This window comes from Sceloporus occidentalis, unplaced genomic scaffold, assembly GCF_023333645.1.
Source record: "Sceloporus occidentalis isolate IW3139 unplaced genomic scaffold, rSceOcc1.0.p SCAF_61, whole genome shotgun sequence".
NCBI lineage: Eukaryota > Metazoa > Chordata > Lepidosauria > Squamata > Phrynosomatidae > Sceloporus > Sceloporus occidentalis.
The window spans coordinates 702,275-846,453 of NW_028317041.1; the positions used below are offsets into that span (position 1 = coordinate 702,275).

The following is a 144,179-nucleotide window of genomic DNA, read 5'->3' on the forward strand; positions in this document are numbered from 1 at the left end:
AAACAAAAAATATTTTTCTCAATCATAGCTTTTATTAAAAAATTTAATAGTTTACATGAATTAACATTTACTGGTAAAACTTTTTTCCTATAGGGTCGTTTTATATTCAGGCTTTTTCTTTTTTTCCTAAATTAATATTCAGATTTTGGGGGGTCGTTTTATAATCAGGGTCGTCTTATAATCGAGCAAATACGGTATATATTATATAATTGTTTTATATAGCGCCACATTTCGTAGTGCTGTACATATATATATATATTAAATATGACCTCTGCGGATTGCTTTATTTTGCCTTTAGTCTATAATCCCTCTCTGTCCTTTGGTTCACGGGGAAGTTATTCCAGAGAGCGCATTGAGACAGATGTCTTTAAGAAATTCCGCCACGGCTGCATGTGTGTAAAGAATGTACACTAACTAGGATCTGTTGTTGCTGGATGAAATCCCATATTTTTGGATTTTTTTACTTCTTTAATAAGTAGCAGTTCATTGAGCAGTTTTTAATCTGATTCCAGAATGTTGAATGCCTTGTAAGGAATTCTTTATAGAGCCGCTGACATTTGTAACCTTATAAGTTAACTTGAATCCGAATAACCAGAACTACTTCGTAACTTGGAGCCTGAAGAAGAGACTGGGCAGTTTTCAGAGCAAAGATAATTCATTACCAGCAGCATAGCGTTCCGCGTATTAAACGGGTTGTGTGTGTGAAAGGTAAGGTATTTTAAAGTGGATTTGACCAGTTACTTTAGGTCATTAAGTCAACCTCTGTCTTTTTGTGACATCCGATTGGTTCTTGCCATCCTTAGGGAGGGGTTTCTGGAAAGGAGGCCAATTAGCTGTGTGGGTTTTGCTGTCCCCGATCTCATCTCCGCTGGAGTCTTAATGTTCTGAAGCTGAGATGGAGATGAGTGAAAGTGTTAGTGACAATGGTTTTCCTCCGCAGACACTATTGATTCTTCAACAACGCCACTGCTAGTGTTATATATGTTTTGTTAATAGTTTTGGCACTTTTTGAAAAAACAAGTTACGTCAAATTATTGATTGGGAATCTACTGGAAAGCCTTACCAAGATAGAAGTTATCTGTGTGTCAGATTGCTTGTAAGAGCATTTCTTTTTCTTTTTGAGGTTTTATTTTCCGGGGTAGGTTTTCTCTTTTCCAGGTTGCAGAGAATAGAAACGCTGCGTTGATCCAGAAACACGTGTTTCCCCCCCCCCCCGTGTTTTGGAATATTATATCGCATTCATTTATCTCTTTAGCTCATGAAAGCTGTAAACAAAGACCGTGAGCTGGAATGTCACTCGGCCCTTGCCCGGCCTGCCTAAACATGCATGCGGCAGCCAGCGAAGGCACATGCATCCACATTCCACATACATCTATTGAGAATCTGGTCACTTGCTTATCCGTCAGATAACCAGACTGGCTTCATCCCAACCGAAGACTGCAGTGTGTGTGGAGTGTTTGAGTATTAAGCTTATATATCATGCTATCCGAGTTAACATTTAATTTACTGGGTGTTTAAGTTCCTACCGTCTCCCAAGCTCACCGCAAGACATCAACCTTCCTTTAAGATAAGCAGATCTGATAAACGCTGCTATTCTTGATCATTGATTAAGTATTGCCAATAGAGGTGTATTTGTATGATGCACTTTATATTAAAAATAGGCTGTGACATTCTATGAATAAGAATTCTGTATCACTAACATTAAAGAAAACTTAATGGGACCTTGAAACTGGCAATGGATGCGTGTTGTAGTTACCTTGAAGAGCACTCATTCTGCTGAAATGCTTGCGGTTTCAAGGAAAGGTGACACTTATAAATGTTTGGGGAAAGCATGTTCCTTTTTTCTTTGTCTGCTTTGCGGATAAGAAAGCATTTAGCGGTGTCCTGTCCCGGCGAGAACATAGAGGTGGCTCAGGAATGATATAGGTAAATTCCTTGCATACATATGAATGCTTATAAGGACCCAAGTACCAAATTGAGTTAAGTACAAATGTGTGTATCTATCTATCTATCTATCTATCTATCTATACAGAACTACTGGGTAACCTGTAGACATTAAGTAAGTCTAGGTTATTTCACTATTTTTAGGGCTCCGTAGGCAGAATCAGTATAGTCCTCCTCAAGCATCTGGTAATTACTTTTTTCCAGATTAATATACATTTGCCTCCAAATAATAATATTTTTTCCTTAATTGATTTAATGATTAATATTTATCCTGCGCTCATCTCTCTGAACCCATGAGCCACCATTGGAAGCGGTTGGTGGTGTAGCGGCTTTTGGCCTTGTACAGGCGATATCAGACACTTTGCAGTGTAGTTTATAGACTTTTCTTTTTCTCTCTTCTGCGTACTGATGTTTCTATATTGTAGTTCAGGAAACAGCAGTTTATGCTCATCCGAGGAGCCGCGGTATTCTATGATCCTTACGGTGGTTGGGAAGTTGTGTGTGTTGAACATCTGTGTCTCTGGAGAAAGCATGTGGCTGTGAAGTCTGCCGTTAGTTGCTATGTGTGTAGCGTAGAGTACGGCTGGCTGTGCCAACGTGCTCTGATTTGCATTAGTATTATGCCGCAGCCTTTATCTCTTCACGCTTGCCTTTCATTAAACCATCATTGTTATTGGATATGGACAGGGCTGACTTACAGTCAGGAGGCATGGAGCAGAAAGGTTTTGTGAAGCAAATATCTACTGTGGCCTGTGCATTAAAATCAATCATCACTGAGAGGAAGCAGCGCGTCTTTCTCCAATTCCAACTGAATTCATCACGTTTCTAATGTATAAAAAAAAAAAAACCTGCTATGCGCTGCTAGTGATTTTTTTTTGGATAATTGGTATTGCTGGTTACAGGGTAAGGGTTCTTATAAACCCAGGAAATGACTGTGCATTGAAAAACAGGAATTGTGATTATGTTAAAGTGGCTGCAATCCCTACATGTCATGGGAGCTACACGCCAGGAATCCCAAGCAGCGAGGAAAAAAGGAAAATGCTTGAAATACAAGCGTCTCGAAATGACTTCCAGCTTTGACAAATCATCCTCTGCTTCAGCAAGTGGCTGCTTGTAAGTCTGTGTGCCTCGTAACAGCGTTACAGATCAATAAGGGGATCCGACGAGCATTAATCAGCTGATACTGTAGATGATTATATCCATTGTTTTCTGTCGCTGGATATTTACAAGGCTGTGGCCTTTGAGCTGATGTTCTTGGCTGGCGTGCTGTCACATAAAGCTGAACCATACGTGTAAATAATGGCTTATTTTCTGGATCTCTCCCGTATAACATTTTGACCTTTTGTGGAACTGTGAATGTTGTAAATAAAATCCGTAAGCAAGCGACATTCTGTGTCCCGGCACCAGAGTACCTCTGTGTGGTTACATTTGGCAAAAAAAAGTGGTTGTGACTAAATGTAACATATTATGTATTAATGTAAGAGGTCGGGAGACTCTGTGACCACCCGGTATGTGTTTTCCTGACTGGCTGGCTTATAGTCTTCATTAGGAGTTAATAATTAAGCCTCTCATCCCATTTTTATTAAGACAGATACAATTGTGAAGGCTATATATGTTGCTTGCTTTCACACCAAACATTTCTAAAGCAACTACATTGCCAAAAAGCGCACGCTATATGTAATTTTAATAACTTATGTTTTATTAACATTAAATTATAACACTTGCTACGGTCAAGTCAGTGGAGGTGACCGTTCCCCTTTAAAGAGACATTCTGGTGGGGGGAAAAAACCAAAAACACTAAGAGAACTAGCATTCAGAGAAGCTGCAGCTTCATTGCTTCAGACCCAGCCCCCTCTGTGTTTTTGACCCCTCTGGAGCCATCATGGGCAGGCGGTGAGTATACAAGCATGAGATATGTTTGGCCGAACCACCTTTTGACTGATGGGGAAAAGGATCCCTACATTCATTTGTAGAAGGGCCACACAGCTATCGTATACGGCACATTAAAGGACAAATAATGATTGAAGTGTCCCCTTGAAGGAAAATTCAACTTGTGTTTATACCGTAGAGGAACCTACACAGGCTATATGGTAAAGTTTCAATGCAATATCCTTTCCTGATTTTTTACTATAGAAATATATTCCAAATGACCCCTTCCCTTCCTCACTTAACAGTTATATTTTTCCCTGGGCTGCGAGCAAAATCAGTTATTTTTATTATTCTGGTAAGTGTTCTAAGGAAACCTGTGCCCAGAATATACCATTCAATGTAAACATTGCATGGACATTGGAGATGGGGGCTAAAAATATGATTTATTTACTCCCTTTAAAATAAAACACTTAGAATAGGGTTAGTCTTGGTGTGTTTCTATAATTTTCATTTTTTTCAGCTCGCCGTGCTCTCTCAATACATTACAGGCAGTGTGTAATTGGGCATTTGGGACTTCTTTCTTCAACAGGGTTGCAAATATTAACAAGTAATATGCAGCATGCAAAAAAAACCCTTTCTGTGTTTTTCTGTTATCAGTTCTCATTTTATTCAGATTTGCTTTATGGCAGAAACCCCTGATTCAGATGTCCTGTGAAAGCTTGTGTTTCTTCATTCCTCACATGCGGATAGGTAAGTCGTAGTAATATGGCATGATGTTTGGATATACATTAGAACAGGGTCCTGGTTGGAGTTCTAGGTTACGGGTACAATGTTTTTAGTGTGGAACTACCTGTTCTCATCAGGCATTTGAAAGCATGGCCCATCAGCGCTACGGAATTTGATGGCGCTATATAAAACAATAAATAATAATAATAAAAATCTCAATGAGCACAATGTCAGTGCATAAGAGTAAGTGCAGAGCACACCATGTGCCAACCCCTGCTGTAAAGCACGTGAGCGTGTTTGGGGGGGCCCAGTGTTAATCTTATCTCTGCGTCCCCCATATAAGTGGCTTATTTTTGTTGGCGAGGGGGCAGTAGTGTATTTAAAAAAAAAAAATTTTTATTCCAAATTCCGTTTACTCTTTATAGAGGTATTTGGTGCCATGAGAGCACAGCAATTGTTAAAATCCTAAAGCACGTTGAAGGGGTGTTTTAGAAAATTGTTGGCATGATCTGGAAGGGAGCCGATAAAGGTCTTTTGGGTGTCGGAGCGTCTCATGAACGTGCTTTCATGTGATAAAGCTGGCAGTGTGCTTCTCCTCCCATTTCCTAAGATTTCCGGAATAAACTGTAAGGCCTGTCTGTGACGTGAATCTGTGAGGAAGTTCACATCTTGCACTTTAGTAGCACCGTACTTCTGTTTAAGACTTTCCTCCCCACCCTGACATCTACTGGCTAGACTGAAAGAATACATGGCTTCACAAAGTATGTCCTGTGCTTTTGCTGCTTTGGAAGTCCCGGGAATCCCGGGTTCTAAAAACTTTGTGCTGCGTCAGTCAATGTCTATGGGCCGACCCAAAACGTATGGCATAGAGAGAACCGTTTTTATACTTAGGCAAACAATGAGAACCAGTCCTTCTTTTCCATAATGGTTTGGTGAATAACCCTCGGCAGGCATTGCCTATGTGCTCTGCTTGCGTGTGCGGCTCCTGGCGCTGCACATGTTAATGGGAAGATTCCTTTGTACAAAGACCAATGTTGTAACTGCTCATCTCCACCGTATTCTGCGTCCAGCTTGTGTACACTGTTGTTGGATTGTGTTGGGGACCTGCTTTTATTCACCGTGTTCTGTAATTGGGCAGCTGTTTGAGAGATTTATTTGCTTAACACGCTAGTTATCGAAGTGGAACGGCGTTCATTACCTGCAAATGTTCCGCAGACATGCCTTTCGTATACCGATCAGTGAATGAGATTTGTAACAAATACATTCATCTCGGCAGCCATAGAATTCTCGCCCTCAGCCCCTGCTTTTGTCTTGTTAAAAATTCACTCCTGTGAAGTCCCTGTTCGTAGGTCTTTTTGTACGCTTATATGAAAGGATCCAAGATGCTTTATTATTGTCCTACGTATATATTTTTTTGATGCAAGTCATTAGTCTGTTAGATTGAAAGCTTGTCCTTTGTAGCCAAAATATATGGCTCGGTGAGCATTTAGGATTGTTTGCTCCCCTGCCACGCTCTGTGGCACTGCTCCCCTGCCACGCTCTGTGGCACCGCTCCCCTGCCACGCTCTGTGGTACCGCTCCCCTGCCACGCTCTGTGGCACCGCTCCCCTGCCACGCTCTGTGGCACTGCTCCCCTGCCACGCTCTGTGGCACTGCTCCCCTGCCACGCTCTGTGGCACTGCTCCCCTGCCACGCTCTGTGGCACTGCTCCCCTGCCACGCTCTGTGGCACTGCTCTCCTGCTACGCTCTGTGGCACCGCTCTCCTGCTACGCTCTGTGGCACTGCTCCCCTGCCACGCTCTGTGGCACTGCTCCCCTGCTACGCTCTGTGGGACTGCTCTCCTGCTACGCTCTGTGGGACTGCTCTCCTGCTACGCTCTGTGGCACCGCTCTCCTGCTACGCTCTGTGGGACTGCTCTCCTGCTACGCTCTGTGGGACTGCTCTCCTGCTACGCTCTGTGGCACTGCTCCCCTGCCACGCTCTGTGGGACTGCTCTCCTGCTACGCTCTGTGGCACCGCTCCCCTGCCACGCTCTGTAGGACTGCTCTCCTGCTACGCTCTGTGGCACCGCTCTCCTGCTACGCTCTGTGGCACCGCTCTCCTGCTACGCTCTGTGGCACTGCTCTCCTGCTACGCTCTGTGGCACCGCTCTCCTGCTACGCTCTGTGGCACTGCTCTCCTGCTACGCTCTGTGGCACTGCTCTCCTGCTACGCTCTGTGGCACTGCTCTCCTGCTACGCTCTGTGGCACTGCTCTCCTGCTACGCTCTGTGGCACTGCTCTCCTGCTACGCTCTGTGGCACTGCTCTCCTGCCACGCTCTGTGGCACCCTGGGAGCTGCCTCTTGACCGTGCATGTGTTTTGGAGTTCATGACAGACTGGGGTCTGCCTTAGTTTATTTCATCTGCTGGTTTAATGTGCCTGTGATATGTATCCGAGATGTTGCTCTACTACTGTTTGTTTGTGATGTGTTTGTCACCTGCAATTCTCTTCATTGTCTGCTTTCATTAAAATTGAAGGCTTCTTTCATCAACGAATGGCAGAACCTGAAAATGGCAAGTTGTACTCGTGTCTCGATACACTCATTTATCCAGAATACATGAAGCCACTACAGGCCCTTTACATACCCCCTGTTATTAAATATGCTTCTGGCAGGTCGGCTAAGGAGAATGGAGACGAGTTCAGGCCAAGAAACTATTTGCAGAGTTTGCCATCATGTGCCCCTGACCATAGCTTTTACTTAAGGAAAATAGACCATTGCTTTATGCTAAGCATATTCAATGCAAAAAAACACGCATTATGGATAGTTCAAAAACAGAACGTAATTGTGCTACAGAATGTCTCAAAACCCCTGATTTCACTTGTAACGTACAGAAGAGGCTTCTCCACATAAGATGGGGGCTGGCAGCTGCTTTCTGCTTTCATTAATAATGAGATCAATTCCTTAACTGCTAAATAGTGGGTGATGCCAGATTATTCGGAATGATTGTGGGGGCATATCTTGGAGGATTGTTTTTACCTTCATGGGCAAAATTAATGAATGTGTGTGAAGACGTGTTTTTTGTCTTCATTTGGAATATCTTGCAAAGGCTACGCTCCATTGAGTTACATTTGATTCTTAAATCTATGTAATTATGTTGTAACTTTTTGTGTAGTGAGTAACAGTCATATAGTAGAATGTTAGCTTTTGGTCCTAACTGTATTTTATAATATGTATAATTGATATCCTGATTTACAGAGACTTTTATGGTGTAAAATAAAAGTTGTAATAAGTGTTTATGGTACTGTCATGTCTACAACTCTGTGTGTCGTAAATACAGTATACTGCTGCTGATGCAAAACTTTCCTAAACAAATAATTTGTACTTTTTTGGAATATTTTGGGGAACAGAACTTAAATATAAGCGTTTTAGAACACTGATTATTAAGTCCACCAAGACTCATTTGTTCGCACAAGAACTAAGCTTTTAAAACGGCTGACATCTCTGTGCATCATAAAGGACCACCCATGGTGAGTGTCCCTTGTAAGAAAGGCTGCCCAGCCAGCCCTGTATATTGCATGTGTAATACAGGGACATTAAAGACACATCATCCGTTTAACTGTGCACTAGACAGGGTCAGGGCAGCCGTTTCCACGCTTCTCATAGTCCTGTTGCAGTCCGAGTACATCTAGTATGTATTAAGGTGAATCGGTGTCTCTTATTGGCAAACGCTGATGTGTAGCCCTGCCGTGGACGGCATCTTCCGTGGGTGAATGGCTGTGTGAGTAGCTGATGATACATGCTAATGTTTATTGCTTGTACTATTTCAGCTTGACCTTTACTAGTCACCTTGTAGCCGACTGATCTCATAAGTGTGAAGAGCCTGACCGAGGCCGGTGTGGCAAAGCTCTCGTCTGAGCACAACTGGCTGCACTTTTTATTAGCCTCCTAGTGTAGCTCATTATCCCGGCAGTCTTATTATCTCTGAAACACAAGAGCTTTAACCCTTCCCCAACAGACCGGCAGGCAGATCTAATAAATGTTATTTTACGATGGCTGTACATCCGTGTGATATGTATTCTGCACACGGCGTGCCGTTATTTAGGACACGAGCAACGGGGAGGGAAAGCTCTGTCTGTAAATGAAATGACGATGCTGGAACATACCTCGCCCGTTGGATAGGTTGCTCTGTGAATGAGATGTTTGGGAACTTAGAAAAAGGAATCTGTGTAATGAATTACATTTTACATTATTAAACGAATGGCACTGATTGGACTTGTTGAGTATATAAAAAACCCGCGGTTCATGTTGGGAACACTCTCTGGATCTCTAGCCTTTTCCTTCTGGGATTAATTATTTGAGAGGTTTGTGATGCATTTGTAGTCGCGAAAGAGTACAGTTCATGATGAGACGTATCCCGGTCTGCCTCGCTTTCTGGTGCAGCACAGAATGAGCCTTTAATGTCTCCGCGCGGGATGCTGTTGCTTTAGCTTGTTGGGGGCTACACTCGGTTTCTAGGTCGCTACAACTGTCATACGTTCTCTACTTTGAATCCTGAAGATGAAGGGAAGTCTGGTTTATCATATAACAAACCGTATCGGGAGTATGCTTGCATACATGGCACTGGGCAGTAGCCTTTTCACTTGTTACTGACCTGTGTATGTAACATGGTGCCCTGCAGTATGTGGGTTATATAAACCGGCAAATGGAAATTAGTTACTCCATTATACATCCCACATACTGGAGGGCAGTGCATTACATGTGTAGGTCAGCGGCATGTGAAATATATATGTGTCCTACAAAAATCCAATGTGATTTAGGCTATTGCGGACTGTGCGTGCATTTATCTGTCCCCGCAATGTCACAAATAATTAAAACCTGTTGCTTATACTTGTGAATCGATTACTATTCTAATGTTCCTTTAAGTCACAGTAACCACAATGAACATTACATAAGTACTAGAATTATGGCCTGCGATATAATCATTTTGTATGTTCTATGTACTGTATGTACCCCCTTCAATTTTGCAAATCAAACAATTATCATATATGTTACATACATCCCTGCAATGCAAATAAAGAATCTGAGGCTATTGTTCTTTGCGCTAGTGAAATATATAACAACCTGCACAATATCTATAATTCATTTCAATTACTAAGAAAGCAAGATAACATATTGTGATCACAGAAGAATGTGTTGGATCTGCTGGGCTTATTTCCCTTGAGTTTTATCTCGCTACTATGAAGCAGGGCACCGATCTGATCTGTCATTTTTATTGTGTGTGTGTGTGTCTATATATATATATATATATATATATATATATATATATATATATATATATATATACATATATCTATACACTGATTTCCAAAATCTTACTTATCAGTCTTTTGCTAGATTCATAGGATACTTCATGTGAATGTGCATATTTATGTGTGCGCTCTTACAGTCCAGACTGCCCCTCAAAGTGTTAAATCAAACCCTTGCTTTCTTTCAAGGGAATTGCATCTTCTATTTTCTTTTAATGTTGGTTTGCACCTACCTCCGGTGTACGTATCATTATCTCTTTGCATATACATCCTCCCAATCAATATTACCATAAAGAAGCTGACACACAGAGACAGAGGCATAAATAATTGATTACAGTCCGTGTTCTCCATTTTCCCGTCCTGGTAAATTCCTTAGGTGGGAAGGCTGAATCTTTCAATTAACTGTATTTTGGTTAAAAACAATGTTTGCTCTTAAGATAGACAGGTTAAAAGTTTTATTTTTAGCATTTAACAAAATGCAAAGATAGTGAACAGAAGAAAAATCTAAATCAAATCAATATTTGGTGTGACCACCCTTTTCCCTTCAAAACGGCTTCATTTCTTCTAGGTACGCATGCACACAGTTCTTAAGGAACTCGGCAGGCAGACAGTTTCAAACATCTTGAGAATAAACCTAATCTGTGTATTCAGGCAGCCCCAGTTTCTCCCCTCTTTTCATGTAATCCCAGATAGAGTCAATGATGTCACGATTAGGGCTCTAAATCAGGGGTTCTCAAACTACGGCCCTCCAGCTGCTGCAGGACTACATCTCCCATAATGCTCCTTCAGCTAAGGGGCTGGCTGAGGAGTATGGGAGATGTAGTCCTGCGGCAGCTGGAGGGCCGCAGTTTGAGAACCCCTGCTCTAAATGGTGAAGAGATGGTTCTTAATGGGTTTGGCTGTATGTTCTGCCGCAGAATACATTTGGGGCCGGATTATATCCTGATAGTATTGCATGGTGGATGTATCTTCCGGTACTTCTCTGCATTGAGGAGACCATCAATTCTGACCAAATTTGTAATGCAAAATCCACCAGATGTCAGCTACCAATGACAACAGCTATGTCTAGTTCTCCATGAGTAAAGTGAAATTAAACAAAAGGATGCAGAAATTGTTGTTAAAAAATTCCTGGCCTCCCAGGGTGAGACATTAGGACTTACCCGTATGTCCTGACTTTGTTGAAGCGGCAGGGACGTCTCCCTGCCTTGCTGAAAGGGATCTTGTGCTATACTGCACTGGGAACATTGCAACTAAAATAACAAACAAAATAACTAAATAGCTGAAAATAATAAAATGGTTTTAAAAACAAAGGGGCCCTAAGCCCTGCCTCTATAAACAAACATGAAATATGTAATACGTAAAGCATGGAAGTTCTGGAACATAAAAAATACGAATGTGGGGTATGACTGTTACCAGTAGATGTTCATCTCTGGTATTTTCAGTATAGAAGAAAATGTAAGCAAGATTGCAAAAATGTGATTATTTTTTTTTTTTTTTCTATTTAAGTATACTTTTTTTTATCTATTATCACTAGTAATTGTGCTTTAAGTATTTCTATGATTTTAAAAGAAGGTGCTACTTCTGAACAGAATGATTAAAGATTTGTGCGCGTTCATCTAATATGGAAAAAGAGAAATACAATGTAACAAGCATATTGTAAAATTGACAAATCTTTATGGGTCCTTGGCCCTAATATATATATATATATATATATTTAGTCATATGCATGTTAAAATTCCAAAATTCCTTTAGTGCGTTAGCCTCTACCACTTCTGCTGTTCCGCGTATCTATCATCCTCTCATTAAAGTGAAACTTCCTTGCATTACATCTTAGCCTCTGAGCTACTAAGCTACTAGTTTTAGATCATTTCTTCTACTTTGAAATAACCTGCCCTCCTTAATGTTTTTAATTGTCTCTATCACGCCTCCTATCACTCACTGTTTTAGTAGCTCTTCTCTGAACTATGTCTAGAATGTCCATATCCTTCTGGGTTGATGTCTCCAAAACGGTTTTCCAGGGGTCTGTAAAGTGATGTCATAAAAGTAGTATATTCATTCTCTTTAAGAGAATATCACAGCCATGTTTCATTTCTTTTCCTCCAGAATCTCTGTCCCATTTTGTTTGGTTACCAACGTTGTGTTTGTCACGGTGTGTGACCTAAGCCAACTGGTTGCTTGTGAACTTCTAACTGTTGGGTTAGAAATACTTATAATGCTCAGAGAGAAATATATATATGCCAAGTGCTTCTTGTCCATCACTTTGCATATTTTGCATATTCTTGTTGATTTCCTTTGCATCTCTGTGTTCTTGCCACGTAATAAACCATTGTTGGCATTTAATGGCTTCTTTCTAAATGAACGCGCTAGAGTGTGTCATAGCGGTTTGCCTTGAAAGAGTTAAATATGCAGTTCCCCACAGATACAGAGGGCTAGCGGCATGATGCGCTCTTGCCGTGGGTTAATAAGACACGTAGAAGCCTTAATGTAATTTCTTTTACATAGCGTACATTCATATACCATGTTTACATTAGCACACAGCTTCCTGTGCTCAGTGCTAGACTGAGGAATCCTCCTCTACATGTCGGCTTCGTAATCCAACGTGACTGCCGTAAGCCTTTGCAGCCAGTGTGGACCCAGCTGCTTCTTGTGAGAACTTGGTTAACCACGTCCCTAAATTTAAGTTAATTCACCTGGTATCACTTTAAATTTTCCACGCAGTCGGCACTTTTCTGCTGAACGGCCCCTGTAGAAGCGGCTAAAGGAGAGGAACAAAAAAAAAAAAAACAGTCCTGGCAAAAGCAGCTGAATTGCATCTGCAGATGAATGAGGATTTAAAATTCTATGCAGCAGACAGTTCCTCCAGCAGGCGAGTAAAAGGTTACTGCATTATTTTGCTTGTTTGCAACCAGAGTCTCAATAGCTATCATGTTCTCTTTGCCTCTGCTGCCCGGCTCATGCTTCCCTTTAAATAGATTTAACCCTTGGAACTGCCTACCTATATGACACTTAAAAGGTTAAACGGCACCTTGCTGTGCATAAGGGCACAGCAAGGTGATGCAGCTGGCGAGGAAGGAGCATAATATTATAGGCATGTATTTCCTTCAGAGCGACATGACTATTTTGTCTTATTCATTGTGTGTTAATAGCGTTGAGCCATAGTATTGCCGTACAGATGTAGTGTTCTCTGTGCTCTCCTCCAGCTTATGTGTAAAACTCGGTAGAAGAATATTGTTCAGCTTGGAGTTATTTTTCCAGTTTAGTATATAACTTGCACTCTATTGCCAATAGCTTGTTACTGACTAAAATACAGCTTGTTTCAGGCGTCTCGGTTCTCTTTAAGACTGGTAGGCTTCATGCGATCATATACCTTCATATTGTACAGAGGCAGAGATGCACGCTATCCATGCAGAACGGTACTTGCCAAATTAGTGCCGCAAATTGATGTGAAGCTCGGTGGAGAGAGCAAGAACGTGCACGCTGAGGATAATTGGCAGGTCCCCCCTGAACAATGGTGTCAGGAAAGGTCATCTGCTGTGATTGGCAAGCAGATGAACACATCTAGCAATCAATTCCTCTCATTTCTCCGACTAGAGGCGACTGTGCAAGAAGCAGAGCCTCCCAGGTGCTCAATATTTCTCCAACAGGGTACTTGGGGATAGCAGGAGGAGGTGTGGCTGAGTCCTCTTGGCCACTTGACACCGAAATCACCCGTATGAAGCAGGAACCGGGGGTTGCAGAGCTGTAATATCCAAACAGGACAAGGCTGGCTAGATAGGACAAGTCTGTGTCAGAGAAAGTGCAGTTGGGATGACTGCCATGTGGAATATATACAGTACCTGTGATGAGATTGTGATGGGTCATCTCTAGCTACCACGACGTACCTTATTGAAGTAATGGTATTTCAGCAATTCGTTTTCCAAGTCCAAAGGATTCCACGGCACGATCCCCCCCCCCCCTATATTTTTTGTCAAATTATATGCTTTTGCCCTCCTGTTGATCAGTTCTAAAATCGATGACGAGCTGCGTAATGAAGCAGCCGGCTAGTCTTAAGTGCATATGGGACAATAGCAGTGGTTATTTCCAAAGGGAAGCGCTCGTGTCCTGAGCAAGTCAATGTGTGGCTGTAGCTGCAGCATCATTTCTTCTTTAATGAAGAGGCTGGGCCGCTCGACCTGCTGCTCTGATCTGCTTTCTTGCAGCCATACATCAGACCCTTTGCAGAGGCTCTCCATCGAATGCCTCAGCCAGCCAAAGGTAAATCATTCAGATTTTTTTTTTTTTTTAATAGGCTCCCTTACCGGAATTTCAATGCAAAGCTTAAGTGTCTGGGATAGGGGTGGTTCGCAGTGGCAACTCGCTTAACCTTGCGAGGCTTCTCCATTATCATTTGGCTATGGTTTTATTTTTTATTTTTTTTTTGTAGCACTGCAGTAATTGATTTTGTAGTAGGATCGGTTGATTTACCGGAAATACAGTATCTTGGAACCCAGGAACGCGTTAATAGGTATATGTGTTGCTGTTCGGAGTTGCCATAGAGCTTCCTGGTTGGCAACATATGTTAGGATAATTATCCCCTTTAAGGGTGAGATCTTTCTAAGCAAGTATTATGCACTTTGGGGGTTATTTTAAACAGAACAAAATGGATCAAAGTTTGAAAATTGTTCGTATTGCCTTAACAACCTATGGAATGCATCTGCAGATTGGACCATTCCAAAGGTTGCTATGGTGATAAGAGCACTCTTCAGAACGTAATCACTTTATATAACCAGAACAAGTTATCCATCAATCTTCTAAGAACGTGTTTGCAAACACTTCTCACATAACTTTTTAGGTCAAGTTGCCGTGGACTTCCTGGGTCTTGTATCCTTGGATTACCTAAGGGAGGACAGTCATTATTGTTAAGCGTTCATCTGCTTGGACTTTCCTTTGATAACAATTAAAAATGTGCATGGTTAGGGCATAAGGATGGGTGTAAAAAGCAAAGACGTCCCCCCCCCCTTACTGTAATTTATTTATGTTCTGCAACGTGAAAGTTCTGATACATCTTCATAAATGTAAAGGTGTTACAAATTGATTAGGCCATTGGGTTTTTGCTTATTGAAGGTTGTGATTTTCCTTTTATGCCCGTCCCTTTCAGCCGTATCCCCCCCCCCCGTAGGTTAGAACATTCTGAATAAGAATTGAGGTGTGCATCAGGAAGTAACACCCCATTCAATACAAAAGAACTTCATTATACCAGCTGAAGGCATTTGGAGTCGTCTCTCTTTTCTTTGCTTAATGTATACATCCCGTTAGGACACTGTATATAGCTTTCAGCTGAAAATAGAACAAATGTTATTATGTGTTAGAGTTAGAAACTTTATTTATGATCCTGATTTAAAGGCATACATTAGCATATAATATTGGTTAAAGAGAATGCTGTTCCAAATTCACCCCCATTGCTCTGTTCCATTACCATGTGTCTGTGTAACAAATTGTCTACCTTTAAAGGGGTAGTCACACCACAGGCTCAATTCCTGTGATGATTGAACTGCCTCCAGCCTCCCCTCGTGCTGCCGTGTGTGTTTGTGTTTCTGGAAAACATAATGCGTTCCGCATGGGCTGCCATTTTTCAGTTGCCAGGCCAGCGTGTAATTTCCATGGACTAGAAGCTTCAGGGTTCAATCCTGAGCCCCACTGCTAGAGGAGAATCCCTTGGGTGCCGGCAAACCATTACTAGTGTGTGTGCGCTGGAAGCAACGTCTCCAAGTGACGCTAATGGAGACTTGTGTGCTGTATCAATGGCCGGTGTTCAGAGTAACTGATTTTATGGGGATCTGGTTGTGCATGATATAATGGGTGTGCTATTAGGCCTCGGCTAATTGTTGTGACTGTCTCTTTAAGGATTATTTGGGAAAACTGAAAATACTCTTGGAGGATTCAGTGTGCTATTTTTTTCTCATATTCTTTACAGCCTGGGGGTTTTAAATGATTTTTCTTTAGTCGATGTGGCCGTGCATTTTGTGTCGTGTTTACCAGTTTCGTAACCTCCCCCCACTGGCTCTCTGGTTATTGAGATGTAGTTATACCAACCGCCGCTCTGCAATCACGGCTCTTGTTCAGTGTGCCATTTGCACCAGCGTGTCTAATTGTGTACCTATCTCGAGAAAAGTGCATCTGTGACATGCTGTAATTACAGGATTGTACGGCGCACAGCAGCATGCCATGGAAATTTTCTTTTTCTCAGCTGCCAAGCTGTATGGAAAAAAAAAAAAAAAGCCCATCAATAAATGTAACAACGTTTAGAGGCATTTCAAATGTCAGTCTATGGAATATACATTTTGTTCTCTAGAAAAAGAGTCCCTAGTCTTTTAAGTCACACATCAAACATACCAGTGCGTAGTTCTGAAAATGGCACAATATTGCGTTTCTTTAAAGAGAAGCCTTCGGTTAAAACCCGACTGCATCCGCTCTTGTACTTCTTTAAGATGAACGTCTCACAAAAGCAGTAACGACACAAATATAAAAAAAAAAGTAAAACTCCCCTACCCCGGGTTTTTTTAAGCTTATGGGTGAAAAGAAATATGGGTCTTAGCTGTGATTATTGCCGTTGGAGGGCAATCATTCATGCTATTGCTTTTATTCAATGCCTTTTACATAGCCAGCCTTCCTCTGTGTGGTACCACCTTAATATCAGATGTATATTATCACCCTCTGATTAATCGCGTCCCCTTTAACTCGCGTACGTTATCTTGCTTAAGATCAGTGCGTTGTAGTTGTCTGATGTTATTTACTAAACCGTCAGGTGAAATGTTTCAATTCAGCCACCTAACTATGCATGATGGACCAACTCCTGTAAGCTGCTCCCGCGAGAACACCCCAGTTACAGCGCGTAATATGAAGTTACATTGAGGAGAGAACTTAGTCTCAGATTAAAGCATGCGTAGTGCGGGTCAGATTAACTGTTTTTTGCAGGAGTTTTCTGCTGCCTGCCCTCACTTTGTCCTGCTCTTTTATTAATAATAATAATAATCAGGGTAATGACCCCTGTATATATTAAACCAGGGCCACACAACTCCCGTTCCTCACGGACACACAGGACACCGTTTTTGGGCATCCCAGCTCGAGCACAGGCGCCAGAATTAAACATTCATGAAACTATTTGTTTTCAGACAAAATACAGAGAATTCCTGCCCCCCCTCCCCAGGACTGGAGTTGTGCAGCCCTGTGTTTCACAACATTAACACTACATTTTAAGTAGACCTCATATGATTACAAAGCTTCTATAGTAATAAATATAAAAGTGACCCCTCTGAGGTCGCTTAAGCCCGGTGTGCAGCCGATACGTGGAACTACGTGTTCTGTGACTTGTGCCTCCTTATTCTTGGATATAATATGCCTTTAAAACCTGGCATGCAAAGGGGTATTTGAGGACAGAGCCGGGAAACTTTAAGACCTAAGGCGATGGATATCACGTAGATGTTTACATTTCGGGCCAGAGCCGCACACACGGTATACAATGTTGAATTCCCTTGATCTGTTTTGCAGTGTCCTCTCTGGTAGGTCTGATTGACTCTATAATGGTAAGAGGAGAAAACGTTTCCTTTTCTGTTCTTCCTTTCTATTGCAGTGTACATGTGGCAGCGGTATTGTCTCTCTTAGTCTTTGAATTCTCTGCACTCTTTTCTTTTTTGTTAAAGACATCAGTGTATCAACATATTGAGTCTCCTCCTTCAGCTTTGTGTACTTGATGCGTTAAACTGTCCCTAATCACTAATCAGTTGTCTTCTGATCAGCAGGTATTAGTTCATACAGATCAATTCACTGGTTTATGGTCTGAGTATCTGTATGGGAATGTTTTCAAACAAAGATCTCCTGACTTACAGTTTACAGAGGGCATGTAATGGATAGGTTTCTCTTTCCTCGATAAATGATCTTATGTTCATCTACCCCTTTCTACCAATCTTTGTTGCATTTATTCCTTGCATCTATGAAGGATACAGCTATCCCAGTCCCTGGTGGCTTACACTAATTATTGAAAGACAATAAATAATTCCCTAGAGTTGGCATATCGACGCTAAGGGCAATATTATATTTCTATGCAAATCAAAGGGCGCAAATGTATTAATCACCATAATTTGGAGCAAGTTATACAATGATTGAGTAATAATCATTGTGCTCCATGCCGTCTGCAAAAACTACATGTAAAAGGACAGAAAACCATAATCACAGCAGGTATTACTGCTAGGCAGCTGCCTAGACCTAAGGGAGGTCCTCAGTCACACTATAGTAAATGCCCTGGATGTATACAAGGCGGGTTGGTACCTGACAGGGGTACACTGGATGCTTTCGCAATGCGTGGGGGTATATAGAAATGATCCACGTCCACATTGATATTTTAAATATATGAAAAGAGATGGCTTGGGGTGCTCTTTGCTCGAGGATCAATACTTGTTGTTGTATGGTATCTGTAGTGCTGGAGACTATTGCAATGTATATAGCCATCAATGAACACGTACGTGGAAAGAAAAAAAAAAAAACGGCATCGCTAAAATGTCAGTTTCATAATTATTTGGCCACATTTTGGTTCTCCTAGTAATGGAATAAAACGATTTGTGTTTTTTTCCACTTTCAACGCAAAGGGTGTGGTTTCCCTCTGTCACATATAGAATATATACGGTATACGAGCACAAAAGTGTAAAGGATAGAAAAAAAAAAGTCTGAAAAGGTTTTTTTTTTTTTTTAAGGATTTCAGGCCCTCCTGGGACTATCTGTGTTTAGATAGAGTTTAGACACAGTGATGATTTTGGCTGCTTCTGCGCGAAAGAATCCATGTCTTCTTCTGGGATTTCAATCACTTTAAAAAGAAACTTTAATGCTAAATGCTGTGTGCTTTTAGAAGGGGCAGAACTCCGTTCACCATGCCGCGTCCCCTCAAACATGTTCAGTAATTCCTCCGTGAGCGATATGTTCTTTCTCTTCCTCTCTATCTACTGTTTTTGTAACACACTTTGATTTTGTAATGTATAGCAATGATTTGTATTACCGTATTTGCTCGATTATAAGACAAGGTTTTTTCCCAGAAAAAAACTTCAGAAAAATTGACCTTGCCTTATAACCGAGGTCATCCTGTTCTCAGACCTCAGATCATCCCCGTGATACCTCTGAATCCCAGCATCTCTGCATGCACCAGGGGTGAATCCCAGCATCCACATCTGCCACGGCCAAAACACCATCCCCGCTTCAGCATCCTTAGATGCGGCCAGATCACAGCATCTGCCGGAAGCTCGCAACACTACTGTTGCGCGGGTCACGGGGTCACGGGGTCACCTGACCCCGCCTCAATTTGTAAATTTGCCATATCCCTGCCTATAATTCTATGCAAATCAGTCCTACCTGACAATTCGTGAAGAGGAGCAGACTGTCGGGAATGATTTGCGTAGCTGGTTCAATTAGTGGCACATCTTAGTGAACTACATTTTCCATGATTCCTAGGGTGTCTTAAACTTGACTGAGAATCATGGGACATGTTGTTCCTGATCCTATTCCTATCTGAGCCACTGACTGGTGAGCAAGAAAAAAAACACTCTACACATGCAATAAGATATAACAAAATCAGTGGTTTTGATGTTTTTCCCATTAGGGTAGTCTTATATTCAGGAATTTTCTTTTTTTCCCAATAAGATCCAAAATTTGAGGGGTCGTCTTACATTATTTACCGTATTGGCTCGAATATAGGCCGCCCTTTTTCCCCCCACTTTAAGTCTTTAAAGTGGGGGTGCAGACTATATTCAGGGTCTAGCGCCCGATGCCCGGGACATGCAGTCCTGGGCGCCGGGCAGGCAGCAGGGTTAGGATACAGATCCCCCGCAGCGGTGCAGGGGACCTGCATCCTACTCCCCGATACGCTCAGACAGCCTCCCCTGCCAGCACTTTCCACGGCAGGTGCCGGCACTGGAGGTTGTCTAAGCGCATCGTGCAGACAGTCACCGGCCCGGCAAGGGAGATTGTTAAAGCTCACCGTGCAGATGTCCCGGCAGCGGAGGTTGTTTACCCGCATCGCCGCAGCCGACGACCGTCCGCACGATGCATTTTACCTCTGCCCCCAAGACTTACCAGAGCAGACTCCCGGGTGTCTTGCGGGGCCGGCGGGGGACATCTACGCAATACGCGTATACAACTTCCGGTGCCGGCACATCAGCTGAGTGCCGGCACCGGAAGTTGTGTACGCGTATTGCGTAGATGTCCCCCGCCGGCCCCGCAAGACACCCGGGAGTCTGCTCTGGTAAGTCGGGGGGGACAGAGTGGCAGCATATCTCGGGGGGGGGGGGGACAGTGGCAGCATATCTCGGGGGGGGGGGAGAAGGAGGACAGTGGCAGCATATCTCGGGGGGGAGGACAGTGGCAGCATATCTTGGGGGGGGGAGGACAGTGGCAGCATATCTGGGGGGGAGGAGGAGGACAGTGTCAGCATATCTCGGGGGGGGCAGTGGCAGCATATCTCGGGGGGGGCAGAGTGGCAGCATGTTTTTTTGGTGCTTTTTTAAAGAAAAAACTTTTTCTTTAAAAAAGCACCAAACTTTTAGGGTGCGGCCTATATACGGGGGCGGCCTATATCCGAGCCAATACGGTGTATGTATATGTATATGTGTGTATATATATATATATATATATATATATATATATATATATATATATATATATATATATATATAATGTAACACGAAAAAGCTTTTAGGAAACATGAGTCTGTAATGCAAGCCTGCCATCATTCCCTGCTCTCTGACATTTAAACAAATGAACATGATTGCTCTCTGAAAAGTATGCGCTTTTGGTATTTTTCATTAAGCTTTGGGGACGCCGATATGTGACACTGAACATTTCTTCGTTTCTTTTTTGCATGGGATGTTGTTTCGGTACTTCCAAAATGTGATTACCTCATGTAATATAATACAAACGTATTTTGTTACATCTCAAGCATGTGATATCGGTCTCAAAATATTGCTTCACCCGTGCAACGTGGATGAGCCTTCAACCTACGAGACAAGTTTTCTTATTAGAAGAGCAAATTAAATGTACTTTGCACTTTAGCCCTGATTCTGTATTTTCACTAAAGTTCGGGTCAGCAGCGAAGTTGCAATTTCATCTCGCTCACGTTTTTTTACATGATGAAAGACCAACCTCAATGAACTTCTATTCCAATTATTTGTAATGCATATTTTAATTACCGAGATTTGTCACCCTGCTGATTGAACTATGCATTATGCAGGGCCAGTGCATCCTCTTATAATGCATAAATAATCCATGTAGTTGAAACCAGAACTCTCCTGCCAACTTTCTCTTTAGTGAATACACCTCATCAAGGAATGAGACTTCTGTCCTTACCCACCAGTATTTTTCTGTTTAGGGAGCATAGATAATCTTGGGTCCTAAAAGATCCAAGTCCGCTTTTTAACGGCCTGTAATTACTGAACTAATTTTAACCACTAAGCACTCTGCAGCTCATGTTGCAGTCCGGAAAGGTGGCAGTTTGTCTGTTTCAGGGGTTACGTTGAAGCTCTCCATCAGCATATCACCCTGAAATGATCCAGTTTGTATGTAGACTGTTTCTGGGTTAGCGACCACTGGAAAAAAAAGAATGACTTGCAATCATTGAGTCATTTGCCCAAATACTCTCTCAGGCATTAACATGGTTAAGCGGTTCATGGTTTTGACAGGGAAGCCTTCCCATGAAATAAGAAAAGCGAGTCATAGAATGGTTGCGAGTTTTGCGTGATGTCGAAGCAGGTCACATGTGTTGGGAGACGGTCTGACAGATGGTGCGTGTAGATGCAATAATACGGCTGCCGGCTGGATTGATTAGTGGTTTGTGTATTTTGGGCAGCGATAGATTACTGGTCTGCTAGGAGATGATTTTAGAAAGCGCTTCTCCGTGTCTTGCATCAGTAACCGAAATAACGCTTGTGTGCTGCTCGCTTTGCTCATGTATCTTCATTTTATATTTCACTTAACCCAAATTCAGAGTTTCATTTGCCTTTTGAAAACACAACCAATTTAAATGTCTTAATCTGCAGTTAAACCCACCGTATAGTGATCTGTCGCACAGTGTATAGTGTGTTTAAATATTTTACATTTGATCATTTCATTTATAGCGCGGAATATATTTGCATTTGCTCCCTTTGCCTCTACATATTCGAGGCAACTCGGTATACTGGGTGCCTTTTTTGTGTGTTTTTAAACATTTATAACATGTTTTGTAGCTGGTGCAGCTGGACCGAAACCAGATGTTATTGGCATCTCTGCCAACCATGCTATTAGCATAATGATCTAATCAAGATATTGGTAACAATATCTTAATGGCCGGGCGGTATTTACATTCTTTGACTTCTTGTTTAGCAGACATGCTCAGTCATCATATGAACATTAACTAATACCCTTGGCCCGGTGAAAGTTCTAGGGGGGGTCTAGTCTAATGAGCACTCCTGATATCAATGGGAGCTCTTTCCTGCCACGGGTTGGCCACTTCATAGACCACGGAGGCTTCCCCATGACGTAATTTACTTTTTTGTTTAGTAAATGCATATTAAGAATTTTACATGCATTATTTGGTGAGACTCGTGCCCGCGGTCCTTTTAAGGAGCCCGCAAACTTTATATTTACCACTTAAGAAGACAATTAAGCAGACCTATATGTTAGAAAATTAAAGAGTGGTTTGAATAAAAAAATAAATGAGAAGCAACTTTACTGACCCACTGCTGAGCTTTTTCTGCCACCTGCTTTCTATCACTTACAGTATGGGTGCAACGAGCGTCGTCGAATTATCGTTACCGAAAGTGGGCATCCAACAGGGTTCCCTTTAGACAGTGTTATCTTTAACATTTAAGCAAACCTTTACTTTTTTTAATGATTTTGTGTTAAAAATAGTTTACTGGCTCTTTAAAGCAAGTTAGTTTTGAGCTAGCAATTACAAGGCAGCTGTTATTATAATAAGCCGTTAACTCATCTTTCCGGGAATAGAAGGCGAGGAACAGGCTACGTTGATTTGTTGACATGGCAGTGCGGGTTTTTATCTAGTTTGTAAGCATCGGCACACACGCTAGAGTAACCTGTTTTATTAAGTACATACTCTTTCTACATGGAATGCCTTACATGTTTGTTTATTTTTGTGCTGGTTAACGTATTCTCTCTGGATTCTTAAAACGATTTTAATCTAATTGAACTATTTCTTTGCTTATTCATTGCTGTAAAACTTACTACTTAAGTGCAGTACTGCACATCCATGTACATTTCATTAAAAAAAACAGCAACTTTTTGTTATTTGTATTATTCTTTTATATAGCTCCACCATATTCCGTATCACTGTACAATGAGTAGACAGGACATAAGTAATATATAACATAACACTTTGACTTACAGAAAAAAACAGATGAGCAGTTCCCTGCTCAAACAAGCTTACAATCTAGAGATTCCCACTCCTGGTAAATATGTTGGATAGTATACACACTGAGGGTTGGCTCTTCATAATGCATTGGGGATTTGGAGGTGAAATATTGCCTTCAAAGTTTGGGTTTGGAGGATATACCTCCTATGAATGGCTATTATAATTCATGCTTAAATTGATGTTATATTACAGACAAAAAATCTTTCCAATGTATCTCTGTATATGTATTATTACTTCACCCTTCTTGCTGGAGAAGTTCTCTGGTGTTGGCACCAGACCCGTAACTAATGCTCTCTGATGAAGACATAGTTTCCTTGCTTTTGGCTTCCACGTTTGTACCATAAAGGTAAGTGTCAATTTTAAGGATAAAAGCACCACTGCTAAAGGATCATTGGTCAGAGTTTAGATCTGAACATATACAAAGTGAAATTTAAATGTTCCCATTGTGATTTATTAATGAGAGAGTTTGTGAGGGGTCTCAATGTTTTAGCACAGTTCCATTATGAATAGGGTACTTTTAGGTTTACTGCGTAATTGTGCAAGTTAGCAAACATTATAGAACTTTTTTCCCCCGAACCTCTGTTTGTGTTGTAGTAAAACTGTTTGGTGAGTTACAATCAAATAATATTACAGCTATCTGGCAGAAAACAGTATGTAAGATGTAAGTGATGTAAGGACTGAAATAAAGTCCAAGGTGTTAACTGCACTTGTCCATGCTGGTGCATAGGCATCATAACTTTGTTGCATGTTACAGAGAAATGTGAGCACATGAAGCTTTACATAATTGGCATCCCAAGGAAGCTCCTTCATGGTCTGACCCACAAGCCTAATAATGTCTCCTGAGTACATGCAATAAAACCACAACGGTTAATTTGTATAACTGAATGTACCGCTTTCCAAAAGGGGACTGGGCACTCCTACCAAGCATGCAGCAGTGTCCCTCTGTTCCACAAACAGGCCAGACTCCCATGTGGAAATATTCTGTTGAGTATGTGAGGTGTCCTGTACCAGCCTGACAGAAGCTTATATGGTGCCACTTGGAGCTTGTACAGAATAGATATCCCATGTCTGGTCAGCCTGTTCTGAACACATAGACCTTCAAAAGTGGTTTGCTAGAAGATCTGTGGAGGACAGAGAGCACAAGAAGTGTCTAGCCTGAAGCACCTGAAAACGGATCGAGGGTAACAAGGGGCAGAAAAAAGCCATTCTGCTCCAGAGGCCGGCACCCTTTTTTCATAAGGTGTCAGGAAGCTCCAGTCCATCCCAGGGGAAAAATGGCCACCAATGCCAAAGGAGGCCTCACCCAAGCTAGCATTTCTGTAGGAATTACATTGTGAGTTGCTCCAACTTGGACCATAGCTTACACAGAGAGCTTGTAGAACAGTCAACAAACAAGATTATGTGCATCATGTGATATTTAGATAGATCAGGTGCTCCCAACCCACTCAGATTTTTAGGTAGCGTGAGAAAACGAGATCTCAAACATGGTCCCAGATACATTTAGTAAATGCCCTCTGTAGGGACATAAAAAAGGAGGAGGGTATTTAATATCAGCGAGGCTTGAAGATGAAATAGAACCTTCTGTAAAATGTTAATTTTGATGGCCACCACATGGCCTAAGTAAGTAATGTGTAGAAAAGACAACCTGGCTAAATCTTGTCTCAGAGGGGCACAGAATTGTCTGAGTACAGGTAGTCTAGGTTACTGGACAAGACTGTCCCTGTCTAATGCAGGTGGCTAGTGCGCCATTTTAATCGCAAAGTTGTTGCCACGACCGTTGCTTCAGGGAACATGATGTTTAAAATCTCTGACTTGCCGAAATTAAATGTAAAATTAGGGAGATTGCTAAATCTCTCAAACACCTCCAAAACAGTGGGGAGCATTATGCTTGATTGGGTTACTATGAATTGCAGAAAACCAAGATGCAACCAATCTACCCTATCGAATTTCTTCTGTACATGAGTTGAAAGGAGGACCATCCCCTGCGGTTTTCCCTGTCCTAGAGATAATATTGATATTTTGTCTTGTTGTCTACAGTTTCAGGACAGTATGCAACAAAGAGATTGGTCTATAAGTTGAGGATCCTTTCTCTCTTTTGGTGTAAGAGCAACATGCACAGAAAGGGTATAGCTATCTAACTCACCATCCTTAAGTAAAGAGTTGATTGTTGGCCAGTTGGATAAGGAGTATGTCTGGGAAAGTCTTAAAGTAAAGAAGTGGTAGGGTGTCTGGGCCCAGGATCTAGAAGAGAAGATCTAATTTTGGTCCCTAGCCCCTCATTGGTTTATCCAGTGTCATACTTCATCCGTAAGCTAATTGTGGACAAGGGTCTCTAGAAAAGTGTCTACTTCTTCAGATCTTGTACTCTCCGACTCCATTGACTGTTGTGCCCCCAGTTGTCAAGAAAGTTATAATACTCTGTAAAAAAATGTTTGCAGTTGAGGCCATTGTATATGCAGTGTATCCGCTGAATTCCTCCTCTTGTATAAATATGACACCTGTCTCCTCTCTTGTAAAGTGCGTGTTAAGTATTTGTTGCTTTTGTTCGCAAACTCATAAAAAGGTTATGTGATATTAAGGTTGATCTCTGCAAATTTGCAGTCAATAGGAAACTAAGCCTAGTTCTAAGTTGTCAACATCCGAAAAACTTACAGTTCTAGGGTATGGATTTGTGCTGCGATTCAGGCTCTGAAATACGTCGGAAAGCATTAACGGCTTAGACTGCTTTTTTTCTTACCTCTCTACTGGCATTTATGTGCTTCTGAAACACCAACACCCACATTCTCTTTAAAATATTGCTCCAGTGCCTCATGTAACTTGCTTTTCCTAACCTCATCTGAGTAAAGATAAAGTGAAAGCCTTAAGCTTAGAAATAGTTATCAAGTCCACGTCATTGCACCTATACTAGCTGATCATAAAGGTACGTGTAGTATTGAGGGATAAAAATATCATCATTCATTGTGCAAAAGTTGAGTAATGCATAGAGTGCAAACCCACCAACACCCCCAGAGCATGTGCAGAAGAGTGTGAACCCCACATGAGGAGATGCCCAATGTAAGATTAAAGTCACACCAGAATGCCTCCCTGTAGCGTGGAAAATCCCTGCCGCACTCCCAACAATCACTTTCTGTTTGGAAAATAGAGGTTAGCAAATATATACCGTATTGGCTCGGATATAGGCCGCCCCGGATATAGGCCGCACCCTAAAAGTTTGGTGCTTTTTTTTTTTTTAAAAAGCACCAAAAAAACATGCTGCCACTCTGTCCTCCCTCCCCGAGATATGCAACCACTGTCCTCCCTCCCCGAGATATGCTACCACTGTCCCCCCCCGAGATATGCTACCACTGTCCTCCCTGCCCGAGATATGCTACCACTGTCCTCCCTGCCCGAGATATGCTACCACTGTCCTCCTCCCTCCCTGAGATATGCTACCACTGTCCTCCCTCCCCGAGATATGCTACCACTGTCCCCCCCCCCGAGATATGCTACCACTGTCCTCCCTGCCCGAGATATGCTACCACTGTCCTCCCTGCCCGAGATATGCTACCACTGTCCTCCCTGCCCGAGATATGCTACCACTGTCCTCCTCCCTCCCCGAGATATGCTGCCACTGTCCTCCTCCCTGCCCGAGATATGCTGCCACTGTCCTCCCTGCCCGAGATATGCTACCACTGTCCTCCTCACTTACCGGAGCAGACTCCCGGGTGTCTTGCGGGGCCGGTGGGGGACATCTACGCAATACGCGTATATAACTTCCGGTGCCGGCACTGGATGTGCCGGCACCAGAAGTTGTATACGCAGAGGTAAAACGCATCGTGCGGACGGTCCGCACGATGCACTTAGACAACCTCCCGTGCCGGCACCCCCCCCCCCCCCGGGAAGTGCTGGCAGGGGAGGCTGTCTGAGCGTATCGGGGATTAGGATGCAGGTCCCCTGCACCGCTGCGGGGGATCTGTATCTAAACCCCGCTGCCTGCCCGCTAGACCCCGAATATAGGCCGCACCCCCACTTTAAAAACTTAGAGTGGGGGAAAAAAGTGCGGCCTATATTCGAGCCAATACGGTACTTAACATCACAGACAGTTCCCTTAACTAACATAGCTCCCTTCAGGGTCAGACGTAACAGTACATATAAAAGGACATTTCTAGAACTATGTATATGTGGCTGTACCACATGTTTTTGCATCTAGTTTGTTACGGGAAAAACCCAGGGGAAAATATCTGTTCAAAAACCCAAGGGCTTTGTGGTGCTTAAAGTGTGTCTCTTGAAAAAAGGCAACACCCACAAGGACAGGCTTCCTCCAGAGCTCTTGCTTTCTTGTCCCGTAAATTAACCCCCCTAGCATTTATTGATAGTATCATGGAAGCCTCCATGCCCTGGGCTCCTGGGGAGGCTGACAGCCAGCCTCCTTCCTACAGACTATGGGCCCAGGGCTTTAAAGTGGTTCTGTTTTTTGGGGTGGGTACAGGGGCTGCATTTGGACTACTACTACTTGTGTGGTATATTACTCTCCATCGGAATAGGGCTTACAGACAGAGACCTCTATGGCCAGTATTTGCACCAAGATCTCATATCCAGCTGAAAGGGGCAAAACCAGGCAGGGAAGAAATTGTTGGACACTATGTCACGCACCCACCTACAGGTTCAGCACAACACCCGACCACCTAATTATGGCGCTGAGGCCCTATTGCTCTACACAAGGCTAGGAGAAGTATGTAACTATGTAACCCATGTTTCAGATGGCACTGAGCTGTGCCATTGTAATAATCCTCATTATCAATCTAGAAATGTAATCCTCGTTTCTAACGCACATGTATGTTGCATACAAATACTTTTTGATTACCATCAAAATGCTGGAGAGAACTAGCATCTTTAACCCATCAATGATGCTCAGTGATATCATTTTACTCTAACCTCAGACATCCTACTTATTTTGACTGAAATTAGAATAGTAAAAAGGCATTTTATGCCAACCTTTTAAAAGCTGGGGTTTACTTCACATGATTTGCAAATAATATCGTTGTATTCCCTTAGCTGGTCAGATGTTTAAGTATTTATTGAAATAACAAAAAAGGGTGAAAGTACAGCAGTATTTCAGTAATATTGCTACTTCTGTCAAATGCATGTACAGTTGTGTGAAAAAATACACCCTTTTTAAATTATATGGTTTTACAGATCAGGACATAATCATGTCTTCCTTATTTTACATATTACATATTACAGAGTCATCATGTAGTCAACAAAAATAAAGCCAAAATGGAGAAGCCATGTGAAAAACTATGTATAGCCTTACTACTTCCACAGGAATTAAGATGCTAAGTAGCAGGCAGATGCTAAACTAATGCCCATGGTTGATCATCAACAAATGTGACTACCTCACATAAAAGCTGAGGTTTTAGCAGTTTGCTGGTCTGGAGCACTCAGGAGTGTGTTAACACAATGCCAATGAGAAAAGACATCAGCAATGATCTTAAAGAAGCAACTGTTGCTGCCCATCAATCTGGGAGGGGTTACAAGGTCCATCATTCTACAGTGTATACAAAAACCAGAAACCTCTCATTTATATTATGTTTATGTATTTGTTGCCAACTTTATCAGGGTAAGAAGCGCAGACAGTTTCTGTTTTTTGTATACATTGTACAGCCAATACACTGTTTTTGCAGCATGCTTACACCTGTTTGGTAGGCCTCGTATTATACATTTGTAATATTTGAGCCTGTGACTAGCTCAGCGCACCGACATTTTCTTTTCCATCATTCTACAGTGAAAAAGATGGTGGAAAACATTCAAGAAGGCAAACTCACCTCAAGGTCAGACCGTGCAATGCTCAGAGAAATTGCAAAAACCCAAGAGTTGCATCTCGGTAAAATTAGAAAAAGACTGAACGAATATGGTTTGTTTGGAAGGGTTGCAGGGAGAAAGCCTCTTCTCTCTAAAAGAACATGGCAGCACGGCTTAGGTTTGCAAAGTTGCATCTGAACAAACCACAAGACTTATGGAGCAATGTCGTTTGGACAGACGAGAGCAAAGTGGAGATGTTTGGTCATAATGCACAGCGCCACATTTTTGCAAAAAACAAACACAGCATACCAACTGTCAAGCACAGTGGTGGAGGGGTGATGATTTGGACTTGGATGTGATACCATCTTTTCAACATCTAAAGTGTGGCTTAAATTTGGGTCATGCAACAGGACAATGATCCCAAGCACGCCAGCTAAACTACAGCAGAATGGCTGAAAAATAAATTAATCGAGGTGTTGCAAATGGCCCAGTCAAAGTCCAGACCTCAACCCGATGCTGTGGCGAGACCTTAAGAGAGCTGTGCATGAACAAATGCCTGCAAACCTCAATGAACTGAAGAAACGTAAAGAAGAATGAGCCAAAATTCCTCCACAACGATATGAGAGACGGATAAAGTCACTTCGTTTTTCACGCATGGCATCTTTGTTGTGCCCTTATTTTTGTTGAATAGATCATGACGGTATAATATGTCATGTGTTGTTCATCTGAGGTTGTATTTGCCTGATTTTTAGAATTGCTAAGGAACAGATGATGTTGTTATGTCCTGATATGTAAAGCCATATAATTCAAAGAGGGTGTGCTTTCTTTTTCCCATGAATGTAGCTTTCCCAGGTGACACAGCATTGTAATCCTGTCACACACCATACATGCTTATAATGCAATGTCACTGTTAGGAAAGCCTATAATTACTATTAACCTTCTGTCCATATCACAGGCCAAAACAGGATCTGCCTATTGCTTCCATTATAAATAATTGTAATTGAATACTACATTTTAGCAGAATAAAGCATATTTACATTTATAAATAAATAAATAAGGAAATCATGTCACTCTACATAGGTAAATTAGAAACTCTATTTCATGTATGACTAGTATGCTTTGTGTTATGTATGTCCCTCATATTACAATCATGAACTTATGTCTAATACTCTAATCTTTTTAGCATACGCTTTCAGACATTTCTTATTTGATGAAACTGTATAGTATTGGTTTCAGCTTCAAATACTTCTCCTGTATGCTTAATGTTTAACGAGGTTATAAAGTGTCTTCTGAGATGCATTTCAGATGATATTTTCACTTTCTAGTTGCTAAAATCATGGACCTCAAAAAGTATTGCAAAGCTGAGAGTCTGTTTTCAGAGCCTCCCTTATTTTTGTACAAAGAGAAGGTGCTTGATTATAGTTATTCATTCTTTCACAGTTGCTGATTGTACCACGTTATTTCCAATTCATTGTTAAGTCTGCCCGGAATGCACATGCAAATCCCTTTATTAAACTTCTACACAATAATTAACTGTCACAATTCTATAATTTTTTTCGACTGCACATTTGCAAAGTGGCAGAGCTCAAGGAGACAGAAGTGCGTCACTGTATTTATGCAGAATACTAATTAAGATATTTTTTGAATACGTTTACATTTCTGACATCATAAAATCATTTCCCCTAATTCTAGCACACGGAGTGCTGGCATGACTCATTAAATGTCTTTCCCATTTTAATTTACCAAATTGTAGGCGTTGAGCCAGCCAAGTACAATCATTTTCTATATGAAGTTAATGCACTAAAAGATAATGTGTGCCTAAAATAGGACTGTGCTTGTAGTATGCTTTCTGCTGCAGTGTACTTTGTCAAAAAAACCCTATGGTCCTGATGATCTATATGTGACCTTGTATGTTTGAAGCAAAGAGTGGATAAACAGTGCATATGGTATTAAAAAACCAACACAAACCCAAAATTCTTATTTGGTACACTACTATGTTTCTGTGTGTGTGTGTGTGTATAATATATAATATATACATATAACATCTGCCGCTACTATGATACTCTAGTGAATGTCCACTCTAGAACTCTTCCCAGTGTATGTATAATAAGCCGTAGTCTATTTTTTTTTTTAAATTGCGTCTTTGTATTTTTGCGCAGCGTGTTTTATTCACAGCTCTCGTCAGTTTGTTGGCGCCTATGTTATTGATGCTGGCTCATAGATTTGAGATGTCTGACTGTATTTCTGATATACATTTTTACATTTGAAATACTTTGCAAAGTAACTGTTTAAGCCTTCAAATGAATAGTGAAGTAGCCTTTAATCACTTGGTGGTAGAAAATTCCCTATTAAATATTAATCTATTGCTTAGCAATAATTACCAAAGCAAAGGAACAGTGCAGCTAGTTGAAGATTCTCGAAGTTGGCGGTATTACCGGCCATTACGCAGCACTTTTACTGTTTTCTATAGGTTACGCATGCTTAATTTGGTGGTGATCATCTTGCAGTTATGTATTTGCTTGTATATTGTTAACTAACATATACAATGTACCCTTTGCACAATTATAGCTATCTGGTCTAATGTTCATTTTTTTTGTCCTTAACCTAGAATGTGAAAACATTTGCACCTTCAGACAGTCTAGCAAATGTCCATGAAGTAGCAAGCTGGCTTTTGGAAATGAATCAGGAACTGCTGTCTGTGGGCAGCAAGAGGCGACGTACTGGCAGTTCTGTGCGAGGTAATGCTTCTTCCAGCCAAGCAGATGAGGAGCAGATGGACAGAGTAGTGGAGGAGGAAGAACAGCAGCACCCACAGAACCCAGAGGATGATGACATTGTGCTAAATGGGGACATAGATGATGATGGCCCTGGAAGTGTTGACAGAGATGAACCCCACCAGGAACAATTTGAAGAAAACAATAATAGCTGTATTGTAGCTGATCAGGAGTCCACTGATCGGCCTGAAGAACCTGAGCAGCAGCATGAAGAAGATGAGGACGAGGACCACTCGTGTGATGTGGAAGATGAGGACGAAGAGGAGATGGACCAAGACAGTGATGACTTTGATCAGTCTGATGACAGTAGCCGGGATGATGAGCATAGAAATGGCAATGATATTCCCAATTCCAATAGTATACTGGACATGTCAATACACCAGCAGTCCACTCCTTTCCACACAAAAACAAAAGTGAGTACCAATTCCCTTCGTTTCCTTATAGCTATGTCTGTAGTAATTAATTTACTATGCGTCTTATGTTTATACAGTCCTCAACAAGTCTTAACAACTTATGTTTTTTTCTGTAGCTTATCACAGCAGAAGGTACGTTCTGTACATTTTGTTTAGAATCAAACATAACTCCACTAAGTCAGCTTTTTTCTGTAGAAGTTGATACTTTTAGGAGGGCCAACATATTCATATAGTTAGATTCAGAGACACATATAGTTTCAGAACCTCACCATTGCTTTATACTTTAAGCAATGAGTTGCTGTGATCTCACATGAGATATAGCAATAATTTTATTATTCATAATTATAATGACTAATGTAGGGTATTGTCCTAATCACTGAAATCAATGTTTACGCTGTGTTTTGTTGTGAAAAATACGTGTTTTTCAAGCTTTCGACTGTTTGAATCTCATAGACTGGGAAACCATGATGGCCAATGCCTGCTAACAACCTTTTCACATTCATTTTCTTTTATATATAAATTGCATGCTGAATAATATTACTATATTTCTGTAGTTATTCTTTAAAAACTGAAATATAATTTCCCTAAAATGATTGCGCCCTGTGTTTTTAGAAATGCGATAATTTAGAGATGCGGAATCGTGTAACCACAAGAACATTTTGATACGGTTTAAGAAATGCTTTCCTTGGGGGGAAAAAAAAGCTATAGAGATCATTAAGCAAAACCAAAACCGCTCCTGTTTTATGTGAGCATGAACATATATTGCATTGCGAAGGATAAGAGGGTGACAGGGATATAGATGCCCTGTAGTCACCCCAATCCAAGTCCCGCTTAGGACTGCGTGCCGTAGCTTCCCTGGGAACCATTCATTCGTTTTGTCTGGAATCTTTGCTTTTTTTGTAGTATATTTGTTTTGCAGAGCAACAATTTGAGAATTACAAAATATAAGAAACTCTAACGGAACTCTTATTTTTTTTTTATAATTCATATTTTCTATTTTAAGTTTGTAAATGCTGCTTAACAGTGAATCAGACCTTCTTCCCCAGCAGCTGGGTATAACGTTGGACCCACTGTTGTTCCGCTGGCACAGAAGCTTGCTTGGTAAATAGCAACATTAAGATGTTTAGCACCTGGGCAGTTAAACAGAGAAACACAACGGGGTGGATGATGTGTTAATCTTTTACATTAAAAAAAACAAGAAAAAACATGGGAAATACCATACTGAAGACATACAAAAGGCAAGGTATCTTTCTTTTTTTCCAGTGAATATTTATCATAGATAATATAGATATTTATACAATACTTTTAACTGTAAACTCCTGCTTTTCAGTGATCTTTTACTTTTTTGGCAATCGTCTGTTAAGCAGCAATGTTTTTTTCCCATAAGGTCAAATCCAAAGTATAGCATTTTGTTTATTCTGGACTTGGTTCAAAAGCTTTGAGGCAATGGAAAGATTTCTTCTCTTACTCTTGAAGAGGTCTTCCTTCCTACGTAACAATATTCAATAAACTGACCTTTGAGACAGTTGGATTGGCTTGTGCAGCATCAGAATAAAATAATACATTTTATTAAGTTATGTATGACAAAATTCATATTATTTACTTAAGTAGTTTAATAAACGTTCATCCCCAGATCTGCATTATTATTATTCCTCCACATTAAGTTCTACAATCACTTTATTAAGCTTCTCATTGTTTCTGCTATTTCCAGGCAGCATTAGCTAGGTTGAGAGAGAACTTCAATACAAGAATACCAGATATGCTAGTTTTACTACGTTTTTGATTTCTTAGTCCTCTGTTTTTAATCTTAATATTTCTAAAACATTTACCCAGACTGGAAAGTACAAAGTTAGCTTCCACTTCTACAAGATTAGGTATGACTGATTCAGTGGCCGGTGCAGGCAGCAGTGCAGACGTAATTATAGTTTGCACCTATGTGTTGCAAACATCAGTTTGTGTAGAGCTATTAGCTCACCCGTTCATCTGAAAGTGCGTGATTAACCCATTCTTTCCTTCATGATGTACCATGACACTATTATTAACTAATAAAAATGCTTAATAAAATAGTAAGCAACAATAAGCAAACAACAAGCAATGTCGACCTATAGTAAAAGCAGTGGTCAGTGCACGGAGCAGGCAGCCTAATATAACGGCATGCTGCCATTTTCATCAATAGTGAAAAAAGGGGTTTATTTACTAAAGTGAAAGTTGCCCAGAGATTTTGAAGAAAAGCTGTGTTTTTTTTTTAATGAAGGGCCAGCATGAACAGGTCTCTCCAGCAAAACCGAGCAGGTCCTGTGTAATGTGTAATTCATTGTGTTGGGAGACTTTGCAGCACCCTCACTAATTGAACTATTCATTACACAGGGATAGCTTAGATTTTCTGCAGCAGAAGCTCACTGAGGCTTTCCCATCAAAATGCAAGAAGCTGATACATTTACTAAGAGGCATCTGGGCTTTTCATGAAAGTATTTAGTTTTTGTTATTTTTATTTTATCTGTGATGTGTATAGGTAACTGAGGAAGCTTTTTCCCATTTATGCTTTATTGTAATGCCATGCATAGTTTGGATAAACTAAAAATGAAAAAAGGGAAATAGTGGTTGAGCAGCCCTTTGGTTTAAAAAACTCCTTTGGTAAAGAGAAGTTTAGTAGATCAATAAAGGGTATGTTTTGTGGTGTACAAGGAATGGCCAAGCAGCATGTAATTTATGTTACGGCCACTAGAGGGAGTGTAGGACCTCTCTTTTGTTCTGCGCATGCCTCCATACTGTGATTTCCAGGCACCTGTTTGCTTGGTCAGACCACGTTCCTGCATTTTTCTGGTCACAGAAGAAAAGCAAGTGGCTAATGCTTATTCACTCCTGGAATGCCACGCATGCTTCATTAAGACAAATGGTCATTACTACTGCTTTCGTTTTGCCTTTATGATGCTGCTTTTTAAGAGGATCGGCAACACAGTTAATTTACCTAAAATTGAGTTCTGCAAAAATTAAAGAATATGTGCACCATTATCTTTCTGTATAGTACTTCACCTTTGTATGAGGCAGTGGGCACTTTAGGTACTCATCTAAATTAACTATATTTTTGCAGTGGTTATAGAACAAGTTATAAATATTTGCAAGCTGGGATGCATCAGCTGATCAGCAGAAAAAAACCCACAAAACTGTTGTATGGTATGCTAACAGAACACTCTGTATAGAGTTGATTGCTACAGGGCCTTATTGTGTACTTTATTGAATATATATATATATACACATATACAGTATATTGAATATATATATACACACACACAATAACAGTGTATTGCTCCTCTATTGCCTTCTCCTTTTAGGTGAGAGTAATCAATGCCCTGTACCATTTCTCTTATTCTTAAAGAGCCTTTTTAAGATTTCTCCTACACTTTAATGATGTACAAGCTGTAACTACTTGTCCCAGCCAAAAACATTTTATGTTTCATGTCTGGCAGAGCATACACTGCGGTTTTATAGAGTTTTTTAAATACTCTCTCTTTAGAGTATACTGAAACCTGGGTGTTTTAGAATCTCATACTGGGCTATTGTTCAGGCTGATTGACTCCTATCATTGTCTTACACAGAGATAACGAGGGAAGTAAACCTAGAAAATACAATTAGCTTAATTAGCCTTTCTTAAATCTTAGAAACATTCCTTCCTTGCTTTCCGCTGTTAAATGTTTTTTGCTTCTAATACAGATGAATTCTCCATAATCTTGTCCTCTAGCAAACTGCAATAGGTACTAGGTTATTTACTAATAATAACTTCATAAAAATGTAATAATGCCTGCTGAGCCCAACATTAGAGGGTGCACTAAATACCCAATGTCTGCTAGGTGATAGATTGTTGTTGCCAGATCAGCGAAGTGAGACCTTAATATGATCACCTGCTTTAACCATCTCTTTGCAAGGAACTTTTGAGTAAAATCCATTTGCCATTAGATATGGTAGAAAAACAAATTGTACGTAGTGACATTTTATTAATCTACATGTTTCTTAATATAGAGCAGAAATATAGGGGCAGGAAAGCCTGGTCCTGGCATATAAAATAAGCCATTTGTTTTTCTTATTGACGTTCTTGAATGTTCTAGAATTTGCAATTCCTGCCTTTCTACCATTTTCTTTCTAAGCTAGGCTGTTTCAGGTGCTAGAATACTTTTTAAACATTTGTGGGCAGCTGTAGCTTTAAAAATATCCAATAATTGTTATGATGGCTACTGTCTATAGCATTAATTCAAGTAAAAATATCCAGCAAACGCCCAGGTGCCTGTATAATAAATCCCAAGAAAACTTCCCAAGGCTGATAAGATCTGGAAGCCTCCACACACTTTATCATACAGGAGTATTAAACCGCTGTTCAAAATTTATGATAAAGCCAAGTTCTCACACAATCTAAATGCAGCAAATTTAAGTAGGAGCACCAAGTACTAAGGAACTAAATGTTGGTAACGGGAGCCTGTTCTTTGGTTATGTTATAAGCCTTTCTGTAGATTAAACATCTTACTGGGCAGTGCGCTCGGATTACTCAGTCCTTCGGAGGCCCGCAATCTATAACATTAACATCGAACTTTTCAAGATGTCTCTTTTAATGTAACTACAGCTTAATGGAAGCAACAAAATGCTGCAAATGGCAGGAAACTTGTTGATTGCCCTGTAAATGGCAAACTTTACACCAACAGGTTTGAAAAACTAGATCCTTAGTAATGTGTTGTGTTTGTGAATATATAGGCTGTTAAGCAGAAATACTATGCATTCACTATGTTTTTACTCTATATATAATATACGTATACCGTATACACACACACACACGTCTCTCTCTCTCTCCTATCTATCTCTCTCTCTCTCTCCTATCTATCCTATCTATCTATCTATCTCTCTCCTATCTATCTCTCTCTCTCTCTCCTATCTATCCTATCTATCTATCTATCTATCTATCTATCTCTCTCCTATCTATCTATCTCTCTCTCTCCTATCTATCTATCTATCTATCTATCTATCTATCTATCTATGAAATATGCACCTGGTGAGTTTGGACACTTGTGCACACGGTGTGGAATAGGGGTAAGTTCTTCCCTTTACTATAGGGTATTTAAAGATTCATTTTGCACCTGTTTAATTGCTTATCTTGATGAAAGTCCACAAGTTGGACTGAAATCTCAATATTTTAGCATCTTGCAATACAAGCTAAGTGGGGCTGCGCTGCATTTAAACCCAAACGAGACTCTCAAGCATTTTAAAGCCTTCTCTGAATACCATTAATGAGGAACCTGTGTGGCAGGAGGGGGAGCTGCTTAACCCTAAAGTTTGGTCAGAACCTGCAATAATTATATATATATATATATATATATATATATATATATGTATATATAGTGGGATCTGTCCTTCCTGTTCTATATTTAGCTTTGACAGGTTATTTCTAACCTGTGCAGTTTTTGCTAGCATTTCACCCACTGCATCTTTGTTGTCCAGCTAGACCTTTGAGTTTTTATGCGGCCATCAGGCTAGGTTTCCACTTGTTTTTTTTTTGCTAAAAACGCCAATAGCGCCACCTGGCGTTTTTTTAGTGAAAAAACGCTGCAGCCAGATGTTAGCTGTTCTTCAATAGGAAATCGCAGAATGCCATATCCACTTGGCATTTTTTTGTTTGGCGTTTTTTCAGTCCTCTTTGGCGTTTTTCTGCTTTTTTGGGCTCTGTGGCAGTTTTTCAAAATCGCAGCATGTTGACACTCTGGCATTTTTTGCAAGGAAATCTTGGCGTTTTTCTCCAATAGAAGTCAATGGGAGAGAAAAAAACGCCATGAAAAAGCCATGTGGGTTTATTGCCTTGGCGTTTTTATGGCGTTTTTTTCCACAGTTACAATGCAGAGGATGGACCCAGTATCTGTGTGTCCTAAGAGAAATAGGCTGGAAACAAACAGTTTCACACAAAACAAAGTTCATATTGAATTTTACACCATTTGGACCAAACATGCCATTACAAACAAACCAACGGGATCCTGCCTGCCAAAAGCAACAGCAAACAATTTGCACCATCATTTGGGGCCAATCTTCCTAGAGGAGCAGACATTCGGAATAAAGCATGCCTTACAAACCACAGAAAAGAGACAAAAGGGTCCGCCGGGGCGTTTAAGTAGAACTCTACCAAGTAAATGGCATCAGGAGGGGGCAGATACTTGCCATTTATCCTAATCCCTTTTAGCTGGGTGAAAATTCTAATGTGTAAAGGCTGGTCAAAAAAGCAATTTCCACAGAAAGGCTAAAACGCCAGAAAAAACTCCAGAAAAAACGCCAAAACGCAGGTAAATGCAGTGGCAGTTTTCCTGGCGTTTTTCATCAAGAAAAAAACGGAGGACAAAAACCCAAGTGGAAACCTAGACCCAAGTGACCCAAAAAGTGACTTGGGTTTCATTATGTTTTATAATTTGGTAGCTTTTATTGCCTCGACCTAAGTTTCTGGAGAATATGCTGCCTTTAAAAATGTAGAAAACAATCTGCTAAACTATACTATTTGTTGGAAGATACCTAAATACTTAAATTCGTAAGTAATCGCATCTGGAACAGAAATGTTAGCCCTTGGTTAGATTGGTCCAGTAAAAGATGGTATGGTGGCTTTTTGGTGTATAGTTGCACACATTTCCACCAGCCCCTCTGTATTTCACAGGACCATAAGGGCCGACGCAAGCTCTCCCCTTGGAAATGTTAACTATGCTTTGGAGACGTCAGGCCTCTCCGCTCGATGCCCTGCTGAGTGAATTGACGGAGCGTAAAGTATTTCAGCAGCGACTCACAGTAAAGTATTTTTTAATAATTTGTATGTAATGGTTGTGTATTTTACTTTTTCAATATATCTCTAATTGCGTGTATTAAAAAAAACCAAAACTGGCTAATCAGTTTCCCCAAGACCATTAAATAGATATATAGTGTTTTTTACTCGCCTGTTTGGTAGAGAAAGTATGCAGCACAGCTTTACAAGAGATTTTTTTTTCATTGACTTTTCAAATACAGTTTATAAATATAGATTTTTCACCCAACTTCACAGCTGATGCTAAGTTACAGAGCGATTAAATCTGCTTCCTGACAGATTTTGTATTTTCTGTAGAACTGCAGTAAATTGAACACTTTCTCTTTGCATTCCTATCACAACCTAAAAGACAGATCCTGAAACACGTTAGCGTTTCCCAGCATCTCGCACGTGCTAATTCCTGTTAACGTGATGTGCAATTTGTGGAATGGCTAGCCTACCTGCTGTGTTATATCATATCTAACATAGTTTAGCTAAAAGGTGCTGTCGCAGCATAAGTAACTATTGAGCCTCGGAATTCTTCAAGGAGCAACTGGTGCCCCCCCCTTCTCCTCCGCCTGTATCTTAAACAGCTGGTCAGCCTGGCTTAGCCACCAGAGTTAGCTATGGGAACTTCAATGACGATTGGGGAAACATTTGGGAAATGCTAGAAAATACCAGACATCTAACCATAAACGCCATAGCTGGAATGCTTACAAAGAAAGCTATTTCATCAAATGCCAGACTGCATGTGCCCACAAACAATTGTATGAATGTGTAGATATGGGTATTCCATGTGTGTGTCTGTACTTTAATATGCATTCCTTGCCTGGAAGAAATAGTTAATTATAAAAATTGCTTGCCTTTAGAAGTAGCTACAGCTACCTTTAGAAGAAGCTGCAGCTACCGACATACAACGACCAACATACAAATGCAGACATTGTATGTTGATGCATATTTCTGTTTGTCTTCTCGTCTAAGGATGTTCCTACTAGCTTGAACAGGGGCTTAGCAATCTTTTTCTCTTGTTGTTGTTTTTTTTTTTTGTACGGTATGACATGTTTGACCACCTGAGGGCACCAAAGGATCAGGTTATGTTGCAGTTCTTATCTCTCTATGGCAGAAGTCAAGGTTGGACTGGTTTATGTAAAAGCTTCTCCAGACAGCCAAATGTAGCAGTGAGCTTGGCTTTTCTTATTGTATACATCACTATACGTGTTTACAGCGTTTAGGAGTTGTGGCTTACCCAGAAAACAAGCACACCGGGTTCATTTTTGCAAGAACACAACTTGGGAACTTGGAAACCACCATTCTATGAAAAAAAGGCTTTTTTTCCTGTAATTTACATAGACGGATGTAACTCGCAACTGCATGTGTGAGACAAAATTCGGTTTTGTATCATTGTTCTCAATGTGGAAGCTCTTATGGATGCTCATGGTTAAAATAAATATATATATATATATATATATATATATATATATATATATTATATTCACTCCCCACCCTCTTTTCGGAAGTCTGCTGTGTACTGATTTACACGTTGAATTGTGCCTGGTAATAGATTATGTTGTTAACGTTTTTAAAGCATGTTATGTGTCAATTACAACCACTAGGATTTGGGTGTATTCTTTTAACGAAGGTCCTTCACATATATTTGGTTGCCTTTGTATGGGAGTGGCTACCAGCTGTGTGATTGACAGGAGCAGTCTGCCTTCTCATTTGGAGTTTATAATTCCTTGCTATACTAGGACAGCATACACTTCACCAAGCCTCAGAGAGGTCAGGAGTGCATGGAGAGAACTTAAAAGGGAAACACGGAGAGCGAGAGTAGGTCTTGAGAAGCAGGGACTTGCTCTGCACTGGCCCAAACTGGGAGCCACTTTATTTTCTTCATGAATGATGAATATGATGATGAATATAAACACTTGTTTATATTAGCCGGAGATTCATAATTCAGACTTTATCGAGGATGTCCAAGTCAGAACGAGCAGCTCTAAATTATGAATCGGTGCCTCTCGGTATTAAAAGAACTAAAGAAGCATTGCCAACCCAAGCAGTCATGAAGACCTTTTGTATCAGCATCATTGCCCATGGCCTCCCATTTTGCCGCAGGCGGGTAAGTATTGCGTTTGTGACATTTCACACATTGTGCTTTGTGGCAGACAACATGTAGGAGAGCACTACCAGTAAATATTTATGAGTCACAAATTGATATGTTTCCACTTAGAGAAGTACTTACGTCTTTTATAGAAGGCCAAGTTGCCTGGGGTTTGTGCCACATGACGAGTTACGAGTTAATGTTTGTGATGATATTTCTGCTACATAATTATTGAGCAACGCTTGGATAAATTGATGCATAAGCTTAGTATCTTCTTAATTAGGAAACACTTTACTGTGTCTTTCAATATTTCATTGCACTTAACCTCTTATGTATATAACAAGTCTCTATGCAACGCTTACAATATAGTTTAAAAATAGATAATCCCAGCGATTCGCATGTGGTGTCTCAAAAGGTTATCTTTACTTCTCTGATTGGAAAACATAAGATTTTCATTTCAGACAAGCCTTTTCTCAACCTCTACAACTGTTTATTCAAGATACTTCGTACATTAGGAAATATAATTTTAACCCTATATCTCCGTATAAACATACAACAATATGCTAGGTTTCTCAAGGTATATTAAACCCAAATTGTCATTTCAGAAAAATCCCCAGTTATATTGGGAATTGCGAATCTGGGTGATGTGGTTAAAGGTATTCTCTATTCTGGGTTCAATTGAAGCACCAACCTTTCTACATTTATTTATAGTGGTCTTTGCTGTATTGTTGCTGTAGCACGAAGGGTTCTCCCCGGCCCTTACGTTAACGCTAAGTTTGCTTTTGAAGGTCAGGGTGCGTTTGGGAATGAATGTCATTCAGCGAGGCCAGTAAATCCTATCTCACGCAGCCACCTTTACATTTGGCGTATGCAGAAATGGTTTTCCTACGGTGGGATGATACTTTTTCCCATTATTAAATGGAGCACTGTGTGTGTTAATATTGCATTGTTATATATTTTGTGTGATTAATAATGTGTAAAATACCACCTGCAATTGTTTATTAACGCCTTTACCACTCCGTGTAACTGATGATAAAAGACATTTATTTCCTGATGTCTGCATCAGTTTCAGAATGGTAATGCTTTAGGAATCGTGTAGCCTGCCAGGAGTATAAACACATTGTTATTCTTTACTTTTAATTATTCTTCATTCACATACACATTTTTTTGTCCATTTGTTCCAATCATGTTTGTTTGAGCTGTGTTATACCAGTCGTGTAAGCAGTACTCGTACTTCTCTGGAGCGCAGATGGTTAAGCATAGCCTCATTTTTTATTATTTATTTTTTTGTAGCAATTTCCATTCTGATGCCTATAAGAAACTGCGGTCAAACATTTAGAAAATGCCTGGCGTGGTCATCAGATGTAAAAATACTTTTGTTATGGGATCTGTCTGTTCGGCTCTCGAACATCTCCTGTATTAGTTATATTGAGCCTCTATCTGGCCGTTGCCTAAAAATGGTCATCGGGCACACAGTCGGTCATCTGGATTTTGTAGGTCATTTCTGGAGAGAGCGTGGACTTTTTTCATCGATTAAAAAAAAAATAAATTAAAGATAAAATATAAGCAATGTTGGTAGCTATGTGCGGTATTTTTGTATTGGTTTATATGGCGGACTGTGTGCAAGTTGTAGACATTTGGCCCATATGTGTGTGTAATTCTCATAGGATCTTCGGCAGGCTCCACTGGCTAAAATATGGGAAATCTGGTCATCACAGAAGAACGGAGGAAAGTTTGCCATCTAACTTCGTCAGCCATCTTCTGAAATTCTGATTATGTGTTCATTTCCCTGAAATATTTCTATTATATAAAACCCGTTTTAGAGATAAATCAAAATGAGTTGAGGAGGAAAAGGGTCATTTTATGTTGACAGATAAGTAATTTGTTCCTCTGTTTTATATAGCCAGTACCATAGTGAAGTATTTGGACCTTAATCAGTCCTTGGGCATGTCTTACATTCTGGATAGCTTTTTATGTGTCCCGTCCATGTTTAAATTCCCTTCCCGATTTAAGCGTGGAAAGCGATGTTAACACTAGTGCAGTTTGCGGAAATAACAAGCATTCCCTTACAAATGGGTCTAGATGCAATTTGTTTTATTTTCTCTTATATTCTCTTATATTTAGACTTGAATTTCCAAACTTAAATAGAAAAGTTTTAAAGTCATTAATAAAGTGTTATTTTTGTCAAGCAGTGGGTTCTTGAAGCTCCAGCTTTAATTAAAAGCATCACCATCAATAAACACGTTGTTAATGAAACTTGTTATAAATTATAAAGTGAGCTTGCAGTGAAGTCTGTTGGCCCCATTCATTCCTTTTAAGTTATTGGTTCTGTTTTGCATTTATTTGCTACTAAGTAAAACTTTTTGATAGATGTCCTTGACTTATCAGCCACAAAACCATAAATAATTCTGAAGGTACAATATTTTTAATTTCTTTTAACTTGAGATCGCCTTTACATTTGATACCAAGCTTCCCTATGGTAAGATGCTCCTGAAGAAATTAAAACTTTTTTAATACGCTTTCAACTTTAGTATTTCTCTTGTTAAATGGACAAGAGACCTACGTGGATGAACTGTGCTGTGAATCACCTCCCATATCTATTTTAAGACGGCTCCTATAGAATGCGTGGTCTTAACCGAGCAGGCATTGCACCAACCTTCATTCATTTAGTAAATGTCCATGAAATATTCTCATGTTTCATAAGTACGACCAACACGTTTCGTTTTTTCTTTCATCTTTGAAAACACCAGAAGCCAGAGCATGAACAAGTATGCCGTTATATCTGAACATGTGACTATGCCTGTTTCTGGGCTGCCTGCAATGGCAACATGGGCCATGTACATGTACATTTATTGTAAAGAATAGCAATGAAACCATCTGCTGCGTCGATGGGTGTCATTCGCCAAGCTTTGTGTGGCTCAAGCAGGAACAGCTGCTTCTCCACCCTGTGAAGTGGCTTCATTGCCTGAGCTTCCATAGCCACCACTCTTAGTATACAGCCAGTCTCTGTCACATATAAAAGTACCAAAACTTACATTATTGATTCACTTTTGAAAATCATTATAAATGATCACGTGGAGCAGCCGAAGTCCATCTGTTGACCCACATCACTGTTCTGCATATTAAAGTAAGATACTTATTTGAGCAGGACCCCTCTAACTTTTTTTCAAAGTTTTGCAACTCCAAATTGTATCAACACACATGTTTATGCTGAGTTTTCCCCAGTAGTGTATTAACGCATGAATTGATACATGTGTTGGCTTTTGGATTCAGATCAGCCAGTCTAATAATCTAACAAGCTTAGAACCTGGCTGAGGCTTCTCTCAGATTGATCAGCGTGCGAAATTAGTTTGTATATCTGTTATTTTAAGAATGTGTTTTATTACTCGTATGATTGTTCACATAGTCTAACAACAGGGCTTAACGATTGGAGCCAGGAAGCTCAGAGTATTTATAGGAATCTATGGAACGATCCCTTCCCATGGATCATAAAAAAAGACATGACCATAAATAGGCCCGGGTGGCTTTCTGTAGCGCCTCTTCTGCACGGTCTGGGTCTGTAAACATCTACAGTACTTCATTCTGTGTGCGGGAAACTGCTTCGGAGACCTGGTCTGTGTGCAGTCAGGTTGTGTGGTCTCTGAATGAGTCCCCGTGCCTTATAACGCACTCTGAAATATAAGCTTACAAAAGAGGTGCCCCCCCCCTCCTCCAACTAGTGCCATATTTTCTTGTTAAGAAACTCATTTAGTACTAAATAATGTTTATTTCCCCTTGATGAATAAATAAACTTTGTCATTAGGCATGTGGGCTCTTCATGGTTGAAGGAACTGCAAGATAGGTAGTGTTGATTGCTTACTGATGCTGGTTCTGTTTTGCTCTTTCTGGCACTTTGACTGTCAGCAGGCCTTTGCTGTATTTACAAATGGTGTACAGATGGCAGCCTGATCGCCGCTTGTTTCTATGAACGTTGTCCCAGAAGGTGTGTGTCGACAGGAGATACCATGGCTGACTTTAATTGCAGAAGTAGCCATTGTATGTTTCTATCCTCTTGTCAGTAACTGGCGATGTTGCTTTGCATGGTGGCAAAACATTCTTGTACCCTTGAATATATTTTTTTTAAATATTATTCAGCATGTGTCCCCCTACCTTTGTAATGTAATGTAAAGGCCACCTAAGTAAAGATTCTGGCCTGTGGTAGCAATTTTTAGCTGAATGATTGAGCAACTCGTACACTCATCCCCAATTATGTTAACACCGCTCTACTGGCATGTCTAGAGCACCCCAGCCCTGGCACAAAGGGTTCGTACCCTACTGGGTGACCACAACGAAGATTCAGAAAAAGGCTGGATCTGGACATGCTTATAAAAAGTAAAATAAATCTGGCAACCTGGCCCTTACTAGATTTGCCCATTATAATTTGTCTCTTTGATATGAAAGGAATCGGCTTGTGATTGGAAATTATAACTTTAAGCATTTAGTGATGATCACAATGCGAGCCCTCGCTATGTCTAATTGTTTAGCACTTTCTCGGTCCTTATGGCAAGCTGTAAAAATAAAGTAGGATGAAAATAAAAACATGTCGTGTAACTTCCTTTGCGTTCATTATGCATAAAGTAAACATTGTTCTCACTGCGGGAAATACTTGTAGTAATATCATTTGTGTGTTTTTATAAATCTGCTGAGGGCGATGCCGGAGGATAATGGATTTCATTAATGCCACCTCCTTTGAAATCAAACGCTTCCCCTTTCTGCTAGAATTATTAAAATATTGTCAAGTTGCCGCTGTAAAATCAAAGTTCCTAAAAGGCGAGCAGCGGTGGAGACGAATGATTCCTTTGCTGTTCTTTGCACCAGAATTGCTATTATAGCCTCTAATGTGTGCAAGCAAAGTAGTAAATGGGGAGCAGTCAGCAGGCGGATACAGTGATTGCACCATGTAAAGCTTTGCACTGGAATTGCGTTGTCTATATACCGCCTCTGTAGTCCCTAGGATTTAACCGGGAAGTAAAGCAGTACCTGAATACACCAGCAGGTGGAGCTGTAGCAGGCATTGGAAAGTATATAGATGTCTATCCCATCTCTAACTTTACACACTCATAGTAGAACGTAGCCCATTTACACCTTTTATGATTGAGTATGGTTTTTAGTTACGGTTTGTTGGGACTGATTGGAGCAAGGCAGCATACTGACAGTTAAGTTTGACCGAGGTAAAACCGCTGCTCCTGTTGATCTGCAACTCACATGATCCTCACCTTGATTTTGTATTTATAGAGAAAAATATCTTAAGCTGTTCCATTTATCTGATTTAAGGCTTCTGTTAAAGCTTTGTTAAACCACCCATGAACATATATACTAAGCTTTTTTATACGTGTGTGATGTGTGCAGTGATGAGTTGTTCCAAGCAGTTGCTTTACTTGTATTCCTTGTAACAGGCAGCAAATCACTTGTTCTGTCTGTACACTGTATAAATTCAAAGGCAAACCACTGTTTATAAAGAATGTAATCACCAAAATATATGACTAACTTCAGATTATGGCACTTGAGCTAAGTAGTGTCAATTGATGTCCCTGTGTATACATCACTTTACAAGCTGTTTTCTAGTGGAAACTGCCTTCAATCTGCTAGCTTGATTTGGTGCTTCAGTACATTAGTGCCATTAAAGACCACATGGCAAACATAATTAGGCATTTCTGTTGTTTGTGTACGACTTCCTTTGAAAAGCTAAGGTGATTAAGCAGGTGATGACATCACCGTCTGGAGCCTTGAGTATGCCAACTTTACATCATGTGCCCTCTGCAGACTTCAATTTGCCAGAGAGGCAATATATAATGCGGGAACACTCTCTGCATGTGTCGTGGGGTTATTTCAAACAAGTGGGTATTGCTAAAGCCCATTACTGTAGTGAATTCTACCCTTAGCGAGCAAGGGGGACTAAATAGCTTAGTATAGCTTTTTGTTTTCTACCGAGAGCCTTTCTGTTGGCCGCAGTTACCAGACAGTGTCCCAGGCGGCCAAGTAAAATCCACTCATCCATCTTGTGCTTGTGACTGTACATAGCAGTTTCCTGCCACTGGTTAACAGCATCGACATGTCAGATCCTCGAGGAAGAGGGCAGCTTTTGTTTTATTTTTTTCATTTTGTTTTGAAAGAATGTATGTTAAAGTACTCACAGAGAGTTTGGGTTACTTTAATATGTGTTCTTCTGTGGTAGGGCTGCCCGGACATCAGACATTCCCTCTAAGTGTTCCTACGAGTTCCCATGACATCTCCCTGAGGGACTGGGCGGCCAAACTGAAAAGGAAACCATTTTATTTTCATACATTTGATTATAGAAATACTTCTGAAACAGCCCCATGCAGCGTCTTGTTGTCAGTTTTATTTCTTTGTAGAGAAGGAGATTGTTGCTCTGTGGACATTTTCAAGCAGCCTTGTGATTAACCAACTCCCCGTGAAGACAAGTTTCACCGCGTCATCTGTATTTCGCAAATGCCAAACTGCAAAATGTATCCGAAGAGCTGTTTGTGTTTGCAGATCTCCGATTGCTTTCAAGTTGATACATTAATGAAGCCTACGGTCCGTGCACGTCCTCAATATAATGAAATCTACGCTGCCTATAAGAGATGCTGCCTCACAGACCCGGTGATAAATATGTCATGTTGAGTATGTTATTATTGGTAGTGCGCTGTCTTACCTGACCTCTGTGCTCGGGGAAAGCTTCCGACATCCAGCTTCAACTGCAAATGTATTTCTAGTAAGTGAAAGCATATTCATTGTGACACCGTGTTGGTGTTGCAGATGAATGGATAATTTCCTATGAAAACTCTTAATAGTGAATACTTTGAACCTTCAGACCGGAGGATAGAGGGGAAGGAAAGAACTAAGGACGTATTTTTACTATTAAAGTAGTCGAGGTCCATAGCACCGAAAGCCTTGCCCGGGCCGCATCAAGCCCTCAATACGCTCTACTTGCCATATATTTCTCCGTTAACCGTAACAGGACCCACGCAGAACATTTTCCTTCGGAATATTGACGTTATGATATCACGATTCCTCTTTTTTTTTTATTATAAAGGGTAGTACGACGTTCTTAATTCAGGATGTTATTTGTACAAAGGACATTGTCATTTAGTAAATGACGTCTACTCGGTTTGCAGTAGGTTAAACCCTGAGATGTGAGTTGGAGAGGCCTGTTTTACAGCTAAGGATAAATGGTTGCGGATAACCTTTCAGTCATGCAGCGTTTGTTTAATATTCTCGCATCACCCAATCTGCCCCTGGAGATGGCATCTCCTGCGGTTCTGGCGGGCGCTTCACATTCAGGGAATACTCGTCAACATCACAGATGGCACAAGATGGAAACGGCCAGTGCCTGCTTCGTTACCATGCGCACAGCACTTTGTTTCACTTGTTGTCAGTGCGAGGGGGCCAGCTTTAGGATCGGTTGATGGAAGGCCATCCTACCGCTGTTGTCCATGAAAGACTTTGCACCATGTTAGAAATAGCAGTCGATGTTCATCATTATTATGAGGAACAGAAATTCATTCACAGTTTTGGCTCGGGGTTTAGTAGCCTGGGACGTACATTTTTATACCATTACAATGGCTGCCATCTAAGTAGCAGGGCTAGGCCATGGGTCAAAGGATGGCAGGGAAGCATTGAATTTGTAATTCATGAACGTCTAGAGTGCTAGAAGCATGACATGGATGTAACGTGTTAGTGAGCTGCGGGACACTTGGATAACTGCCTACATTGTTTCCAGGCATCATTGTTACATTACAGAGACCCCCAAAGTGCCCTTAATGTAAGAGTTTTATCACTTATCACTTGGAGTAATGCCTTAGTGGGTCATTGATGGGGCTAAGCTAGCACTGTTCCTTACAATAGGTTTCCCTATGGATTCTTTAACCCTTTTGCTGCATTACATACTGCAAAACTTCATCCTTAAGGTACAATATAATAATTGGCAGGAGGAACATGAGTAACTTAAAATATCTTAACGGAGGGCAGTCACATTTCAGATCAACTTTTTGTTTGTTTTACTTTAGCATGGGGACTTGTCTTACAATGCCTTTTCTCAAAGCGAATGCTAGGTAAAGAGTTAGCTTCTGACATTTTGGCTTTTCAGAGTATTCATTTGTGACTTGTTTTCATCCGCTTCGTTGCTTCCCAAGGATCAACTGTTGCCATAGCAACGGTGTAAATAGAGCTGGCCCTCTTAACCTGAGATAAAGGATTGCAAAGCTCTGACTTCTGCTACAGAGCTTTACCTCCACATTGGATAGTAAGCCTATAGGAATAATTTAGTCTGGTATGGTTGACATAAACAGTTGCAGTTGTTTTATATAAGCAGTGATATCTTTATAGCCAGGACCTTTGTGGCCGTCCACTTCATGTGTTTGTGATATTCAGCCATACATGTCAGATGCTTTCATACCATGATGCATGACTTTCACATACCCAGTGTTTTTAGTTTTTGACCAGCAGAGGGCACCACCGCCCCCAGAATGGTGTGTTTATTACATCTGCATGCAAAGATTAATGAGAGACGTTAGGAACGCATTTAAATTCAATTCCACAGGAAAAAATGAGAACGCGTATTATAATAGGTCACCGTGTCACGCCTGTAACAGCACTGTTAATGATCCAGCCCAAATATGCTTCATGATTGAAAATAGTTACCGCAAAGGGCAATGCTCATATTTCACCCTCAAATTCAATTCCAAATCTCTTCTTAATGTGTTGATTGATTTCTCCATTTATTTTTTTATTTTATCCATTGGATGCTCTGACTGCTGCATAGTATTCTGGGACTGAATGAGTTAATGATTCTGGAGGAGGAGATGTTCAACTTTCAATGGGGACTCCTGTTGACCGTTCCTGTAATATGAAGAGAATTTGTCACAGTGCCATATAGCGCGTCCTGCGCTCATCTTGAATCTGAACAGCCCTGCGTAATACAGTTTACTCAATAGATTGTGGCTCAAGTGCAGCTCATATATTTCCGATTTAACACTAGGCAGTATTATATTGGGATAACATAGCATCCATTCCCTTTGTGCTCCATAAAATCAGTCATACCACTCATGTTAATCTTCACGGAATTCCCTTTGGACTGCCGCTGTGATGCATGTTCGTTTTAAGAGACGTTAACTTCCCTTCTAGAAGTCCAAATAATTACTGCACGAGGGCAATGATTTCTTACCACTGTGAAGTGAATGAGCTTTGTGCTCGCTGATCGTATATATATCTACATCATGAGGACACTGACGGCAAGTCACACACTTATCGAGTGTTAACCCAGGTAACCCGCAGCCATCTTTATGCGCATCGATTTGAATGTCCATAAGGCCGTTGGCCTTGAGACCCTTTGATTGGCTAATAATCAGCGTTAATAAAAATGTTCCTAATATATGAAAAAGTACCCCCAGTTCTTTCTTTCCATACAAGGCCACTCAAGTTTGATCTAAACCAAAACACTTTACTATGAAAGCCCGCGAAGTCGTTATCGGCCACGTTTTACATTCTCGTTACAACGTCAGACTCCGCTTTGACTTCCTTTTCCCCTAATTTGTTGACATACCCCACCATTTCTCACTAAAATATCGTCCGTCTTAGAATCAATGGCAGGCTAACTAAATTGTACCAGTTTTACATCATTTTAACATGCTACCTGTATGTATATTAAGGCATTGCACTTGTCTTTCAGTCTCCCTTTGTAGATTGTCTCATTTATTTTCAGTGCTCTCCAGGATTGTATGGTTCTTTAGTAAATCCCGATGTAGATTGGGGAGCGCGGGGGTATCGCTGCCGTGGTACAGAATGTAAAATTCTTAACCTACGGTAATCTAATCTATCTCTCGGCTTGGAGACCTCAATGTAGAATAAAGTTCCTATAATTGCCAGTATATTTCAAAGTGTCAGTAGTAGAAATCAGAGTCATGGCAACCTGGCAATGTTCTGTGTATCTACTCTGCGTCTAACATAATTCACTCAAAGGTTTCGCTGTTATTGACTTAATTGTGTATATGTATTTGCTTTATAATGGAAACGTTTATATTTTTACACACAATTCGGGTTATTATTTGAATATCAGGCTAGTAGTTCTTTTTTTCTTTTTGAAGCTCCCGTTGTAAAGTCTGAATGTGAGACTCCATTTGGTAGATAACGTTTTCTCTGAGCCTGCTTCATTCCCATGGTTATCCAGCACTTGGTCTTTAATATTCCTGGCTTCTGTTCCATGAAGTGTTTGTGGGAAGATATTGCGTGGTTCGTGGTACTCTTACTGGATACCTGTTGGTTTTCACTAATGTGCCGTGGTAGCTCACATTGTCTCGGCAAGTCTTCGTTGCTATGTGCCCTTCTTCTTCGTAATGTCCCCCCATTGGGTTTCCTTTGTGTTTAATTCCTCTGGGCTCTGATCTGTAACTAAACGGTGTCTGCGGCACTCAGGGTCATTCTCATTCCGCTCCTTGAGTCGTACTGAGGAGGCGATAGCACTTGAATACAGCATCTTTGCCTGTATAAAATATTAGGTATTAATAATACTGTCTATGGAGAATCGAGTAACAAGGTGACTTTGCAGTAACCCTACTGAAGTGGACACGCAGCTGTAGAAATATAATCTTCATCATTTACATCAGTAATGCTGCTCTCAGTTTGTCTGCTGAGTGAAAAGAACCTCTGGTGGGAAGAGTACAAGAAACCTCACTCCATGGTGCTTTAAATGTTCGTGAAACCTAAAGAATCAGGCGCTTATCCAGCGTCTTCACACGAGTGAAGGAGGAACGTGCAAAACTGTATCAACTACAAATCTCCTGATGCTCGGGTAGCTGGAGTGCCTATGGTGCCTAGCTCCCGCGTGGATTTGTTCATTGGTTAAAGGGACACTCCAGCCATCCATGCACCAAGTCCTACCATCTGATATAATGACGACCAGACAGCTGCACCGTTGGGTCGGGCAACACCGCGTGAGAGGGTCTGACTAGACTGGACGGGCACTGAAAGCACTTCCATTGATTTCCGCACTCAATCAGTAGTGAGAATTATCAGACCACGTAGAAGAGGGAGAGCTGCAGCTTCTCCTTAAGTTTATGTACATTATTATTATTATTATTATATTGTAAGCTTTAGAGAATGTATATTACAGTATTCATAAAGTACTTTCTAATGTACTCTTTATTGGCGCGGCTGTCAGGGAGGTTATACTGTACTCTTTACTCTGTGTATAATTTTCTGTGTCATTTGGTTGGTTGAGTGTGCTGGGGGTTGTAAACCAGTGACAGATTGCTTATTTCTATTCATTTTACTTGAGGCTCGGGAAGCATATACATATTTTTCATATGACCTAATTTTGCTAAACCTTACACCAACGCTCAGCCTGTCCTCAGCTGACCTTTTTTCTTGGTCGGCATTTCGCCTACTTTTCAGACCGGCGTAAGGTCCCTTGCTATTTTAATGTCTCCCTATGATTTTAGATAAAATTATTTTAAATGGTGACTTTTCTTATCACCCAAAATAGGTGTACAGAGAAGGAGGCATATTGCACATGTAGGGTGTGTTTTTCTTTCATTGCTGACCTGAGCGTTCAGTTTTCCAAAGAAAAATCTATTATTTATACACAGGGAACAGGGTAATGCAGGGTAATAACATAATTAATAACCAACATACCTCGATCTTCTTTGTTGTCATGCCATGTTTTATTTGGAGAATGAGGATCATGCATGCTAACAATCCATGGTGTTGGATGGATAACTGAAACCCATACCTTTTCATAGTCCATTTGCTCATATTGTCACAAACATCCTTTGGTCCCTGATATATTTTGTTGACTTTTTGTGATTGCTAAAATTACGCCATTCCCTGCAGCAGTGGATAAGTAACTATAAGTGATGGGGATCATATACACTTATTTAGGGCTTTCCGCAAGGTGGAAATCCAGTCTTTTCCTGGTGTGACCTGTGGTGTGTCCCAGTCAAGGCATGGGAGCAATCCAAGCTTTGCAGTAACAGTAACTAATACCGCGTCTCTGTGTGGTGTGTGTTATGTGAATCCACGTGGGCGCGCTGGGACCGCACATGGCACTTGGCTACCTCGCAGATAACAGAAACGCACACAGATCTCGGCTATGTTCCCAAAAGCTGAGGGTGTGCTGAAGTATGCTTAGTGACTGCATACTAAAAATAACATTCACCCACATCCACTAACTCAAGGTAAAATCGGTACACTTTTATTTAAAAAAAAATAAAAATAACAATCATCGTCATAGATACAACTACATACAAGTGACAGTTTGTATATTTAACTTACATTTCATATTCTCAGAATAAGGTTCCAACAGCTCCAGTATCCATAATTACACTCAGCGCCTCCTAATCCCTTCTCTGCTGGAGGGGTCAGCATGAGCTGTTCGCGTCTCTGGACAGAAACATCCCCCCGGGCATTGCATCCGTTTATTCGTGTAGGGGTCTGCTGAGAATCCTGACCGTGTCAAAAACTAGTTTTTCCTCTTTTTTTTCCCCCGCAACCAGACTATCAGACTATAAATGTGTATATATATATCTGTGTTTAGATACAGGGGTGTGTGTATATATATATATATATATATATATATATATATACACACTCAGTGCTGGCCAAATCTCAAGTAGCTACGGCTTCTAAAGTGTAATTACCGGCTTGCTTCTGCTGTACAATAATGTTATAAATGGATCGTTTCTGCGCTCCCATACTTTTCAGTCTGGTTCCTGAGGTGCACATATATTTGTCCTTCTCAGCTATAAGAACGTTATAGTGATTTGTATAAAGCATACCCACACAAAGTCTCTAACCGTTTTGGATATTAAGGTTTGGGTTTGAACAGGTTAAAAAGAGAGAATGGGGTAAAACAATGGGTTCCCTGCGACGGTTTGGCTACTGCTATGAAATGCTGGCTGCCTTCTTCGCTCTAGCCCACAGAGGGCTCATCTTTGTTATTAGTGAAGCACAGCTGTGCTCCCCGCACCAACCAACCTCCCATCCGTTGGCTTCTGTCGCAGGACTCCTACTCCATTGTGGGCAGCTCTTGTGCTTTCCCAAGCCGAGTCCCATTCCAGGGCGCAGCTTGGTGCCAAGTTCTGAAATTTGTCAGGCCTTAAGATGTGAGAAACTTCAGCTCACAAGGTAGCCCCTCAGACAGCTTGGACACAAAACAAACAATCGGGCTGCTAATTCTTACTAGAAGGCGTTCTGTGGCTCGTTCTTTCATGAAGGAGTGTATAGTCACTGTTGCCAAAGTAACTAAGAAATCTGGCAAAAATCCGGCTCTTCGTATTTCTATTTATAAGTCTGCGTCCATTGCTTCTGTGCCATACACAACGGGCTACGTTACAATCCATGCTTTCTACTAACTACCTTAACAAATGAGCCCTTTACCTCGCTTCCCTTTCCATTGCAAAGAGGGACTTGGCTTTTCATTTTAGTAAATGCAAGTACGTTTTGCTCATTTGTTCGGGATTTGCTCAATTTACTCATTTGTTGTTATCGTTAGGATGTCGGCATCTTGTCTCCTAAAAAATGGTGTTCATTTTCTCTTTGATATAAACAGGCCTTGAATGCATTTGAAATAATGTTTTACCTTCTTGGAAGCAAGGCGTCTTAAAGAAACTGTCCCACTTAAATTAATCAAGTAAACCTGCATAAACACACACCCTATCAGTGCCTACTTTTGTATCACATGACAATTAAGAGTTCCTAGAAAAAAAATAAGTAGCAGAAATGAGGTTTTCTTCTGCTTCATTTAGATACCATAGTGTTAAACTGATGACCTCAAAATAAGGTCCAAGGCTGAATGTACCTAAAGCGGTAAAGTAAAGACTGATGAATGACCTTCTTCTTTTTAACGTGATGTACAAACCCTTTTCAGTCCTTTAATGATTCATGTAATGTTGTTTTTAGGTGACAGCCCAGGTAAGAGCTTATACAGGTGTGGTCCTATAATGAGGCCCTCTAAATCACCGGCCTGAGGGGTAATAGGGGAGCCCTGGGAGCTTTTCTCTTACCCCATGCTGTGTTGGGTTTACTTATAGGTAATTGATATAGCATAAAAAAGAGAAGAAAGATCTCCTCCTGTGTCTTTCAGTAAAGCCAATATCCCTAGAGAAGTCCCTCCGACTTATAAACAAACATTACTTAGTCCTGGCCTTAAGCAGAACAACTATATAAAACCAATTATAATGATTGTAAAAGTCCAGCAGAGATGGCATTTAATTACATTTCACTCCTGGCATTAACAATGGTTGTGATCCCCTTTGCTTTAACCTTACTCCAAAATATATAACAAGACTGTTTACTTTTTTATCTTTTTCTTTTCAAACCCCCCCCCTCTTTTTTGCATTCTCTCCTCTTTTTTTTCCCTCTTTTATTTTGCATGCCCAAGCTCCAGCTTCTGTATATCTACCCTCAGTGTGAGTCGGATTTAAATGCACAGAAAGGTTCTTACCTACTTAAACTGATAAAGCATGGTACTTGTGGAAATGAGGAGCTGCCACACACGCATCAACTTTATCATACTTGAATGGCAAACTGACTGCTGAATACATTATTGCCCTGCGAGCCTTGGGACTTAACTAGACGTTGCCGTAAATAGACACCATTACGGTGTCATCTCCAGTAATGGATGTGGAACACAGTTTGCCATAAAGCAGCGCCCGGAAGAAGATGGGTTAACTTATGTGCAGAGTAGGAGTGCAGTTGTCAGTGACAGAAGGGTCATGTAGGACTGCGTAGTGAGTCAGTGCCTTCCCACTCCCTGCCATCTAACAAAAGAAAATATATTGGCCTTGGAATAGTGTGTATGTTTAAAAATATTTCAACTCCCACTTTTCCTGTTGGCTTTGGTGCTTTTCATATAGTCATGGCAACAGAAGCAATACAAAGCACTATAAAAAAAACCAAAAACACATTATATTAGCGTGTTATATGTCATTACCAAGGTAACATAGACTCCATAAACACCAGTGATGTTTCATATTGTCACCACAAACTCCATAATCACCTTATGCTAGAATAGAACCTCCCATTTACTATCGGCAATGGACTCTGAGCTAGTGGGATGACAGGATAGCAAAGATCCATGTTGCTGTTACAAGATAGAAAGTCTTTAATGCTTAAGGGGTTAAACATAGATTGTAATCATTGCCTGGGGTAATGTATGGACCATTAAATGCAGAGCCAGAGATAAATGCGTAATATACACATTCATACATGTTTATATATACAGCTACTCATGTAACTATAATTTGGCTTTTTATTGATCTCAAAAGTCATACAGTATATATCGAAGTCTCATATATACCAGCATCATGAAACTTTTTTCTTCTCTCCTTTTGCTTTCTCTTTTCCTTTCTTGCAATCTTCCCCTATGCAACAATGCCCTCCCCTTCCAACAAATATATATATATACATATACATATGTTCTTGGCAGCAGTATGTCTTTCCGACCCTTTAATAGCGTTTGATTAAATGATATTTTCATTGCGGATTTCCTCTCTGCTAGCAAAGCTTTCTTCCTGTTTTGGTTTTTGACATCTCAGACCATTTTGTAAGTGTAAATATAGTTTTGACGTATCTATGGCTCATTATATTATGGCTCCTTGTCATCTAAAACTTCCTAGCAAGAGCACACCTTAAAATTTACTTTGCGATAAATATCAGTTTTGCTTCCACTTTAGTAACTCTTTGTGGAAACTGTGAATTAAATAGGTGTCTATCTATTCTACTACTTCAATATATTGTATACGATTTTGTGATGGTCTGCCTACGTGGACACTCATCACTAGATGTAGACAGACCAGTATTACACTGTTGGTTCTTGATCACCCCTGCTTTTGAGACTGCCATTCATGAACTCCTGAGAGGACTTGCTGTGACAAGAACCAGTGTTTTTCTTTGAAATCTTTGACTTCGTCTCGTGAGTGCTTGACAGAGGAAGCCTTAGACAGTCATCAAGTCAAAAGACTCTGAACCTTGAAGAACATTAGGGTTTTTTTTGTTTTTTTTTACTAATAATAGGTTTCTTTTAAGGAGAAGGAAGTTGAGCAGTTCACGACCTGCTGGCTCCCAGTTAAAAGGATGAAATGTCTGATATAATTCCGAATGGAATCGTGTAAAGCCATCCAGAGCCAATGGCGGTTTCTTTTGCTATTGTGACCAACATTAAGAATAATGGGAGTTTTTTTTTCTCTTTAAATATGGGGACTTCACTTGCAACATATTTATGCTGCTTCATTTGGAGTTCTGATAAAAATGTGATTGTGAAATTTTTCTGTTAAAAATATACTGTTTAATTAATATAATATATAAATATATATTAATATATTTATAAATATATAATATTTATATGGTGTTACTAGAGAAATCAAGGTTTTAATCAAATAATTCTGAAACTGTAATAAAAGTATTATTTGTTCAAGAAAACAAGTGATTTTTAAATCATGGGTGTTTAAAGTAGATTATTCACATAGATGTTTCTTGATAGCATTTTTGTAATTGAGTAATTTATAGCAGGGGAAACGTGTCAACTAAATTAATAAACTAAATCAGTAAGTGATTCTCGATTATGGAGCCAGGAACAGGGGGCGATTTATTTAAGAGCTGTTAAAGAATGTTTGCCAGTAATATTATTTTATGTCAGTAAGAAAATATGACTCAAATGCCACTGAATGGTTGGCAGAAAATGGAGTTTGACAACACGTGGTTCTACTCTGTTAAGCAATGTGAGGTTTATTTTCTATAAGGTGTGAAATCAGTCCACTGGTGATGGTAGAAATTGATGATATGCTTATTTACGGGTCTCAGGCCATGGCTGACCAAAGCATGCTCTGCCGCAAGTTTTTGTGGTGCCGCTGGGTCTCAGAAGACCGGGGACATGGTTCTTCACCTGGAATGGATTGAAACACATGCAAAATTCAATTTTCTCAGCACTTTTCACAAACAGCTAGAACAGCAGTGGACGCACAGCTCTCTTCTTATGGGAACGTTCCGATGCAACGGTACAGCTGTTACCTTTGCTAATCATTAAATAAAGCGTACCTAGACTTCCCCGTGCCACGAAGGGAAAGAATGAAGGTAGTTTCTTGTGTAGAGTAAGTCCATTCGTGACATTTTAGCAAGCGCTATTGCCAAGTGGAACGCCTAAATATTTTACTTGCTGTCTATTAATCTAGCAACCCAGAGCAGAGGAATATAAAGGGTTAAATAAACTGTTTTTTTTCCGAGCTGCTTTTGGCTGCTTCTAAAATGACAGTTTGGTCTCTTTCACAAGTGGATGGCATTTAAAAAAAGGGAAAGTCGCCTACAACACGAATGCATGACAGATCAATCAAAAGTTTCTATACAAAAATCCCAAAATGTATCATTGATAAAGCAATATATCCTGCGACTTAAAACTTGGACCCACTTTTGTTTTGCTACATTTCTTTTAGTTATTTGTCAATTTAAGTGTGTGTTTTCACAACACCTGCGATAGCTGCGGTGTCATCTTCTCCGTATTAAACATCGAGGTGGCACACTGTGATAATTTCATTAAGGGTGTTAAACTCCCAGCCGATGAACGCTGTTTCTTCCTGCATCTGTGTCAGATAGTGTGGTTTTCCTTTAAGAGGAACTGTGGCGTCCTACTAATGGGATATTACATAGCAAAATGATCGGCGTAGATGGAAGTTTAGCTATATATGAAGAATTAAAAGAGGGGCGAGGAGGCTGACGTTGAGGAAGGCTAATTGATGCGTCTGACACTAGATGCCTGTTTGTAATCTGGATTAAGAATAAACCATAACTGTGCTGGGACAAAAAAAGAAATTGTAACGGCAAAAAATATTTTTTATGGTACTAAAACTACTAGTTTGTAGTTAGCAGCATCGTAGAGCTAAACTCCATGGAAAAAAATTAGGCTTTGATATGTCAAGCAAGTTCTGACACCGCTGGACGTAGAGACAAGCTTAGTTTCCAAAAAGGTATCACTAACTAGGATGAAATGAAAACACCCCGCCTCTGACTCTCCAAGCAACAGGTACCTGTCAGACAATATCAAGTGGTGATTTCACACAGGTTTCATACAGATTATCTGTATCCAGACTTGATAAGGTTGTTAAAAAAGGGGAAATTCTGATAACGGAAATCTGAGTGCAGCAACTTCTAAAATGTTTTACCTTATGGTTTAATAGATGCACTAAACAGCCTTGTTAGTCTACATGCGGGGAGGATGATTCAGCCATAACACAGCTGCGGGGGCTCCAGTGTAAAACAAAGGCTGCGAGAAGATTTCCACCTTAACCCCCAGGCAATGAATGGAAAGCCGTGCTACAAACCTGTGTATACTTGTACAATCCTAGATAAATGGACAGGATAATTCCCATTGCAAGGGTTGCATCGCGATTATTCTACTTGAAAACCAGTTCCTCTAGAACGTTACATTTTGTCCATCAACTGAAATGGCAACAGAAGGACACTATGGCTTTAGTGTGTGGGGGGGGCTCTTACAAGGCTTTTTCTAGACCAATCAGGTGTATTATTTGCACCATTCGATTCTCAAGCACATCTTTTAATTTACATTATTATTATTATTTGTGTGAAGAGACCATTTTTTCCTAGAAACTCCAGATCCTCCTCCTCTACATCATGTTAATGAATCAGTACGGATGCTTGTAGCAGTCCCTTGTTGGATATAATTTTCTCCAACGGTATCCAGTCTTTCTGATACAATTCAGTATCTGTAAAAAACATTCTGCTTACAGGTTGATTTGTCTGTCTGTACTGCAGATGTTTATAGGGCTGTGATTGCCCAACGTTCATATGTTGTATGTGTCTGTAGAAAAGAAAACTTTTTGAAAGAAGTTATTCCAGGCATTGAATGGTTGGCCACTTGAAGCTAGAGTTTGTAATACGAGTGCATGTGATAAGTACGGTGTATGGGGAAATTGGGAGAAACCCGTAATTATTAGGATAGTCTGTTACGAGGTCAAATTAAATGCATTTAATCTTCTTTTTTAGAGCTTATCTTTTTTTGGTTTTGTTTTTGGCTTTAAAACTATGGGCATGATACACACTGGAAAAGCGAACAATGTATGTGAAGCATTGCATGGTAACCTAACCAAGTGTGGCAACCTCCTGCTGTCACAGATTTCTTTATTGAACATGGTCAGTTGGGAGGGATGGGTCTCGTGGAATGAGCTGTGTATTAGCCGCCTGGCACACACTACTGATGAGTCTACTGTACCTGCACACAGAGTCCCCCAAATACAATCTCTAGTGGCATTGAGCCCTTCTGCGACCTGTTGCCCCCTTACCTATGGTATCAAGTGGAGACAATTGTCTCTGCAGAGTGTTTCACGCAAAAGCACTGCAGGAGTGGCTCTGGTACTTATATATTTAATTCACTGGAAAGTACATAGCTTTTCCTTCGCACCACCCAAGGCAGAGTCTGTATTGTTTGGTGTACGTGAAGAGTGATGCGTTGAATCCCAGGAGTATGCTAAATGATTCATTATTGTTATTAATGAATTAATCGCCCCTAATTTAGGAGCAGTATCTCTTTTAGTGGCACTTTAATAAAGGTGTAGAACAGACAGGAATGGAGGAATAGCTTGTGACAAGCAGGCTGCAGGCTTTATTGCAGCTTTACAATGAAACCTAATGCATATTTACAGCTCTATTCAGCAAATTCTAGGAAATAACGCTTTCTACGTCGGTGGCATAGGGGGGCTTTCCTGAAGATGTAATATCCCGTTTAAATAAGTACATCCATGTTACATTTGTTTCATTACATCTAAAAAGCTTTCTGGAGGGATCGGAGATGATTGCTTTACACCGATGACCAGCAGTTGGTTCCTACTTAACACCAGACTGCTCACCGGCCATAAAATATATGGACCCCTTCCAAAGCCGGAGGGCAGAGCAGGGTATTGATCACGGGACAAGCAGAAACTGGCTGCCATCTCAGCAATTGCAGGTACAGCTGGAATGTCAAAAATCCACGCTCAGCCGCAGGATTGTTAACCTTGCACCCTCTATCTCAAAAGATGGTTTTACCTAGGTGCACATGAAGCGTTGCTGTAAACATGACACCTTTATGTTTTTGGTGAAGTTACTCCTCGCGCCTCCAGGATATACTTTACAAGGCAGTGCCATTGTCTAAAAAAAAAAAAAAAAGCAGTAAAATCTCTGTATTAAAATGTAAAGATTTTTATATGCGCCTACTTATGGTTTAGGAAAATGTATCATTAATGAACCTTCATTTCTGGGTAATAAGAAGAAATAACTAATTATGGACTGTGTTCTGCCAAGCCACCTGCGTCTGTGGTGACTGGGGATTCCCTAGGCGGCAGGAAGCTATAACTTCACTGCTGCAGCAGGATCCCCAGAAGACTGACTGTGCTTGAAGCAGCATAAGAAATCTGTATCTTTATATTAAACAAAACATGCTTTTATTTTATAAAATGATTACAACGACCTGAATAAATCTGCTGAGGTTATTTTCTAATGAACAGCCCTGTGGCGTCAGTAGAGGCTAATACAGTAGGGGAATTTAAACATGCGTGGATAGGCATAAAGCTATCCTGAATATAAGTGAAGACCTGATTAAGGTCTCAGTCTTTACATCAGGAAAACAAATTGTTCTTTTCTGCCATCAAAGTCTCTTTCTATGTATGGCTCACAGCTGAAATACCGCTGAATGATATTAGGTGTTTTCCATAAATTCAGAAAAAAATGGCAGCTGTGTAATTAATCGATAATATAACAAATCGATCAACGGTTGGCATTTGAGGCTAGGATTTGTTAAGGGGAAGTCTTTAATCGACGACGATATATAAGGAGAGTAACTCTGGGGCAAAGTGGTGCTGTCACCATAGCAACCAGTAAAATGCACCAGATCTGCTAGTTAAAACGCTAAAATGTCTGCATTAATTATTTAGTAAAAGTGTTGGTCACATCCACTAAGCTCACTGCCTACCTGTCGCATGCCTTTCAAATCTATAAATCCTGGGGGTCTTAGCACATACAATATCAGTCCTCACGGAGGAAAGAAGGATTAGCCATAACAGGTTTTTGTTTTTTTCCGTGCATGTATTAGAGACAGGACAGGATATATTGTTTTGCACCGTTACAGAATGTATTCTGTAAAGGAGAAGTTTTGTACTTTAACACAGTTTCTTCTGTCTGCTTTTCACTGTATAAACATCAGATCATCCAGGAGGGCCACTGACTGCATTATGCAAACCCCCAGCACATTTATATCGCTGTCTTAATGGACATGCTTTGAAGTTAAACGGTTCCATAGCAGGTTCCCCGTAGCATAATGTTGGCACTGGCTATTGGTGCTTTTTTTCTGGGCTCCTCCGCCTTTTGCATGGCTGATCTGGAAAGTTTGTTCTGCTTTTGTTGAAGGCATTGTGTCTTTCTTACTGTGCCCGATTTTCCAGCCTCGCATACTCATTACCATACAGCTGCCCAGCAGAACAGAGGCGAAAGCGAGGATAGGAAGCTGTCTTGCAAATGGGGCGCTGGCAGATGGGACATGTGCTTGAGCTGATTATTTTTCCCTCTTGTGATAACAGACTGCATTTAATATCATTCTGTGAAGTCTTAGGTCAACCCCATGGATTCAGAGTTGAAGAGGTATTCAGCCTTTTGACTACCTTTAGGGAATATTAATGAAGCTGTTTAGAAAGAAAAAAATAAATCACAGTGGTGAACTCTGCAAAGCTGGGCTTTCTGTTACATTTTTGTTATACCCCCTTCGTTACATGTGTTATGCATACAGCCGACTTTTTATAAATGGCTTGTCTGTGAAGCAGGGCTGGAATATTTGTGAAAATGCATGGACACCTTATGTGCAATTTATGGCAATCTCATACAAAAGTGAAAGAAAACCCACCACACAGTTTTTTCCTTCTGATCATTACTTTTATTTATATAGCACTAGATTCCGTAGCTGCTCTTGCAAACTGGTCAGTAGGTGATGTGGGAGTGAAACAGTAGGAGAGGACTGCTTGGATGGTTATGAGTCCATCGATTCTGGATGATCTTTAGAGGTTGTTGGTTGTTCAGATAGCTTGATTAGGATGATGGCTGAAAAATGTTAGGAGGAAAGGTTGTACGCATCTCGAAAAAGGTGGGTTTTCAGGGAGAAAGTCTGACGGAATTCCAGAGAAGGGGTACAGCACAGGCGAAATACGGGAGTGGGAAGAGGTAATGAGGGTAGAAGATAGAAGCAGGTCAGGAGAGGAACAAAGATGGCGGTTTGGGGTGTATTTTGAGGGTAGAGATTTAGGAAGGGCAGTGTTGTAAAGGGCTTTAGAGGTCAGGGTCAAAAGTTTGAATCTGATTCTGAAGGGTATGGGGAGCCAATGGAGCGGTTGGCATAGTGGAGCAGTAGATGATGAACAGCTATAGAGAAAGATTAGTCTAGCTAAATGGTTGGGTATGGATTGGAGCAGCGAAGGTGGGAGAGGGGGAGACCAGATAGTAATCATGTTGCCTCTGGTTTTTTTGTGGCAGCCAGTTAAATAGTGACCACTTCATATTGTAACTAATGTCCGGTTGGCTGCTTTCGCGTGTTTCTCTACTGCCCCACAATGCAAATAATAGATCTACACTCATGTTGGATAGCACTGCCCGAAGACAGAGATAGACATAGCATCATATGTTTTCTAGGGGGCTCTCACTGAGTATACCTTCTGCCCCCTGCATTGGCCTGGTTTGTCACACCTTCACTGTTTCATATGTTACCTTTTAAAGTTCCACAAAAGGGTACGAACCAAAGATGCTATCCATAAATCCAGAAGAAATCTGTAGCATTAGCCCTCTAGCTCTTGTTGGCCTCTGACAGCTATAGCGTTTAGGCCAAGTTAGTTGAGAGAAATGGGAGTTGTAGTCCACCAGCTGCAATGAGCCTGTGACATTGCCCTGCTGCTGTAGGTTTAGGTTACATGTTAGAGATTCTTTGATATTAATTGCTAGGTTTCTTTTGTGCGTATTTGCACAGATCAATGCCAGATAAATGAAATCAAGCAGGGAAGTGTTTTATAAACGTTAAAGAGCATTGTGTTCTAGAACAGGATAAAAGTAAACAAGCTGCTCTGTGCTAATATTTGCAGTATTGACATAATGTTCTGGAAAGGCAGATTTCTGTTGAACACCTTGCCATTCATAAACATTGAAACAGACCGACTTCCCCCTAAAGTGTCTTGCATAAAACATCGAAGCCTGTTCCTGTTCTTTTGAAGTTCCCAGGTTCATTGATATACTGTTGCGTAACAGTAAAACTATGTAGAATATGTAACTGAAAAAACCCTTTAGCCTTCAGACGTTTCCACAGTGATCATGTGTGAGAATGATGTTGACAGCGCTGGAGATTAGAGTTTGGTCTTCCTTTTTAACCACAAGCTCGTTTTTCTGTGCTCTGTCAAACAGACGTCTCAGTATGCAAAAGTATGTGGAACTATCTCCCTTCTGGCTGGCTTTAATGTTGACAAACTGTTGTGATGAGTTAATTGAGACTGAAATCTCTAGGGCTTCTTAAAAGGAAGCTGCTGTTCTCTTAGGTCCTACCTCCCAAGTTGCTGGTGGAGAATTGTATATTGAAGCACGCAGACTCATGCCAGAAATACATCTTTGATTAGGTCATTGAGCAAGCAGGTCAGGTTTTCCTCACACAGATTCTCTTTCGTGTCAGAATCTTAAGATCCCCCAGCCACCAAATCCAACAGTTCTAAACAGACATGTAGAATTTAACATCCATCAAATGATTGCCGCCTTCATGGGAACTTCACGAAGCTTCTAATAAAATATTTTTAATCTGAATAACTATTTTGTATTAGAGGGGAAACAACCAATGCATCATAAAAAGTTTCAATATGTTAGCAGACATATATATTCAAGGGGTATGACAAAACTAGAACTGACCGACAAACAGATACACTCAGAAAAGAGGGCCCGGCTCACAAGCTATGATTTTTGATGTTGACTACTGAGCATCTCTTTGGTTGTTATGACATATACTAACAATAACTTTATGCATAAAGAAATCTTCATTAAAGACATACCTGATATTTCACTTTGCGTTATCCCTAATGTCTTTATGAGGCTGTTGAATACAAGCACGCTAATTAACAGGTCTGACTAGAATCAGGCGCGCTGTGTATATAGTGTAGCTTGGCTGTATCGCGAGTGAACATCCTTTGTCATAGTTTTATGGTTGCCAAGAGTTGCTCTTAAACAAAGGTAACATAACTGGCTCTTCTACTCTGTGCGTCTTCTGGACCCCATGTCAGGTATGTAGAAATGTAAAATCTATATTACTGAACCGATTGCATTAAAGAGTGGAATAGAAAAAAAACCCCAAAACACGTTTATCTGGTTATAGATATATAGCTTATATTTAACATTATTAGAAGAAATGATAAGACAGTCTTTTTCCTGCTTACTGACTGTGGCGAGTGTGTTTGCTGGTATTGTGTGATGACATGCTGCACCTCCTCCTGGGGTGTCTGTCCATATGGTGATACTCGCAGTAATGCGTATCTCTGGTTCATCCAACCCCTACTGCAGAGGTTAAAGAGACAGTTTGTGTTAAGCACACAAACATTTGTAGCTGGAGATTTAAAACAGTTCTGCTACGGCTTTGATGGTCATTGTTGACTTGAGTCACCACCCTACAGGCCAATAATGGCCTTCAGCGCCAGGGAAGGGAAGCTGATACCAAAATTATTAAAATAAATGCAGTGGCAACAGCCATATTAGTGTCCTTGTTAGTGAAATCCTTATAATGTTAGGGATTCTTACAACATAAAATGTGGTCATCTTACCACTTTCTGAAGCTTGCTTCATGTACTGTACCTGCATTGTTGTAGCAGACTGTGGCCAACATGCCGATGAAACATATTGTTCTATGTAGTGATAAGAAGTGGGGTGCAAGGATCAGGGACACTCTGGCATGTGGGCACTTTCCTTCAGTAACTAGCTGCCATACAAGGAGGCATCCGATCCTAGTCTTACCCCTTGTATTTGTTCTTTGACTTTGCAGTAAAAAAAAAAAATTAGAAAGGGATAAACCAAGATTAGGACCTGCCCAATCCTAGTTAATCAGTTGAAGCCTATAGGAAGATAGATCAAATTCTATAAGCAGTTTAACAACTGAAATATTTACACAGCATTAATGTCAGACACCATAGTCACCAGAGAACAAGCCCTGGCTGTTAGCTCGTGTGTGACTTTCCATATGATGAAATTAATTTTCCAGGAGGAAGGCTTGTGAAATAAAATGCAGTTCAGAACTACTCTTTTCACAGTGATCGTATAATCCATCACACTGAAAACGGCATATCGGTGCCAAGATGTAGACTAGTGGATTTTTTAGCTCACTCTGTGACAGATATCTGACTGTATGATGCTTCTCCGTTCATGTGGAAATTATCAAACTAGAAGTCGTGATTTATATTTTATTGTTCAACCAGATGAATAAGATGTTCAGCTCGTCCGGGACACCCATAAAACAGTATTTTGCAAATCATGTATCATTTATAATAACTCAGAGACTGTAAAGCGTTATTGAAATGAAACACCGGTAGTGTGTGTTATCCCTAAAGAGACCATACTACAGCGTTAATATTTGAACATCTTCTGCAAAGTATGACGCCAATAGAATGAAGGGCCAGAAATGATTGGCTTTGGCTTTGTCTTTGACTTTGTTCTTTGCGTATATTTGAACTAACCCTCCTAGGATAATTTTTTCCCCCTTTCTTATTGCTAGCCTTGTACATGAAAAGACTTGTTAAGAGCCAAGTGAACTTTAAAAAACAAAACGTCCTTCAACAAACTTTCTCGTGAACGTCCTTCCAGCCAATTTTTGTGCCCTGGTTTTCAATTCCGTTTTTAAATGAAAGACCTCATTAGTCTACAGTGTAGCCTTTGAATATTTCAGCTTTTAGCATCAACGCACTTTTTTTTAATTTTTATTTTTTAAGGTTTTTGTCAGGAATCTACATCAAGTGTAAGGACTGAACAAAGTAAACTAATGTGGACATGTTCCGAAATAGCTTGCTCTCAGTGTACCTTTAAGATATCATTGGTAAAGAATTGCTTCTAACATAAGTTCCCAGCTCAAAATATTATTGTAACTGTGTGTTGATTGTTAATGTAATGCACAGCACATGTTGTGAAACAAAATAAAATGTAGATTTCCGTTGAAAATATTGGTTGTTACTCTTGCCAAAAACATGGTGCATTGCCACCTGGCCTTTTATAGATCTTGACATGTGTTTGTCGCCATCTTTTATGGTGCAATCCTGAGGTTATATGAAGAGCGGTTTTGGTCCAAAGTGCTTAATGTGGAGTAATCACCATGCCGCCCATAGAGCTTTAATGCCGAGTGTTCCACTTTCACCAGTTTGGACCAGACATGCTCTTTATACAAAGCCCCGGTATGTCAAAGGGCATATCATGATTTGGTGCCTGTGCAGATGGCATTCTGCTTCTACAACACCAGCGAAGAGCTATTGTGCTAATCTAATCTCGCTAACAAAGAGCTATTAGCACATGGTTAGTTGTGAAAGGAGCACATGGTCAGTGCATGGAAAAAATACTTTGCCTCTACCGCCACTCCGGGCAATTCCATGATGAATCTAACTAACATCTATGTATTTCGCATTACATGGATTAAAAAGTTTTTTATTTTACATTTGCATCTAGTTTTCTTCATAGTTGTGTATATATGTTTGCATATGTATCTACTTGTACATTAAAGTATTCATTTTTTCCCCAGTAGATGTGAATACTCTATTCACTATATGGCATATTAGGAAGCACTATTCATGGTTGGAATTTCTAGCAAGCAGAATGTTCCTAGTGAACTAGAGTATTATAAATGTTGTGTACTCTGTGTTTTCCGCTTCTGCAGCAGAACAGTCTATGAATAAAATAATACTATATACGATGAACCCCCGACTTCTTGTACAAACTGTAAACATCCTCGGAAGTGTTTCTGAGCTAAGCCAACAAATGCAGAATGCTAGCTAAGTCAGCCGTGTGCCGTCATTTCCTTGTCTTAACCACATGCACAGAACCGTACGATTTGGAACAAAGGGCTGAGCCCACTCTGAGGAAGTTTGTTCATTTTCTACAATGATCCTGAAAGAAGTCGATTTTTCATCTTCTTTCAAACCTCTGTAGCGCTATCAGTTTATAAAAAGAGAAAACATTAACAACCGGGGAAAACCTTGATGGGGATATGAACTGAAATCTTTAGTTTTCTTTACTGCTTTTAAATCTTCCACTGTTTTATGAAGTCTGGATATTTTTTTATTACTACTCCAACTATGGTCTTCCTTTCGGCTGTAGCTCTAAAAGTGATGTCCCACTTGGCACTCCTGCTCTAATAACATTGTTCCCAGGGCGTTACATGCTATGAACTCTCTGCCTATATACCAGTTTAGGTGTGTGCACCCCCTTGTTTTGCCCTTTTACCCCCACCCAGCCCTTAAGGCAAATCAAGCTTTAGGTATATCCCTGTCATCAACACAAGTGTATCAGAGTATTTATTCACTGATATCTGTTTTGATGTCAGTTTTCGGGGACCGACCGTTGCTCTTTTTTATTTATAGTTTCCAGTTGCTGTAGAATTTTGCTTTTAACATTACTTTGAATGCAAACTGTGGTTAATGAGCTGAAAATACAGAGAATAATTTGGTCTTGGATGATCCCTTTGGGGGTTGGGGGAGGTTAAGCAGGTTGTCCATGTGGGAATTGTTTCTGTATTATAAGAAATGAGGACTCATTGGGCAAGCTGGTAACTAAGATTAGTTGTTTTGCCTGACATCCCCATCACATGTTCCAATAAATATGATCCTTAAAATAACATAAATAACTATAAAAATATCATATCATATTTATATAAATAATAATATCTAAATAAAAAATAAAAAAAGGGTGAAAATATTGTAACATAAACGTAGAGTTCCTTAGCAGAAGCATTGCTTTGTGGAGCCTCCTCATGTGTTTCTAATTTTTACATCTCTCCCCAAGCCTGTCTTTATCAGCCATTTTTCTGATTTTAATATGTATCTGGTGATCTGAGGGACCATTGCAAAGCACACGTCTGTGAATAATGCAAATTGATTTAATTGGAAATACAGACATCTCTGTGGAATAAATGTTGCAATATCTGTACCAACAGCTAGACAGCAGCAACATCAGTAATGTATCCTCAGCATGGCCTCTGAGAGTAACAGATATAGAAAAGGGCCAGCACAGTAGGGAAATGTACCAGTCTTTTTCCCCATCTCTCTCTTCTTCTCCCCCCCTCCATCTCTCTCCCCCCTTACCCCCTCTCTCCCCCCTTACCCCCTCTCTCCCCCCTTACCCCCCCTCTCCCCCCTTACCCCCCCTCTCCCCCTTACCCCCCCTCTCCCCCCTTACCCCCCCTCTCCCCCTTACCCCCCCTCTCCCCCCTCTTACCCCCTCTGTCTCTTTCCCCCTCTCCTCATATTTTAGGTTATCTGCTTATGTTTTTGTGCCAAAGAAATACCCATTAGATTATACAGTGCTTCATGTCTTGTGTGGAGATGCCATATGGGTGATACATCTTGTTGTGGTAACACCTGTTGTACAATGCTTTGTATAGCATGGTCGAGATTGATGACCCTTGTTGGGAAACAGTGCACCAAATGGTTAAAGGCAATAGTTATCAAGGCTTCAAAGGAAATGGTGTGACCTTACATACTTGGCATTCCATTTCTGCATGAGGGTTGGGAGACATCTCCCATGAGGCAGAGCATGAAATATATCTACATTTCTGTGGCCTCCCGTGTTATCTGTAAGGGTGATGAGATGGGCAGACAATAAAGCAACGGAAGAATAGTTCAAATGAAAGCAGAGATATCATATTGTAACTAGCCGTCCAGTCTGTGCATGCAGGTCGGAGTGTGTCAGCCGGCGATCCAAACTTTGGATGAAAATAAGATTCTGCTATCCTAAACCTTTATTGTCCCTATAGACAATTCACTTTTTTAAAAAACTGAAACCAACTTAGGGATTGTGTTTACTAGCCCAGAGCAGTGACTACCTCAAATTTCATGTGGACAGAAAGACCGTAAGTTTCGGAATCCCAAGTGAAACTCCACATATTGTCCACAAAATAAAAAAGACTATTATGATGGTTATTTTGAAGGTGTTTTTGTTCTGTCCGGGTTAGTTTTTTTTATGAAATATGTAATCTTTACCTCTGAAAGAAGGTTGGCAGGAGAGTTTGCAGAATACTTGTGGTTTTACCCACGTGGATTCACTATCCATTATAAATGGTCATCCCTGGAAAGAATATTAGCAAAAAGGTTTGAGTTGGCCCTGCATAATGTCTAGTTCAACAAGTCTCACTTCAGTATACTTTAGAAGGGGTGATCCCAACTATTGTCTGATCTGAAGATCACTGAAACCTCTTCTGCAAACTCCCTCTTTATTGCATAAATCCACAGATGCTTTTAGGTTGTTGCTCACGCAGTGATTAGGCATACAGTCATGAAGATCTGGGAATAAGTAAGCGTTTGGTGGCCGAGTGTCGAAGGTGGACAGAGGGAACAGTAGACATGTAATTGTTTCACAGAGGTGCAAGTGATGAGTGCCAGTTTATAGCTGCAATGTGAATACTCAACAGACCTCCCAACGCAAAGACAAGAAAGGATTTAACAGAATCTGGTATTCGAAAGTAGACTCTGAAGCCCCCATATCCTATTGGCAGTTCTTACTAATGTTCATGGCATTCATGATGCCTACACCAGAGGTCCTGGAGGGCCACAGATATTTTATTTTCACAAAATGATACACAGTACTAATTTGGTGGATTATATGTTCAACCAGACGAAGGACTGATTGAGACAGCCTGTGTATCCTTTAATACTATAGCCCTGCAGTATTGGCAATCCAGCTTTACATTGCCCTGACCTATTTCCATCGGTTAAGACGGGGTGTAGTTTATAGAACGTCACACATACACATCTTTTGTTGGATTTAATCAATAAAAGCCCTAGTAGTTTGTAAATCAGTGAGATTGCACCTTGACCAGGGGTTATTTGTAGGAAATGTTTGCTGCATAGAAGACCTAGTTAAAGGAGAGTGTGGCTTTAAAATAGGATTTGTCAGCTTAAGCATCCTGTCGATTAGTAACTTAAAGTTGCTCTGATGTTTCTTAAGTAAAAACAGCTTTTTAAGGATTTCAGTACTGAAAATGAATTGGCAAAAAAGATTTAAAATTCTCCAAGACCTCTGACCTATACACTATGCACCTCGGGCAGGCACAGGTCAGCCACCCGCAGAATGGCGATGAGCTATTAGAAGAATGGCTACCAGTGTGAAGCCTGACCAGCCCACATGGAAAGCATTAGCTGCGATGACTTGTTTCTCGGTAGAAACAGACTGTAACTTGTTGCAAGAAAGTGATTGGTGGAGATGATCTGCTGCTCGGGTCACCTCCATCAGCGCAGCCCCGTAGCTGCTATGTACGCCGCAGCCCATCTGCTGCCTGTGCGGTTTGTTAATACAGGGGTGTAAAGCGGTAACCATGCAACAAGAGAGCTGGGGTCCGCTCCGTGCAGCGGGGTCATCACGCATGTATGAACTTGTATGCACTTTCAGTATCCTACATGTTCGTGTACATGGCGTGTAGTTTACATGCCTGGAGTACTGATTGCGTGGCATTCTCGCAGAGCGGCTGTACCGGCGGTGTAGGGCTGGCACAGGGCATACAGAGCAGCTGGCGTGGATTCGGTATGACAGGGGGCTGCTGAGCTCACACAGGCTCATATGCAGCGCGGGTACTCGCTTTACATACATCGGCGGGGCACCTATAGAAAATATAGCGATCGCCTGCTTTGCTGGGCGCGAGTGCCGCTACACCGTGTCACTCGGGTAAACTTATACGGTCAGGAAGGGCCAGCCATACACTGGCTATCAGTCCTCAAATACTTTTGCCCCCAGGTGCAGGGAATACTCATCCCTTTGTTTGTGGAAGGGTTAATTGGGGACTGGTTCCCCCAGGCGAGTGTACGGTGAGGAGGGAGCATCTCGCTCCCCCCCCTGCTCCCCGCCAACAGGCTCCCCGAATCTCCATATAATTGATGTGTGGGCTGTGTAGCTGGAGCTCGATCCCAGACTGCACCATCGCTCGCTACTCCTTGAAGGAGGGGGCGTGGAATCCGATCCGCCGTCTGTGGCGCTTTTGTAAAATCAGTGCAGCGGAGGGTTTGGCCGGGATCGCCCCTCCCCAGTTCCCAGGCTGGTTTGCTCTGCTCTGAGTTGTTCTCAGTAGGGCTGCTGCTGGCTGCGTGTCGGGAAGCCTCCTGCGCTGCTGCCTGGAGTTCGCACTGTCCGCCTCCTTCCTTCCCCGCCTGACGTGCCCGAGCATGTCCGCATCAGACTGCGTGACATACCTACCTGCAGAGGGGATCGTGTCATCGCGCTGTCCGGCAATCCAGTAACCACTAAACGGGGATATAAGTGGGAGACCCGCGGAAACCGGCAATCATGGGCTTCTACGGCACTTTAAAGATGATCTTCTACAAAGTAAGTACTGAGGTTGGCTGCCCACCCCGCGGACCGACACACACACACTGCTCCAGTGAGTCTGGATTGGATGTGGGGATGGAGGACAGGGATGCAGGGGAAGGTGATAAGGGCACAGCATCCTCCCCTCCTGGTCCTGCAGATAGCAAACCCAGAGCATGCCAGCTACCAGACCCAGCCTGCATCCAGCGGTGGGTTATGGCACCACTAGTTTGGCTCTCTTACCCAAACACTGTGTGCCCCCTCCAGCTGCACCCCGATTCCTTTTTTTTTTTTTTTTTTTTTTATACCCCTGCAGCATTCTACGCGTCTAAACAACGTGATCGGATGCGAATAAATGATTTGTAATAAATATAAAGTATGCTTTACGGGTGTGTGATGGGTGCCAACGTCCAGTCTTTTGGACCCGTATATCAGTCCATCTCCCCACAAGTTTCTGGGATTCCTGACAAGGTTAAAATAAGAAATTTCTCACATTTAAAGGAAAACGGGAACACTTTATTGATGTGATTAGACCGCCATTTAACCCCATCACCACTAGAAGTATCTGAACCCCCATTACAGCGTATCCCATCTTGTAACTTGTGTTTGTAGGGAAAGGTTGTGAAAAGCTGGTATCCCGGTGACCCCTGAAGCTCTATCGTAGAGAACTAGTATTGTCATTTTGGCTTCAAATGGATCCCCTTAGTGGGATTTTGAGTAATATTTAGATATTGGATATTATAAATAAATGCAGCTTTTGTGACGTATCAGCATTAGTTAGCCTGATGACCGTGTTTGATAGCGAATATAAATTGTGCCATTTTTGTGCTATCTATAGAATAACTTGGCATGAGTTGTATAATAAGGTGATGATGTTTAGATCACAGTCTGTGTTCTGGGTCTTTTTCAATAAGTTGTGGTTTGTGGTTAATAATTAAATGCCTGTCACCAGTGTTGTTACTCCAGTAACCCTTCATCTCCCTGCACAACCACCGCTTGTCATTCTGAAACACATTAACCTTTCGCATAACCTTCAGACACACGAAGGGTTAAAAGTGATGGGATCAAAAGGACTTTTCTGAAAGGGAATTCTATATTAATCAGTACCCATGTGAGGAATGAGAGCTAATCCCATCACTACACTTTGTTCATTAAATATATGATACATCTTGTTAAAATCGCTTAGTGTCTTACAGGGTGACTTGGGTCCTTGATTTCATCTTACCGGATCGTTGTGTTAATCACTTGTAATTAACGATTCTATGTGATTGCCACGCAGAGTGGCAATCCAGGGTCACATTTCTAACCGAGTAACCGCTCGTTACTAAATCATTTTTCATGTTAAATGGATGATCTTTAATTGTAAAACAAGATTTTTATTTTCTTCGTAAGCAGTTTATTACAAAATGCTAAAAGATAAGCATTTTACTGATTTTTCTTAAATCGAAATTCATTCACTTTGCAAACTCAGATTCCTGCAAAGAATTTTAAGCTCGGGGGGGGCACGCAACTCAACAGGTCCTTTAAAGCTTATGAATACTGTTAAATTGCAGCCCTCTTACATGCAAGACGTCCGTATATCTTAGCAAACATGAGTGCCTGCATTTTGTTTACCACTTAAAAGACGTTGACACACGGGGTGTTAGAAATCAACAGGTTGTGCAGTGCTTTACTCTAGTAGGTGCAATTCCTATCATTCCTAGCTAAAATAGCTGCCGTCTGATCGTGCTATAACAAGAAATAATTGACATTTAAACTCTAGTTGTTGGCCGAGAATAATAACTTATTAGATGCACTAGATACGCTAAGGCTTGCGTTAAATCGACTTAGTGCCATAAACACAATGTATGAAACCACCCCCTTATGTTGTTGTATGATATGGGAGCCTTCAATACTAAATTGTAATGAAAAAACATGTTGTACCCTTTGTAATCACCACTCTGTATATTTTATGTGTTGGATTAATTGGGTTGTTGCATTATAGGATCCCCCGGGGAATCCACGCGAATGCCTAGTTCAGTGCGTTGCTGAAATGTAGCTGTCCCATCTGTTTGCTGGTAGAATGCTTCTCCATCTTTCATTATGTGTTTTGCTCAGCCTTGCACCTTTGTGTCCCTGATTATATTTCCACGATTGCAAGCCATTATTTAACCAGGTTATCACTGGACCGTCCTCAGGCACACTGTTTTATGCATTGTTTCTTTTTTCCAGATGAAGAGAAAGTTGGACCATGGATCCGAGGTCCGTTCTTTCTCTTTGGGAAAGAAGCCCTGCAAAGGCTCCGAGTACACAAGGTAATTAAATTCAATAATGGCTCCTTTGGTCATGACTGGAGTGTACATCCTGTCTCACCAGCTGCCGATCCTCTTCTCTAATTTGAACACAGCTTTGCTTTCATTACTACTCCAGAGGGTCGTTTTTAGTCGTGAATAACAGCAGATTAATTGGTGGCTCTGATGAAAATCCATGTCCCCCCCCCCCAAGATTTAAGCAAAGCTGTTGCCGTGGAGGAAAAAGAACACTTCACTTTGATATGCCACCCCCACCCCTTAAATCACTTGAACACCCCCTGCGTATGCTTGTGAGAAGTGAAGCAACTGTTTGTTGTGCTTGGAATTGATCAATGTGTCTCACTTGGCTTTGTGTGCCCCTCCATCTTCTGAACAGTAAATTAATATGTAGAATCGAGCTTTCCTAGACAATTCTGAAGCGCTGAACGAGGCCTTGGTAACTGATTTACATCTTCCTCATACTGGCACTGACCGTTAAGTGAAATATGATTTAATACACAAAATGTATGGAACTCAAAGACCTTATATTTGTGGCCAGTCAAGTAGATGTAGTGCCAAAGAGTGAGCCGGTCTGCTGCAATCCTTACATTACTAATAAAACCTGTTATTGCTAAAACGGCTATTGGTTGAAGGTGTTTAATTTACAGATTGTGGAAGACCTTAAAATCACTCAAATAGTCTTCTCCTCCTGAAAATCCCACCACAGAGGTGGAAACAAATCATCCTATGCTTTTTGGAGACCTGTGGAAGAAACCCTTTTTAGAGTGGAGAGCAACATCGTAATACTTGTTAAAAAATGATGTTCAGGAATCCCCAATAAGGTTTTTTTTCCTTAGCCTCTTTTACAAGGACTATAAGCTCTACTTCAGTGCAATCTACCCCGTTCATACTTAAGTCATTTACTCTCTTCTCAGAGCATGTATGACCTCACAACTCCAGGATGTGGCATGTTCAAACACGGTGGTTACACACAAGTTATTACATCTAGCTTAACTGCTACATAACGTTAAATAACATTAAATAAGTGGATTAATAGGGTGTTTAGTTTTGTCCAGTTCCCTGTTTTCCCGCAATTTAAATGGACTACTAGCATCTCCCTTTGAATTAAATAGCCATGTATCATTATGTATGAAGAACATATACACATGGATGTGACCAGACCCCATAACCCCAAAGCATCAATCAGTTTGGCGTAATTCATTAAAGCTTTCACACAGAGATTAAGCCTTGAGCACTTTTATTGGTCTTAGTGGACCCAGGAGTCTTCTAAATTGTGAAAGGCGTAGAAATGCAAAGCTATTATTGTAATGGAAGCTTAAAGCTTTAAATGTCATCAAGAGCTTCCAATAGTGGTTATTGTCAGAAAATTAAAGACCAAGAGGTGCCCATAGTGGTTCCAGGGTTTTAAAGAACCTTGTGATGTAACAGCATGATGTAATCAATATAGCTTGTGCTACCAGCCAAGTAGAATGCCAACTGTTCAACAGAAATGTGTATTTAACATGTTTTACATATAAATATGACTTTCTGAGTCATGATCCCCCCCTTCTTGGTCACATCACTAGATTGTAATAATCATTCCACCGAGCTCCATGTAGCAGCCACTAGGAAATAAATGAACTGTTAACCCCTTTTAGATAATGAAAAAACTATAGCACATTAGACAGCGAGCCTCTGCTGCTCTCGAGGGCAGGGTGTTAAATTAGCGAGGGATACAGTACATGCCCACTGGGAATGTTTGCTAGGAATGTACGTGTCTGAGAAATTGATTACATGCTTGAGAAGCGTGTTGCCAAGTGCCCCAATTTTGAGTGACAGCTTGAGCAGTATTTGTCCAATAAGATATCCACCATCAGACTGGATAAAGGGTGGTCATAAGTGAACTGGTTTCAAACATTTTATATAGTAGTAATTAATTAATTTAATAGTACATTGTTCATATGTTAAAAATACCCCATTTCCCCATAGGATACCCCTGTTTCCTTATTCTGATCATAGTTTTAGTGCAAGTTGAGTTTTCTTGGGCTTTCTTATTTATAATGTAATTTCCAAAATGTATGTGTGATATATAGATATATATATATATATAGATATATCTCAAATATTATGCCCATGTTGTTGAGATATAGGATACACATGACATTCAAGTTTTAATTCTAGATATTATCTGCTTTGTTTTGTTATAGTACAACAGGTCTTGTGCCATGTTCAGCAACACCTACCACATTTGGGGACCTAAGGGCGGCGAACGGCCAGGGTCAACAGCGACGTCGCATTACGTCAGTACAGCCTCCCACAGGCCTCCAGGAATGGCTAAAAATGTTCCAGGTACCTATTCATTTCCAAAGCTCTTGGCTAGAGATGACTTGCTAGGATAAAAAAAAATGTAGTGATTAATATTACAGATTGGTGACACCCACTATCCTTATGGTGGCATCGGTGAAGTGATGCTGCATTTTCACGGTTTTCTTTTATGTGGGAATATTGCTTGTGCGTAATAACAAAGTGAAAAAAGCAAAATGTTTTGGATCCTCCTTGGAATATTCTATTTAAAATGACAGAGAAGAAGATGAACATTGTATTACAGATTTCAGCTCTTCAATGGGACCGTGTCTACTCGTGCCCCTACAGGTGTTCTCCTGTCTACATTTTGTACCATTTTACCGTAAAGCTGTATACCTGGAATGATTGTGTTTTTGTTGTATCTATTCAACTGGCGAAATGTTTAGTTTAAGTTGATGCCTTTTTTAATGCCAATATCAAAGACACAACTTTTGAGACCTCAGAAATGTCTTCCTAAGATTCTGTTTGATCAAGAGCCCTCTGGTCCCTAACACTTGTGACATAACATCTTTTCCTGCATTGATTCAAAACAAACTGTAGAGTATATCTGTAATCAATCCAATGCAACCTGTATGGTGTGCAGTATGAAACTCATACTGGAGATCTAAATTATGAAAAATGACAACACACGGAACATCTTAGTGGTTGCCTGCTTCACTAATGCCCACATAGTGGCAGTTTTGAAAATATTTGAGGGTTGTACTGCTTTTTGCCCCGACCTATGTACAATTAATATTTGTTGCCAATATGTTTAAGCATTTAACTTGTTGGGTGCAGTAATTCCATACATGAGTCTGGAAGAAGCTCTTATGGTGGTTGCTGTTTGTCATCTGCTTGTCTGTTTATTTACTGCATAGGACATACAAACTAAGCTACAACTGACAGTGTGTCTTTTGTGCTGGTGGGGCTAAAATGGACACATTGTTCTCATTGGGTTGTATGTTCCCTTAGTTTCTGCTTCAGTAGTTTCCACGTCCAGAGTTTGAGCCAGCAGCTCAGCACTGCACTCCTTTTGTAAACTGAATGAAAGCAAACAACTCTGTACTTTTCACTGGGAGCAGTCGGCACAGAAGGTCACGGCAGAATTGCAAACCGTAGAGACATTTGTGTCACAACACAGAAGCTTTATACTTTAGAGCAATATGTGTCTTGTGTGGACAGCATACCCTGTTACCTGCTAGCAAAGCAAGACCATGACTTGTTACTGTGCAAGAGGTCCATGGCTCATCTGTTGACCTCTTAGTAGATGCTACCTGCATGCTTAGGTAAATCCACAGCCCATGCCTCGATATAGCAAACACCCACACATATAATATTGTAAAAAGTCTCAAAAAAATCCATAGAATCTCTCATGTTCAATAAGTTGACTCAATTTTATTTTTTTTATTTGTAGACCCAGAGCAACCACCTTTAGAGGTATTGAATGAACGTTTATTTCTCGGTCATGAGAAATGCATTGGTGTATTTAAAACAGGGCAAGGCATGGGAAGTGGTATAGAGATTTCTACATGATGATGTAATTCGACTATGTGAAGGAGTACTTTCTGACCCAAAGCAGCGTGATTGGACAGTTTATGTAATGTCTTTCATCTCTATTGGATTTCCAATCACGTTAAAACAAACCGTAGGTATTGTTTTGTCTGGTGGTACAGCTGGTTTTCTCTTGGGAAAGTGTAGGTCTAGATGCATTCAGGTTTTGGAGAATAAATGGGAAGCTGTGCTGTAGATGAATGGTTTAGCTTGTCAAGCCCCAACATGCAGTGTGTAGGGAGGGGTATGCAGGTAATTATCCAGAGCATCTGGGCGACGTGCCAGGTGCTTCTCAGCTCTTTCCGGGGGGGAGCTGCAGTGTCGCCATTCTGCGCTACCTATCAGCAGAGCTCCACTGTGTTAATATGCATGAATTGTCCTTTACCGTTACACTGCATCAAGGCATTCGCCATCATCTCCACTCCCTCTTCCCAGCTATAATTACAGGCTCCCATTCAGTCGGGTCAATTTGGTGGAGCTCTAGTATGCAAATTGATTAGAGTAGATAAGACAATGTGATTTGGATTTAAACAGTGGAAGTTTGTGATGGAACAACCTTTCCGAAAGGATCATGCTGATCGGCAGCGGCTCTAATTGTGAAATTGTTGTATGGGGATACATTATGCTAAGTGCTGGATCAGAACTCTGTCACAATGAGTTGTGACAGGCTAGATGAGCTGTAAATTAAGGGTAATAGTAACTCTTCTTACAGAAGAAAAGTGCACAGGTCCGGTAAAACCACCACGAGCAAGCTCATTAAAAATATCTCTGTGTGACCGCAGGTTAGTTAAATTACTGAACCAATTATTTCCCTCTTATTTGCTTGGATATCCTTAAATTATGACACTGGATGACCCCAGAACTGAGATTAGAAACATTAGAAAGGCTTTACAAAAACTAATCTTGTAATATTAGGAAGTTTGAAAACCAATTGCCGTGTATGTTAAAATGACAAAAGCGTAAGAGACACATAATAGAACCTGTCCTTTATTATATGTTTAAAGGAGCACTCCAGTGCCCTATGCAGTCCCACGGATGGGGCTGGGGGTCAGTATGTTTCACGTGCACCTTGGCCAGCAGAAGATGGCTTTGAATGCAAAGAGTTGGGGGTCGCAGGGAAAGAGGCAAATACACAGGGTGTATTGTGATGAACCCCTCCACGCATTTGCAAAGTAGGAAATGTTCTGCATAAAAGTTCTTGGTAATGACCTAATTCAGTGGGTATTATTGCATACTTTTTCACAATATACCTATATATCTTGTGGCACATTTTTGTAGCCTACATTGATTAGAATGGTCCTGTGTAATCAAAACCCATTTGTTATAGAATTTAATACATCATCTCTAAGGTGATTATATCAAAAAGGCTTGGTATAATCACATTTTAGATTAGAAGGTAACTTCTGCCATGCTTTTTTATTGCTTGTATCACTTAAAAAGAGCTTTACAAAATGAGATCATTGATTCAAAACACATGTATGTGTGTTAGCCCTGTTACCCCAACCCAGTCTACTAGGCAAACTTCCAATGCATTTTTCTAAACAGTAGAATGGATCAGTCTTAGTCACCCTACAGGTCCCTCTGTGTAATTAAGGATATTGCCTTAATTAACATTGCCAAAAACTCAGTGTGGTGTTGGGTATGGAATATCAACCAAATGATCGCCATTCTATAGAAATTAAACCCACTTTTGTTCTGTGCTGCACTACATCAGCGTATTAAGCTAATGCTGTATCTGTACTGACTGATTATTTTGATTTATTTTAGTGGTTGTATACCACCATTAACAGACGCGTTTTGTTATTAAAATATATATCCTGCATCCTTAGCTCATAGAGGGGCTGTATGCTCTTTGTGTGTCATAGCGATGCTTTTAATTAAATTAAGCTGAGTCGGTAATATCATAAGGCTCGGTTTAAGTGCTAACTTGGGCCGATCATTGCAGAGAATAACAGCTCCATTTAAGCATTTGTCAGTAAACCTTGGTAAAAGAATAAGTCTGTGACTTTAAAATGGTATTATCATTAATCCATGACATTACTGCCTATTTAAAGATAAAAACCAAGGATGTGCTCTTCGTGAAGGATTTCCACTAAATAAAGCACTAACCCTGTTAATGCTGGCCATGCTTCCTTTCTATCTCTTAGATTCTGTACCTGTCTAAGTCTGGCTAACTTCTGAAAGAGCGTGGCTATTGTCCTATTATGGCTTGGCTTATGTTACAAATTGTCTGCTGTGTTTAGTCTCATTTGGTTGCCTTTGTTTCCGTAAGCCACAAAGCTGCGCCTAAACCAGTTTGCTCTCTTCTAATGTTTATGGTCTCTCCTATTTGAATTTCTGTTTGCATAAAAATGAAATCCCTTTGATGAGGCAGGCTCAATGGAAAAGAAGCAATTTTGGCAAAAAAAAAATAAAAAAAAAATCAGTTATTCTTAGTTTGTGTGTGGAACCAAGACTTCATTGCAAGTGTCCACCACCAGCTAACCTCTATTATCGGACAAGCTTGCCATCCTCTTATGGTTTATATTTGCTTTCTTGTGTTTCCCCAAATCCTACATTTTACAGCTCGAATTAAGAAACATATATTTTCCTATTTTTTACTCTGCCTGATAATAACTGATGTTTATTTCAGGCATTGTTTGCACGGGTGGGTGAGGAGAAGATAAAGAACTTATGGACAGGAAATTGATAATGCTAGTTTGCCGAGAATCACAACTACCTTGGGCTGAAATAGGCCCTTCTTTTAATGTCTCCAAAACACAGCTTTACAAGGAGCAAACCCTTTGAGTGATATTAATACATTTAAAAAAGCCACAAGAATGGTTGAAGTCCACTGAAGGCTTTTGATCCAGTGGTGCCTATGTGGCACTCAAACTGTAAAACCTGTGCTGACGTAGGTTATTGTCACCATTTTGTTGTCACGGATGACACTTAATAGAATCACTGTGTATGTATTTATATATATAACACACATACATGATTGATCTATAACAGAGTTGCTTAAAAAGTTCTTTAGTGCTTGACTGTAAGTTAACATTAGCAGCAAATCCAAAAGAGAAGTAGCCCTGGGGCTTTCCTGCCACCAGCTTTTAAATCAAATGCCTAACTAGTGTTTTGCTTTAATGATGTAGGTTTCACTTGGGGGGGGGGGATTGTTACTTAAAGATTGATACGCAAAAAAGTAACATTCTCTAAAAAGGTAAACAAAGCGAACATTTTTTACAGACGTATCTGTTCATTTTAATCACCCCTTTTTTTTTTTTTAATGCATTTTATCTGGGGACGCTTCCAGTTTTTAAATATTAGCCACAGAACTCTGAGTAAAGGAAGTGGACTTTGGTACAGGGCCGATAGAAATCCTGGTCTAAAATATCGGCAGCTTAAATTTCCCATCTAGTGCCTATCACGATTACGCACTTAATTCTTGGCTTCTAAAAAAACTAAACATTTTATAATTGTCTACTATCTGAATTTGTGTAAAACATACAGCACGTAGCTGTTGATTATTTGCAAAATGCCATAGGATTTTTTTACGGTCGTATTATAGGTATTGGACCAAATGAAAAATGTGGCCTATACAGAACTGTTATTCCATTAGTTTTGTTGCGACAATGCTGCCGTGGTCCCAGGTCATTCATTTGTGGGCCTTGTCGCTGCTTTTCCCCATTAGTATGTGCTCATAATCTTTTAAGATTATTGAAATAGCTCTTTTATCATAATATGTTCTGAAAAAACACCCTATGGGGATTATGTATAAAAGTGATGGTTTTCAATGGTATGGTCCAAGCAGCAACCATTGTTTGTTGTGATGAGTCCATTCCTTGAGCTTTACGTCAGAGTTGCCCTATGATGTTTCACAATAACAAAACTAATTCTCCATTTAAGCAACATTTGTCCAGATCCAATCTTCTTGTGTTGTAAACATACTTCCTAAACGCTGTGAAGCAGCCCTTTTCACCACAGTCTTTAATGGAAGATTGCATTGTATTGTGTCTGAAGCACCTTGGGGTCCAATAAATGTGATTGTAGTTATACACAGACTATGATGTGGACAGAGCGTATTAAGGGAACGATTTCTGTTACCGTTTATTACGTGGGTCATTGTGCTAAACTTTCAGTGACCTTTCCATAGGACTGAAGCTGCATTAGAATGAAGTGTTTATTATTTCTGCTAGCAGAGGTGTCCACTTAATGTAATGGACTTTTGGCACGGTGATAAGATAATGGAAGTACAGCGGTACTCTACCACTCCAGACCAATTCTACTGAACTTGGCATTGTACCTCTGGTCCTTGAAACCTGATTTGATGCGGCATATAGGCAGGGAGAAGCAGACTGCGTTTTCTATAGCAAGTTCTCAGTCGTACTTTTAAGCCCCATGGTACAGTGTTAGATCGCTCTCGTGTGCTCCGGGGTCCAGCTATTTAAGCATGGCTGCTATATGTAGAGTTGGGAACGTTTGGAAAATAACTGGGACTGTATTAGTCAAGTTCTCACCATGTTATCAGTTTGTAACATGAGACTTTGGTTCCAGCCATTGCAGACCTCACAAGAGGTAGATGATCTGTGGGGTAAAAGGGGATCCCTGGGGTACAAATAATAAGAAAAAAAATAGCTGATGGCAGGAATAAAACAGAGCTGAAATTTAAGTAAGAACACTTGTAGTTGCATTAAAAAAAAAAATGAATCAGGTTATCGCATAAAGAAACCCAGTATTTCAATTCTGTGAACAGCTGCTCTTTGCGGTCTAATTTTTTTTTTATTTTTTTTTTTGACGCACCAAAAATTAGTCAACAGATGATGCTTATCCCTCCTTATGCAGCGATAATTGCCAGAACCAAGGCGCGTGCGTGTGAACCTTTGTGTACTCCGGTTGGCTCCGCCGCACTTCGTATGTGATAATTGTGTGGGAGAGAACAGAGCAGTCCCTATCTGCACAGTCAGGCTACAGCCATTAACGGGCAAACTACACGCTTTGTACCCTAGCTTTAAACGGTGAAATTCTAGGAACGTTTCACTTGTTTACGGAAAGCCTTCTCTTTCTGTGTAATTACTTTAGAGGAAATGTAAATGTCAGCGAGCGAAAGGTATAGTTTGTCTTTTGAATCCTGCACATGTGCTTTAATCTGTTCAAACAAACGTTTGTCCCATGTTTGGGTAGGAAACAGAGTAATCTTTGTTGATTACATGTCCTGATTTGCATAATGTGTTTTACCTCTATCGATATACCTCTGTGTATATAATATCAATATATGTACATAGAATATATAAATATTAAATGTACATATACTATAGATACACACACACACCCATCATGGTTAACTAATTCCCCATTCCGCTCTTCTGTGATATTAAAGCTTTTAATGGATTTCATTACTTAAGCTGATGTTATTACAAAACCAATATAAAGGCTTCCAAGAAAATCTTGTGTGCTTCTTACTTTTATTGTTTGGGCTTTATGAGAAAAATACTTCTGGGACTCGGTGACAATAATAGCTGCAGGTACAGTCTATTGACATTCAGCATTTGTCATAAGGTGCACTTTAAATGGCATTAGTGTAGGAAATAAAATGCAGGCTACCGATAAGTGATGGTTTAGACCATCAGTGTCTGAAAACCCCGACAAGAGTCGGTAGCTGGAGCTCTGAACGAGTCCTCCATAGTCGGTTCCCAAAACACCGATGGTTCCTGTGCCTCAGTTATGGTATCATGTTATAGTGCAGTGTTAGGTGGGTTCATCCCCGGGAAACAAATTCCTTAGGGTTACAACGTTCAGTCTTCTCAATACAATTGACACGTAACCTGGATGAATTTATCTTGCCGTCCAGTAGTAAGGGCATCGTTATTAAAGATCTGTATAATGCAGGGCTCGACAAATCCCAGGTGCCAGGTCGCCATGGCGACTCAGAATTCTGTCCTGGCGCCTAGGTGTTTGTCAGCCTGTGATCGCGGGGGGCGCTGCTGCTGCTGCTGTCTGCCCAGGAGTCTGGGCAGACAGCACAGCCACTCAGAGCCCGCCCCCGAGCCTGAGATCCCTCCCACGGAGTGATTCTGTAGGCTGAAACCGCGATTGCATGAAAACCTGCAATCGCGTTTTCAGCTGCCACAGGCAGCTTCAGGGAAGATGGTTGAGTGTTGATTGGGTCCCCACACAACTGCGGGGACCTGACCCAACACCCCCCTGCTGCCTGATCGCTCCATGAGAGCGAAAGTGCAGCGTTAACCCCTTCAATGCCGCCCAGGCAGGCCAGCAACAGCAAAAACGAGCCCCCACAAGATGACTCCAGTAGGGGACTCCTGTGATGACTCCTGTAGGCATGGAAGCCTACAGAAGTCATCAGAGACTCCCCCCTGTAATGGCTGGTCTATAGACCAGCAATTGCGTCCCAGCTGCCAGAGGCAGCTTCAGGGACAGGGGGAGAGGGTTCTTCGGTCTCCACATGAGTGTGGAGACCAACCCCAACCCCCCCTGCTGCCTGATCACTCCATGAGAGCGAAAGTGCAGCGTTAACCCCTTCAATTCCACATTCGTGGCATTGCAGGGGTTAACATTTGTCCCCACAAGCTTGTGGGGACTAAATATCTGCCAATGCTGTGCTCCAATGGAACATCAGCATTGAAAGTGTTAAAAAAAAATAAAAATAGTAATTACAAAAAAAAAACAAAAAACCAGCACTGACCTGAAAGTCCAGGGTGCCTCCAGGTCAAATGCTGTGGTTTTAGTAAGCGGGCTGATAATGATCAGATCACTCCTAACCAACTGTTAGTTTAAAAAAAAAATCCTGGCTCCTAACTTTTTTAGCTGGCGCCTAGATTCACAACAAATTGGTCAAGCCCTGGTATAATGTCACCCTAAGTGGTAGTAGAACTTGCTGTAGCAGGTGGTTGCAGCTATCTGCAGCGGCTGCCCAGTCTTGATATCGGTGTGTAGGCTTGTATACATTATCAGAAATCCTATCGTTTAACCGGGCACCAGAGTGAAGATCAAAACGTCTTTTCTCATAGTGTCGTATTATCCCTCAAAGCGAGTTAAGCTGGCCCAAGCACTTTTACTGTAACCGTATTATATTAGATCTGAGTGATCTGGGCTGTGATATAACCTCTTCTCGTTGGGCTTTATATCTAAGTGCATTATTACCTTGGCCTTATTTTTTTTGCTACATACCACTTATGCATAGTATGCATGAACAATTTGATTTAGTAATGAGAACAGATATTTGTGCATCTATCATATGCCTATAAGGCAACTTTTATTTGGCCGCAGTGCATGCAACATGGAAGTTGCTGTTTTTTGTAATGTGGGAATGGATGCTGACCTTCTGTGTGTGATTCCTCCGGTCGTGCTTTAAGATCAGTGTTGGGCCCCAGCTCCTCTGATGCTTTGGCCTACAGCTCTCCATCCATGGCTGGTCACGCAATGTTTTAAGCTCTTCATTAACATTTTTTCCAGTGTCTGGTAGAATGAGTACCTCTAAATGACCACTTGTTTTTGTTTTTTTTAGGAAAGTTTGCTCTTAGGGCAAGGTTTTTTTTCATGGACTGTCTGATATATATTTCCATTTTTAATGTTTTTTTTTTCTTGTTTTGCAGAGCTGGAGTGGACCAGAAAAGCTGTTGGCTTTAGATGAACTTATTGACAGTTGTGAACCCACCCAAGTAAAGCATATGATGCAAGTGATTGAGCCCCAGTTCCAACGGGATTTTATTTCTTTGCTACCGAAAGAGGTGAGATTTGTTAGATGTTATCTGCCGAAACATAGCAATATTTGCATCCATCTTTAAGTATTGCCATAATAATTGCAGTCTTCGTATAAGTTTTGTGCTGTATTAATTGCTGTTAGAGTAAAACAAGCAGACACTTTTCCGTGACTTAATATCGTGTTCTATATTAATGTGTACTTATGAATTAAAGTGGCATGCCAGTTGTACTAAGTCATGGGACCTGAATGCAGATGATAAGGATATTAATGATTTCATGCAGGCTGTTGAAACAGAATGAACTGAAATAAAGAATTTGCCAAAGATGGAATTTTTAAAACCAGTTGTTTCAGAGCCTTAGGGATGTAGTATGAGAAGCCATCGGCGAGCATGTTTATAATTACGTACATTCTTTATCATACACTGCAAGCCACACATTCACAGTACTGCTGCAACATGAAGCTTTAATTCATGCATACCCTCTCCCCATACAGAATACACTGATCCACACTGCATTGCAGGCATTTTGGCCAGCAGCAAAGCGGGTGTCTCTTCTGTGTGAAAGATCTGCAAGATTTAAGTAAAGCAACCTTTGCAATCTATCAGAGGGGAGAGCTAATGCAGTAATTCCATGGATAGCTTTGTGTCATCAGTGTCTTTTCCAATAATCAGTAAACTGTCAGCTGTTGCTATGTTGAGGTTGTAAACATACAAAATAAAATGCTGGCGTTAACTGTCATCTGATGGCATCCTCAAAGAGAATTATTGATGCTGGTGTTCCTTTTTTGATCTTTACTTGGAAACACACCGCTGTTTATGAGAATAGTAGTTTCCAGGTATCCAGAGAATTCATGTAAATTAACAAATTATATATATATATATAATTTGTTTTCTTTTTCTACCTTTTGTATACGGTTTGGAGCCGGTTACTATGATGGTTTAGAGCAAACAAATAAACAACTCCGTTGCCTTGTCTATTGATACAGACTGTAATGCACAGGGTAATTATAGTAAGTACCATTTTAAAGGAACGATAAATTTGTTTTATTGACATATTATACAGGCGCTCCCCTCTGTATTAAATATATCATCCATCTTTTGCTGCCAAATTCCTGGCCACGCTGTGGTGTGCATGCGTGTTCCCACTATGGAGCCATATTATCCCATGTCAGGGTTCACTCATGTACTCAATTATTGCATTGTAGGTACCCATGTTCTTTACTGCCACAAGCCCCCTGATTATTGTATTAACTGATACTGTACTCTGTAATGGTAGTACCCACTCATGTATATCATTAAAAAGATGACTGCTTACAATGACCTCTGTCGTGTTACACCGTGGGAGATGAAGAGGTGAACACTCATTAAACAAATAATAAAAAAACAAAGTTTAGTAACCACTAAAGGAAAAGTTCAAAGGGAGTTCAGTTCCATCTTCTAGGTCATTGGCTTCCGGAACTGGCCCCCTTTCTGTATTGGCATTTGCTAAATTTCCTCTGTTCTCGCATCTGCCATACTAATTATTTGAATTATGTTGGAGACCCCCCATTAAAGAAGAATGTATATTAAACTGCACTGTAGTTTTTTGTTTTTTTTTGACTAAAGGCATGAAAGCTACTTAGTTCTAGTAAAATTTGCCCCTTCCCATGAAAATGACCTTTGTGCACAGCACATCGGCTAATTGGCAGCGTCACTCCCCACAAAGCCAAATGTTTTAGAAGAACATGACTCATAGACTGTACACTCACAAGTGTGGGATTTTATACAGCGTGTCATATAGCTAATATTTAAAAAGAAAAACAGACTGTACATCGGCTCAGAGGTTGATCCTTGACGTAAGCAGAAGGCCGCATTGTACTTTGCATATAAATGAATACATGCAAAGTCACTTTGGTGCAGCCTTTTCATATAAAATCTGATTAAATGCCCTTTATAGATTGCTAGGCAGAATGTGTTTTCCTCTCTTTGAAGTAGTTTTCATTGGTGTTTTGTGTGTGTATTGACGGGATGTAAGCAATACAAACAGATGTCCTTCAGGTGAAGTGGAGTGACCTTATTGCATGACTTTTTGTGTGTGTGGAGGACGAGCGGTTAGAGACGCTGTGGATGGATTTGTGGTGTTGATTGAAAAGCAAGCAGGATGTTTTATGAAATGTTCACACAATGGACAGTGGAGAATATTAGCCGTTGCACCTAACGGTCTGTGGAAGACAGTCTCTGTATGAAGCCTATTCAGCTCTAATTTGCTGCTGTTCTTTCTTGTGATAGAAGTTTTATTTCTAAACTTAAGGAAATGTAATTATCTCCATAACATCAAAACACATTTGACCTTTTTGCAAAGCTTGTTTCGGTACTAAAAAATGCCATCCGCGGTGATTCCCCAGCATTGACGGGGTTTTTCAGGGGGGAACAAGCATAATCCATGGGTATGTTAGGCTGTTGTAGTAATAAGTTTAATTTAAGCATTTGGAGGACCCTGCCTTTAGAGATCTACAATTAGAAATGTCGTTTCCTCCCTGATTTGATGTTTCTCATTTACCAGAGCCAGCTGTTAGTTGCAATCTGTCACGGGGCTCCATGCTGGAATACATATATTGGTGTCTGAACAACAGAGAGGCATTTAAACAGTCATGTCAAAGCAGCAGGAGGCACACCAGGGAACCTAGCCCCAAATCCTGGCGAAATCAAGACTTTAGATCTCGTATATGTCATTTACTGTGTGTGTGTGTGTGTGTGTGTATATGTACATGTGTGTGTTAGATGTCATAATCCTGTTGTCTTCCCAGTGTTGATATGATTGTAACCTACTATGGTTTGGCAGAATTTTACTCTGAAATGTGTGCTTTAGTGTAAGAACAATGAAAAAAGTTAGGAAAGCAATTTGACTCGTTACTTAGCCCACCTATATGTTAAAACTCTATTTACTTTAATACTGTCCTTATATACATCACCAGCTGCATCCGTCTTTTAACACTGCGTATAATGTGCCATACTTTGGTCTATTCCCTCTTGTAACAAAGTGTTCTGTAATTTAGGTATGATAATTATGATACCTGGATTATGCCAAATTTATTTACACGCTGTTTTAATACGAGTGACTTATTTCTCGCAATAATATCATTATGCGTGGTCATTCTGAGGCCATCTGCACTGTGACAGACTAGAATACAAAATGGCGGGAAAATCAGCCTTATTTTGATTACAAGAAAAGATGATTAGTGTATGAGGACTCTATCTCATAAACAGTATCCTAGGTGGAAGACTTTGCCAATGCAGGAAGAAAACGTAACAATTAAAACCGTTTGACGTTAGGACTGTTTTCATTATAGTTCATGGGCAGAAAGGGCAGCTTGTCTTACGAAAGATTCTGATAGTCGCAGATTTCTGGGAAGGATCCTTCACAAGGCCAAGTTATACAATACCTTACATTGTGATTTGGACGTGCCAGCGAACCTGCTGCTTCTATCACCACCCACACTAGTCTCAGCCGGTGACACATTCCCCTCAGTCTTGTTTATGTAGAGCAGCGTTTAGCTCATTCTGTGTCCTATTCTCTGCCTGAGCTTTTCTTTTCAAAGTTCGCCATTGTTGCTTACTCCCCGCTGCTCCGAGTACACTGGGGATCTATCAGTGAGCAGCGGGAAGTAGACAACAGTGGCTTGGTGGGAGAGAAGGCCTAGGAGAGAGCCCTCCGCTGAGCTACTAAGCTGAAGAACAAGAAACATTTAAGCGTTAGACAGCAATGGCGTTTATGATTATCATATACTGCTGTACTGTACAATTAGAAGGTAAACTGGGTACATTTAATATCCACACACTTGTTCCATACCACATTTTGCCTGCTCCTCAAATTCACATTAATTATGCCTTACTCCATTTATTTTTATTTATAAAGTTGACTTTTTATAGATCACATGTGTGTAACAGCACATATTTACACGTTTGTTTTTACCTCCATAATAGCTGTTTATGTTGAAGTAGATGAACTAATTAATTTTTTGTGGTCTTTTCCAGTTGGCGCTGTACGTTCTTTCATTCCTAGAACCCAAGGATCTTCTACAGGCAGCTCAAACCTGTCGGTACTGGAGGATCCTGGCTGAAGACAACCTTTTGTGGCGAGAGAAATGCAAAGAAGATGGTGGGTATCTAAACTTATGGTTGCCTGGCTTACATTAGCCTGAAATCTCCACATGGAGCACAGCTATTCTGCTCGGTATTAACACGCCGCCTGTGCTTTCAGGAATCGATGAGCCTTTACATGTGAAGAGAAGAAAGGTTCTTAAACCTGGCTTCACACACAGTCCGTGGAAAAGTGCATACATTCGACAGCACAGGATTGATACAAACTGGCGACGAGGTGAACTAAAATCTCCAAAGGTAACGCCTAGGATTATATACAACTTCTTTATTAAGCTGTGCATCGTTGGTGATGGCAAACTGGAATTGCAGAATTCCCAAAAATATTTTATATTACTTAAAAAGTCACCATCTTTCTCCTGCCAGGTGCTTAAAGGTCACGATGATCATGTGATCACATGTCTACAGTTCTGTGGCAATCGAATAGTAAGCGGTTCCGATGACAACACATTAAAAGTATGGTCAGCGGTTACTGGGAAGGTAAGCTGTGTTTTGTTTACAGTTTAACATTAAAATGACCCACACAATTTAATTTTTTCTTGTATTCAATCTAATGTAATGAAATTACCCGACAGGAAGTTGATGGGAATTGCTTAAAAATAAGCAGATCCTCTTATAGAAGTCTCCTGTTAAGATCCACCCCATCCACATTCTGCACAGGCCATAAAAATGGCATTCCAGCTGTCTTATCTAGTGAGCAATCCAGGTCTATTCCCTCTGGGAGGCCAGAGACGTTGGCTTAAGTTTTAGGAACACAGTGCGCATGATTTTTATGTGCAAACAATCATTTTGCCATCTAGTCATTTCTCGTGGTCTTTATAGCATTCAACATTTAACCTGTATCTGATTTGGTAGGAAGAACCTCTTATACCCCTTAGATAAGAATATGTTCGATATTTGTTTTGTTTTCTATATTTTTGTAAAATTTTTTGCATTTTGCTAGACTTCAACCACAGATTTAATTATTTAGTTTTCAGTATTATATGTCCATCAGCTTTGTACTCAGGGTGGCCAAAACTTGATTTGGCATGAGTTTCTTCTAGAATCACATTTTTTGTTGAAAGTATTTTAAATTGAGCTTTGTACAGAGTCTTTAGATCACTTCAGGTTAGGACAGTTTTCCAGTGAGGTGAAGTCGATCAGGCATATGGCTATCCAGCTTGATTTTTTAGTACAATGTATGTGTAATGAGCCATAAAAAATATTCCTAAAATGTATCCAACATGGATGAAGAGTCCTTGGTTGTTAGCTTTAGAATGTGGCATTAACATCTATTTGTATGGAAGCTGCACATATGTTTTTCTGGACCATGGAACTCATTTGCAACCAGTGTTTTTACGTTTGATGGCATTTGTCAAAAGCAGTCAGTTTCACTCCTGGGTAGTCAATTTCTCTTGTGTATTGTTCACCAAACAGTGAGGTGTGGAGCATCTTTCCCTGGATGAGCATATGGACATTAAACCACAACCCAATAATACTGGAGTGTAATTACATGTTTGGATTTGTTGGCTGTATAGCAGCACTTAATAGTCATTGATTTGATTCCTGATCAGCTTTTATGATTTCTTTTGGTTTTACAAACCTGGCCACAAAATGAAAATATTCCGGAAAAACAATCTACTTGTCATTTAACTTTTTAAGCCATCAATCAGCTTGTCCTTAATGTGTGCCTTGAGGGAGAAGTGGTATATGGACACTCCTAGTTCTTCAACGCAAGCTTTTCCCATGAAAAAATGTCCACGCTGACACTGAGAATGCTGAGAGTAACTTCATTCACAATCCCGCCCTCTAAAATCAATATGGGAAAACTTTCCCCAAGTCTGTGTCCCTAAAATAAAGACCAGAGTTAATGTCACGGAATGTGTGCTTCATGCCATGTCGACTGGTAGTGGTGCTAGTGTTAGTTACAGTACTTTTTACTTATTATCTATTTGTAGCGAGAAAAGATTACTTTGTATTTGCTGTTCGTAGTGTCACATTGACTATATTTTCTAAACAAAAGCCTTACTAGCTCAGCATACCAGTATGTACCTGAATAGAGAAGATACTCCCATGCACAGCAGTGTGTTCATCCCAGGCCTGCTTATGCTTTTGGGTTAATGGTAGACAGGTATATGTAAAACTAGAAGCAGCTTGCAATCTATATCCACATTGTAGACATAGCACGTAATTTAACAAAATTATCTGGTAATCCTATATCTAATTGTATTAAGTAATATGTAATCCAGTGTATTTTAAAAGATCTGTCTCATTAAACACAATGCAGTTCTTTCTACCCCTTCTTATGTTTGTTCAGTGAGTATTTGCTATACAGCTGTAGTGATGCGTCGGAAGGCTATGTATGTTAGGCCTTTGCACACATCCTGTTAGCAGTCTGGAAAAGGCATGTACCCAACACAATATGTGAGGAGGTGCTCATATTATAGCATTAAAAAAAATGCATGTCGCGTCATCTTGGTTGAACTGTGCTGAGATACAGTCCCAGAGTGGTGAAACCAGTGAATCACGTTTGTTGGGTTTTTTTTTTTTGTTTTTTTTTTTTTTAAGACTTTATACTGTAAACGATTACAGTATAAATTGTTGCGTTACACTAAAATTTTTGTCTGACCATTCTAACATGAATCGCTTTCTATTTCCTTATTGCAGTGTTTAAGGACGCTTGTTGGACACACAGGTGGAGTCTGGTCGTCCCAGATGAGAGATAATATCATTATTAGTGGATCTACCGATAGGACGTTAAAAGTTTGGAATGCAGAGACGGGGGAATGTATACATACCCTATATGGACATACTTCCACTGTGCGCTGCATGCATCTACATGAAAAAAGGTCAGTTTGTAACAATTGTTTTGTGTGTTCAAACATGAGGAATATGGTTGATGTGTGATTAGCCATGGAGGTGTGCACTTATCACATGATTTCACCTCTACAGGCTCCTTATCTATTTTTTTATTTTTTTTATATATATTTTTTTTTTAGTGCGTCTTCAGTCCAGTTAGCATTTGATGTCTTTTGGTATTTTTCTTTGCCGCTTTATTTTTTTTGTCTCACATCACTGTTTCCCTGCCAGTTTCCTTTGAGGTGTTAACTGGCCATGTTTTTAGAGGCTGGAAACTAAATTGACTGCATCAGCTTCCATGTGAGAAGACTGCTTAAACACGAAAGCATTCTGTTTACTCGCCATCCCTGTAACACGACTAGTTACTGATCGGATACCTCGTGGCTGCCTTTCTGAATAACAGGATGTAATGGAACAGGGAGGCTCTAAATAGTTTATCTAACCTTCACTACTTTGGGTCTGGCATATCTTCCTGGCTTTTGTCAATGTAGAACTGGTGGGTTATTGTCATTTACAGGTGAAACAGACTTCTTTCTAAAGCCGTCCAAAACCCAATTTTATTTCGGCCATATAGTAAATATACTGAATATCACCCTAGTATGTTTTGGTGTGTGCATGCATTGCCTTAAAATGTCTAACAGGTCCTACTTCTGATTCTCTCCTCAACAGGGTGGTGAGTGGATCAAGGGACGCCACGCTGCGGGTTTGGGATATTGAAACAGGCCAGTGCTTGCATGTTCTTATGGGGCACGTAGCAGCTGTTCGATGTGTTCAGTACGACGGCCGGCGAGTTGTTAGCGGAGCTTATGATTTCATGGTGAAAGTATGGGACCCAGAGACCGAAACCTGTTTACACACGTTGCAAGGCCACACAAACAGAGTCTATTCCTTACAGGTATGACAGTCTTCTTTACACTATATATTGCATTTTGTTTATATAGCGCCAGCCCATTCTGTCGTGCTGTTACAGAATTGAAGGGAAAAATAACACAAAATGGGCAATATATAGGACTGACAAAAACAGATTTTAAAAGCTACTGGTACAGAAGGAGAAAAGAGCCTGGCTGTTGCATGCTTACAATGTGTTTTTTTAAATACACATTTTAATAGAATTTATTTCTAAAATGATAACCAGGCAGAGCTATATTTAATAGCAATTTCCACAACATTACATAAAACCCAATTGATGGAACAAATGCCACAGCCTGACACAGAACAAGTGTAAAATCGCTCTTGTGTTTCCAAACCATAATCTGTGTGCGTGTGTCCGTGTGTGCGCACGTGCTATATCTGCAGTTGCACATTCAAGGCTCTTGTAACTATTTTTATTTTATTTTTTAACAGACCATACACATTTATGAGTAACAAAGCTGCACTGAGTATTATCTTAAGGTAGAATCTGTCATCCTTTGTCAGGCTTCCCTAATTGACTTTGTCATCCAGTCTGTGCTAATTAGTAAGGTGCAAGGCACCGTCTGACATGAACCAAGCAACTACGGGGATTCCATTTTGGCATAAATCAGCAAGACTGCTTATGTGTTTTAATGTGCCACGCACATAGCTTTCTTAGTATAGCTCTTACTACGGATGCACAATATTCTCTCTTGTATATGTAGGCCAGTGCTTTCTCTGTATTATGTGAACTGAAGCCATGCTCTTTGCTCATTTTATTCTGTCTGCAAAATACCCTCCAGACAGGAGACGCTATGGATTTCTTAGAATGATTGGCTTTGACATTGTAGGTCACTAATTAGAAGCAGCTTTGTCTTATTAATGTGTAAAGGTTACTCTTAGCATAATTTGATCATGTAGAAATCAGAAAACCAGACCAGTGTCATTTGTATTGATTTATATGCTTGCTTTGCTGTAACGGGCACAAAGGGGAAAGAAAATATATCGGAGGCTCTAAACAATTTTAGAGATTTACACCCTGCATTTATGTGTATAGAATTTGAAAGCTAAGCTTTCATTGTTCAATCAAGTCTAATAAGGATTGCAATCGCAAATAATGAAGGGGAGTAGCCCAAGTTCTCCATTATGAAGAGGCAAAGCCCCAGCGCGACTGTAGGCAATGGTCACCGCCGTCTCCTCTCTGTGACAAAAATATTGCAAGTAGCAAAAAATGATGAGCCAAGCACACATCTTTTTTTGTTCCTTCTAATAAGGATTGTATTATAGAAAGGTTGCAAAGACAATGCAGGATTTATATTGTGACCTACATTTTAAGTAGTTATTGATTCTTCAAGGTACTTTTCTAGTAGAGCCTCTGGTCAATAAACTGAGTTTTCCTATCAACACGTGGCAATAAGAGGGGGTTCTAGTATAGATAGAACACATAAATTAGCACTGCGATTGATAGTTGCTTCTAAGTGGATGTAAATAGAGATTCATACTTCCTTTAACAAGCAGGTCCAACACTTTAGCACTGTTAGCCCTATATCCTGGAAATAATTGTCTTGTGATGTTAAATACTGATTTATTCATAATTTTTGCTGGGAACACCTAATTGCCATGTGACATAAATGTAAGAGTGGATAGTTTCCTGGACTGAGAAACCTTCTTAAACGTTTGGGTTTTTGTGATTTAAAACTTCAAAAAGAATTTAAAATGTCAGATCTGCTAAGATTTGTTTAACCCACTGGAGTTTGTGTCAAATTGGTACAGCCTCATTAAATAGCCATTCTTTACTTTGTGTAATCACTAGTAAAAGCAGTGTCGACGTGTCTATATATTATTTTTATTGTGTATGCATTTCTGGGAAGGGCTGGTGTTTCACAGATTATTGAATGACCAATTTCTCCCTTGCTGCCAACTGTCGCCACTTTCCATGAGAATTTTTGTACAGTCCATCTACCCCCTTTCCTCCTGAAAGAGTGCAAAGATCAAGGAGTACAACTGTTAATTATCATCAGAATGTTGTATTTTACAACCTTTTTTTCTTGATTGCAGTTTGATGGCATACATGTAGTGAGTGGCTCCTTGGATACCTCAATCAGAGTTTGGGACGTGGAGACTGGGAACTGTATCCACACACTAACGGGGCACCAGTCATTAACTAGCGGGATGGAGCTGAAAGATAACATCCTGGTCTCTGGAAATGCGGATTCTACTGTTAAAATCTGGGACATTAAGACAGGACAGTGTTTACAGACTTTGCAAGGTGAGGACGCTTACTTCATAACCATGATTACTAAAGTTGCTCATACTGTCTGGTATGTACACAAATTCATACCCGCCAAAATTGCAGGTATCCAAATCATGCGGCGGTAGTGTTGCAAGGGATGTGGTGGGGCCATGGTCTTTAGAGCCACCTTGCAAGGGCCTCCATTGGTTTTGCAGCTCTCTTGGCCACTTCAGGGAGATCAAAGGCTCTCCTCAACTTGCCCATTATCCCCACTGCCTGCAGAAACAGGACAGTGGGGCAATTATCCAGGTCAGTGCCCTGAGATTGGGACTGTCCCATGGGGGATGGAAATTGTTGGAACTAATTGAACTTGTTTTATGCTATGGATACTCAACAAAACATTTCAAAACAGCATTTGGTTCTAAGCATTTGTTTCAATGTCCAATAACCCTTGTAAAATTTCTGTAATTCTGACATCTCTGATGTTAATCTGTTTGCAATGTAGAAAATGGGAATGGTGTGTTTTAGATGGGAAAATGTTTGCAAGGAAACAATGGCCCCATTGTCTCGGAATGCTGCTATTTTTAGGGAAGAAAGTATTTGCCGTGCTGCCCACTTGATTTATCCGACTAGACAGCTTCTAGTCTAATTACGTTGTGGATCATGTAAGGTGCAAGCAACCCTCTGGATAAATCCAAGGGATTTCTCTTAGTGTCCCGCATTCTGTACATGTTTGTTTAAACCATATTTGTGTACTTTGCAACAAAAATGTGCTAAATGTTATGTACTCTTCTAGGTCCCAACAAACATCAAAGCGCTGTGACCTGTTTACAATTCAACAAGAATTTTGTAATTACCAGCTCAGATGATGGGACTGTAAAACTGTGGGACTTAAAAACGGGTGAGTTTATTCGGAACCTGGTTACGTTGGAAAGTGGAGGAAGTGGAGGTGTCGTTTGGCGAATCCGAGCATCCAACACAAAGCTTGTTTGTGCCGTTGGAAGCAGGAATGGGACTGAGGAGACAAAGCTGCTGGTGCTGGACTTTGATGTGGACATGAAGTGAAGGCTGGGGGGATGGATTTGTCCAAATTTCTAGACTGCATATTTCCCCATTTTTTTCCCCGCCTCATCCCCGGTCCTTCCCTCCAAAAAAAATATCCATTGGCCTTGGTGAAACAGGATATTGGCTTGGGGCAACATACTTCAAAGACCTACAGATGGTGAATACGACGACAGAAGACATCTTGTCACACCTTAGACTTCACTTCTTGACATCGGGTGCCTTTTTTCTTTTGGAAAGAGGAGGACTTTCAAAAACCCCGGTGCAAAATCCCGTTATTTGTTCCGAAATGGTCACAGTGCGACCCCTGCAGTCTTATGCTTTGGTGGACTGTCTTAAATGCTAGATCCCAACTAAATGTTGAAATCCACTTAAATGCTGTTTGACTTTCAAAGAGAGCGGTTGCAACAAAGTCATGTTCTTGAAATGCTGAAGAAAAAACTGTGAATTGTTTTGTACAGTTTCGTCACTTTTGTTTGTCGACTATTGCCAATGTCAATCAATCACAGTATTAGCCTCTGTTTCTCTATTAACTGTTGCTTCCATCTGCACTCTTGAACGCATATGTTGCTCTCGGGTGGCAAGCTTGTCTAGAAGTTCTCAGATGGATTGAAATCTTGATGCTGGTGCTAGCAGTAGGTCTTTACATACGGGATTGTTGTCCCACAGCTGTACTGTATTCCCAGTGGCCAAACATATTTATGCTGCTAAAGGAAAGGAAAAGCAAATTTTTTTTATTGTAATTATAATTTTACTGCTGTGACGTTTTAGTCCCAGACTGAATTCTAAATTTGATCTAGTTTGGATACAGAAAAAAAAGACTTTTTTTGCCACTGAAATTTGAACCCACTGTGCCTCTAAGAGGCCGAAAGTGGGACAGTTTCAGACAATTACGAGTGAAGTTTGCCTGCAAAGAAGAAGAAGAAAAAAAAAAAAAGTAATTTGAGAGTGTGCAAAGCTTATTTTCTTGTTTTGAACGAAGTATAAACACATTCCTTGGAACAAAGCTGTTTCGGCTTGTTCTGTTGGGAAATTTTTTCTTTATTTTGTGAGGGCTGTGGTGAATGTAACAAATTTGTGTAATACAACTGACAAACCTATTTTAAAAATATAATACACAAATTGAAAATAAGATTGCTGGTCAGGTTCAATAGATACGACAGTATTTGGAGGTTAAACAACTGTTACAGTTTTAATACGGAACTTGCATTGTAAAGCAGAAGCTTGGAGGTTTTTGCTGTGCAAGCTTCACATAAAAATAAACGTAAACCATACAATTGTCAAGTAATTTGCCTCATTTTCCAAGAGTCACAACTCAAGCTGAACTGTGAAAAGTGGTTTAACACTGTATCCTAGACTATGGGTTTTTTTTCCCCTTTTTTTTTTTTTTCCTCCTCATCCTACGTTTTTTTTTTTTATTATTTATAGTCTGGTTTTTAATCAGATTCAATTTGTTTCATTTTACAGTTCTGTAACAACCTGATGTGATGGAGGAAAACGATGTTTAAAGGGATTGTGTCTATGGTTTGATTCACTTAGAAATTTTATTTTCTTATAACTTAAAGTGCAATAAAAGTGTTTTTTCATGTTACTCGTTTCTTTAGTCCTTTGCTTTTCTAAATATGGGTTTAGATGTTCCCAATTTAAAGTTCAGACAAGAATGGGACAGGGTCTGAATATTAAGATCTTTTATTTAGCTCTGGTTTCAAATGTGTTTTATGAGGGTGGTGTTTATACCTTTTACATAGAGAATATCATTTTTTTTTTTTGATATGTGACTGTTTTCCTGGCCTTCCATATTATTGCAATTCATACAGGCACGGCGGTTGGCTTTGTTGCTGCATCCAGCGCCAAAGTGGGAAATATTGTCCCTACGGTTTTGTGCATACCTCCCTGGTCTGTATGTTTAGGGATCACAGTCCCCCTTTGAAACCCCGGTCTCTGTCCATTTTTCCAAGAGTCCTTCTATTCTGTGATCTCAGAATGCTTGTTGTGTATAAGTGTATCAGTGTTCTACAGCCCTAAAAATCATAATCAATAATGCATATCCAAACAGCTGAAATACTACTACTTAAACTGTGTAACTAATATATTTTCCTTACGTACATAGCTATTAGTGGATCATCTAGTCACACAAGATGTCTTGCTAAGAATGCTTCCCTAGCTGCATCTCTAACCACGCCACCGAAAACCAAATGTTTTGGGTATTATGCCTTTGTCACGTGCAAATTAATGTGTCAGACAGCAGCCTCCAAGCAACTGAGCAGTGATTGTCTGCGAATATGATAAATATAAATTACATGGAACAGATATTGCCACATATTTCAGGGATATTTTGTGGAACTCTGGTTACCGTCCACATGCTGATGAAGAATATTCCAATGTTTCACTGCTAGTAACTCTATTGTGGTAATAAATACATGCCCTTATTCTATACACATTGTATGGTGTTACTGTGCATTCTTAAATGGTAGAAAAAGCCTGACTTAGTGATTGAAATGTATTTTTATATAATGGTGCTACAGAAACCAATGTATATACTGCAATGCTCATGAGTTGTAGTTTTAGAAGAAGTATAAGTAGCTTGATTTGCCACCAACATTTCTGCTGTCAAGGAATGCAATACCTAAGCTTCATTTCAATAATAGATGATTTAATTTAACATTATTTTTTGGGGTAATGTAACCCTTGCGTTTGTAGCATTAGAGCTCGTCTATCATGCCAAAAATGATGAGAACATAATGTGTCTTGGATTTTGTGACCACCAAAGGCAGCCATGAAAACATCAGGGAGCTGTACGGATTGCCTTGAATAAGATCTTGTTTAGATTTGATGTGATGGCATATCCCTCCACACACAGGAAGTGCATCAAGATTATGATGTAACTTCTTAGCAAATAGATGGTTCGCATCTACCTGAAAGTTATAGCTGCCTCTACTCACTACCAAGGATTATATTGACCACAATCTTATAGCGCTGAAAAAACAGAACTTGAATATCATTAAGTACTAAATGTAAGAAAATAAAACAATTTTCATAAAAAAAGAAATTTCCCTTAAAAGAAATGACCTTAATGTCTGCAGTAATAAACAATTAGCTCTCGGTTTTTATGTGATTAATATTCTCATCTAAACCTTGTGACACTGTAGAATTTATTAATTATTGAAAGCAACTGCACACAATTACTGTGAACATTCCTTGCTTGTGACATCACGGTTTAGCTCAATATACAAATAAACTGTTTTTTTGTAGCACATTAAAGGATATAGAGGATAGCCTAATGTATACAGGCTGTATGTTTGTAATATATATATTTGTGATTTATTATTATGGTTATTTATTGTGATGGTCATTTGTTATCTGCTAATCCAGTGATCATCTTTTCCACACTTATGAGGCACGTGCAGTACTTTTTGTATTGTACTATATCTTTCAAGGTTGAATTACAATGAATGAATGTCAAATGTTCAGAAATTATTAACCAACATTTGGGATTAGAAAATTTAGTGGATAATATCCACTAATAATATTACATTAAATCAAGGTCAGTGTTCAAAGCCCTTATGTTGTACTGGGGATAATATTGCAAAACACCTTTACCATATTTATCATAATATGAAAGTCAAGATGAGCAGCAATAGTAGACATTTTTATATATTAATGTGGTAGTTTGTGCTATGTATCTAGGAATTTCACAATTTTATAATGTGAAATTAGTTATTGCAGAGGGAATATTTGTTCATTGTTAGTGCTAACTTTATATTAAAACAATCACACCAACTAAAAGGCATAGTGGGTCATCTACCAAGTTAGACAACTTGCATATGTTCTTAGTAGAGCTTCCATTAGACATTAATTGCTGTTTCTTTCCTAGAAGGGGTTGAGTTGATGCTTTAAATTAGTGGTAGATGATTTTAGTTATCTTCATGCTGAGTAAATGCAGCCATACATAATGTATACTGGACTGCTGCAGGGTGAACCTATGAGGGATACACCCATCAGCCATAGCATTATGACCACTGGCAGGTAAAGTGAATAACACTGATAATCATGGCATCAGTGGGTGGGATATGTTGGGCAGCAAGTTAACGAAAGGTAATGTCTGACACATGGCACCAGGATACATCCATGGAAGCCCCACTTCACAACTTAAAGGATCTCCTGCTAATGTATCCTGCCAGATGCCAATAAAAGAATCATCTTGTAAAAACACCACAGAGCTCCATGCAAAATGTGACCAACAAATGTTTCACCATACTGGCTTCTTCTGGGTCTTAGTTGACCAACAAGGTCTGCTTATGTATAATTAAAAAAACAGTGATATATGTATGTTACTTTATATTTAACCCTTACGCTTACCAGAATAATCATGGTACAATCACAAAATTAAATGTGTATATACCTAAAAATTAGGTAAATGCAACCTCAGACGAACAACAACACATGGCATGTTACACTGTGTCATGATTTATTCAACAAAAATAAAGCCAAAATGGAGAAGCCGTGTGTGAAATACTAAGTATATCTTATGATTCAATAGCTGGTAGAAAAACCTTTAGTAGCAATAACTTGAAGTAATCGTTCACATTGTTCTGGAGTAATTTTGACCCACTCTTTACACCGTCACTTCAGTTCTTTGAGGTTTGTAGGCATTTGTTTATGCACAGCTCTCTTAAGGTGTTGAGGTCTGGACTTTGACTGGGCCATTGCAACACTTTGATTCTTTTCTTTTTCAGCCATTCTGTTGTAGATTTGCTGGTGTGCTTGGGATTGTTGTCCTGTGGCATGATCCAATTTTGGTCATACTTTAGCTGTCAGAAAGATGGTCTCACATTTGACTCTAGAATGCTTAAGTATACAGAGATGTTCATGGTCGACTCAATGACTTCAAGGTTTCCAGATCTTGTGGCTGCAAAACAAGCCCAAATTGTCACCCATCCACCACCGCGCTTGACAGTTAATATAATATGTTTGTGCTTATATGCTGTGTTTGTCCAAATGACATTGTTCCAGAAGTCTTGTTCACTTATACTAACTTACACACAAAAACATACTAGCATACTTACACATACTAGCACACACATGAACTAACATAGTTACACACGCGCTAACAGACTTTCACACACACACACACACACACACTGTAAAACACTGACATACTCAGCACGTGGGGGCACAGTTCACCAACACCACTACGAAACCCCAGGGCTGATCCTGGCGAGCTTTATCTCTGTATTTATTATTATATATTCCATAGCGCTGTACAATGGATAGACATGACATAACAAGTAGTATGTAATGTAACAATTTGACTTGCAGAAAAAACATGTGAGGAGGGCCCTGCTCAAACAAGCTTACAATTTACAAGTGGCGTTGTTTGGGTTGGACCAGCCACAATAGTGTAAGTATTGAAGTAGAGGGACTAGGTCTAAGTCAGAGGGAGAGAGATCAGGAGATGATAGATAGATCTGGGTGTCATCAGTATACAGGCGGTGTTGAAAGTCAAAAGATGAGATTAGTTTGCCAAGTGAGGTAGTGTAAAGAGAACAGAAGGTGGCCTAGAACTGTGTCCAGTAGGATTAGCATGGAGTAGTCATTAGTCAAGGAGTAGGTCATTAGTAACTTTTGTAAGGGTGGGCTCAATAAAGTGTTAAGGGCGAAAACCAGATTAAATAGGTCAAGTAAGGAGTTGGAATCAAGAAACTTGGTTAATTGGTTTTAAACAATTATTTCAAGAAGCTTGGAGGCGAGAGGAAGTAGTGAGATGAATGGTAATTGGACAGATTGGTTGGGTCCATCCAGGGCTTTTTCAAGATAGGAGTTACGGTAGCATGCTTGAAGGAGGATAGGACAGATCCAGTAGAGAGGGAGAGGTTAAAGATGTGAGCTAGAGTACACAGGGACAAGAGGAGATAAGAGACCGGGTAAGATGCGAAGGGATTGGGTCAAGGGGACAAGTGGTTGGACAAGATGAAAGAGAAGAGCATGTACAGTAGAGATTTTCTTTAATGTAGCAAAGGAAGAAGAGGTCAGTGGGTAGCAGGGCTCATAGTCAGAGGGGGAGGGGGGGGGGCAGGACTGATATTTCAATGTTTCAATTTTATTATTAAAGTATGTGGCAAAGTCAGAGGAATTAAGGTTAGTGGAAGGAATTGAAAGTACTAAAGAGGCATTTAGTTTTATGAGACGAGTAGAAAATTACGGAGGTGAAGTAGGTTTCCTTAACAAGGTTGAGAGTAGAGTAGTAGGAACGTAGCATTAATTTATAGTGCAGAAAATCAGACATGGACTTCCACAAACTACATTCAAAAGGGCGGGAAAAGGTGTTGGGTTACAGATTTGTGAAAGCTTTGGAAATGTGCAAGTCATGAAGAGCGAGGAGTAGCTGGGGTACATCCTCAATAACAGATGTGAGGGTAGCGTTATAGAGAGAGGTAATGTTGTTAGGGCATGACATGTTTGAGATAGGAGTAAATGAGTGAATAATTTCTGAAGGTCGATAGAGCTAAGGTAGCTTATCTATTTAAAAAATGCACTGAATACATTCTATAGAGTAAGAGCCCATGCTAATGCATAGAATACCAAACCCGTCATGTCTTATAAATTCTAAAAATTGATTTTTTAATCATAGCTACTTAAAAATCATCATTAATTTAGGAAATACCAACATGTCTCTCAGAGTTGAATACTTAAAAAAAGAGAATTTGATTTATGATTCAGGTCCTTGAATGATTCAATACAGAAATCAATCTTAGCATTTTTATAGAGCTTTCGATTGATTGGCTTTCTAATTTAGTACTGATTACTGATTTGTTTTCCAGTTAGAAACCTGATAACTTACATGCATAACAGGGTTTTTGGGCTGGGGTTTCAGCCAATGCATGGTATAACATTGTACCTGTCCATGTAGTTGCATAAACATCTCAGTATTATGCAAAGGACTATTTTATTTATTATATGCTTTCATGCAGTATACAGAGCATGACACCAGGCCCAGACTGGCCATCTGGCACTCCATGCAAATGCCAGTGGACCGCCTGATAACAGCACTATGTATTCACCTTATCTGCTGCTCCAGCGGCAGATTGGTTGCTGCAGTGTGTGGCCACCAGCTGGATATGTCTAGCTGCATTAGCTTAAAAATGCAACATGCAGCCTCTCATATCAGGGCATTGTGTGCACCTACATCATTGGGTGGCCACCGGCCTGTAGATGCCAAGATCGCCTAATTAACCCAAGTCCAGCCCTGAATCACGGTATCCTTGATAACAGGATACATGTATTATTCGTCTGTATATAATGAAATATTGACTACTTATAATTAATTTACCACAATTTCATGTCTTGTTATTTGTATATAGTGCCAGTGGTTTTGGCTCTTGTGTGACCTTTTCTGCCAGAGTCAGTGGCTTTGAAAAGACAAATTACTAAGTGGCAAGGAAATGGAACAGTAAAACATTCAGTATAACAAGCACACAAATAAAACATGTCTGTAATTCGAAGTTGTTCCATTTTTTAAACAATATAGTTACATAGGCTGAAAGAGACATGCGTCCATCAAGTTCAGTCTTTCCCATATCTGTTAATTGCTGTTGATCCAAAAGAAGGCAAACAAAATCCAGTTTGTAGCTCTTGCAACAAACTAGGAACCAAAAATCCTTCTTGACCACAGAATGGCAGTCAGATCTCTCCTTGGATCCAGAAGCTGTTTCCCCATAATTTAAAAATTATATCCTTGAATATTATGTTTTGCAAGTATTCATCCAGTTGCTGTTTAAATGTCTATACAGACTCTGATAAAACTACCTGCAGGCAGAGAATTCCACATCCTTATTGTCCTAACTGTAAAAACATTTTCCTTTCTTCCAGTCTAAATTCGTGACCACGTGTCCTATGCATAGTTTACGAATAGGTTTCCAGACAATGGTTTGTATTGGCCCTGAATACAATTTATATATATCATCTATCATATCCCCTCTGAGGCGCTGTTTTTCGAAACTAAATAGATTGAAATTAATTAACCTTTCCTCATAACTAAAGTGCTCCATTCCTTTTATTAATTTTGGAGCCCCCCCCCCCTTTAATACAACTCTAGAAGCAATTAGGGTGCGGTGTTTCTTACTAGTCTTATAACTATCGTGTTATCTGGATAGACATAAATATATTTAACTTCAAGATTCTGGTAATTTTTTTTCTCTCCTTGAACTATTTAAGTATTCTGATATCAATACCCATGCAAACAAAGGTTCACCATTTTCTAAATGGATTGTATCCATTATCAAATGATAACAGATTTCTTAGTAAGTAAACTGACTTGGATGAAGGAGGTGCACAGAATCAAGTCGTTTAAAAAAAAATTATATTTATTCCAAACTTCGTTCCAAAGAAAGCATATATTTACAAAAATCATCAATAAAGTCGTTCAAAAGTACAAAAATTCCCCAAAATCAATGCAACAAAAAAATAATACACAGTGACAGGACAGCTGTTACATGGTGATTCCCCTTTCTCAATGGTGATTCAGAGTGTTGCACTGTTTAATGTAATGTTTTGTATGGGTTATTACACCTATATGTGTGGCTCTCTAAAAATGTTTTGACCTTCCAAAAATTGACCAAAGAAATATGTATTTTAACAATGTAATAGATAATTTTCCTGGGTTGCAAAATTCAAAAAGACTGTTAAAAATAAAATTATTGATTTATTTTCACTTTCAAAAAAAAAGTAGACAAGCTTATCACAGCTGTGCGTTCTATCCTTAACTTGGAAGATCAACTAGAAGATGCTAAAGTTGACCTCCTATTCTCAGGCTATGCTAGACTAAAACTGTGTTTTCCTGTGCATGAGATCTCCTCCACGATCATCTCAAACAGGGCCTGACTGAGAATGAAAAGCAGCCCTGGAAACATTTGGACACCAACCCCATATATACATGGTCAAGCTCTTGTTCCCACACGCACCCCTCATACATAACTGAGTTGCCATCCAAATGACTATAAATCATTCTTTTTTATCACATTATTCGTACTAAAATCCCAGAAACTAAAAGTGTTAAAAGGCCCAAATTAGAGATTAGACATAATGGAATCAAAACATTTGCTACTGCAAAAACTTTTAGATGAAAAAGTCCCAGTTCTGCCAGTGTGTATGTAAAAGGTTCTCCCTTAAGGGGTAATGACTGTGAAACCAAAGGGAATTGTCCCCTGTAGGCCTTACAATTAAATCAGACCTTACAATTAAATTGGTTTCACAGACTCTGAAGATCCCAACCACCATCCAGGTTTCTGTGACTATACCTTTGTAATAAGATCTGCTTATTAAAAAATAGAGTAAATAACACATAAGGTGCATCTTCCCCACTAGGTACCCCTAGGCATGGTTTGTAATTGTAAGCTTACACACACACACACACACACCGGGATAGGCTCTGCCACACTGACACCCAAACACACATCAGGACGTGCTCTGCCACACTGACACCCAAACACACACACCAGTACAGGCTCTGCCACACTGCCACCCACATCCGGAGGGGCTAAGCCACAACAATAAAAAAATATGTATTTTCCATGTATTGTCGTTGATTTATGGGAGATGCATGGGAGATCTATATCTGACTAATTGGTTCCCTTTCATGAGTCTATACACCTCCCATCCCCATTATGCGAGCAATGCACAAGTTAGCAGCAAGGCCCCTACAAAAGTGATCGCGGAGGTCGCCTCCACCCCTTAAAGTAGCGGGCTGGGTCACAGTTGCGACCCCTGCGATCATGGTTGGTGTGGACCTTTGCCCTGTGTTAAAGACAGCGGTGACGGTCATGCAGCCGCATCGCCCACTTCAGTGCGCCACTGGCCCCGACCAGCCAGCCCACCCACCACGAAATTCAAGACAGAGTCCCTAAAGTGTGCCTTGGGACTACCGAAGAGACTAGCACGCCACCCTGGATTTACAAGATGCCTACCTCCATGTTTTCATCAAGAAGGCTCATCCTACATTTGACCCCTCCTTTTTCTGAAGGCATCTTACTTCTTCACTTCTCTTCCAATTGGCCTTGCCTCCACTCCGGGGTTTGTTCCTAGTGGCACAATCAAAACACATTGTACAAGATTACATTACCCAAGTACTGAAGTTGTTAAAAGATCTACGCTGGTCAACCTCAATGTGTCTCATCTTTTGCTGTGCCAGAAACTGTTGTTTTGGGGCATGATCATAGAAATAATTCTATGCGCTACCTTCCTCCCTTCAGACAAGAAGGTTCTGATTCAGTGTTTGGTCAGAGGCCTTCTCTGTGCCAGTTCAGTGGCAATCCTTTAGATAATGGTCCTTCTTGGGCTTATGCCAGCCAGCAAGCTAGTGTTCCTAGCCCATATGAGGCCACTTTAGATACTTCTTCTAAGACCTTGGGAAAACTCTCCCGTGACTTTGGACAAGAGGATTCAGCTCCTTTGAAGTGTAAAAGCCTCCTTAGAATGGTTGTTTCTCCTGTCATCGCTATCCAGAGGGCTCCAGTGGCATGTGCAGGACTGTGTAATCATCTTCTTGGATGGAAGTGACATGGACCCCACTAGACCTCTGGAGGTGTGCTGCATTATCTGGCACCACGACCTTAGCACGACCTTTAAGTTGCGAGGTGGGGCCTCCATGGATCGAACGTGTTTGTCAGGCATAGCCCACAGATGCTCAATTGGACTGAGATCTGAGGAATTTGGAGGTCAAGTCAACACCTCAAACTCATTGTTGTGTTCCTCAAACCATTCCTGAGCCATTTTTCCTGATGAAAGACGCCAATGCCATCGGGGAAGACGGTGTCCATGAAAGGGTGTACATGGTCTGCAACAATGCTTAGGTAGCTGGTAAGTGTCAAAGTAACATCCACATGAATGGCAGGAGCAAATCTTTCCAAGGAGAACATTGCCCAACACATGACACTGCCTCCACCTCCTTGGCTTCTTCCCATAGTGCATCCCGGTGCCATAGCGCTCCAGGTAAGCGCTGCACATGCACCCCACCATGTGATTCATCGTCTTTTGAAAGCCTCTAGAAGTCCAACAAAATACACAGTATTTCCTCTTGATTCCTGAGTTATTCCAGAAAGCTAAAGTAGGTAGCATAAATTCAACAATATTGTGATGGCCACAATATCACTATACACAGACCTACCCTAAATATATATATTTTTTAATATTGATTTTCAATCATTCACAAAATCACTATTACCAAAAATAATATTTAACCACATAAACACTGAAAGATGTATTGTTTATAAGCATGACTTGCTGGCATTAAAGTTGTTACTTCTGCATTCACTGAAAGCACAATAAGTTGATATATAAAATTGCATTCTTTTACAGCCTAATTTGTCATCAGCAGCTGAGCTTTTACATGATCCATAGTAAAAATGATGGAGATGCAGATTACTATAGGAATACATCATTCAGATACCAGCATCCAAGGATGGCATTGTTGCTATGGTGATTTGATTCTTTGATTTCTTATTTTCAATAGAATCTAATGACTTAACTTATTTCCTGCTTTATTTTTTAAATTCATTCTGAGGCGTTGACATAAGCTAATAAGCTGCTCATGAAAGTTTTACAGTTATCAAATCTCTCTTTTTGATTTTGTAGGGTATGTACGGTATTTCTATTAGGCAGTAATAGATAAATTGATATTCTTGCCATTAGCCTACATCTCTGATGTGAACACAAAGTGCAGGAAGTTCTACTGGCACTTTCATTATCTAGCATCATCCTCATTTTAGTTTGAGTTTGTATTCATGAGACACTAGAACAACTTGTTTTACTTCATCATTGCATGTCTTTAAATGTTTGTACTTGGAATATTTATATTATATATATATATATATATATAATGGCCCCAATCACTCGTTTAGGATTTGCCCTGTACTGGTTTTAAAGGATTATGTCTAAACATTTTAAAAAGGGTTACCACTGAGTACAACCTTGCAGACAATTATAGAGGCTGTCATATTATATGACTCATATATGCTACCTGGGAAGTAGAGAGTTCAATGTTATTGCATCAAAATATTTTTTATATGGGTTCGATCACCTGGTTATTGTCTTGTCCAGTTGGCTTCCAAAAACAGGTCTGTGCTGAGTTGTGGTCCACAGCCAGGGACTTGCTAATTTGCCTATTAGTCTTTCTTTTCTATAACAATCTTTTTTATAGAATAATTCTATAAAAATGAATTGCAGCACATCTCCTCATAGACTATTAATAATAAATAACAAACTATATAAAAAAAATCATGTAAAATTCATCAGGAGACATCAGGAGACATGAAAGCATAAATACTGAGCAGAAAAACACCTGTAACTTAAAATTCACAAATGTGTCTATAAAAGATTGGGAAGAGAAATTAGTTATAATTCTCATGAATAAACAATGGCATAAAATACCATGCAAGATTAAGGAGTACATTAAGAATATTGGATCTAATGAGGAGTTTGTTGGAACATAGAGTTGGGTACATATAGTACTATGCATACGTTTTAGGCAGGTGTGAAAAAATGTAAGAATGCTTTCAAAAATAGACATGTTAATAGTTAATTTTTTATCATTTAACACAATGCAAAGTGAGTGAACAGAAGAAATATCTAAATCAAATCAATATTTGGTGTAACTACACTGCCTTCAAAACAGCATCAGGTCTTCTAGGTATACTGACACAAAGTCGGGGATTTTGTTGGCATGCAGTTAGTTAGTGAATGATTAAACGATTTTAGCAAACAGGTGCTAATTGAGGTGACCACAATCATTAACAAAAAGAGAAACAGATGTGTAGGAGAAATAAAACTGGGTGAGAAACTCGCTTACAAGCTTAGGTTGCTGAAGTTTAATGTCAAAAGTCATACACCATGGCAAGACTGAGAACAGCTACAAGACACGAGGTAGTTATACTGCATCAGCAAGGCAGACATTTTAAGACAGAGAGGGGTTTTCGAAAGTGTTGTCTAAGCTCCTGTGAAGAAGCACAAAGAGGCAATGCTGAGGACCACAGACACAGTGGTTGGCCAAGTAAACTAAGTGCAGCACATGAACACGTGAATGAAGGGGATGGAAAAAAACAACGGAATTCAAATGAAAATTTGGAGCCCCTTGCTTTGTTTTCGTTTGTTTCCTTGGGGATCCAACCTAATTCGTACGAATTGATGAAATTGGCAAATTTTGTTTAATTTAATTAAAAAAATTTAATTAGTTTTAATCCAAAATCTACAATACTTTATTTTATTCATACCTACCTAAAACTTACTACATGGAAATTATTAGGCTTTTATTGCTTTGATATGATTGGTGTCAAATATTCAATCTATTGTGGCTTAGATCACTCAGTCTCGGTTTGGCTTCTTATCACCTGCTTAAAGGGGATTCCAGCCATATTGTCATGTTAAATTCATAGTGGAGTCCATTTTGATTGGACTAAGGGTCACTTTTTTACACTTGAGCACTAAGGATTTTTACCGTAATTTCCCTCTCTCTCATTTAGTTTAACCACACAAATATATATATATATATATATATATAATTGTACAATCTGCATTGTGATATTTCCAGCTAACCCTCCCAACCCCAAGTGTAAAAAAAAGAATACCAGAGAAGGACAGAAATAGAGGGATTTACTGAAAGAGAGTGAAAGAGAAGAGAGCAACGGAGAAAGACAAAGAGAAGAAAGGAAGGTAGAAAGAGTGATAGAGAGAGAAAAAGAAAGAAAGTTAGTCTCACACTTAACCGACACCGGAGCACTTACCATAGAATATCTTCACCCTGTAAAACTACAGCAAGTGAGGGGCTGAAAGAGAAGAAAGAGCAACTGGGAAAGAAAGACAAAGAGAAGAAAGGAAGGTAGAGTGATAGAGAAAGAAAAAGAAAGAAACAAAGTAATCACACGTACCTGACACCGGAACAGGCGATCCCAAGAGCGAGGAGGCTCTGTTACAGGTAAAAATAGATATTAGTCCTTGAGTAGGCTGGCAGATCAGGCGAATATAATAGTAGAGAACTTTGGCCAGTGAACTTCCGCAAAAGGGCAGAGCCTTCAGGCGCACCCGATTGGAGGAACGTGGGAGAGGCTGTCCCTGGTTCTCCACCTTTATGCGGAAATCCACCAAGAGGCCAGAATAATGCAAATAGAGTTGCAGAGAAAGAGGTGGATAAATGCTTCTACAGAGGAACAAGAAGACAGAAGAACAAGAAGAGGCCAGAAAAGAAGCCAGCCGTGGGGAAATAAGATAGCTACAAGGAAGCATTGAGTAAAATAGGAAGACATTGAGAGATTGTGAGAGAGAATGAGTGCAAGTTCCCGAATTAAAAAAGCCCTCAGAATTTCGTCCAAACCGAAAGGGCAGGAAACAAAATGTATTGTCCAAAAACCGACAGATCAAAAACAAAACAAGACATTTGGCCAAGTCTAATCATTTTCAAGTGCTTTTGCAACACAAAGCTAATATACTGTATGTTGCAGAACATTTACAGGTGAAAATGTATTCTTTTCCACTATATGGTTAACTGCCTCTTTAATAATTATAACGTTTGTCAAGTTAACTGTTCACTTATTGTTTGCATGTATCTATGTATTTGTTCAATAATGTCAAAGGTGACAGTTGTCCCTCATGATACCAATCCTTCTGCTAATTGGTGTGTTTTCATGTGTTAGACTGAAAGAAAATATTTTTTTTGTTATATAATATACAATATCAATTTCATTTGTGTTAAGCGTTGAGTTGCTATATATAAGAACATGTATTTTGGGTATTCATCCTCAAGGATAAAGAGTGGAGGTCAGGATTTTGCCTTGAGCATGTTTTCAAGCTATGCTACACAGACGTAAATCACATTGTAACTGAAGAAGATTTTGGTATTTCTTTCAGGGATTGTACAATGAGCATGGTTAGAACACCTGGAGACAAAGCCACAGGAAGTGGGGGAGGGACTTTCAACATATACAGGATATATATAAATATACACTGTATGTCACACACACATCCAAATTACACAAATTACACATTACTCCAAATACACAAATATACATACATTGTTGTGAATATCTTGTATCCCCCTCCTGCATAGTCATCAGCTTCAGTGTTGCTTGGCCGGCCTCTGAAGCAGAGAAATCTGCAGATGAGGTAAGGGGGTGCTAGAGGGAGGGTAAGTGAGTAAATGAATGAATGTATAAGCATTTGGGGCAGAAATGACACAGCAGATTGTTTAAGTGGCAGGGATGGCACAGGAAGGTTGGTAAAGGGGCAGATGTGGCACAGGAAAACTGTTTAGTGGGCAAAGGTGGCACAGGAAGGCTGTTTAGGGGGCAGAGGTGGCACAGACAGGCTGTTTGGGGATAAAGATGGCACAGACAAACTGCTTAGGATCACTGACAAGTTGCTGTCACGGCTAGAGGACCAGCAGTGCAGGAACCTGGTATCATCCACCGGAACGGGAGCAGAGCAGTATAATGGTTGCAGCAGGCAAAAGAGTAGTCGTTACACGGAGCCGAGGCCGGGAGTAGGCAAGGACAGGATAATCAAAAACAAGCCGGGTCAAACACAGGAGATATACAGGAACGTCAAAAACAAGCCAAGGTCAGAAGCCAAAATCACAAAGTATTTAATAAACACAGCCAACATGCACAAGGCACTATCACAGGCAATGAGCTAGTGCAACAGCCAGGTTTAAATAGACCTACTAATTGTATTTCCCGCCCCGCATGAAACGGAGGCTTGGAACGCATAGGTGTAGTGTCTATAAGAGGCCACACGGTGGTGCGCGTGTGTACAGAGCCAGAGTTCATGCAGTCTGCGTTCAGGAAACCTGCCAGCGGCTACAGGCGACGAGGGGCTTCAGTAGAACGGCGGTTCGGGGGAACGGAAGGTAAGTACCCCGTAGTTACAGTTGCTTAGGGGCCCCGTGGCTTCTAGTTTCTAGTTACACCCCTGGTTGGCACATAAGCCCAACCATGCTATAAAATATATGGGGCTGGTGTCCAAATATTTCCAGGGCTGCTTTTTATTCTAAATCCAGTCCTGGTCTTACATTGTGCAAGATGTGTAAACTTGCAAAAGGGAATCAATTACTCAAATATGTACCCCACATTCTGCATAGCAGCACTTTACATGTGATGGTCAGCAACAGAGGAAATGCATACATTATCTGGAAAAAAGCCCATGTGGTCAACCCCGGAGGTCTAGGGTTTTCAAGACACAAACTCTGTAACAGCAGCTTGACTCTGCTATATTAATGATATTTAGGAATAGATCAAGTACTGAACTGGAAAATTTGCTTTTGTGGGTCATTTTTTGGCCATGATGTAGAAGCTCACATATGCTATATAACTTGCTAAACCTTCCAGGCTTTGTTTCTCAGCCAGTTAAAGAAACAAAGCAACATGCCCAAACCAGTTAGCCTTCTGAAAATTGTATGTGTCTAGCAGGCTGTAAATTCCTGCTGTAAAGGTGGACAGATTATAACAGGTAAGGTTCAAGTCTTGCCTTACTCTTCATTATTTTATCCGCATGGAATGACTTGAGTTGGGAGGAGATTCTCTGTCTGTTTAGTGCTGTTGTTGTGGTTTGTAGCTAGGTTGTCAGGTGGGCCTTTAATGCACGAAAATGGTTACTACACCTTTAATAACCCTGCCTTGTTTTTGTTTTCTATTATAAACTTCTATGACAAGTACTGATTCATTGTGCTATTAAAGCAAAGTTTTACATACTTGACTGCCTTCCTCCTATGTCAAAAATAATTTTAATTAAAACAGAACCTGCAGACATCTATAAATACATAATTACTTGCAATTAAAAAACTATTGGAGTTCAGCTTTAATCTAATGGTTTTGAAGTTGCCACATTCACTAGGAATTATTTTTTTATTCATTCTTATTCTATTCTTTTGGACAAGTAATATTTCAAGAGGGACAAGTATTCTGTGTTGCACTATGATCTTGGAGAATTTTAGAGAAAATAGTGATGAATACTCCTGCCAATTAAAACCTTTAGTAGTGGACTTTACCCAACTTTGTCGGCTGGAGACACAAACGCAAAAACATAGCAAAGCAAACTATACAAATGTATACTAGTTCACATAGCAGAATAAATGTTTGATGTAATTATTAAAACAGCATCAATTTGATGGTGGGATGGGGGGGTGACAGCTTACACAACAGACAGTAGTAATAGAATAAAACTTTTTCATCTCATCAACTTCAATATACATTAAGGTCCTATCTAATGGAAAGTTAAATATGGGAGATCTATGCACGTCTCACCGGCTCCCTCACAGTTTATGCTATAGTCTTTACAACTACAGTTGCCACATTGTATATTTAAATATGTAGTTCTACCCTGTAGGGTCTGGGATTTATAAACTTTCAGAAGGAAAACAATTACTAGTCAAACTTATATGCCCCCCATATTACAGGGGAGCACTTTATGGTGGTGGTCAGCAACATGTAAAAAATAAATATATCCAGGACAAAAATGGCTGATATGGAAACTCTATTTGCTATCAATTTTACTAAAGCAATAAACTAAACTCATGTGTCACATAAAGTAGGCCAAAATATATTCTCTCTGTTTTTCTTACATGAGAATGTATTACAAAAAACAATATTGGGTATTCCACTCTAGGCTACATAGTTTTGATTGTGCTTTTATATAATTTATGACAAACTAAGGAATTCTGACAAACTTTTTGCAAAGCTTTTCCTTTTTACCCGCTATAATCAATAAAATGAAAAAATAACAGTATAGTTATTGAAAAAAAGGAAGAGTATTTGGCCATAAAGTGTAACTATGTAAGAACAGAAGGGATTCTAGGAACAGTACAGGGCACCTTCTGTTTTAAGTAAACCCCCAACATACACCATATATAATGGAAACTATTAAACCCTTTAGAGTGTTTTATATTATGTCTCTTTAAACTTGCACCATCAGCCATGCCTGTGGCCATAGTCAGTGAATCTCTCTTTCATTGTATACCAAGGAAACAATTATCCCAGGCATATTCAATAAAGGAAAGGTGACGGCCACCTGAGAGTTTGTATCTGCAAATGTGTCTAATAAGGCCTTGTGTGAATTCTAGCCTCAGGCTGGAGTGACTTCAGACTAGCCTCTTCCCTGAATAGTTGTACACAGTACTCTGTTACTTCAAACACTTGGCATGTCAGACTGTCTGAATGCCCTTCAGCCACCAACTCAAACAAACAGGTTAAGGCTTTTATTTGCAATAATTGTAGACAAATTCAGTATTCAGTTACATCATGTTATGACCACATTTTCCGCAAACTAACTGTGTTACTTGATCAACTCCAGCTTCTACTCTCTGGTTGGGTGGGGCAGGTGGGAACTGAGATAGTGGACCTAATTCAATTGCCCATCTAAATGTTAATCTGTTTTAATAATAGGAGTAAAGCATGGGTTTTACTTCAATGAGCTGTCTAAAACCATATTCCCACGGGTAGACTATAGATAGAAAAACACTACTATGAAAGTTTATGGAAATATCTACACTGAAGGGAATCAAAGGGGTCTGCTGAAAAAAACAGTACATGTCAAAGAGAAACCCAAGCAACATTTTTATTATTAGTATCAGCTGTTTTTCTGCTTTAAACCAGTTCTGTTTTTTTGCATAATGTTTTCAGACTGCATATTAATCATTGTATGTGTTCTAGCTCTGTTATCTTAGCCAAATCTACTAACACCTTGACTCCTTATCTTACTGCCTGTGGTAAACAATACAGTGGCTCATTGTTAGATCACCCAGTCAGACACTTTTAATAATTTTTTGGAAAAATCGAACTCAATGAACACATTCTTAGGAAAAACCACACACGTACAGAATATTGTCGTTCATGCAGTACATATACAGTATCTTACAAAAGTGTGTACACCCCTCACATTTTTGTAAATATTTTATTCTATCTTTTCATGTGACACGGAAGAAATGACACTCTGCTACAATGTAAAGTAGTGAGTGTACAGCCTGTATTACAGTATAAATTTGCTGTCCCCTCAAAATAACTCAACAAACAGCCATTAATGTCTAAACCTTGGCAACAAAAGTGAGTACACCCCTAAGTGGAAAGGCCCAAAGTGTCAATATTTTGTGTGGCCACGATTATTTTCCAGCACTGCCTTAACCCATCTCTTGTATTTATTTTACATATAGAGGCTTTACTATTGGAATATGCAAGGAGGTGTAGCCCTTCTACATTTATAAGTAGAAGGTAGAGCACCTATCAGTTTAGTACTATGAGATAAATAATTCACATACATTTCCAGTGCTTTAACAGCAATAGCTGCATACCCAAGCTAGAAATGTTCTGGTTTCTAGCAAATTTTCCTCAGTTTTTTTTATTACTTTCTTCCAGAACATTGTGCTGTATCCCCTTTCTTGCAAAGGGGTCGTGTTACAGCTAAGACAGGCATGCTTGCATGGAAACAGTTAAATGCTTGTATTTTGTCAAAGAAGGAGTGGCAAATATTAATGTTTATACTGTAGGTTGGTTTTTTTTCTGAACTTGATTTATATATGTGTTTGAGCATGTTTGTGTACTTGTCTGAGGTTTCAGCATGTGTGTCAGAATGGATGTGTACTTGTTTGTATGTGTGTGTGTGTGTGAGCATGGATGTGTACTTGTGTGTGAGCATGGATGTTTACTTGTGTGTGTGTGTGAGCATGGATGTTTACTTGTGTGTGTGTGTGAGCATGGATGTTTAATTGTGTGTGTGAGCATGGATGCTTACCTGTGTGTGTGTGAGCATGGATGTGTACTTGTGCGTGTGTGAGCATGGATGTGTACTTGTTTGAGCATGGATGTGTTCTTGTGTGAGCATGGATGTGTACTTGTGTGCGTGTGAGCATGGATGTGTAATAGTGTGTGTGAGCATGGATGTGTAATAGTGTGTGTAATTTGTGTGTTTACATAAATTGTATGATGGAAAGGGGGCAAGGGGCAATGATGGGACAGACATGATGTTGAAGTTGGGGGGTCCACGGGGAATTTTCACACCAGGGTCCCATGGTTTCTAGTTACGCCCCTGTATAAACATTAATATTTGGCACTCTGCACATTGCTTCTTTACCAATATGGTAGCATTTAACCATTTCAATGCAAGCATGCCTATCTTGCTGTCTTGCTATTTTTCTGCAGGATAAGAATATTCTTGCTGCTGGGAAAAACTACTTCCATATAGAAACATAATTTAATGGCAGATAAGAACCATTCAGTCCATCAAGTCTTCCCATGTGTCCTAACGTAAAGACTGATACTCTAATCTGTCCTTGATCTTGTCTTAGATTCAGGATAGCTTTATGCCTATGCCATGTGTGTTTACATTCTCTCACTGTATTAGCCGCTACCACATCTGATGGGAGGCTATTCAATTTATCTACCATACTTTTTGAAGTAAAACTTCATTACATTACATCTAAACACCTGACCCTCTAGCTTTAAATTGTGGTCTCTTGTTCTAACATTCTACTCCTTTAAATAAGCGTCCCCAGGGAAAAGCACATGGGTTTTCCCCTGTTAAAGGCTAACATATAGCAGTACACATGTGAAATTAACCCTTTAACAGAGTGCATTTATGGAAAATAAATGCCACTGAAGAACCTCCCATCCTACCAGCTTTAAAGAATGTATTTTCATTAGTCATGCTTTTCTATAGTAGCATGATAGTCAGCACTACATCATGCAGCCCAGAACAGAAGAATTTATTATTTTTTATGTGAATAATGTACATGAATTATACAATGTTGTTATTCCACAAGAAAGGCCATCTTCATGTTAAAAATTGTCAATGTATTTTTTCATTGAGCAAAAATAAATAACTTTGTTAAGTTGATCCACAAATACAGAGAGTTACTACTACACATGCCTTTGATTTTACCCTTCTAGACCGATACTGGTTCTTCTAGCAAGTACGGTCTAGATGAGGCCTCTTGTTGAGTTCAAGGGCCACAAATGTGGCCCTTGAACAAAGGTGACAAACAATTTCAACCATTTCAACTGTGTGGCCTTTTCTCGATCTGTGGTATCCTTTTGTAACTGCTTAGGTCTACAGCCTGATCTGAGATTGCTTGGGCCATAGGTAAAGTCCTACATCAACTGAACACATTGTATCAATACAGAATTAGCAGGGCCGGCCCGACAATGGAGCCGAGTGGGGCAACCGCTCCAGGCGGCACTTTTGAAGGGGTGGCACTTTTTTTTTTTTTTTTAAAGCGAAAGAGAGAGAAAGGGGCGCCGAGCTTACCAAGCTGTCAGTACCCGCTCGGCGCCCCTCTCTCTCTCCTCGGCGGCGAGTCTTCCTGTTTGGTCTCGGTGCCGGCTTGTAATGCTGAGTGCCGGAAGGTGACCGGACAGGGAGACTCGCCGCAGGACTCCTGAAAGGTAAGTACAGGGGGGGGGGAAGGGTAGGGCGGCATTTTAAAATTCGCCCCAGGCGGCATTTTGCCTTGGGCCGGCCCTGAGAATTAGGACATGATTTTTTGAGTCTTTGATAAGGGATTTTTTTTCTTTTAAAGCATTTTTAATCTGCTAACTAAAATATACCGTATTGGCTCGAATATAGGTGGCACTTTTTTCCCCCACTTTAAGTCTTTAAGACATGCAGTCCTGGGCGCCGGGCAGCCAGCAGGGTTAGGATACAGATCCCCCGCAGCGGTGCAGGGGACCTGCATCCTACTCTCGGATGTGCTCAGACAGCCTCCCCTGCCAGCACTTCCCACGGGGGGAGTGCCGGCATGGGAGATTGTCCAAGCGCATCGCGCAGACGTTCACCGGCAGCGGCGATGAGCGTGAACGACCTCCGCTGCTGGCACATCTGCTCGATGTGCTTTAACTATCTCCCTTGCCGGGAGATTTTTAAAGCACATCTTGCAGACGTGCCGGCAGCGGAGGTTGTTTCTGCTCGCATCGCCGCTGCCGGTGAACGTCTGCGTGAACAATCTTCCTTGCCGGTACTTCCCACGGCGGAAGTGCCGGCACCGGAAGTTGAAGTGTTATGTGTAGATGTCCCCCGCCGGCCCCGTGGAGTCTGCACCGGTAAGTCTGGTAGGGGGGGGGACATCTTGGGGACAGAGTGGCAGCATATCTGGGGGGGTAGAGTGGCAGCATATCTTGGGGGGGTACATCTTCGGGACAGAGTGGCAGTATATCTCGGGGGGGGCAGAAACCTTTTTCATTAAAAAAAGCACCTAACTTTTAGGGTGCGGCCTATATGCGGGTGCGGCCTATATCCGAGCCAATACGGTATTTTACTTTCAGAAAGTCTTTCTTTTTCATGATATCCATAAAAATGTACATATTTTTTCAGAAATATATTATCTATCATATCAGAAAATACCACAACTAAGGGAGATTTTGAGGGAAAAGCCACAGCCAACTGAATATAAATAATACACTATGATTTGGGCAGAAAGGAAATTAACAATATGGCAGTTGAGAGATCAAGAGCAGTGGAGGGCATTTCGATTTGAGTTTCAGGTGTTTTTTTTTCATTCTTTGTCTCTTTTGGCAAATGGTCTTACACAGAGCCTGCACAGACACATAAATCCTTCAGATTACCTGTCTCATAAGAGATGTTCCAAGGATTGTCACCTAGTTTGTGTTTTACAAAACCAAAATAAATAGTAATAATCCTTTGAGAGACATGTTTTGCTGTGCCTGAGTTTCATATTTCTGACTTAGATAAGTGCTCATCTAGGCCATACCATGTTATGGTTCACCATATAAATGTACTTCGTTTCATGTGCTACATTTAACCACAACTACCAAACATTTTTCAATTAGCACTTCTATAAGCATCGTAATGTTTTACTTGCAAGATTAAGATTGCAGATTTTAATTCAGCTTTAATGCTAAATTTATGCAAACAAGTAGCAATGTTTGGAGGTTCGCTTTTCATTTTTACGATTTGTCTAAATAAGATAATTAGGTTTTTCTAATTATTTCAGTAAGTGTTGCGTCTGCTGGATACATACCCCAAACAAAATCCATTTGGTCCTCTATTGCCAAAATGCAATTTTTTTTTTCTGGCCTGTGTTACTCCCTGCAATTTTACTGATTTCTTAATCTGTAGTTAAAAGATAACCTCAGATTTGGAAAATTTCCCTGTGCAATTTACCAATGGGTTTTTAAAAAATATATATTTCTACAAATTCTATTGATGATAGACATAAAGTCTGTGATGATTCATCGACCAAAAGGCATGTTTTAAGAAGCTTGAGCTTCCTAGCTTCAATAGTGATTTTCATTTCCTGCCAAATATGCTTGAACATTGGAAAATGTACAGATACTTATCTATTAATCTATCTCACCCAAAATTAATGAAGAATTATTATCTTTAGTTAAAAGAGCCAGCTACTGGATCAATGGAAGAAAATGTTATTGCGGTACATATTCTTAGCATTATAGCATGCCCACTTATGTTACCTTATTATTATTATTATCTTTTATTTATATAGCACCAACAGTTTACGCAGAACTTAATACAATACATAAATTCAAGGGGTATGACAAGACAAGAATTAGGTGGAGAGGGCCCTGCTCGCAAGCTTACAATCAATGCCATCTCATGCTCTGCTCAGGTAGCCCTTCTATCCCTTGTGTGCATGTTCAGTGTTACATGAGACCAGTTTGCCTGAAATCAGCTGGGACATAGGCCAACTGTGAGAATAGTAGCAGCTAAAACAGGACACTACCTGGGGAGGTTGTCTTTTCAATGTTTGGTCCTAGGGATTGCTTAGAAGAGCAGCAGCCAACAGGTATCTGGGAGTGGGAGTTAGCAGGTAAACCTGCATTAGAGTTGCAGTTTCAACTTACTGACTTAACTTTGATGCATAATTATGTAAGTGAAATGTCTTGAAAGTTACATCTGTGATGTAACTATGCCTCATGTAGGGCCAACTAAGATCTTTTTGCATAAAAAAACTTGTAAAACCTGGCCCATCATAATGCATAAGTAAACTGGTGCGTTGAAAACTGCAACTTCCTTAAAAACTCACCCTTAATTTATTGTTGTAGTGAATAATCCACTGTGTATTTCAAAGTGTAACCAAGACAAGGATCTGGGATGTGTTTATGGATAAATATGTCATTCAATTGAGTATCCAGCTACAGCACACTCAGTTCCCTTTTGTATGGTGTATTTGATAAAGGTAATAACAATAATAATCCTCCAACCGTAATTCTGCTACTACTATTATTAGACCTCTGTCTCTAGGCTCCAGATAAAGCATTCTGCTTAGTTTTTTATAGTTAGAAAAGGCAGAAGATAAGGCTTGAGACCTGAAAATTGAATTGTGAGACGTTATTACAGTGCATCAATCATATCCGGAGTGTTACATCCATCATACAGCCAACTAAAGTTAATTATATGTTAAAATAACATGTACAAAGCATTCCATGTATCACATACGTATTTCTGCATGTGCAACTACTTTATCAAATAGCAGGGCATTGGAAATGGAATCCTACACAATCAGAATAATAAAAATAATTTATCCCCCGAACAAAACAAAAGTAAACAAAAAAAAAACAACAAACCAAAGTGCAAAAAAGCATATTGTAATAATAGCATTCTCAAAGGTCCTAAAGAGTTGTCATGAATGAAAATGTTGGTTTGTGTATTGTTCCCAAATATTTGTGGAATAGCCTAATATTTCCTATTTCTTATATATGTTTCCTGCATACTGTTTTTCCTTTTAAGACCTGACATGGATGTCTTTACCACAGTAATCTGAGCAGATTTTTTAAAAGAAACCTGGAGACTGTAATACATTGTTATAAGATTCCAACAAGTTATAGGCAAATGAGCAGGAGTAAACACTGTTTGTTGGGAATAAAAAAAGAAATGTAGCCATAATAAAGGAAAAGTCAACAGAAATAAACTTCCTCTGTCTGAGATACAGACCATGCTCAAATATATGATTCTTGTTCTATTCAGTACAGTAAATTGACTGCCACTGATTATGATAAATGGCGCTAATTGCCTTTAAAGCAAAAAAGTTCTTATTACTTCCTAAAATGAAGTTGGCATCTGGGGACAAATAGAAATTTTATAGATAACCATAAATAGGTTATAAAGTCACTTACAATCTCCTGGAAAAGTCCTTCCCATTTTTATGGCAACTTGAAATGTTGGGAGCTATTTAATAGGTGTAATGCAAAAGAAAATAATGTAAAAAAAGGCATTAATAATATTATATGCATAACGTGTGTGAGTTCATAATACATTACTAGTAATTTTTGCAATTGGGCCAGTGTGATACATATACCCCCTCCTGTGGAATTCCCTTCCCCATTCCATTAGACTTTCTGCCGCATACGCAACTTTCAAAACCTCTCTGAAAACCCACCTGTTCAGGGAAGCGTACAACATTCCTTCCCATTACTCCCAACCATCATAATCAAGCCATCTGAACAATCAACAGCTTCAACACATCATCGGAACCATATGAACTTATCCCCATCCAAGCCGTCCTCTCCTATTGTCTCACTTCCCCCTCAACCACCGACTAGATTGTAAACTCGCAAGAGCAGGGCCCTCCTCTCCTTCTTCAACTTCACTGCAGAGTGCCGGAATATGACGTCACCTGCAGTGAGATCGGGCACACCATGGTTACTCAACTGCAGCATTGCGATGCTGGCAACTAGTAATGCTCAACGCCAGCATATGACATATCCTTGTGCTCAGCAGTGAGGTTGGATGCACCACTGATTAGAGGGAGATCCATGATCTCCCCAACAGGCCCTCTTTCTCCAGTAGCGGGCAAACCAGCCCCCTGCAGAAGAAGCTCCCCCAAGCTATATGTGCTCTAGGCCAGCACCTGCCTTGCCTTTAGGTAGTGCCAACCCTGCACTCTTCTCTCTCATTGGAGAAACTAGATCAGTCTATTCTCACTTCTATAGTAGCCTATATCCTTCCAAGGATCGCCAATTTGGAAATCTTTCTGTATTTCCTTCCACATAACAATGATCTCAGATTGTCTTCTCCAAGGTATCTCTTAGTATATCCCTCCTTGTTTACCATAGCCCGCATGGTGCCCTGCCTTGTATTTGCAGAAACATAATCCTAGGCAATATGTCAACTTGATTTCCCTGCTAATAGGGAATACCTATTTAGCTTGGACACACAAGCGAATCCTGAGCTGGGGCGAATCTCCTATGTGACATCTCTAAGTGAGGAGTTACAAGCAAAGAAGGAGTTAAAAAGCAAGAAGGAGGGTAAAGTATAAATCCTTGTGATTCCATATAATATATTTCTATATATTTTGCGCCTTACTGTCTGTTTTTGCCAGTTATTTGAGCTATCCCCATTGCCAAGATGTCCTCCATGTTTGACAATGCGGTCAGGTGTACATCTTGCTCAATGTATGCAATCCTTGAGCAGCGCTTAGAGGGTGCAAATTGCTGTGCGAGATGTGTGCGGGTTGCTCATTTGGAAGCACAAATCCTGAGTCTAGAGGAGCAACTGGCAACACTGAGATCTATTGACAACTTGGAGAGGAGTCTGCTGCTCACTGAGCAAGCTCTCTCGGGGGTAGAGGTGGGGGAGGATAGCGGGATGGAGGTACAGGACAGTCAGGCAGCTAGCTGGGTTACAGTTAGAAGGCGGGGTACGGGGAAAAGCGCCAGGGAGGCTAGTCCTGATCTAGCACACCCCAACAAGTTTGCCCAGTTGGCAGATGAGAGGGAAGGAGGAGCGCAGGGCAGGCCAGACAGGTGCTGGTAGTGGGGGGCTCAATTATTAGGGGGACAGACAGGGCGATCTGTCACAAAGACCGGGATCGCCGAACAGTGTGTTGTCTGCCTGGCGCTCGAGATCGCGGATCGGGTTGACAGATTACTGGGAGGGGCTGGAGAAGACCCAGCAGTCATGGTGCACATTGGCACCAATGACAAAGTGAGAGGTAGGCGGAGTGTCCTTAAAAATGATTTCAGGGACTTGGGTAGCAAGCTTAAGGCAAGGACCTCCAAGGTAGTATTTTCTGAAATATTACCTGTACCACGTGCCACACCAGAGAGGCAGCGGGAGATTAGGGAGCTAAACAAGTGGCTCAGAAGCTGGTGTAGGAAGGAGGGGTTTGGGTTCATGGAGAACTGGGCCGACTTCTCTGTCGGATACAGGCTCTACGGTAGGGACGGGCTGCACCTCAATGGGGAGGGTGCAGCTGTGCTCGGGGAGAAGATGGCCAGAAGGGTGGAAGAGTGTTTAAACTAGGGAAAGGGGGGCAGGGAAACTACAATATAGAAGGGGAAGATAGTGTAGATGGAGAGCTGGGGCTTATAAATGTACCTGGGGGTGGAGCGGAGGGAGGGGTTAGAATAGTTAATAGGGATAGGCTTCATAGGGAAAAAAACCATACACCTCTAAATTGTATGCTTACTAATGCCAGAAGTCTGACCAATAAAACTGACGAACTGGAGTTAATAATGTCTGAAGAAAATTATGACATAGTGGGTATAACAGAGACATGGTTGGATGATAACTATGACTGGGCGGTTAACATACAGGGGTATAGTCTATTCAGGAAGGATCGAAAAAACGAAAAGGGGGAGGAGTTTGCCTTTATGTAAAGTCCAGCCTAAAGGCCACACTGCGGGAGAATATATGTGAGGGAAATGATAATGTGGAGTCATTATGGGTAGAAATATATGGAAAGAAAAATAATAAAATACTGATCGGGGTTTGCTATAAGCCACCAAATATAATGGAAGCAGCAGAAGATCAATTATTAAAGCAAATAAACAAGGCAGCAAATGACAATGAGGTGGTTATTATGGGGGACTTTAACTATCCCGACATAAACTGGGAAACCGAGACCTGTGAATCTCATAAAGGAAACCAGTTTCTGACTATAAGTAAGGATAATTATCTGTCCCAAATGGTACAGAACCCGACCAGAGGGGGCGCCCTACTGGACTTAATATTAACCAACAGACCTGACAGAGTAACTAATGTGCAGGTCAGGGGGCATCTAGGAAATAGTGATCACAATATGATACATTATAACTTGTCCTTCAATAAGGGAACTCTTAGAGGAGCCACAAGAACTATGAACTTTAGGAAGGGAAAGTTTGATCAACTAAGAGAAGCCCTTAACATTGTAAATTGGGAAAATGTCCTCAAAAACAAGAGTACAGACGCTCAATGGGAGATTTTTAAGGATATCTTAAATTCTCACTGTGAAAGGTACATACCGTATGGGAATAAAAGAGTCAGGAACAAGAGAAAACCAATGTGGATAAATAAAAATGTAAAGGGAGCAATAAATGGCAAAAAAAGGTATTTAAGCTACTAAAACAGGAAGGCAGTGAGGAAGCACTAAAAAGCTTTCGGGAAAAAAATTAAATATGTAAAAATCAGATAAAAGCAGCAAAATTGGAGACAGAAGGACTCATTGCCAAAGAGAGTAAAACAAACCCCAAAATGTTCTTTAACTATATAAATAGTAAAAAGGTTAAAAATGAAAGTGTTGGCCCCTTAAAAAGTAATGAGGGAGAAGTTATAGACGGGGATGTAAGGTTATGCACATGGGGAAGAAAAATCCAGGCTGGGAATATGTATTAAATGGGAAAACACTGGGGACGACTGACATGGAAAAGGACTTAGGAGTTTTAGTTAACAGTAAATTTACCTGTAGCGACCAGTGTCAGGCAGCTGCTGCTAAGGCAAATAAAATCATGGGGTGCATCAAAAGGGACATAGATGCCCACGACAAGGACATAATTCTACCACTGTACAAGTCACTAGTCAGACCACACATGGAATACTGTGTACAGTACTGGGAACCAGTGTACAAGAAAGATATAGTGGAGCTGGAGAGGGTTCAAAGACGGGCAACCAGAATAATAAGGGGACTGGGAGAACTACAGTACCCAGAAAGATTATCAGAATTAGGGTTATTTAGTTTGGAAAAAAAGACGGTTTAGGGGGGACTTAATAACTATGTATAAATATATAAGGGGGCAGTACAGAGATCACTCCCAGGACCTATTTATACCCAGGACTGTATCTATAACAAGGGGACATCCTCTACGGCTGGAGGAAAGAAGGTTTCTACACCAGCACAGACAGGGGTTCTTTACAGTAAAAGCGGTGAGATTATGGAACTCTCTGCCAGAGGAAGTGGTAATGGTAAACTCAATAAAAGAGTTCAAAAGGAGCCTGGACGTGTTTCTTGAAAGCAATAATATTACAAGTTATGGATATTAGATTAATAGGGACAGAACGTTGATCCAGGGATTTATTCTGATTGCCATATTTGGAGTCGGGAAGGAATTTTCCCCCTGGTATGGGGCAATTGGCATCTGCTTCATAAGGGTTTTTTGCCTTCCTCTGGATCAACACAGTAGGGACACAATAGGTATATAGGTTGAACTTGATGGACTTTGGTCAGGAAAAAGCTAATCTATTAAATATATTCTTCTCTGCTGTATTCACAGAGGAAAATGAAATGCCAGGTAATATACAGCAGGATGAGATAAATGCCCCAGTAGATGTCGCCTGTCTAATCCAGGAAGAAGTGCAGTGCTGCCTAAAAAAAATCAAAATAGACATATCACCAGGTCCAGATGGCATTCACCCCCGCGTTCTAAGGGAGTTAAGTAATGTAATAGACAGACCCCTATTTCTAATATTCAAGGACTCTATAGTGACAGGGTCTGTTCCCCAGGACTGGCGCATAGCAAATGTTGTGCCAATATTCAAAAAAGGGGACAAAAAGTGACCCGGGGAATTATAGGCCTGTTAGTGTAACCTCTGTTGTGTGTAAACTGTTTGAGGGTTTCCTAAGAGATGTTATTTTGGAGTATCTCAATGAAAATAAATGTATGACTCCATATCAGCATGGGTTTACAAGGGATCGGTCCTGTCAAACTAACCTGATCAGCTTTTATAAGGAGGTGAGCTCAAGACTGGATCGGGGTGAATCGCTGGATGTCGTATATCTTGATTTTTCCAAAGCATTTGATACGGTGCCACATAAAAGGCTGGACCATAAAATGAGAATGCTTGGGCTGGGGGAGAATGTGTGTATGTGGGTAAGTAACTGGCTCAGTGATAGGAAACAGAGGGTGGTTATTAATGGTACATACTCTGAGTGGGTGACTGTTGCTAGTGGGGTACCACAGGGGTCAGTTTTGGGTCCTATTCTTTTTAATATATTTATTAATGACCTTGTAGAGGGATTGTATAGTAAAGTATCAATCTTTGCAGACGATACTAAGCTCTGTAACGTGGTTAACACAATAGAGTACAGTGCACGGTTACAAATGGATCTGCATAGGTTGGAGGCTTGGGCTGGGATGTGGCAGATGAGGTTCAACACAGATAAATGTTTTTTTCGATCCTTCCTGAATAGACTATACCCCTGTATTTTAACCGCCCAGTCATAGCTATCATCCAACCATGTCTCTGTTATACCCACTATGTCATAATTTTCTTCAGACATTATTAACTCCAGTTCGTCAGTTTTATTGGTCAGACTTCTGGCATTAGTAAGCATACAATTTAGAGGTGTATGTTTTTTTTCCCTATGAAGCCTATCCCTATTAACTATTCTAACCCCTCCCTCCGCTCCACCCCAGGTACATTTTTAAGCCCCCAGCTCTCTATCTACACTATCTTCCCCTTCTATATTGTAGTTTCCCTCCCCCCCTTTCCCTAGTTTAAACACTCCTCCACCCTTCTGGCCATCTTCTCCCCGAGCACAGCTGCACCCTCCCCATTGAGGTGCAGCCCGTCCCTACCGTAGAGCCTGTATCCGACAGAAAAGTCGCCCCAGTTCTCCATGAACCCAAACCCCTCCTTCCTACAACAGCTTCTGAGCCACTTGTTTAGCTCCCTAATCTGCCGCTGCCTCTCTGGTGTGGCACGTGGTACAGGTAATATTTCAGAAAATACTACCTTGGAGGTCCTTGCCTTAAGCTTGCCTGAAATAATTTTTAAGGACACTCCGCCTACCTCTCGCTTTGTCATTGGTGCCAATGTGCACCATGACTGCTGGGTCTTCTCCAGCCCGTCCCAGTAATCTGTCAACCCGATCCGCGATGTGCCGAACTCGAGCGCCAGGCAGACAACACACTGTTCGGCGATCCCGGTCTTTGTGACAGATCGCCCTGTCTGTCCCCCTAATAATTGAGTCCCCCACTACCAGCACCTGTCTGGCCTGCCCTGCGCTCCTCCTTCCCTCCTTACTGGAGCAGACACCCCTCTGGTGGTCAGAGGCAGTGACTTGTTGCAGTACTGCTAACTCTGAACTAACATCCCCCTCATCTGCCAACCGGGCAAACTTGTTGGGGTGTGCTAGATCAGGACTAGCCTCCCTGGCGCTTTTCCCCGTACCCCGCCTTCTAACTGTAACCCAGCTAGCTGCCTGACTCTCCTGTACCTCCATCCCACTATCCTCCCCCACCTCTACCCATGAGATAGCTTGCTCAGTGAGCAGCAGACTCCTCTCCAAGTTGTCAATAGATCTCAGTGTTGCCAGTTGCTCCTCTAGACTCAGGATTTGTGCTTCCAAATGAGCAACCCGCACACATCTCGCACATCAATGCATACATTGAGCAGGATGTACACCTGACCGCATTGCCAAACAACGGGATCAAAATATATTTACACGATTCTACCAAAGTCTAGAATAATGATTTATCCTCAAGTTGTAACAGAAGCAAATATTCTTCTGTAGATTGCATCAAATGTAGCATTTTAGTCTAGAACTGCTCAGGTTTTATTCTAGTTTATAGATCCCAAAAGATTGTGAGCTGGGACTTTGTAAATGTATCCATACCGATGCTTGTAAATATATTTTCCTTTAGAAAGAACATTGGTCTATAATATTACTAATGAGAAAAAGATGTTAATTCTTGACTGCATATGCTAATACTATTGATTAATTAATCCCTCAGGCAATCATACTTTAGTTTAAGCTATATTGATACTCCTTATTTCAAATTATACTCAGTATAGCCATTACTTCTCAGTGTAACCTGTGATATGCAATAACTACAGTGAAAATGAATATTTATTTTGGAATTAAGAATTTACATTTTACTTTTATTAGCAATATTGTGTAGACTACTTTCTCTTGATGGTAACCCAGAACACCTCAAGATTTACTATAACTCAGAAATGACAATTATAGCCAAATAGCAGGATTCATAACACAGGTAAGCAAATAAATCTGGATTTACCGGTATTTATTGCATAATTAACAAACACCAGATACTATGTAAAAATAAAAACATTATTACCAGCAAGAGAGATGTATGTTCTGTACAAATAATGATAACTTCTTCAATAATTATTTAGGGCAATTGTATCTGCATTCAAGTGCTTTATAGACAGTGGAGACCACAGCAATCCCTCACTGCCAACATAGATTTCAATATACTAACATTGTTTACTTTCAGTCGCAGAAGAAAGGAGAGCATGCAAAAAATTACCTGTATATGTATATAGTACTGTGCAAAAGTTTTAGTTAGGTGTGAAAAAATGCTGTAAGAATCAAAAATTATCATTTAATAAAATGCAAAGTGAGTGAACTGAAGAAAAATCTAAATCAAATCAATATTTGGTGTGACTACCCTTCAAAACAGCATCAGTTATTCTAAGTACACTTGCCATAAGGCTAAATGACGAGCAGACAGGAAGGGTCTCCAACTCCTGTTGTATTTGTATATGTAACTGTATCTTTATGTTAATCAACAAATACAGTATTTTAACTGTACAGCGCTGCAGAATACATTAGCGCGTAACAAATAATAATAACACTTTTGCATTAATAACATCCCTAAATTTTAGTTAATATTTAACTGAGTTAATTTTGTCTAATGTTTAAATTGTGAACTTGTATTGAATGGTGCCATAATTAATCCACCCTCCTTTTATGCATGTGCTTTAACATGTTCTGAGATGCAGCCAACTAGATCTGAAACAGGACACATACAAAGATATATGGAGTGTCAAAGAATAGCCTAGTATTTTAAAGGGAACTACATAGAATAATTACATAAACAGAGCATAATACAGCATAGCTCATAGCTACCAACAGTCCCAGTAATGTAAATTTTAAGGTTTTCTAACAGACTCTGTACTGTTTAACCCCCAACCCTCGTTGTGCCTAAGCTATGTCATTTTTGTGCCTGGGGAAACGTCTTCTTTGACAAGGGCTAATATAATAAAACATTTTATAGACAGTAGATTTCTGCTTTCTCTTATATATTTTAAACCGCTAGAGAACTGTCTGTGCTTTTTGTGCCAAATACAACATAATTAAATCCTATTTTATTTACTTGTAAACATTTGGTATGTTCCTACTGTCCTAATATAGTGTATAAAACATATAGTTATATGTCTCTTATCATAAAGAGAAAACAATTTTATTAGGAAATTACAATTGCTTTTCTTTAGTCTTTTAAAAGATACAGAAATCTATGGCCCCATGATAAGAATGCTGATGATTAAATAAACTGGGGATACCCAGGCTCTGATTCAACATGTAACAGTAGGTACAAGGAAATGCAAACCATAAAACATCAAATCACAAGATAACACTGATCTGCAAAATTACTTCTTTAATTCTTAAATCGAAAGATAACCATTCACCAAATCACGTAATGATTGCTGAGCTGATTATTTTAAGTGATGGCTACAATGTATGGATGGTGTTGTCAAAAGGTGTTCGGTGTGTAAACTCGTGAATTCTTGGGATCATACACGAGAACAGACAGAGCTTAAGCGGCTTGCCCTCTGGTTAATCTTGAGTACAGAGAAAAAACCTCCGTCAGACTAGTCCCACCTGCAAGAGGAGGGTAGTATCGAAATATGAAGTAGATTTTCTCTGCATAAGGGAACTGCAGACATATGATTTGGCCTTGTTAGTAAGGTGTGAGCAAGGAGGTCCATGTCTAGACTCACCTTTTCACCTTAGACAGTCTCACCCTTTTCCTGTATACATAGTTTCTTCTTGCGGTTCTTCCCAAGTGTAAAGGTGTTAATTTTTCTACATTGAAAACGAAACAACAAAAAAGAAACCAAGAATTAAACAAGAAAACAAGGATGTTAATAATAGCTCAACAACACCAGCCTTGTTGATTAAGAGAACCAAAACATTATCCATCTTACACATGAAAACTGACACAATAATTAAACTCCTCAATCACACTGTGAACGTGTGGCATTGTGAAATATAGCAACCTACTGAAATTCAGACTACCAGCTCGCTTTGCAAAACTTTTTAATTACTTTGTTAGTGCTCTATTAGAGTCTTTTTACGCATTTGATCAAGGAGCAGGCATAATAATGTCAGGGCCAGCCTAAACAGGGCATTTAAGTGTGATGCTTTGCTAGACTTGGCAATGGTAGCAAACCCATTATCCACAATTATCCAACAATCTAATAAACTCTCCATAGGTTTGTCTCTATAACAAAGACTCTTTTTGCTGTTTTTTTTTTTTGGCGGTTTATACAAAACAATACAAGAATTCCACACATACCCAGTGAATACCATTCAAAAAACACCTAAGGCATATATATTGGGGATCTGGTAACACTATAGGGCCATATATTGTTTGGCCCACGATTACATCAAAGAATCCCAAGGTTGGCAAGTCCTTTCAAATTTTTCACCGCTATATTGCTTACCAAGGAGCTGAATCTATTAATCTAAAAGAGACTCTCAAGCCAATTAAAGCCTTCTCTTGTATTTATTTTACATATAGAGGCTCCACTATAGCAGTTTGCAAGAAAGTGTATCCCCTCTTAATAATCTTAATAATTTGCTCTCCTTCATAGCATACATTAGATACAATGTCATATCACATTTTTTTAAAATGAAGAAGGAAAAAATAAAAATAAAAAGTACCAGGAAACCAGGAGATTTTCCGGTGGGCCGGCAGAGCAGCACTAGGGCTGATGTCTAGGCAGCTTGATGGCCACTAAACACAGGCCCGCAGCTTACCACTGTGGCCCTTGTAAAAGAAAACTCTCTTCCCCCCAGGTCCCTGCTTCCCCTCGCATAGTTTGCAAACACCATAGTGGTAAGCTGCGTGCCTGCGTTAGGCGGCCATAGATCTGCATAGACATCAATGCAGCCCCAGTACTGCTCAGCCGGCCCCATGACCAGAGAAATCTGCAGGTGGGGTAATAAGTGAGTAAATAAGTGAATGCATAAACGTATGGGGCCAGAAATGGCACAGGCAGGCTGTTTAGGGACAGATATGGCACAGGCAGACTGCTCAGGGGACAAAGGTGGCACAAGCAGGCTATTTAGGGGACAGAGGTGGCACAAGCAGAATGTTTAGGGGCAGAGGTGGCACAGGCAGGCTATTTAGTGGCAGAGATGGCACAGGCAGGCTATTTAGGAGCAGAGGTGTCATAGGCGGGTGGTTAAGAGGCAGAGGTGGCACATGCAGGCTGTTTAGGGGCAGAGATTGCACAACCAGGGTGCTTAAGAGGCAGAGATGGCACATGCAGGCTATTTAGGGGCAGAGGTGGCACAGGCAGGCTGTTTTGAGGACAGAGGTGGCATGTGCAGGCTGGTTAGGGGCAGAGATGGCACAGGTTTAAGAGGCAGAGGTGGCATGTGTAGGCTGTTTAGTGACAGAAATGGCACAGGCAGGCTATTTAGGGGCAGATGTGGCAGAGGCAGGATGTTTAGGGGAAGAGGTGAGACGGCACGCTTTTGAGGTGGCAGAGGCAGGCTATTTAGGGGCAAAGATGACACTGACAAGCTGCTTGGGTTCATTGACAAGCTGCTTAAGGAACAAATGGCATAGACATGTTTGGGGGAACAGATGCGGACAAGCGGTTTGGGGGCAAAGCTGGCACTGCGGGACATTTTGTTTGTGAAGCTAGGGTGCCCGGGGACCCTGTGGTTTCTAGTTATGCCCCTCATGTGGCATGTGGGCACATTAGCTCAACCACCCAATAAAATATTTGGGGCTCCTTTTCATTCCCAGTCCGGCCCTGAAAGCATCAACATATTCTTATTGTCTTGTCAGCTCTCTCTTACTGTTCTGTGTATTTACTAACCCACCTTAGGCTGTGGATAGCAAACATTATTAGCCAGCTCTGCAGCTTTGGCAGTATTGTGTACTGTTTAGCTAATGTGTCCATGATGGATTCCTGTGTAGGGTCATGCCATTACTAATTGGCAGAATTATGCATTGCCCTTTCATCGACCAGGTACGTTAATTATGTCTCACGTTCCTAATCACTTCCTTTGGTTTTCTTGGGTGATATTATAAGTAATAATACATGGCTTGATAATATCCCCCTTCTCATATCTTAGTTTATCATTCAGAATCACTGTATTTACTAGATACTAGGGATGCACCAATACCATTTTTTTGAGACCGAGTACAAGTACTCACCAATACCAATTACCGATACTTTTTTTTGGGGGGAGCGGCACCAGGAGGCGGGCAAAACGGAAGCGGACAAAATGGAGCGACACTGACACTATGGGATCAGTCAGTGAATCAGCATTGGTATAGGAGCTGGGTGGGTAGTGAGCGGAACTTGACTGACATTGACTGCGGCAGCGTACGCTCGCTCATTGATTCAGGCAGGGTATCGGTTTCGGCATCGGAGCAGTTTGCACGAGTGCAAGTACCCGTGCAACTGTATCGGCACTGATACTGATACCAGATACTAATGGATGAAGCAGAAAAGATGCTGCTTTGTGCTATGCAATTTCATATTGTTAACTGAGAAAGTGTCCAATGCTTTGAATGCAATAAATCTGACAGATTCAAATTTTTAGGATACCATCAAGGCAAGCCATGAACATGGTTTGTTTGATTATAATTTAATTTGTTTGCACTATGAATTTTGATGGATAGGGATTGATACACAAGAAACTTGCTGTACAGGTGCATCTCAATGTTGAATGTAACATGTGATGGTATGTGAAGCATGTGATGGTATGTGAAGTGTTTCTGCACTTCTCTTTCTCCGCAAATCCATCTTCATTATTCTGGTCTCTACTATTACTTCCGCAGCAAGGCTCATCCTTCCACATACACAACGGGAATACCCTCTTTCCCATTCCTCCCTGTTATGGAAGTACACTGAAGAGGCAAGAATAACGCAGTGCAGAGAAGCAGAAAAGACCAGTGCAAGCACTAAAGCGGTTATTGGAGAAGGTAGAGGGACACTGGAATAGAACATGGGAAAGAGTGAGAGAAAAGCAATGAAATTCAAATGAAAATTTGGAGCTTTCTCCTTTGTTTTCGTTTGTTTTGTTGGGGCCATTTCCTCATTTTTAACACTTGTACAAACTAACCAAAATGTCAGATTTCATTAAAATTAAGGTTTGTATGAATCTGAATAAACACATCTATGATACATACACATATATTTTACATTAAGCCCATATTGGTGACAGTACACAATACATTAAGATGGACACATAGAAGTAGGGGTTACATTTCATAATGTCGCTAAATAAACAAAACATAGGTAGGAAATTCACATCGCCATGAGTACGGCTCACTTTCATCAGAGACATTGTTTGTTCCCCAGACAGAACATCAGCAGAACTTCACCGTTAGCGGCTCTTGAAATATGCTGTAGAGAATCCTTAGAGTATCACTACATGCAGCATACTAAGTTGGTATCCTAAAGGTTAAAAACAAGGCTTTAACATAGACAACATTTCAAAATCTGTGTAGTTTATTCTGATGACAATGATTAAATGCAATATACATTTTCATAAGAATCTCAAGCTAAAGGGTCATATGGTCATCCTATTTCTTTGTTGGCTGAGCATAATGGGAGCATTATATAGCATAAGATGGGGTTTAAAAATCTGTCTTTCAGTAAAATAGGCCTGCAGGGTGTGCTTGCATTTCTACAATATGTACTGCTTATGTTCAGTATTTTGTTAATGGACATAATCATGCTTAATCCACATTAAGTACCTTTTAATGGCACACATGGAATCAGTGCTTTTGTTGTGTAGGTTTGGCTTAACCATTTCACAAAGTTTCTGCATCTGCTGTTTCTTGCGAAACAATTTCTAGCAATGATTATCACTTTTTTTATCATTGCAATCAAAAATCTACTGATTGCTCCTAAACTTCACAACGCCGTGGTGTATTTATTTTCCTCCTCCTCAGATAACAATGTGGAATAGTACATGGGAATCTTTCCTTTGTGATGGCTCATTTCTATAAGACGTAATACATTTGCATTAATAAAAAATATATGTGATTACACTGTTTAACTAGCTATAGATTTCCCCTGTGAATTTTATTTTTAACCCTCTGCTTTTGGTAAAAGCACAAATTAGGAGTTTTAGGTATCAGATCAATGCAGAGTATGAATAAATCAGAAAAATCAGACTGTGTGACCCTACGATTTTGATCCTTCACACCAGGGGCGTACCTAGAGTATTTGGCACCTGGGGCGGATCCTGTATGTGGCACCCCCCCCCCCCCACACACACACTTTAAAACTGCATAGCTTCTACCATTATATACCGGCGCAGACACTGAAGATGGTACAGCATAACACTTACTGTTATCATTATATACTGAGGCAGACATTGACGGTGGTACAGCATAACACCTATCACTATATACTGAGGCAGACATTGACGGTTGTACAGCATAACACTTACCACTATATACTGAGGCAGACAATGACGGTGGTACAACATAACACCTATCACTATATACTGAGGCACACATTGACGGTGGTACAGCGTAATCCCTATCACTATACATTGAGCCAGACATTGACAATAGTGCAGCATAACTCCTATCACTATATACTAAGCCAAACATTGATGTGGTGTAGGCCTACCACTTCATTAGTAGTAAGGATGCACCGAAACGAATTCTGGACTGAAACTGAAAATGCAGCATTTACCTGGCCGAAACCGAATATGACCCCCCCCACCATAAAAAAAAATCTAACACTTTTATTTCAAGTAAGTAACACACCAAAATAGGACAAAACAATTAAATAACAATATTAATATATATATATATATATATATGATTGTTAACAGCAATCACATTTCTATCATGCCCAGGCATACCCAGATTCCAGGATGTACTCGCAGACTTGGCATGATAGGAGTATGATTGCCCTATCTACCCCTTCTCACTCCCTTTTGTCCTACCTACCCCTTCTCACTCCCTTCTCCCTATCTACCCCCTATCCCGCCGTCTCACTCCCTTCTCCCTATCTACCCCCTCCTAACTATCTACCCTCTTCCACTTTGAAGTTCACTTACCTTTCAGGAGTCCTGCGGTGGGGGTGAAAGGCCTCTGTCTCCCACTGTATGGAACAGTATAGAGTGATGGGAGTTATGATGTACTAGAGCATAATTATATAATGAAAAATAAATTGGAAATGGTACAGCATAACACCCATCACTCTCACACACTTACCAATCCACACACACACCAATCCACACACACACCAATCCACATATATACCAATCCATATATATACCAATCCACACATACCAATCCACTCTCACTCACTGAATACTTTCCTACCTTTCCTCTTTTCTCCTTACAGCTTCTTTTCCTCCTCTTCGCGCCTCTTCTTCAGTTCTTCTGTCTTCTTCCGGGTCAGAGGGCACGGACGGCAGTGGGCGCGGCTTCAGTGTTGTGCGCCGGGATATGACAACAAATCCTGGCGCACAGCAGCTGTTGCCGCGCGGATCGCAAGGGAGTGATATCGGAGGTCTTTAACAGACCTCCGGCTCCCTTGAGTGATTTTAAGCCGGGTTCAAGGGTTGAACCCGGCTTAAAATCACTCAAGGGAGCCGGAGGTCTGCTAAAGACCTCCGATACCGCTCCCTTGCGAGCCTGCTCCTCCAGCGGAGGACATTACTGTCCGTCTCTGGAGGGGTGCCGGCAAGTTGGCACCCCCCTGATGAGCGGTACCCGGTGCGGACCGCCCCCCCCGCCCCACGCTAGGTATGCTACTGCTTCACACTGAGACCCTGAGATTGGAGCAGTAGCGTACCTAGTGGGGGGCGGGGGGGGCGGTCCGCACCTGGTACCGCTCATCAGGGGGGTGCCAACTTGCCGGCTTGAACCCGGCTTAAAATCACTCAAGGGAGCCGGAGGTCTGTTAAAGACCTCCGATATCGCTCCCTTGCGATCCGCGCGGCAACAGCTGCTGTGCGCCAGGATTTGTTGTCAGATCCCGGCGCACAACACTGAAGCTGCGCCCACTGCCGTCCGTGCCCTCTGACCCGGAAGAAGACAGAAGAACTGAAGAAGAGGCGCGAAGAGGAGGAAAAGAAGCTGTAAGGAGAAAAGAGGAAAGGTAGGAAAGTATTCAGTGAGTGAGAGTGGATTGGTATATGTGTGGATTGGTATGTGTGGATTAGTATATGTGTGGATTGGTATGTGTGGATTGGTATATGTGTGGATTGGTATATGTGTGGATTGGTATATGTGTGGATTGGTATATGTGTGTGGATTGGTATATGTGTGTGGATTGGTGTGTGTGTGTGGATTGGTGTGTGTGTGTGGATTGGTAAGTGTGTGACAGTGATGGGTGTTATGCTGTACCATTTCCAATGTATTTTTCATTATATAATTATGCTCTAGTACATCATAACTCCCATCACTCTATACTGTTCCATACAGTGGGAGACAGAGGCCTTTCACCCCCACCGCAGGACTCCTGAAAGGTAAGTGAACTTCAAAGTGGGAGAGGGTAGATAGTTAGGAGGGGGTAGATAGGGAGAAGGGAGTGAGACGGCGGGATAGGGGGTAGATAGGGAGAAGGGAGTGAGAAGGGGTAGGTAGGACAAAAGGGAGTGAGAAGGGGTAGATAGGACAATTATACTCCTATCATGCCAAGTCTGCGAGTACATCCTGGAATCTGGGTATGCCTGGGCATGATAGAAATGTGATTGCTGTTAACAATCATATATATATATATATATATTAATATTGTTATTTAATTGTTTTGTCCTATTTTGGTGTGTTACTTACTTGAAATAAAAGTGTTAGATTTTTTTTATGGTGTGGGGGGGGGGTCATATTCGGTTTCGGCCAGGTAAATGCTGAATTTTCGGTTTCGGTGCATCCCTACTACTAATGAAGTGGTAGGCCTACACCACATCAATGTTTGGCTTAGTATATAGTGATAGGAGTTATGCTGCACTATTGTCAATGTCTGGCTCAATGTATAGTGATAGGGATTACGCTGTACCACCGTCAATGTGTGCCTCAGTATATAGTGATAGGTGTTATGTTGTACTACCGTCATTGTCTGCCTCAGTATATAGTGGTAGGTGTTATGCTGTACAACCGTCAATGTCTGCCTCAGTATATAATGATAACAGTAAGTGTTATGTTGTACCACCTTCAGTGTCTGCGCCGGTATATAACGGTAGAAGCTATGCAGTTTTAAAGTGTGTGTGTGGGGGGGGGGATGCCACATACAGGATCCGCCCCAGGTGCCAAATACTCTAGGTACGCCCCTGGATTGGAGCAAATACGCTGAGACTCAGGGGCAAACCCTGAGAGTTCCCAGGTAAGCCCCTACCATATCAGTGACCTAGTTATCTGCCAAGGCCATGTATATGGCCAACCCATGGCTAGGAAAATGTAAACAAGCATGTAAGACAGGGGCGTCCAACATGCGGTCCAAACCTCGAGGTGCGGCCCGCGAATCCTCGAGGTGCGGCCCGCGAAACCTCGAGGTGCGGCCCGCGAAACCTCGAGGTGCGGCCCGCGAAACCTCGAGGTGCGGCCAGAGGCGTATATAGGGTATGGCAGCCATGGCACGTGCCATGGGCGCCATCCCAAGGGGGGCGCCGGTGAGCGGCTTTTAAATGCCGCTCACCGGCATTTTTTTATTTTTTTTTTTTTGATGCGGAGGAGAGAGAGGGGCGCCTAGCAACCGCTCGGCGCCCCTCATTCTCCTCCACGAGCCCTCTACCCCCATCCCGGTGCCGGCATTTCATGCAGAGCGCCGCAATATGCCGGCATATTGCGGCGCTCTGCATGAAATGCCGGCACCAGCGAGCGGCTTTTAAACACTGATGCGGAGGAGATAGAGGGGTGCCGAGCGGTTGCTAGGCGCCCCTCTATCTCCTCCGCATCAGTGTTTAAAAGCCGCTCGCTGGTGCCCGCTGCTTCACTGCTGGGCGCCGAAATATGACGTCATATTACGGCGCTCAGCAGTGAAGCAGCGGGCACCAGCGAGCGGTGCAGGAAGACAGCAACATCGTGCTCCCGTCGCTGGACTTCAAGGTGAGAGGAGGGGGGGGTTAAAAAGTGGTTGGTGAGTGAGGGAGGGAGGTTAAAAAGTGGTGGGTGAGTGAGTAAGGGAGGGGGGTTAAAAAGTGGTGGGTGAGGGAGGGGGGTTAAAAAGTGGTGGGTGAGGGAGGGGGGTTAAAAAGTGGTGGGTGAGGGAGGGAGGGGGGTTAAAAAGTGGTGGGTGAGGGAGGGAGGGGGGTTAAAAAGTGGTGGGTGAGGGAGGGAGGGGGGTTAAAAAGTGGTGAGGGAGGGAGGGGGGTTAAAAAGTGGTGAGGGAGGGAGGGGGGTTAAAAAGTGGTGAGGGAGGGAGGGGGGTTAAAAAGTGGTGAGTGAGTGAGGGAGGGAGGGGGGTTAAAAAGTGGTGAGGGAGGGAGGGAGGGGGGTTAAAAAGTGGTGAGGGAGGGGGGGTTAAAAAGTGGTGAGGGAGGGAGGGGGTTAAAAAGTGATGAGGGAGGGGGTTAAAAAGTGATGAGGGAGGGGGGTTAAAAAGTGGTGAGGGAGGGGGGTTAAAAAGTGGTGAGGGAGGGAGGGAGGGGGGTTAAAAAGTGGTGAGGGAGGGAGGGAGGGGGGTTAAAAAGTGGTAAGGGAGGGAGGGGGTTAAAAAGTGGTAAGGGAGGGGGTTAAAAAGTGGTGAGGGAGGGGGGTAGATATAAGTAAAGAGTGTGCATTAATGTGTGGATGCATTGAGTGAATGAGAGAGAGCATGAGTTAATGTGTGGATGAGTTGTCTGAATGAGGGCGAGCATGAGTTAATGTGTGGATGAATTGTCTGAATGAGGGAGAGCATGAGTTAATGTGTGGATGAGTTCTCTGAATTAAAGTGTGAATTAGTGAGTGACTGTAAAAGTGTTTGTGTATCATAGATGTATAATTGTGGAAGGGCAAAGATGGCACTAGCAGGAGGTTTGAGCCTTGGGGACCGAGATGGCACAGGCAGGGTGTATATGGGACAAAGATGGCAGTGGCCGGACTGTTTGGGGACAAAGTTGACTTGTGGTGGGCTATTTGGGGACAAAGATGGCAAATCTTATGTGTGTAATCTGGGTGCTGGCCAGGTTCTATGTCGGCAGTGTGGACGCCAGGGCTGGCTTTGCGGTGTGCAACCTGTGATCTATGCCTGTAATTTAGGGGGTTTTAAATATACCTTTAATGCCGTGTTTTTATGTGAATTCCAATTGATCTTTACCTGCAAAGCTGGGTTTTTGTGTTATGCTGTAGATCCATATCTGCTATGCTATGTTTCCATACATTATTTATGTGTACCTGCAAATACAGGGTTAATATGTCTTATTCAGTTGATCTATACCTGCGATGCTACGTTTCATATATTATTATTGTATACCTGCAAATACAGGACTTGTATGTCTGATTCTGTTTATTTGATATATACCTTCAGTGCTGAGATCACAAGTGAATTTCAATTGATCTGGGTTTGCGTGTTGATCTATACCCGCTATCGGCAGCAGGGACTATATATATATATATATATATATATATATATATATATATATATATATATATATATATATAGGCAGCAGGGGCTAGTAAATGGACAGGGGCGCAATTTCAGTGCTTGCCATAGGCGCTATTTTCAGTAGATACGCCTCTGGGTGCGGCCCGCGTGAGATCGGCAGCCAGGATCACAAGAGCCCTGCTGCTTACTTGTGGGAGGGTCTATTCTCTGCTCCAGTCCTGCTTCCTCTGTGGGGAGAACGAGGTTGGCTGCGCCCCCTGCTGAAGTATGTGATCGGCATCGAGAGCTGTAGAGCAGGTAAGGGGGTGGGGGAGGTTGTGTGAATGAGTATGTCAGAATGAGGGAATGAATCTGTGAATGAATTTGTGTGTGTGTGATAGCATGGATGTGTAAGTGCTGGAATTTAGGCATAATGGGACTGTGATTGCTGTTAGCAATCACACTCCTATCATGCCAAGTCAGCCAGTACATGCTGAAACCCGGCTAGCTGCCCCCTTTGTGTTTTGATGCTGCCAGCAGTATGGGGTCTGCACCAGCACGTATTGGCTGACTTGGGATGATAGGAGTGTGATTGCTAACAGCTAACAGCAATCACAGTCCCATCATGCCTAGGTTCCAGTATTTACTGGTTGCCTGGGTATAAAAAGAGTGTGTTTGCTGTTAGCAATCACACTCCTATCATGCCAAGTCAGCCAGTACATGCTGAAACCTGGCTAGCTGCCCCCCTTGTGTATTGATGCTGCCAGCAGTATGGGGTCTGCACTTACAGCCACCCTGTACCAGCGTGTATTGGCTGACTTGGGATGATAGGAGTGTGATTGCTAACAGCTAACAGCAATCTGCTAACAGCAATCACAGTCCCATCATGCCTAGGTTCCAGCATTCACTGGTTGCCTGGGTATAAAAAGAGTGTGTTTGTTGATTTTTTTTGTCCAATTGTGGTGTGTTACTTTTAATAAAAGTGTGGTTACACACTAAAATTGGACAAAAAATACAATGTCCAGCCAACCAGTACATGCTGGAATCTGGGTATGCCTGAGATTGCTGTTAACAATCATAATATATAATTTTTTTGTACAATTTTGGTGTGTAACTTACTTTTATTAAAATGTGTGTGGGGGGGTCACTTTCAGTTTCGGCTAAGTGAACCCTGAATTTTCGTTTTTGGTCCCGAATTTTCATTTTAGTGCATCCCTAAAATAAATAGAACTATTTTATTTTTACTTTTCCAGAATCCTGAATTTGTAGGCCCAGAAATCCCAGAAATCAGTGAGAGGAAAAGTAAAGGTTTTGTGTCATTTACTTTATTTTAATCTGCATATCCTATTAAAGGCCATATTTTCTCTCAGTGAAAAATGAGTGCGGCCCATGCACGTATACAATTCTGATGAAGTGACCCACTGCAGAAAAAACTTGGACACCCCTGATGTAAGAGTTGGTTTTATGTGCTATGACTCTAAGAATGAAGAACATGTTCTCTTTTCTACTTGTGTAGATATGAGATGTTGAAGATAATGCACTGTGCAGGGGAGGGCTGGCAGCCTAAGGCCTGGGGGGCAAGTCTAGTCAAGTGGCCCGTTGTGCCACCGAATCAGCCCACCATCCATGCTCATCTTTTCCTGATTTTCTAACCCATATTGATGTAATGTAATGGGATTGGGAGTACATCAGTACACTAAAAAAGAAACCACAATTTAATGCCACTAATCCTTTTTAATAAAATATGCAAATTGAAATAGAGTAAAAAACACAAAACCTTTACTTTTCCTCTCACTGATTTCTTGGTCTAGAAAGTTTTGTCCCCTGAATTGACTACAAATTCAGGAGGGCATTTTATCTCTGGAGAAGTAAAAATTAAATTTGTTCAATTTATTCCTACAGAAAATAAAGGAAACAGATGGCTAAATACACACACAGCAGCATAGGTATAGGAACCCCTAAAAATCTGGGTATAAAATGGGCATTTCCCCCATCATATACGTCTTTCCTCACTATCCCCTACCCCACTTTCCCACTTTACCGCAATTTCCCCCAAGTACAATAATATATAACTTGAAACACTGGTAAAATAATGTGGCATATAGGGGTATAAGGCATATCGTGGGACAGAGTGGCATATAGGAGGGTATAAAGCATATCAGGGAGGCAGAGTGTCATACAGGAGGTATAAGGTATTTCTGGGGGTAATGAGTTTCCCATTACCACTTCCTCTGGCAGAGAGTTCCATAATCTCACCGCTCTTACTGTAAAGAACCCCCGTCTGTGCTGGTGTAGAAACCTTCTTTCCTCTAGCCGTAGAGGATGTCCCCTTGTTATAGATACAGTCCTGGGTATAAATAGGTCCTGGGAGTGATCTCTGTACGGCCCCCTTATATATTTATACATAGTTATTAAGTCCCCCCTAAGCCGTCTTTTTTCCAAACTAAATAACCCTAATTCTGATAATCTTTCTGGGTACTGTAGTCCTCCCATTCCCCTTACTCTGGTTGCTCGTCTTTGAACCCTCTCCAGCTCCACTATATCTTTCTTGTACACTGGTGCCCATTACTGTACACAGTATTCCATGTGTGCTCTGACTAGTGACTTGTACAGTGGTAGAATTATTTCCTTGTCGTGGGCATCTATGTCCCTTTTGATGCACCCCATGATTTTATTTGCCTTAGCAGCAGCTGCCTGACACTGGTCGCTACAGGTAAATTTACTGTTAACTAAAACTCCTAAGTCCTTTTCCATGTCAG

The 144,179-nt window shown here is 40.6% G+C and overlaps 1 protein-coding gene across 3 annotated transcripts; it reads left to right on the top strand.

Annotated features, from left to right (window-relative positions):
• Nucleotides 1-13,941: 13,941 nt before the first annotated feature.
• Nucleotides 13,942-97,701, top strand: LOC149287389 (F-box/WD repeat-containing protein 7). Of its 3 annotated transcripts, XM_089492885.1 has the most exons (13): nt 13,942-14,082; nt 25,653-25,655; nt 31,638-32,216; nt 74,888-74,970; nt 77,154-77,295; nt 86,430-86,564; nt 90,552-90,675; nt 90,778-90,914; nt 91,041-91,154; nt 93,321-93,502; nt 94,182-94,407; nt 96,462-96,672; nt 97,433-97,701. In XM_089492885.1, the coding sequence occupies exons 1-13, from the start codon at nt 13,942-13,944 to the stop codon at nt 97,699-97,701; spliced, it is 2,346 nt and encodes a 781-aa protein (XP_089349011.1). The 3 variants fall into 3 exon arrangements, with proteins under 3 accessions (XP_089349011.1, XP_089349012.1, XP_089349014.1); XM_089492886.1 differs by lacking the exons at nt 13,942-14,082; nt 25,653-25,655; nt 31,638-32,216 and adding an exon at nt 40,979-41,125; XM_089492888.1 differs by lacking the exons at nt 13,942-14,082; nt 25,653-25,655; nt 31,638-32,216 and adding an exon at nt 72,517-72,694.
• Nucleotides 97,702-144,179: the final 46,478 nt, after the last annotated feature.

Excerpts from the sequence above, each read along its gene's own strand:
- LOC149287389 (XM_089492885.1), top strand. The coding sequence starts at position 13,942 with ATGTGTGGCTGTAGCTGCAGCATCATTTCTTCTTTAATGAAGAGGCTG. Across the intron at positions 77,296-86,429 it reads AATGGCTAAAAATGTTCCAG|AGCTGGAGTGGACCAGAAAA; the intron begins GTACCTATTCAT and ends CTTGTTTTGCAG. Across the intron at positions 90,915-91,040 it reads GTGAACTAAAATCTCCAAAG|GTGCTTAAAGGTCACGATGA; the intron begins GTAACGCCTAGG and ends TTCTCCTGCCAG.